This window comes from Amphiura filiformis, chromosome 2 (genome assembly GCF_039555335.1).
Source record: "Amphiura filiformis chromosome 2, Afil_fr2py, whole genome shotgun sequence".
Taxonomy (NCBI): Eukaryota; Metazoa; Echinodermata; class Ophiuroidea; order Amphilepidida; family Amphiuridae; genus Amphiura; species Amphiura filiformis.
This window is the reverse complement of record NC_092629.1, coordinates 12,002,335-12,138,920: the sequence shown is the minus strand read 5'-3', so window position 1 is coordinate 12,138,920 and position 136,586 is coordinate 12,002,335. Positions and strand designations below refer to the sequence as shown.

The 136,586-nt window shown below is 36.9% G+C and overlaps 5 protein-coding genes and 1 long non-coding RNA gene across 11 annotated transcripts in view; 4 read left to right on the top strand and 2 right to left on the bottom strand.

Moving 5' to 3' along the window:
* Nucleotides 1–6,675: 6,675 nt before the first annotated feature.
* Nucleotides 6,676–34,055, top strand: LOC140138229 (angiopoietin-1 receptor-like). The gene is given in 21 exon segments (XM_072160147.1): nt 6,676–6,685; nt 14,297–14,512; nt 15,405–15,517; nt 15,775–15,946; nt 17,076–17,363; nt 18,441–18,755; nt 19,946–20,016; nt 20,311–20,527; nt 21,287–21,559; nt 22,694–22,987; nt 24,191–24,280; nt 25,042–25,226; nt 26,154–26,406; nt 26,729–26,839; nt 28,064–28,253; nt 29,693–29,758; nt 30,576–30,616; nt 31,391–31,487; nt 31,958–31,990; nt 31,992–32,055; nt 32,830–34,055. Coding segments are annotated over 21 exon segments (3,513 nt in total). The 3' UTR covers nt 33,244–34,055.
* Nucleotides 34,056–36,367: 2,312 nt separating this feature from the next.
* On the bottom strand, nt 36,368–82,287 carry LOC140145889 (PHD finger protein 24-like). The gene is made up of 6 exons (XM_072167595.1): nt 82,204–82,287; nt 40,486–40,580; nt 39,862–39,954; nt 38,459–38,598; nt 37,760–37,822; nt 36,368–37,318 (listed from the first exon to the last, which is right to left on the bottom strand). Exons 1-6 carry the CDS (start codon nt 82,268–82,270, stop codon nt 37,198–37,200), a joined length of 579 nt encoding a protein of 192 aa, XP_072023696.1. The 5' UTR covers nt 82,271–82,287; the 3' UTR covers nt 36,368–37,197.
* LOC140145891 (uncharacterized) lies at nt 43,102–52,497 on the top strand. The gene is made up of 3 exons (XR_011858143.1): nt 43,102–43,229; nt 50,737–50,834; nt 51,927–52,497. It is a non-coding gene; the product is annotated as an uncharacterized lncRNA (long non-coding RNA).
* Nucleotides 67,363–81,318, top strand: LOC140145887 (retinol dehydrogenase 11-like). 5 transcript variants are annotated; one of them, XR_011858142.1, is made up of 8 exons: nt 67,363–67,408; nt 68,474–68,572; nt 71,264–71,398; nt 71,678–71,869; nt 72,774–73,058; nt 76,706–76,919; nt 78,657–80,470; nt 80,501–81,318. XR_011858142.1 is itself a non-coding variant. In XM_072167591.1 (7 exons), the coding sequence occupies exons 2-7, from the start codon at nt 68,530–68,532 to the stop codon at nt 78,766–78,768; spliced, it is 981 nt and encodes a 326-aa protein (XP_072023692.1). In that variant the 5' UTR covers nt 67,363–67,408; nt 68,474–68,529; the 3' UTR covers nt 78,769–81,317. The 5 variants fall into 5 exon arrangements, 4 of the variants coding, with proteins under 4 accessions (XP_072023692.1, XP_072023694.1, XP_072023693.1 ...); XM_072167591.1 differs by having other exon boundaries at nt 78,657–81,317; XM_072167593.1 differs by having other exon boundaries at nt 67,382–67,408; nt 68,490–68,572; nt 78,657–81,317.
* A 22,063-nt stretch (nt 82,288–104,350) lies between the features above and the next one.
* Nucleotides 104,351–106,505, top strand: LOC140138206 (phospholipase A2 AP-PLA2-I-like). Its single transcript, XM_072160126.1, has 3 exons — nt 104,351–104,510; nt 104,756–104,892; nt 106,357–106,505. The coding sequence occupies exons 1-3, from the start codon at nt 104,398–104,400 to the stop codon at nt 106,503–106,505; spliced, it is 399 nt and encodes a 132-aa protein (XP_072016227.1). The 5' UTR covers nt 104,351–104,397.
* Nucleotides 106,506–125,810: 19,305 nt separating this feature from the next.
* Nucleotides 125,811–136,586, bottom strand: part of LOC140145886 (neuronal acetylcholine receptor subunit alpha-9-like) — a 232,861-nt gene continuing 222,085 nt past the window's right edge. For both annotated transcript variants that reach the window (XM_072167589.1, XM_072167590.1), the window contains exons 6-7: nt 133,822–134,145; nt 125,811–131,100 (exon numbers count right to left, since the gene is read on the bottom strand). In XM_072167589.1, coding sequence (XP_072023690.1) covers nt 130,514–131,100; nt 133,822–134,145 — 911 coding nt within the window. In that variant the 3' untranslated portion in view covers nt 125,811–130,513. The remainder of the gene's footprint in view (nt 131,101–133,821; nt 134,146–136,586) is intronic.

The following is a 136,586-nucleotide window of genomic DNA, read 5'->3' as shown; positions in this document are numbered from 1 at the left end:
TATGTTGCTCATTTTCAAGAATGCTGGTTTACAAAAACACGCCATTGTCTGATTTCGTGAACAAAGCCACACATACCATTGTTTCCTTTCGTTTCCTTTATAATCGGTTACCCAACTGAAGCTATGAATACCAGCTTTATTGCGATATCGCACATGAAAACAGACACTTGTGCACAACCAGAGAAGATCCGATTTTATCAGTTGAGCTGTTTCAATGAGTGTTATCTTGGTTTAATAGCTTTTAATAGGGTTAAGTCCTGCAAAGGTCGAGATGAATTCTACTGTAGACATGACTGCATCATGTGCATATCCTATCAGCGACTGTGGCCGCAACTTGGCTTGATCTGCATCAACGTTTGGAATGTATGCATGTTTTAAATATACTAATTTAGTAGGGCAAAGTACACTGATCTGTATGCCTTTTTTGATAGTTTTCATAACACATCAATTTATATTTTCTTTATACCTTATTGTTGTTATCAATAATGAATAATTTTTAATAAGCTGAAATGACTGAAAAGGCTCAATAGTAATTTTAGCTCATATTTTCAAAATCAAGGGTAGGCATACTTTTATTTTGCCTTTTTTTTGCAACTTGGTCGAAGTGTTTCTTATGTTGTATAATGTATTATATTGTCTATACCCGTCCTGTTATTTACATAACTGCATAATTAATAATATACGGCGCTTACTATCGCAATATCGAACATGTTCATTGCTCTTTACAAAACAAGAACTTACACTAGGCCTACATGATCTTATGCAACAAGCAATATTAAAAACTACACACAAAAAACAATGCTAATTTGCATAAACGTAAAGCATAATGAGATATTTTGTTTCAGCTGCATGATGTGCATGGGTTATACCTGTCTATCTGTTTAATCCATTTGGTGGTCTCTTCACTGCCACTGAACTCTTCAGGCGCTAGCTTGGTCAAATATTCGATTGCTGTTGCCACCGAATTGCTCAGAGTTTGAGCGGCAAGTGAGACCTTCATTTTCTGTGTTTCCCATTCCATGTGCTTTCTCCGAAGTTTGTTGCCCAGTCGCAGTCCTTCTGCTCTCTGAAGGTCATTCAGTTTTGATACAAACTTCCATTCTATATTCTGTTTGCAAAATTGGCATGAGACAATTAGATGCTTTTTCGTAATGTATGATTGACAGTTTAACATGTTTAATACGGTATGAAAAATAACCAATACATACGATATGGCGTATGATGAGACCATGTACAGGCCTATGTATTTGAGGTGTGGAGGGCCTTAGTGTACATTATCATGATTATGGACACGTATAGATAGTATAATACATAGAGTTAATCAATAATAATCTGATGTTTGATGTTTTCTTTTTCTTTTTTGGTTTAGCGAATCCATGAGCGCCATAAGGTAATAGGCCTACACTATTTTAAAGTGTTGTGATTTGGTAGTTCACAACATCTTGCGAATGGTAGTAAGCTTTGGCAAAAATTGCATTGCTCATTTCCTTGAGAGTGTGTAGAAGAATACAAATATCACAGATATACTTTTGTAGGTCCTGTGGTTCTTGAGTTATGTTGTAAAGAGGGCTGAAATAACAACACTTTTGTAAAATGTACATAACTCATTAACAACAATAAATTAAGCAAGTTTTCAAAGTATATGATTTGTAGAATGAACTTTTGCAAAACATCTAAGTGTTATTTTTTAATAATATATTGATTTAGACAATAAAGATCGATTTTTTGGCTGCTTCGACCAACAATACCGCATCTACCCTTAAAGGGAGGATTTATTGGAAGCGAACACCATGAAGAATACAAATTGTATACCTATAATTATTTTCTCACCTTCTCTGGTCCATCTGGTTCATCTGGTGGCAAATGTAATGTAGCTTCTGAAGCGAAGGTGTTCCTCATAAGTTTGATCATGTGGCACACGTCAAAGAGGAATGAAATTTGTTCCCCTGTCACTGGATGTGGAAAGGTACCCTTCAGTTGATCTGCCAATAAGTTGCAGCCTAGGTACACGGCAGTGCGATGATTGGTTCCACATCCATCGCACACAAAAGCTGCAACATTGATGCCAGCCTCATGAAGGTGACGGAGACCCTCTTTCACCAGTGCAGCTTGCTGTTCCCCTGATATACCATTGATTAAGAAGTAGCCGATTGGAACCTTCCAATGACCATTAATACCAACAGCCATAAATACTAGAGCCTCAGCCGCTGGGTTTTTATCATCTCTTTCATCGACATTGCCGTCACCCATATCAACAAAGCCTTCGTACTTCTTTGTCGAGTTGTTCCAAGTGATCTTCAGATCAATTGAAAAGAAAATTGATTTAAAATGAAAGCAAAGGGGTATACGGGATCTCTATTTTTAATTATGTATTTTAAAACTATATATACAAGGACACTCATCGGTCAGAAATCGGGTCAGAAATCCGTAACAGTTAAGTGTCATTAATTTGGGCGAAATTGATGTGGGATGGGACTTCTTTTGGTATACTTGCAATTACTTATGTTTTTCTCGGTTATTTTATGGGGTTTTGTTTATTATGTTTCTTACTTTATTACTTTATTGTTTCTTGCTTTCTTTTTATTGACAACATAAGTCATTTCTCTTTTTAGAATAAAGGGTAGCCCTGAAAGGGCTGTTTAGTTTGTCTTCGGTTCTTTTGAAGTGGGTTTACTGTGCTGCTCTGCCATCTACCTGCATGGTTGCCTCCTTGACGAATACAGGTTTCAGCCCTATAGTTCTCATTGCATCAATTGCGTTGTGTACCAACCTTGTGCGCCGGACACTTGCAAATATATAGCAGTAATACGTTTGCAAAGATCTTGGATTTTGCCACAAATGAAAAAATCAAGTGATGTGATGTCTGGTGATCTTGCAGGCCACTCCACAGCATGACCCATCACAACCACTCTGTTTGCTATCCGTGGACAGAGTGAAAAACGGGTACTTGTCTTTAAAAGGGCATATCTTCAAAAGTTGTGAGCCGATTTATTAAAATAATTGTTTTGGTTTATTAAAGCTATCAATTAAAGGTTTCTTTACATACCAAAATATATTTCATCAACCTTTTAAAAATAGGTGAAAAAGAGAGCGCAAAATAAGGGGCTTCTTTATTTAGGGACACCCTGTATAATTTATAATACACACCTGTTTCCGGATTGCCATAGCATCCACCATTAAGGTGGCGAACATGGGATCTTTGCTCTTGTTAGACATGTCGTTTAGTGCTTTCAGAGCTTGAGTATGAAATCTATGGAAAGAAAAATGAAAGTATATAGGTATTAGTCATATAGTCTAATTAATGATCATTAATCATTTATCATTATTAATGGGACTTCATGCATGATTCACATGACTCATAATCTTCAGACTTTTATACCAACAAAAACCTAGGACTATAATTATGTTTAACTTATGTGCCTGAACTTTCTTGCAGATTATGTCGTATCACAAAAATAAGTCGTCAAATTTGTATTTGCCATCTGTCGATAGCCCGAAACAACACATAGGCATATGCTTGTGAAGAAAACACTGTGTTTATAGTGCAATATATAAATGTTTTATCTATTGCTTTCTTCATAAACCAATAGCATATTACAGTAAGTTTGTTTTAATTTGCATTTAAAATGACTAATAAAGCACATACCCAGCTTCACATTCCACATTTGATCTCCAATTTCGGAGAGTTCGTTCATCAGGTAAATGAAGGCCCTGTTGTTTGAGGTACTCGTACGCTGCAGGTGAATGGAAGTGCAGAGAAAGGGCAAACCGTTTCATCTCATTGCTGTATCTCTGTCCATGATTTTTGCGGTCTTGATTTTGCATTTCATTCCTGATGATATCTAGAACAGTATCCGAGAATTGAGCCTCGATGGCTACCAGAGCATCATCTGTAATTAGCTTCCTCTCCTTGCTCTCTTTGAGCAATGTCTTCAATTCATTCGTATGCGCTTCCAATCTTCGTCTTCTCTGCTGCTCCGCTTTCAACTTCTTTTTCAGCTGCTCAATGTGGTCCTCTTCATCGTCTTCGAATTTCCTCTTCGTTCCCTGATGATATTGTCCTTGTCCTTCATGTTGTGGAATTTCTATAACTTTGACGGGGTTTGTTTGACATGCAATACCAGGAACAATAATGGTAGGAACTGAACCAGGTTTTAAATGGATTTGCCCATGTTTTCCATCTACGTCGTCAAGGACACTTTCGTCGAAATGTAGTTTACATAATCTTGCATTGCCTGTAGGAACAAAGGACGGTTCTTTCTTACAAAAACTTATCCATTTCTTTTGGACGAATTCATCCTTTGGAAATCTGTGAGAAGAAAATTAAAAAGAGAAAGACACAATAACTCCATGGATATCTTTCAGTTTATTAGAAGATATTTATTTATTTTGTTAGTATAGCCGACGATCATTTAAAAATTTTGACCTTTCGTATTGGAGATAGGCCTAAACATTTTTTTCCTAAAAAACATAAATATAAAAAAAAAAAAGACCTACTGTAATATTTGTGCGTGATTCGTGTATTCCAAATTTTTTTGTTTGAAAAAAAACCCCGGCTGGCTTATTTTCAACATTTTATTATAACAATAGAGATCACGCCACATGCGCGTATTTTTTTTTTTTTTTTTTTTGAGGAAGAGGATGGCTTTGGGGACGCCAGCCCCCCGGGATAAAAGCGGGCGGCGAAAAGGAAATGGCGGCAAAGGAAAAAGGGCAGAAAATTGTCAAACAACTTTGTTTTAGGGTTGTTAACGCTGATTATCCTTTTTTTTTTTTTTTTTTGCCCTTCACTTTTTTAAACCCAAGAAAAATAATTGGTTAAACATTTTCCATGTTTGGCAAAATTGCACCTTTACTCCACCCCCCCACCCCCAGGTAGGAGTGGCCACGGAACGCCACTTCGCCAGATATACTACTGGAAGTGAGCTAATTAGCCGTCGTACTGTCTTATCACTCTTATGTCATTACAGAATATTGTACAAACTTGCAAAACCTTTTACATTGAAAATGTTAGTAGCATCGTCGCAAAGATTCTATATCAAAATATCAACGACAAAAAAATTAATCAACAGCGACGCTGTTACTACATTTTCATTGTGGTGCAGCATTTCCACTTTTTATGACGTGAAGTTTTCAGACTTTAACGAGATTAGTTGGTCATTTTAAATATTTTATTGAATTAGGCCTGATATGATTTAAAAATACTAGTATAATTGAACGATAATCATGATTTCAAATTTTCACTTTTTTTGCTTTACAACGCTAACTATAGGCCTACGGTGTATCGATTTGCTATCTACTGTAGATAGCAATCGACGACGTAGGCCTATCATAGAATCCCTATACTCATTTAATTTTTATCCCGTTACCAATTTGTTCAGATGAGATAGGCCTAAGGCACGCGGGACGCAGGATTTCTTTGGGGTGCTAATTTTGAAAAAGAGGGGGGGCGATTATGAGAAAAGTGGACTTTCTTCCCAAAATCTGGACCTTTTTTGAACAAAAAAGCGTAAAAAACCTGATTTTTGGGTTTGTCATATTTTGGGACTTTTTGTAGGTTAATTTTGCAAATGGGGGGGGGGGGTGCGACCGCACCCCCATCGTACGGGCATGGCCTAGGGCCTACTCTTGATTTTGATTAAGTATACAAGTACTTATTCAAATTGACAAGATCTCAAACTCATTATTCATGGTTACCCAAATTATTCATTATGAGAAGATTCTGTTATACCACGCTCGATCGGACAATAGGCCTACAAACCATTAACATTTTTTTTTTTTTAGACGAATCTATTCATTTTTTAATGACAAGGCAATCTTATCAAGTTTGTTGAGTTTCTTTTCATTTTGATGAGAATATCCGATTCATAAGAAACATAATTTTTGACGCAATTAGAACAAGTGACCTATACCCGAAAACCGAACCCAACAGACCGATAGGGCCTACTTTCGAGTTCGATCATTCCCGGGTGAGATCACTTTTTGTTTTCCATGTTATTCGATTCACTTTGATTCAAATATTTGAATAGATTGCCTTTTGAAAAGATTCTCCCCGGAACAGTCATATTTGAATAAAATTGTCAAATTTGAATAAATTCTATTCATTTGTGAGGATTTAAAGCAATAATGTGTGATTTGCATAAAGAATAGATTCCTATTTAAATGTTTCTTTTAACAGATCACATTATCCCCTTTTAATTAAGAGCCAAACAAATGAGGTGTAACGGAGAAAATTGCGATTTCATTCCAGCGCCTACAATGCGTGTGCTACAGTCGTCGATCGTAACATATGTAATACTACACGCGGAGCATCGTGCTGGACGTGTGTACACATAAGCTGACATCCACGGGAGATGTGATGTTAGCAAGCACTCGATCGATGAACTCTGAATAAAACCTCCGCATGCACAGCGCCACCTGTGATTTAAGAGTGTGGGCCTGTGTAAAGAATGGCAACGTGTCATTTACATGATTATAATTATATAATAATGCTGAATGTGCGTCAATGGTATAACATAAGCTTACCTGAACAGGGAAATTCCCAACTGTGATGATGAGGTGCACCAACTTGCTGAACACAAACGAGGCATGATGCTAGGCTTAACGAAATGTTAATTTTAGTAGGTAATGCAGTTTTCATGTAAAGAAAATACATGGGAATATTAAACAAATGCCATGACTGATGGTATTTATACCATCAAAGATGGCGGCTGATGTATGACGATTTGCTTAGTAACGCGCGCACACAGTGTTCCGTCATCATTCACGCATAGCAACGGCACAATCAACCAATCAATTATACACCAATCCCCATCCGACTTGGCCAATATACTGCGGTGTCCCAAGGTCGGGGGTTCCATCAATTACTTGTTAGTGTGCTGTACAGAATTGTAACAGTGATTTGCAATATATACGATCATGAAGTGATTGAACAAATTAAATCTCCCGCGCTGATACATCTGTGGTTCCATCAATATAACTAGAGGGCCAAATCCCGGGGCCAAATACAGTAAACGCTTCTCAGATTAGTGTATAATAGTAAACTTTATTGAGAGATGGTGGCCATTTTCTGATAGGCCTAGATCAGATGGCTCAATAAACACTTCATTTCAAATAATATGCTGACGTATACTGTTATAGTTAAGTGTTTGGTATAAAGTATACGCAGTCGGCCAAACAAGAAGTGATAAATGGCATTGTACGGTATAAGCGTCACTTAATTGTGCTATCTTCCGAAGATAGCACGCGATAACATATTAAGCAGACATATATAGGCATATCTCTGTATGTGTGAGTGTTGAAGCCATATTATTGGATGAAATATAATTGAAATTTCAAATTTATGACTGACAAATTATATAATAATAAATTATTTTGATAATATTAATGACAAACCTTCAATTTATTAGGAAATTATTTTAGTAAGGTGACTTACTGACTCGTCTAACAGAAAATTCTTTGATTGGTATAACATTAAAAAAAATAAGGTAGGTAGTTCGGGATTTTTTTTTTTTTACTTTTTAAGCTGTAAACTGCGTTTGATTTCAGGCCTTAGAACATTTTTTTTCATTTTTTATTTATTTATTTATTTATTTATTTATTTATTTATTTATTTATTTATTTATTTATTTATTTATTTATTTATTTATTTATTTATTTATTTATTTATTTATTTATTTATTTATTTATTTATTTATTTACATATTTATTTATTTATTTCAGGCTAGGACAGTCTCATGACTTCACCATTTACTATGCTCTTTGGTGCTCGAGGTTAATGGTATGCACGTAATTTATTATTTTCTTCGAGTAGGTCCAAAAAGGAAGAAAAAGCAATTTGATGTAAACCTGCCTGGTAAAGTAAATGTATAACAACAAAATGTTTCTTCTACAATAAACCAGGGGCAATAACACTTTGTGTGCTACATTTTACTTCAATACCAATGAGGTTAAGAAATTGACATTTGTTCGAAATCTACCTTACATAGATTCCCAGCAAACACAAAAACGTTTTAAAAACGTTTTAAATAAGTTATATTTTGGCTTTTGGTTTAGGTAAAAACGTTGTAATAACATTAAAATGTCGGGTTATATAAAGGTCATGAAAACGTTTTAAAACGTTTTGTATGAAAACACACTACAACAATATTTTTAAAATGTTTTCAAAATGGTATTGTAAACTTTTGTGCAAACATTTTTTGCCAAATATTTTGTCAACACTTAAATAACATTATGTTAAAATATTTGCACCCAGCAAACACAGAAATGTTCTTAAAATGTTTTGTTCAAAACGTTTTAATAACATTTAAATGTCGGGTTATATAAAGGTCATGAAAACGTTTTTAAAACCTTATTGCAAATATTTTGGGCAAACATTTTTCGCAAAATATTTTTTCAACCCCAAAATAACATTCTGTTTAGAATGTTTGGTATCAAGTTTTCAAAAATGTTTTTGGAATGTTATTAAAACGTTTTTATACCCTTTACATAACCCGACATTTAAACATTTTCTGTAAAACATTTTGTGTTTGCTGGGCAGTAGATTATCAAAAATGTTTTTCAATGTTATGAAAACGTTTTATACCCTTAATATACCCTTTATATAACCCGACATTTAAACGTTTTCTGACAACCTTTTATAACCTTTTGCGAATGATGTCGAAATCGTTTTGTGTTTGCTGGGTTGTGCCGATATTAAATTTAGATGTCTCGTGAACAAAAATTAAATTTGGGTATCGTTATGTGTCTTAAAAACAGAAAGGTATATGCTAATTATTACTTTTTTTTATGTACATGACGTTTTAAACATAAAAAGCCAAAATGAGAATTAAAATAAATGGATTCTTTGCATTATTGCATTATTTTGTTGACTCATCCTGTAGAAGGGTGAACGTAATCGATGATACATTAACTCTTTTGGTGTAGGCCTATAGACGAATCCAATTTCACGCATTCCTACACCTCAATGGCAGCAATAGCTGGGTCCACGCCGGCTCCATCTCACCTAAAATGTGAAATGAAGCGGTCTTGGAGGGTATTTTAAAGTTCAACTGCATTCTATCACCTGTGTTACACATAGACAAAAGAATGATGACAGTTTACAACACAAAAGAATCTAACATCGAATTTGCAGTCATCACACAAGTTAGGTGCTGCGGGGACCCAATAATGGCCGGCCAAATCATGACCATGACTTGTCTCGTTGGATTCATCCCGGGGATTCATCTATATAAACTCATGAGTAAAATATATAATAAATTCAACATGTTAAATTAAACGTAGGGTTTATGTTGTAACACTATTATTGTATACACCTTAGCAAACTTTTATTTAAGTTGTAAGCATGGCCTATAGGCCTACTCCTGATAAATATTCAATCAAAAAGATTTTGATCATTTCCAACATCGAACTTCAATTGGTTCCATTGCCTAAATTAAATGACTGGGTGAGCTTTGTATAACAATACACATCGACATGGATGACATGGATTAACGAGCTGAGTGTTAATTAAAGATAAATAAACATACAACATAGGCTAGCGCCTACTCTCTTAAATTTTCCGAATTCAATTAAAAATATTGTTTTTCAGTCTTTTGCTGATTCTAACCATATATGGGACAAATCGTTTTCGAAAGAATATTCAGATACTATGGTATTTGAATTTTCGTTCTTTTTATGGTCACGGGGGCTTAATGTGCGATCTTACATATTCGTCCCAGATCTTACAATATGTAATTGGTTAATTTGGGCATAATTCGCACATTAGGCCTATCCCCCCATAAAAATCCACGTTAAGCAACCAAAATAGCCAGTGGGGTTTCTTTCACTTTTTAATACCTTGTTATTTCGGTTTAAAATTGACAGAAACCTTTCCTGACAGTGATTTTTAATATAGGCCTACCGTATGGGAAACGTACATTATAATTCGAGTCAATCAACTTGAATCTCTATCTTTCAGCAACTGATCTTTTCCACTTGAATATTCAACTGAAAAGATTGTTTCAATCTTTTGCCAACTGAAGATAAGGTCAAATCCTTTCCAATTCATTACAAATTGAACATAATTTATTCATTCTAAAAATTTTGAAGTGCGTGCAACGTATGTGGCAGTAAATTAGGAGTCCCGTTAGGAGTATCACTTGATTTCATGGTGAAACAAGCCTACGCAATGAACCAATCCAAAAATCAAATCAAATTCAGTCCTTTTTCAATCCATTTAGATATTCCAATAATTATCATCAACATCAAGCGCTATACAAGATTGAAATATTTCAATCGGTAATTTAAAAGCGTAGGCCTAAAAATGTAAGGAACTTAATGTTAAAAGAACGTAATTCATAACGAAATTTGAACAAAAATTTGTGTAATTTGCAAAATAGGTTTATTAGATTTTATCCTATGATTTTCTTAAACTTTATAGACCAAATTAATTTGAAGGAGGCCTAGGCCTACAAACAGGCTAGTAGGGTATTTAAGCATAGCAAATAATAAATTTTATTTTATAGACAAGATAAGACAGCACTGGAACATATATCAGACGATTCAGAATATATGACAAATATCAATGACACAAAAATGAAAAAACAAAACAAAAAATTACATTAAAATGAAAAACTTACATTCAATGAAAGATTAATTAAATTAATTTTGAGTTTCTGTGATGAACGCAATTTTTTTGGGGCAAATTTGAAATACTCGATCACCCGACTAAGTGTCAGTGAAAACAACTTGATAACCCTTGACTTTCTTGCTACATTGATGCCATTTCATAAATCATTATTTATTTAAAGACCAAAATGGTTTTCCGGGTCGTTTTAATGCCTAAATCCGCCCAATTTTGTCAACTTCAATCAGAGTTAGTGGCTGTGCGGGAATTTGGCCAGTTTTGCCAGTTATTGGGCCGGCAGTGTGAGAAATGTACGCGCCAGCTACCGCGAACACCACGTTGGGTAAACGCAAGCACTACGCGTGCGTTCCTCCTGACATTACGCACTCATCTGAGCTGGGTACTTTTTGGTACCCAGCTGCCACGGACATTTTTATGTCAAAAAGGCGTAACTGACAGTTTGACCAAAATTTTGTTTCTTGCCAATTTTATGTTAAAATCATAATGATTTGCCTAAAAATACGTCGTATCTGTAAGAATAATATCCCACCACCGAGGAAATACCTTTGGAGTTTGGATTAAGACACTAAAACCTATGAAAAACCGTCATAAATGTGGAGAAAACAACTGAAAATCGATGACACTTTGGACCCTTTTCAGGGAGAGAGATAGCACGACGCGGAGTAGTGCGCCTGACTTCATTCGAAACTGCGAGTTTCTCATCTACGCTTACGCTTTATATTAATTAAACCATGTATACGGGGTGTCCCAGAAAGAACTGTATCGACGGACGCTTTCATTTTTATGCAATTTAATTCCCGAACCAATCAGAGATAAATGGTTGGTGTTGTTTAATTATAACAATGTGCAACGGATACCTCATTTTAAACCCATTCCACGGGAGTCAAATATAAACTATATTGAACATAATGACAACAGACGCCTCATGCTCAGAACTTGATACTCCAGATACAGACCATCGATTTTGACGCCGTGGAATGGATTGAAAAATGAGATATTTTAGTAAAAGTCTTACATTTCAAGAAGGGAATTTAAAAACTTAAATTACATAAAGTATTCGGCCATGTTTAATTTGGGCATTAAAATACCCATAAAATATTTTTGGCTCTACAGTTTTTTCAGTGACACCCTGTACAAGGTCAATAGTACATTATAGTATTGAATCAATTGTTTTTATTACAATAGGCCAATAATAGTTCCTTACTGATAAACATTTACTTCAAGAACGTGGCGTATAGTAGGTTACTGGTCTGCGTCCGAAAGTTCAATAGTACACTAATACTCCTGATCATAGAGGAAGCCCCGCCATAGCAGTTTATGGGGTGAACCAAACCTGCCCGGTTATCATATTAATTAGTGACAAACTTATCTCTGAATTTGTCAGGTGCTAACTAATGCAATAACATTAAAACATCAATTAGCACCTGACAAATTAAGAGAAAACACGTCACTGATTAATTTGATAACCAGACAGGTTTGGTTCACCCCAGAAGAACTGCTCTGGCGCGGCTTATTCTTTAAGTTTAGGTTAGGTTTAGTATTAGGTCAACCCTAAAGATGAATTTATACTACATCGCTGAGCGATAGCGTTTTAGCCAATGAGGTAAAGCGTTTTTTGGTGCGTTTGGAAAAGCGTGCTACCTTACTGGTCAAATACCAATCGCTTGTCGCTCAGCGATGGAGTATAAATTCAGCTTAACTTTCGGACTAGCAAACCCTTTTATTTTTTTTTGATCGAACCTCATTTGTGGACTAGCGTAGCTTAATAAAGAAATGTTCGCGGTTTCATAGGAAATTCGCACCTAACAAATCAGCCCGGGTTTAATTTGGCTAGACAACTATGGCTGGACTGGAGAAAAAGTCGGAGAAAAAAACATTAACGCACTTGGTAACATCGATGAATTTTAAATTTCCGATTTCGCTCTTCTTGCTCCGTCCTTCGGAGGGGACGTTAAGTCGTCTGTATGTACAGAGATCTATTCCGTACACCTAAGTAGCAGAGTCACTCTAACTGTTCCAATCAGTCTAGCATATAATATGCATAAAAACAGCCTACATGAACAAACAACCCTATTTTTACGACTAAGTGAAAAACATGTTGTAGCGATGACCCTGAGTAGTCGACTAGTCGGAAACCATAACGGGTCCATCATGTAGACAAGTTCATTGCGAGGCATGAGCTGGGTTGATTTTAAGGCAACTGATGGAGTAGAACAACTAATTGTTTCCTGAAGCCCAGGATATATTTATCTGAAAACATGCACTTTACTCGGCCTTAATAATAGTTTTCAGGAGCTTTTGAAATCAGTCACTGTAAATATAAAGCTGTATCTTGTTGGATGGTAAGGCTAGAATACCGTAAAGATTGGGCTAATGGCGCATGTGGGCACCCCTGACATAATTAGAATTCAAGCCGCTCGCTCTTATGCCACGTATGTTGTGCAATAAATGAGAAGACTGGTTTACTTGTTAAATAGCCTCGTGTCTTGATTGTAAAAAACCCGATTTCTTGATCCAAAAGCCATTTCGTCGATCAAGGGACCAGTGTTTCCAATGATAAACCTGGTTTCTTGTTTGAAAAACCAGGGATAGTTTCATATTCCCAGAAAAAAACAGCGCGGTATTTTGGATTTCTCTCTTGGTGCACACTGTTTGCCACACGCTCGGTCATGTTAGAACACGGAAATGAATTTCGCAGCTGCCGCGATCACCGATACGTGCTGGAAATGTAGGCAACTTGTTGAGATTTTCAGAGGAGGGAGCGCTCTATTTGTACATGATATTTCGGGGCCTATTTCGTTCCAAATGGTTCAATCTTTTATTCCTTCCAAGAATAAAAAGGTCTGCAAATAACCGCAACGCTTTAGTTCAAAAGCATTTCCCGTTAAAGATGCTAAAGTCGAGGCACTTTCCTGTCCAATTTAGTTCAACGCCGTGCAGCTATTGAGGCCAATAGTCAGGATTACTGGATATCAAAAGTTCATTGAACTTTAAGTTACGAATTTTCGGTCAGACCAATTTTGACCCACACCGTTTGAAAGGGTCCGGAATACCAAGACTTAATTGTTCATCAAAAAAGTTTAGAATTATCTCGGTTCCCGCACTCCGTGATTCCGCGGGTACTCATGCTCATCGGCGAACTTTGAAAACACAACTTTTGCATCCATACAAGTCCCGAAACTATAGTAATATGTCTAATGAATAATTATTGAATATGCATATTTATTTAAAACATCCTTTTAACAATTTCGCGAATGTGTTTTTAAAGATTACCTAGTTTTTGTGTGTTTCGCGAATCGCGTTTCTTCAGCAGAAATCACCCCATATTTCGCGATACTTCCAATGACCGGGAGAATCCTCGACAATAGAGTCAATTGCGAGTTTCAGACTTTTGTTTGAGCAGAGAAGATCTTCTCTGGTCTGAGAAACATGCCTGAACATGTTAAATTTGAATGACCATTCAATGACTATTTCACCAAATCCTCTGCGTGAAAGTCACTCCCTTCTGGAAAAATCGTACAGGCTACGTCCCGGAGTGGCAGTGCAATAAAGGTCTCACAATGGCCCTACTGCTAAAGGGTTTAGTACTGGCTGGGTTCGTACCCTCTACAGCGTTCGTACTTTATTTAATCAACTTTAATAATTATAGTTGTTGTTTTTTGTTTCCAGCGTGTCCGAATGGTTTATACGGTGCAGGGTGTTCTGAAGGGTGCTACTGTGAAAATGGCGGAACTTGCGACCCCTTTGAAGGCTGTATTTGCCCACAAGGTTATACTGGACCAACGTGTGCTGATGTATGCAGTTGCATGAATGGTGGAACATGTGATGCTTCGGGAGGCTGTGATTGCCCGATAGAATTTACTGGGTCATTATGCGAAAATCAAAGTACGTTCCTCCCTAAGATTAGTCCTACGCCTTTGTACAGTTTTATACGCCCATCTGAACTATTCAAAATCACTCCCTGTGACGTGCCAAATCGTAAGAAACGCAGCCTCTCAATTCGCCGTAGAAGTAGTCATGTAACACGATTAATTACCATAGGAATAGACGAATACCATTTTTTAATGCATTGCCTACACTACCTACAAGTAGACTGCACTCATCACCTGTCATGTCTATGTATGTGCAATCATATATTAAATACAAAACCGCTCTTTTCAAAGACACTAATCGTACAGGTGTGAGTGATGTCAGCATAATTTGAAATTGCTATAGAATCACGATCCAGATCTTTATGCCTATTTGATAATCACTGGTTGATGCAGAGTTACAGCGTACGTCTAGTGCGGGGCGGCAATACATTCAAAAACCTGTATTCACCTATCGTATCACTACTACTTCTACTGCGAATTGGTTCCATTTTCTTGTTCTATAGTTTTTGCTACGGCAAACAATACCGAAATTGTATACAAAATTGTGGTATTGTAAATTTGTACGCCTTTATTTAGAAGGGACCCTCGACTGGATCCTAATAATTAGAGGTTAGGAAATCTAACCCAAGATTGACATGCACCGGACGGAATGAGCGTTCATGCATTTTAAGATCGTTAAATCTTTGGGACGCAAATGCTCCCTGTTGCATAAGAGATGCACAGAATTTAGAGAATGACTTGCTTTTCTTTCTACTGCATTGACCATGTTGAAATCCCACCAAACTAAATAAGTTTGCAACTCTGCTATGCACTTAGAATGCTTATGGTATTTACCTTTATGACATTTACAACTCTTTCGTCCTTTTTGAAATAATGACGACTGATGATCTGTATTTTTTCAACAGAAATCACATTTACCGCCAACGTTACCCAAGTCAACCTGAATGACAAAGAGAGGGTGGCATTACAATGCAAATGTGATCAAAGTATCAATCCATGTCCTCTTCTGTCGATCGAGGTATGTTTAACAAGTTATCATCATCATCATCATCATCATCATCATCATCATCATCATCATCATCATCATCATCATCATCATCATCATCATTATCGTCGTCATGACTATCATCATCATCATCATCATCATCATCATATCATCATCATCGTGATAGTCATCATTGTTGTTGCCATCATTCGGCTTCTTCATCATCACAATCATCATCACCATCCCCATCCCCAATTTGTCTTTATCATCATCGTTTGTGTTATTTACAGGAAGTGGACCCACCCAGTATACCCCCTCAATCCAACAAAGACTTCGACTATCAACGGAATGGACTAACGTTCTATTTTACACCGTATGGACACAATGGCGACTGGAAGTTTAAGTGTGATGCCAATGTGGATGGTCATATGTTCAGCTACACTGTCTCAATCACAGCAATTGGTAAGACTCGGTCCCAGTCGGTTGGCTATGGAACCACATGACTGCGGAATTAGGACGTGACATGTGTAGAAGTCACACTAATATTATATCACCCGGATCTGTAGCTCACCATAAGCTTAATGTACGATAGCAGAGGATGTTTAAAGACATTCCCATAACCCAATGGGATTTCTGACCTTGTATGTCTGGCTTTTGTACACATGTAGCACAGTTGACCATAGCTTGCATTGGGATTGTGTGCAAATATCTGGTGTTTTCCTTCCTTTTATTTAACATTCAAAACATTGAGACTTATGAATAAAATTAATGCAGTGGGAACATATGAATGTTTCCTGTAAGAAAGTCAAATATAAGGTATAGGTCTCAACTATTAGCTCGTTGGCTGCAGTTTTAAAATTACAATTTTGTGTGTGTGTGGCAATGGGAACTTTGCCTTTAAAATTAGATTATATTGATCAAATTTCCCAATCATAGTGCATTGTAGGAATGCCTTTAAGCCTCCTCTGGTACGATAGTTACAATGGGACTAGACTAGGAGCGGCAACCACCGAGGCACCAATCGTCGGATATCCATTTCATGCCAGAGAAGTCGCAGCGCGTACTCACGTGCATGGTGGATTTTGTATTGCCGCATGACTATCCATCAACCACTGAAGCCAAGTGCTTCATTGACAGCCAATTAATTGCCGCGGTTGTTTGATAACATTTAAAACTGGATTCATTTTAAGTAAAGTTGAACAATGATGGCGCTATTTATCTGAAATCGTATACACTTGTATAATGGAATTAGAACATCAAAACAAGACAACATAATGGCAAGGAAATTTTCCAAAAACATTTTATTATGAAATGTAAGGAATAATTCATATTATTTGGCTATTTTAAATTTACAATGTATGTAAATAGCGCCCTCAATTTGCACACAAACGTACAGTTTATATAATAAAAACGAAAAAAAAAAAGCAGAAAAATTATTTCACCAATAGGTATTTATTTTATGACATAATATGTTGGCTCAAAGATATAAGGTGCTGGAAACTAAAACAAAATATTCAGTAATTAATCATCAAGCTGAAAATTTTCACACCACCGTAGTAATTGATTCTTTCTTCATTCTCCTAACACACAGGTGAGCCCCCTGTAATATCCGACTTTCAGGATGAAGTGGTTAACGCTGGACAATCCACTAGATTACAGTGTTCTGTACGGGACGTGAGTGCAGCAGACGTCACCATCACTCTACTCCCACCGCAAGGGCTGCCACTGCGAACAAATGAATTGAGACAGCTAGGTAATGCAGTTACGGCTAAATTCATTATAACGGAAACGGTTACGACGGATGAACAGGGACGGTATACGTGTCGTGCAGTCACCAGAACTGGAACAAGTGAGAGTCGAGCTATGCTGACGGTGAAAAGTAAGTGTGCTTGTTTGTTTTGTATTCAATTAGCCTTTTCGAAGTATGGCGTACACAAAAGGAGGGCAGTCTTCAATCTGGGTAAATACCGGCAAGTTCAAAAGACTTTTAAGATGGTGCTGCACGAAGTGGGTTAAAACCCACTTCGTGCAGCACCATCCTATTGTGCCCGCCATATCTTGAACAGGCTAATGATCGTCCCGTATGAACTCACAATTAACCATAATAGGACACTGTTACTGCTAGCTGCTTGCACTTCCACACTCCCGGCCCTACACCAAGCTGGCACAAATTTCTACAAACATTTACTCCTTTCAGGAAATGCCATTTCGCAAGACCTCACTTTTGACAATCCTTTTTTTATGGCACAATATTTGCTATAACCTTTGGAGCTCTTTGGGTAACGAGAATGGATTAACTGATTTCAGTCTCTAACACCACTCACTTTTGGTTATCTACATAATTATAGACTCTATGACAAACCGTAAAGATTCGCCTAATTGCGCATAATGGGCTCTCTTGATGTAACTGGAATTTGAGGCACAACCTGAACGTGCCCTCCCGTAAAATTCCCACCCGCAAATAAGGGCACGGACCTTTAATTTTCAGAGGAGGAAGCTCTCTTCTGTACGTGAAATTTAAGGCAGAGGAGCCCATGCGCGCTATTAGGCGAATCTTTACGGTATTTTCTTTACCCAGATTGCACAATATTTGTAAACATCCAAACAGCATCTGAACAGTCTTGGTTTGGTACATTGCTTGGCTTAAAAACTTGACTTGCAGAAAGATGATTTACATTATAATACTATACCGAAACACCATAGTAGCTAATGCTCCCACGAAATACTCTCATGAGTATGGGGATCCTGTGGATCTCTAGCGGAAGTCAATCTAACAGAAATTACCCTGTCATTGCGTATCCAGGAACAATACGTATATAGCGTACGTCGTACGGGAACGCATACTGTACGCTCTGCTGATCGTGTATATTGTGTTATGCGAATGAATTTCGGTCAAACTGACTTCTGTAGAGAATTCCAGAACGTTTAACCTTTGTATGTTCTTAACTTTTCGCAGTTCCTCCAGTCCCACGTTTTCAGCCTTATCTCGTGGGAACTCCAACTGGTCGTCAAACGATAATTAACTTAAACGCGAGTGTCTACCACGGCGATGGACCAATCATTGCGCGCCACGTGCAGTATCACTTAACGTCCGTTGATAACTATGATCCGTTACCAGTTCCCGATCCTTCAAGTGACACGTTTACTTTAACCGGACTTCTTGGTAATCGGCAATATGGGGTACGCGTTGTACTGAGCAGACCTGGCACTCCGAGCGAATCTGGAATTGGAGATCCAGGACCAGAATTAGTCTTTGAAACACGGTGTGAAGGTAAAGTGATGCTTTTTGTAAATCAGACCACTCGCGAGCCCTACTGTATCATGCTATGTGTCGCTACTTATTCCTGGTAATTGAAGGACCATATTGGCTAAATTGTACACTCCCATTGTGCCAAGCGTACAAACTAAGTACACCTCATTAAATCGCTGGCTTATTGCATCTGACACAATAGTTTCTTATAACCCGTTAACCTTGGTATCAAATGTAGAGAGATTAATTATCTTTTCCATGATACCAGTCGCGTCATGATCACGAATTGATATTGAAAGTAATATAATGATCAAAATATTGTAATACAATATGAGAAGTGGAGATCATTTTGGACGCCATCTTGGATTGAGAGGTGACAGAAGTAAACGCGCAAGACTATGTCATATACAACAAGCAAGAGAATAAATGAGGTGTATTTAGTTTGTACGCAGGGTGCAATGGGACTAAAAACTAAGCACGTTTTTGAGGTATGGCCCTTCGATTATGGGTTGTTTTGCGACACTAAGTTTGGGTGGTTAGCCAGTCAGGACCCACATCGTCGGCCAAATGCAAGACTATCGTACGTCCAGTTTTCATTTTTTTTTCCATGAGAAGCAATAATCATGATAATTTGTGGAAACTATATTTGTATCTGATATTTGAGTAGTAATGAAAATCGAATACATTGAAAGTACTAAAACTTAAATTTAAATTGGATTTAATTGTGGGCGATTCGTAGCTGAGACGAATATAACTAATCTCAGATTCGCAGCGAGCCATAATGTCTATGGCGAGTGGAAAATCGTTCACTAGAATAGAGTTTGGGCGAGTGGTGGCGAGCGAGAGCGAGAGCAAGGTCTGAACCCCAATGATTATGATATGCCCCAGGGCCGGATGTACTTTTTGCTGCACGGAAAACATTATTGGACTCAAAAATACTGTAATATTGAAGCTTAAATGGTAAATATAGTTGAAATTGGAACAGATTTGCGCGAAGCGCGCAAAAATTATTATGTCAAAATAATATGATATTATTGGTCACAATTACACACACATGGGTCAATTTGGCCCCTCTCCCCCTGGGCCCGGACCTGCTTACCCCTGTAGAAAATCTGACCCTGCAGGTATGTCCCCAAGGGATAACGTAGTAACTTGCCCAGATGTGCTGTTTGTAAATATGTAAACTTGATTTCGTTGACGTTTCCTTGCAGCTCCGACAACTACCGTTACAGGTTTAGTACTCAGGAGTGAGACGTCTACAACAATAAGAGTGACTTGGCAGGTAAGAAATACGACGATGATGATGATCAAGATGATGATGATGTAGTACTACACCCTTGATAAATTTTGTGACTAATTTTGCATTTTTCTCAAAAATTAACTGCACACTGGTAACCAAAGGTTATGTATATTATAGGGCAAGGAATCCAATTACTTCACTGAAATTTCAGTGATTCAAGACAAGTGGTTCATTATATATGTTAAGAAATGAGGTACATTCTATACATTCTAGTGGTTCCTCTTTTCTTATCATTTTTTTGATGTTATTATTTTGACAATGTTCCTGTCTTGACAGCCTTTGCGAGACCAAGACATTCAGAGCTACAGAGTGCAATATCGGCCATCTATTCCACGTGCTGTGATACAAGAGGTTATGGTAGATAGCTCTCAAACATCAGTCCTACTCAGTGATTTGGTACCGTACACATATTATGGGGTCACAGTAGTAGCCAAAAATTGCGGAGGTTTTGGTTCGTCACCGGCGATCGGAAGACAGAAAACGTTAGAAGGAGGTAGGGTTCTCTAACGCAGTCTTTAACTTTTTGACATTTGTACATCTTTTACACACAAAACCTTAAATTCGTTAAATTATTTTATCATTACATTTCTATGGAAATACATAAAGCAGTTGGTACAATGACTATAAGAATTGTGTATTTGAGCTTAAAATGTGCTTTGAGTGTGCCACAGTTCTTTGCCCAGTTTTGTATGTTAGGATATACCTGCACCACAATCCATGCTGACTTTTCAGCAATAAAGTACCGTATTTCCTCGAATAGTCGCCCCTTTAATTAAACGCCTCACCACTTTTCAACCAAGATGTTTCAAAATGCATATTTCCATGTAATATTGTGTAGTAAGCTTACCAATGTGCATACATAACATAGTCGCTAATGGCGTCGGTAATTGGCGAATTGCTGGTCGTCAACCCGGAAGTTCATTGTTCGTCATTTCAGTGTCAGATTTAAGCTTATGTAATGACAATTCTAAAAATGACCTCTAATAAACGGCCCTTTTGAAAAATGCAACACCTCCGGGGCGACTATTCGAGGAAATACGGTAATAACCTAAACTGATGCTAATCAAATCGGTATTGTCTAATAGTGCAATATATGCAAAGACTGTTATAAGTCAAAAAGTATCCTGATCAGAGGCAAAGCCATAGAAGCTGTGCAGACTACAGAGTATCTGGAGTGCTAAGGACATCCAAACCAACACCAAGATTGAGCTATACAAGGTCCTTGTTTTGTCAAAATTACTCTACGGAACAGAAACCTGGACATTGAAAAGAGAGGATGAGAATCGACTTCTCACTTTTGAGATGATGTGCCTTAGGAAGATAATGGGAGTAACAAAGAGAGACAGGATCCGAAACTCCGCCATCCGCAAAACCCTGGGTGTTGAGTTTTCCATCTTGGACAGAATTACCTGGAAGAGACTGCATTATTTTGGCCACGTCAAGAGAATTCTCCCTCACGCCTTCCAAAGATGGCCTTCGAATGTCTCATCCAGGGAGTCAGACCTAGAAGGAGACCACCAAAGAGGTAGAGAGACTGCCTGCTAGCTGACTGCAAAAGAACCAACCTAAACTCCATTGTAAATGCCAGTCGTACAGCAGATGACAGAACAGTTTGGCGGGACATTAAGATGTGGATGCCACCACTCAACTCCCAATTGGAGTGAACGGCATAGGTCAAGGTCAAGGTTATAAGTCTTATTCTTATTCTGTCCAAGAATAGTTCAGGACTGGAACAAACTACTATATATCACATCGTCACATTACAAGACTCCAATAAATTCAAGAAAGAAGCAACCAACCACCAAAAGTAACTCCTATAAAAAGCAATCTGCATGTACACAACCATTCTTGTCCGTCTGGTTTCACCTGAAGCGTAGGATACATTCAAACACATAAGTTGACCTAATTTATTGTAGCCTAATGACTTTATGTCCTCCCATAGAAATAACCAGTGAGATTTCTTTCACTTTACCTTGTTATATCAGCTTAAAATGGACAGCAACCCTTCCCGGCAGTTATTACTAATATTATTTCACTATTTTGAATACAATTTGACCGAAAACTCTTAATTTTTTCTCTGTAGTTCCTGGTCCTGTGACAAATTTGCAAGTACGATCAACCACAGTTGCAGGTACTCTGCGAGTTGTTTGGCACGATCCTATTCAAAAGAATGGGCGAATTACTTACTTCGATATTAGATTTTTTGAAATTCTGCCAGATGGTTCAGAAGGTACAGGATTGGATCCATTCCTTTACAGCGTTACAGGTGACAGTCAGTATATATATCTCCAGACGAACCTGAAGAATTTTACGACCTATAAAGTTTATGTAAAAGCGGTTAACAAACAGGCAGGTGCAGTCGCCGTAGAAAATGCTACAACAATTGAAACAGGTAATAAATCAATCGATCAACATACCGATCAATCAATCGATCAACATATCAATCAATCAATCAATCAATCAATCAATTTAACAATCAAACAGGCAGGTGCAGTCGACGTACAAAATGCTACAATTGAAACAGGTAATAAATCAATCGATCAACATATCGATCAATCAATCAATCAATATTCCAATCAAAGCGCTATTATATTTAGCTATATTTGTAAAGATGTCATTTTCCACTTCGTGACAATTTCTATCGTTTTCCCTTTTGAAGCACCAAGTGGTCCACCGATTGGTAGCGAGATATCCCACCGAACCGACACCACACTCGGTATCCGATTCCAGTCGCCGAACAAACCTTTACGTAACGGTATCATTATCCTTTTCGAATGTGAATTGATCGATTCTGCCGATGCGAGTAAGGTCCAGTATGTCAACACCACTTCACTACTGTGTGGGTTTGAAAATTTGAAACCCGCGGAAGGCTATCAGATGCAAGTCCGAGCATACACTAAAGCAGGGCCAGGCCCGTATAGTGATCGTCTACCTACAACTACTCTTAACCCAGGTAAGGTTATGTATGTAGGCTATGTGTGGGTAGAGTGGGACGTATTGGGGATGTGCAGGTGGATGTTTGGGTGAGTGTTACATCATCAGATGCTGGTCCGAGCATACACTAAAGCTTACCTATAACCAGTTTTAATACAGATAAGCCGGTTATTATTCCTTGCGAACGAGTAAGAGAGTGAATTGTGAAATGAGCTGATAGAGCATTCGCGGGCGTGGAGAGATGGGTGTTGATGAGTAGTGGGGCAGAGTGTCATCGCCCCGATATATTTATGGCAGAAATCGCCATGGTAGGTTGAATCCACAGCCACGCAGGGCCATTTTGTTCCGACCTTTGAGACGCATAATGAGCCGAGGGACATCCGACTAAGGCTACTGACAATAGCCTGGTAATTGACCTCTCTGTGTGTGAGTGAGCATGTATACGCCATTGATGAGGTCAATGGTCATATGCTTTTAGACGAGTGTACGAGTGAGTGCAGCTACGCTATAATAGTTCGGCACATATAAAATCAGAATATTTTTGTCAGTTTTTGAGTTCAAGACGCAATGATCTCAAGAAGCAAGCTAACGACTATCATATCCGTTGAACACGTATATTCAAGTGCATGGAACAAAAGCTGGCTTCTTTAGACTAAATCAATTACGGGAGATATTCATTATTTTCTACCCCGGTATCCAGAGATTTATCGTCTGAATATCAATTCGTGCATAGCACATTCACGTGTATCGATCCCGGGTATTCATTTCAGTGTCACTGCTGCATAATGTAATTATTAACCGGGCGATGTCGGTGTGTGGGGTGGATGTGGGACGGCGGAGTGTTATGGATGTGTTCGGGTATAACAAGAATTGATTAACTCTTTTATTTCACTGTTTATCACCACACAAAAAGAGTTTTAAAAAGGTTAAAATGTCGTATAAAAAGAGATGAAATTGGAAAAATCCTCAAAATTACCAACATTGGAATTAGCAATAATTGATTATTACGTTTAGGATCAAAGGTTGCGCTACAGCTAGACTAACATCACCAGCCGTCTACTGTGTTATGCATCGTATAGGTTGACGAATGAGGGCAGCAATCTAGACTACAGCTAGGGTTAGCGTCACTCTTATCTTGGGAACCATATCAGCAGTCGAAGAGTTAAAAAGAAAAATCAACGAAATGACCATTCTACATTTTCATCCGTTTTCCTTTCTACAGGGCAAACAGCGCCACCAGAAACCAAAGAAACAACCACAATGTATCGCACAAATCCAGGTCCAAAACCAACCTCAGTGCCAGTCGTCAAAAGTAAGTGGATCCTTTCTCTGGTTTAAATTAAACCTAAAAACTAAGACTTCCAAATGACAGTTGTTGTAAGTTGAAAAGCAACTCTCTGATTTCACAAGGTCTAAAAAAGTAGCAAACCTAGCAGTCACAGAATAGAGGTTCTAAATAGAACCTCTTCTTGTCCTCTAAGGAGAACCCTCCTGAACCTCTCACAAAGGGCCATTTTGGACGGTTTTGGAACCATTTCTGGTTCTTTAGAGAACCTTTAAGGGTTCTCCTGAGAGGACATGACAACTTTAGAACCTTCTTAGAACCTTTATTTCTTAGCGTGCTTATCATCTGGCATTTACTATTGTTTTTCATACTGAGTCTTAGAGCATAAAGATTAAAGATTAATATTTTTCAAAATAATTATTGCCAAAGGCGAACTACCCAGCAATGTTTGGTTTTTATCTAGGCTTACACCATGTATCAGTTTTCATAATAGAGGTTATCCGTGTTCTATAAGCTGCATATCCTATCAACGACTGCTATATTCCTTGTTTAGGACTTTCAAAAGAAGTACCTGCATCTGCAGCCATGACTGTTTCAAAATTGCCCGCCAAAATCATGCAGGTAACTCCGAGGTCGTTGCGTTGAAATTAGTTTGAATGAGGAATACTACGGGAACCAGCACCTTTTGTTAGAATTCACATATGATTAATGTGGATAACCTCTATTCTATGTTTATATAAAACATATGAATACATGTAAAATAAAGAACTTCATTTTTGATATTTTAGACATTCCCCGTTCTGCAAATAAGGACAGCACTGATTCGACAGCTACTGCTATTATTGCAATCGGCACTCTCTGCGCAATCGTCCTGTTTGTGGCACTAGCCGTAGCGGGCGCTATGTATTGGAAATCAAAACGAACAAGTCCAGAAGAACTTTCAGATGCAGCCGTTGTAATGAGATACACTGATGTAAGTAATGAAGGTGGTCTCTTCTGCATTTTCAAGCAAATAAGGGGGATGGGATGGCAGGCGCCATATTTGTCCTGTTTTAGCCATTTAACCTAAAAACGGCAATGTACTTCTTAATCTTACCGCACAATGCGTCAGGTGAAGCTATTAGGTATAGCTGTTCCTGAGTTCATAATATATCAAAACAGAGTTTTGACATTTTCATTTTCCGAGAAAAATCATGCACATGTAACAGAAATGACACCTATTTTTTACGATCATCTTTATAGAAGGACGATATGTCAACTAGTTTTTTTTAACAAACGTAGTCGGACTTTTTGACCCAACGAACTAAAGGACTTTTGTTTATGGAAAGTAAGCGAACTTTTGGTTTGGTCCCTTATAAAACAAAGTACGCAAAGGAACCAGTTATTTGAAATATTTTATGAAGTATGATAAACTTGGTCTATAATGAGATTTTTGATCTGTAAGTGGACGTGTGGTTGTGATTTGATGACGAAGAATTAAAATACGAGAGAGACATGTGCGCCATACAATGTGCATTGATTGTATCCTTATTCTTATGTCAATCCTCGTTTCAAATTATAAGTTTTGGTTTCAGCGGATTAAAAAGAGGACCAGAACTTATCTGCAATCATAACATCTAAAGCATCTTCTGTATACTTAGATCAGGTAACTTCGTTTTTCACACGATTACAAACTGCAATGCAAACCGAAACTCCTTGATTCTAAAGGGTACAAACAAAAGTATCGATAATGACGCGAGTCAAGAGCTTAGGCGGGATAATAGGAAACCACGTGACCAAAACCAAAACCCAATATTTGAAACGACCGAATTTTGGCCTGCTATCAGATTTTACTCTGGCCTTACTTGTTACAGCTAGACAATAATCCCGGACAATAATCACTCTTTCTGATTCCCTGCAGCTTCTCCGACAGCGTTCTATATCAAACGAATACGACGAAGGTAACGGAATAAGCCAGCGAGATAGACTCCTCAGCGCTCTAAGTTCTAATTATGCACCGCCGTTGTCCCCAATACCACAATTTTGGCGAATTCCGTGGGAGAATATGATAATGGAGAATATAATCATCGCAGAAGGCAACTTTGGACAAGTTATGAAAGCGGTTGTAAAAAAAGAGGGCGTTGCGATTGAGGCTGCCGTCAAGGTGTTGAAAGGTAAATGTGTAATTAATGACTATTCCTAATGTAAAATTGTAAAATGTGAAATTCCAATTAATATAGCGATGGTCACAAGAATGGACCAGCTTAGTCTGTGCTACAGACCGTATACATATATATTACCCATGGGAAGAGAAACTAATGGGAACCACAAACTCATGTTACTGTCTGGCCATGGTCTGATCTGCTTTCTTTCAAATTTGGACCTTCTTAAATATGCTATTAGATATGCTTAATGAATGCAAAAGTTGTCTCTATAATTATAGGGTATATATACTTTAATCTGTAATTTCTAACAAATGGTTACTTTTCTTTGCAGAAGGTGCAAGTGATTCGGACCAGCGTGATTTCATGGGAGAACTAGACATCATGGCAAAAGTTGGAAACCATCCAAATATTGTGAACCTGATCGGTGCCAGCGAAAATATGGGTAAGAATATCATTATATTCTTTATTACGAGTGTTGCAATGTGGGTTTCTAGTGTCTGGAGTGCATAGCATCCCTAGGATAGCATCATGTATATTTCTTTAATATACTACAATAATACTAGTTTAAAACAGGAATTAAAATGGGTTTTTTTATCAACAACAAGCCTAGACTATGCCATAGTCGATTTTTGATAAATAAAAATGTTATTAATCATGATGAACGCATTCAGTTGAACTCGAAATTATACTGATATTTAGTAGGCCTACATCAAAATACTAGTATAAAATGGTTATGAAAAGGTTTAGGCTATATAATTATATTTGTGACAGTAAAAGTAAAGTATAGGCCCTACGTAGGCTTATATTATTGAATGCAACATATCATAATGGCATAATTATAATGACACTTCAATACTGAACAATTCTAATTTTAGAATCTGCCAGTTTATTATCCGTGGGAAGCTAACAAACAGAGGGCGTACGGTGACTGAAAAGATCAGTCAGATCAGTTGTGAAAACCTATCAATTGTGCACTCATTAATTAAATCAGAGTTTTAAGCTTAAATGTAATAGCCAGAGTAGTGCACAATTGGCAAGTGGACTACGGAGAAGTCTACAACAAGCCTGGCTTTATTGCTAGCAAACTGGTTTCGTCAATCACTGAAAATAGCATACCGTGGTTGGTTGTCAATAGCAAACCAAGTTATATGAATAGAAAACCTTGCTTTATCAATAGTAAACCTAGTTTTATTAATAGCAAACTTTTTTTTATCAATAGCAAATCTGGTTTAATCGATACTAAAAGCAAATCGTGTTTGTCATGATATCATGGATAGGAAATCTGCATGGTGTCTTCAGTAGCAGTCCAGTAGCTAAGGAGAGAGGAGGGGAGAAGAGGGGCCAGATGATTTTCAGGGCGGGGGGATTTGACGAAAAGTTTCATGGTAAAAAAGGCGTAAACATTTTTAAATATTCGATTGCCAGCATCCCACAGGGGGTGCCAAGAGGCTCCATCGGGAGGGGAGCAGCTTCCCCTTGGTCCCCGGCTGGGCCACTTAATTATTTGAATTGTTGGTACACATGGCAGAAGGTACGGTTCTTAATCATCCATTAATAGAATCTTATTCGCCCTTGATGGGCCCTTTTCTTTGTGTTTCAAAAATCTTTGAACGGATAAATTGTTAAGTATGGATAAGTATATTTTCTTTTTATTTTTACATTTTAGGCGTCTTGTACGTCGCGACCGAATACGCCGTACACGGTAATCTTTTGAATCTGTTGCGTCAAAGTCGCTGTCTCGAGACCGATCCTACATATGCCAACAGAGCCAATACAGTATCTACATTATCTCAGGAACAACTACTCAGGTTTGCGGCAGATGTGTCTCTAGGAATGCAGCATCTTGCGGAAAAAGGGTAAGTTTCCTAACACAGCTTTATTAATCGGTTAAACAAACGTTAGCAAAATATGTTTGTTAATGAATACATACAATGTTTCATGCCTGAAATCAGTGATTCAACATTTTAAATTATTCGGTCTTGAAAACGTACATTATTCTTTCACTTTATCCAAACCTGGATGCATCATGGGCATTTTATTGAATATGTTAATAGCATTTGGTTTTTAGCAATAAAACACGTGGTTTGTTGACAGCAAACCTGGTTTTATCAGTAGCAGACCTGGTTTTATCAATAGCGAACCTGGTTTTATCAGTAGCAGACCTGGTTTTATCAATAGCGAACCTGGTTTTATCAGTAGCAGACCTGGTTTTATCAATAGCAAACCTGGTTTTATCAATAGCAAACCTGGTTTTATGAATAGCATACCTGGTTTTTATCAATAGCAAACCTGGTTTTATGAATAGCATACCTGGTTTTATCAATAATAAACCTGGTTTTCGCTAGTGATGCACTTGAAACCAAAGTTTTATTTAACAAAAAAATATTTATTATTTTTACAGTGTGTGCATCGTGACTTGGCAGCAAGGAATGTATTGGTGTGTGAGGGATACGTCTGCAAGGTAGCCGACTTTGGGTTGTCTCGAAGTGACGAAGTTTATGTTAAAACTACTGCTGTAAGTGCAATACAGGATGTCCAAAAAAGATTTTAACATTCGAATGATTAATAAGTAAAGCAGTTCTTTTGTAAGTTTAACTTAAGTATTTTATTATCAGTCAGATATTGCCTTTTGGCAACTTTATTGGCCTGAAAGATAGATGACGAACTCTAAAGTTTATGATTATTCCTCTTTGCGGTACAGTTTTCAAATATCCCACAGGTTTCACCATTTTCCTAACATATTCGCCATCGGAGTGTTAAAATCTTTTTTTAGGACAACTTGTACGTTAATGTTAAACGTTCTAAGGACATCATACAAGGTGTGTTATAAGGGTCCAATATTGCGCATAATGTTGGCTAATATTTTCATCCGATATGTATCACATGGTAATGAAATATTCTGCACTCAGGAGTACAGCACCCCACGTTACAGGGTCGTTTATTTGATAAAGAATATGGGAGCATATTATAGTATGTCTTGCTCTTGTTTGGGTGTTATTTCTGGAAAATATGTTCAATAAAATAACATTGGTGGTAATATACACAAAACCGAGTCGCTGAAGATTTCCCTTTAAACCTGTAATTTATTTTGTTTCGTTTTTTTCCCTTTTAGTTTTCTTTACTTTTTGTTCTTTTTGATTTTGTATTTGTCTTGTTTCATTCTGATTTGTTGAGATATTTGTTTGTTTCGTTTACATGTGACTCGTTCACTTTGCTAACCGAAAGAGGAAATGTTCTCTGTATAACTTATAGAAACTGCTTACTAAATCCAAATATGATTGATTTTGCCGGGGCGACTTCCAGTTCGGTGGATGGCTGTAGAATCTTTGAACTACAGTGTATACACTGTAAAAAGCGACGTGTAAGTATATATCTTTCACTTCTTCACTTCAGTAACTTCTATTTTTGTAAAGTAACTTTTGCTATTAAGGCAACAAGTACTAGGTTGGTCCTATAGGGCTATCGGTGACTATATAGGTACCGATGACTATTTCTATGGTATCCAATAATGCTCTGGGTGTCGTCTGGGTGTTAGCCATAGGCTTCAATGATATACAGTCCAAGTTTTTAGATATTTTCTCAAAATATCAAGAGCTATCTTACGAACCACTAAACCAATGCTAGGCTGGCTTGTTTGTTCTTATGTGTTAATGCATTAATTTTTTTGTGCTGATTCCAAATATGGTAATGAAAATTTACAATTATTAAATTGTTGAATAAAAAAAAATGAAACTTGCCGTCTGCAGTCAACATCCGCGTAGCGAGAGTTATGCTTGATACGATTTGTCATATCATCAGGGTATACGATAGCAGTTCGAGGCATCAGCACATACCGAGGCACCGATAGTGCTACAGTACCAAACTCAGTGTGATGCCTTACATAACTTTATGCGTGATGCCTTACATAACTTTTGCACTTAAAACAAATTCTCCTTAAAAAGTAACGCTAGTAAGTGTAGACAGGGACCTGTTTACATAATATTTCCCGTGTCCTGGGTAACATCCCGGCCTATGTTGCAAATTAAGGGTAAAACAGAAAACAGCGTCCAAAATATAAACGTTCACTTTCATGTCTTACATACCACTGTTAGGTCGTGCAACTTAAACCACACTTTTCTTGCTATTTCAACAATGATATTGAAATGTGGTTATAACTAATTTCTGCTTTCAATTCACAGTTGGTCGTTCGGAATTTTGCTCTGGGAAATAGTTACACTCGGTAAGTAGGAAAGTAATGTGCTAATTTGTGTTAAAAATTTGAAAGTCATTGTTCTGAAGAAAAGTTAACCCCAAGAGAGCTACCTGCCGATTGGCTAAAATGAATATTGTGTCCAATTTTGAACCAATCAAGGAGGGTATTAATAAAATCATCTGCAAATGCAAGTTTGGCCATAATTAGTTTAAAGCCTAGTCATAATTGGCAATTGAAATGAGCATGTCAAGATATCAACCAATCAGAAATGTTGTTAGATGACCAGTAGTGTCAAGAGGGTTAACACAATGGCTATGATGATCCAAACGCCTTATGTGGAAGCTTTAGCTAATGTAATCCACAAAGAGATTCTGGGTTTCAAATAGAATAGTCAATTTGGTTACTTCAATTTGAAATACTTAAATTGTGGAAGTATGGGTTTCAAAATAATTTTAATTCCATTTGAAAAACATACTTCCTCTGAGGAAGACTTGTCCTTAACTTTTCTACAGGGGTATGGCAGATTGCACTTACAAATAGAATAGCATAATATAAAGTATTATCTGTCCTTGAATTATGTAGCCATGGCCAGCACATCTGTGGCATTCTGTCAGTGTTTTTCCTCGTTTTTCGTTCAAGAAAAAAATATGCCTGGCACTTCTGACTTCAAATTAAAATAAAATACACATCTGAAAATCATCTTTAAAGATATCATAGAGTCACCTGTCGCCCACCACTTTTTATTACAATCATTAAATAACACCAATCTTATTCTCTTATTTTATTCCCATTGCATTGCAGGAGGAACTCCTTACCCGGGACTTAGCTGTGCAGAGTTATATGAAAAGTTGCCCCTTGGATACCGTATGGCTAAGCCATTGAACTGCGAAGAAGAAGTGTAAGTGTCAAATAAAAATATCACCCCTTCCCAGTCCCAAACCCGGGCCCAACCCGCACCACAAACAACTTGCACGTGCGTATAAAGCAAATCACAGAAGAAACAACAAACTCATACACAATACCTTAAATACCTTTTCAACAGTTGATAACAAACCTGGTTTTATCAGTAGCATACCTGGTTTTATCAATAGCGAACCTTGTTTTATCAATAACAAACCTGGTTTTATCAGTAACATACCTGTTTTTTTATCAATAGCGAACCGTGTTTTATCAATAACAAAACTGCGTGGTCGAATACGCGCTGAGGTTCAAATTTTCAGAAATCGAATGTTTTGATGGGGTAATGATCGGTCCTCCTGTGAGTTTCTATGCCTTTTTGGATAAATATATTTGCGCTTTTAATGTATTCTACTATGTATTTTAATATTATTCGAATGATTTCTTATAATGTTCATTGTGTTGTTCTAGGTATGACATTATGTGCCATTGTTGGAGAGATCGACCACGACAGACCATCATTTGATCAACTTTACATTGCCTTATCACGACTAATTGAAGCCAACAAGGTAAAATATTATTCAAAATCAACTTGAAGTAAGGGGTCAAATCAACACTCGACCGGTGGTTGAGTTTTGATTTGATCCCTAATTTATAATTAATCAAGAAACCACAATTACATAGGCTAAGAGATGGCAAACCTAAATTTGTCGAATTAATTTTCATTTCCGTACGAAAATTTTAATTTTTTCCAAAATGGCCAAAAGAAACTTGACATTGTAGTGCTGTTTTGCGTTTAAAACTGTTTGGTAATTCTACAGTATTAATTATGTTTTAGTTGTCTTTACTGTGAGTTAAATAAAAGCCTCTGCAAATTGTCAAATTAAACAAAAATATAGCTAATTCCCCATAAGGGGTGCACTATAGATTGCCAAGGGGAAGGGGAGGGGCATAAAAGTTTAGGTCTTATCTATAGAATTCTACTTTTCATTCTATGGTCCAATCACAGAACATGTTCTTTTTGTTCATTCAGAAGTAAGCATTTTTGTTTGCTTTGCAAGTTTTTTTAATTCCGAAACTTCCATTCCCCCTAGAAATCTAATGGTGCGTCCCTAACTTCAGTCTCAGTTGAAAGTGTCATATCTAACACTGGTTTACATTTGATGGAAATGGGGTGATTTAAATTTACGATTCTGGTACCTCTTGACAAACCAATACTAACATTATTTTGTGTACATTGGAAACGGGTGTGTGATCATTTTGACATGTTTGTCAAAAAGCATTATAATAATTATGTTATCCTTTGAAACTAATTATAATTCTACATTTCAAAATCATTTCAGACCTACGTGAACACGGAATTGCTACAGCGACAAGAATCATTCAAATACGCTGATATCAAATCCGACGAGGATCTCTTACCAGGTGTACTAACACGTTGGTCACGTATTGACGACACTCTTGCAGACCAAGCATGCGCAATGCCGCCCAACGATGTCTGTAGTGGAGGTTCTGGCTCCAGGCATCCTAGCGTCATGCGCCAAAGCAGCGTGACATCACAGTCTTCTCACCGAGGAAGTAACGAGTTGTTACGTCACGCTAGCGTCACGTCACGTCACAGCGTAAATTCTCGTGGTTTTGAGAGTTCTGGATCTGGTGGCGATGTTTTCCTTCCTATGACGACCTCGTCAACATCGCCGATTTTTGAAAACCCTGATATGGAATTAGGTGCAAATAGAGGACCTGTGGCAGTTTAAAATCGATGACAGCGATAGCGATGAACGATTGTATATTGACTAATCACCGGGGTCGATCAGAGTGAGAGGATCCATCTTATTGGGTGTGAGTTTAGTTTACTGACCAATCGTTGATCGCTCAATGAAACTATAAAACTGCTGTACAGGTAAAATATTGACTACACCAGGGTCGATCAGAATGAGAGGATCCATTTGATTGGTGATGAGTCAACGTTTAGTTTACTGACCAATGGTTGATCGCTCAATGAAACTATAAAACTGCGGTACAGGCTATCATTCTACGATTTCAGACATAGAAGATAAAACCCGGACGAAGCCAAGCACATGTAACTATTAAACCAATAATTGGTTCAAGTATGAAAAATAGTCTGCAAACGTATGAGAGTCGTGAAATTTATGACTAAGATACTTTGGGTAACCTGGCGATGTGAATGACAATTGATCTTTTCAAGTCAATGCGAAAGTTTTTCAAATTTTTCATTTTTTTTTCAGATTTTAATTTGGAACACTTCCAAAAAAGTCCATGTGTTAAAAATAATGTAACATAATATATGTATAACGTTTCTGATGTTGTCAAATATGCATCATCTTCTTTGCAAACATTTATCCAGACATCTATATTACAGTATTTTCTTGTACAAATAGAATGTCAAGCACACAAAGACTTGCACAAAATAAACCAATTTGATTGCTGCACCATTGGATAATTTTCCTCTTGAATACTTCAGACATTCCAAAATGCGTCCGAGGTGTTCTGATAAATCTGCAGTGCAGATACAGTCACCTGTATTTCGTCCTTCTATTTGAGGTGTTGGTCGCAGGAGCGAATATTTGGTCGTAAAGGAAATGTATAAATTATGTGCAACAAGTACAGTCTTGTGGTAGGTGTACAAATCTCTATTGTTTTTGTTCAGTAATTGTATGTATATAATAATTATATCTGCAAATTTCTTGCGTTACTGTATATAATAGCATCGATCCAATGAAGCTCAATAATGCTGTGTAGCAAATAAAAGATGTTGAAATAAAATGTATTATAGAATTGAAAATAACTTTGAAGCGTGAAGCTAATCTGAAGTTCGTCAATGGGTTATCCTTTGTGCAAGTTCTAGTGCAGAATAAATTGTGCAACGTTTAATATGGCCAAGGCTTTGTTCAATTATATTGTTTAAAATTGCAATACAATATGATTTGCCAACAGCCACTTTGTAATGTTAGAAGTGGCCAAATAGGCCTAATGGGGTACTATGTACGAATAATCAAACGTTTACGTGGCAAAAATAATTACAACTGTCTTAGCATAACATCAAATGGACTATTAGCATTTTGATGGCTTGCAAGACGCACCGTAAGAGTTCCTTGATAAAGTGCAGTGGTATATACAAAGGCTAGGCGCATTTTGCAAAAGGAAAGGGTAGGGTTTGCGCTGGCAAACAAATTATATTTTTTTATGCCGAGTACTACTATAGTTTTGTATATATTTTTTAAACGTTTGTCATTCTTACAAATACCGGTTCTTCTCTGTCCTGTATGTAGAGAATAGGATTCTTGGAAAAGTAAGAGAACCCTAAAATTGTTCTTTCTGGCCTTCGAAGAAAAGTAGAGAAGGCTACATAGGGTCTCGTGCATCAATTTTGGACAAAGGTGCCAGCCGGGTTAGAACTTCGTTATAGTACCCTGACTGGCAATTCTGAAAAGTGACGTGGACTGAGATATTTTGGTTGGAAAATGTGGATTTTTTTTGTGACTTTTTTTTTTTTTTTTACAATTTTACCCCAAAATGTTAAAATATTATATTAAAGTAGTCAAAACTTCAAAAGAAAATTGACTGCAACCTTAATTTTTGCTCTGAATAATAGAGGGCATATGAATAATTTAATCTGTGAATATTGCATCATAACACATTGAGGCAAAATTTGGGGTAAAACATGTTTTTTTCCAGGTCTAAAATGCCCATTCTTGCCTTTGTAGAACCATTAGCGGTTCTTCATTGAACCATTAAGTTTATACTAGTACATATACAGGACAGCACAAGAACCTTTTAATTGTAGGTCTTTATTCGAGGGTATGTGAATAATTTAATCTGTGAATATTCGAGGGTATATGAATAATTTAATCTGTGAACAAAAATATTGCATCATACCACATTGAGGCACAATTTGGGGTAAAACGTGTTTTTTTTCAGGTCTAAAATGCCCATTCTTGCCTTTGTAGAACCATTAGCGGTTCTTCATTGAACCATATAAGGTTATACATATACAGGACAGCACATTGCAGTATTATTTGTATAATATTAAGAAAGGGTTATAAACGTTAAGAAAACGTTATAAACATGTTATTAACGCGTTTTGGTCAAAACTTTTTAATTACATTTCAATGTCAGGTTATTTAAAGGGCATTTCGTGATCCACAGCCTCATCCCCCACTTTTACCAAAAAAGTTGAGATTTTACACCACTGGATACCTCTGGCTACATAATGTTTATGTAGCAAATATTTCTTGCAGATTAATTCGTTTAGCAAAAATATCGCCAAATTTGAATTTCGTTCTGGTGCACCAGACCGAAATTACAACACATTGTCTATGGAGCAGTGTAATACACATAACCCTGCATAACTCGCAAACGCAAAATCGGAACCAACTGAAATTTTGGAAATAAGCTTTTTTCGTGGATATCTACTGAAAAATGTCATAAAAAGAGGATGCTAGGATCACGAAATCCTCCTGTAAAGGACATTTTGTTTCTTAAACCCAACTACAACAACATTTTAAAATGTCGTTTTTTTGGTAAACTTATTTGGTAAACTAATTTTTTTAAAATATTTTGTCAACACTTAATAAAATTATGTTAAAATGTTTTACATTAAGTTTTCTAAAATGTTTTCTGAATGTTATTAAAACGTTTTATACCCTTTTATATAACCTGACATAAACGTTTTTATAATAGCTGTATAAACATTTCATTTTGCAGAACAAAACATGGACGGAAAACGCATACATGATTCCAGTATTTGACAATGGTTTATTTTCTGCAATAATGTAGATTGTTATGCCAAATTTGTGGCGAAATATATTATTTTTTTATTATTTGGTTTTTAAATAAAAGTGCGATTTTGTGCAAAATGTGATTTCGTAGTCTTTGTCGCTTTAAAAAAATGCGTGCTGTCACAAAAGAGCGGGAATGTGAGAATTAATTATAACGGTCCTAATACAGAGAAGATATCTTACACTTCCCAGAATGCATTTTTTTCCATTTCAATTTTCTGTACTGATTTGCTCTGCAGTGCAACATGGGTCGATAGTGACGAACAGAGCACATCCAGATCTTGCAACATAATATTATGTTTATTTATTGACTAGCGACCCATGTTCTGATGCTCAGCCAGTCTATTCTTAAGATGAAAACAAAAGGGAGCGTCATTTGATGAAATGATTGGATGCATCATGTTGCAAAGGATTCTGGGAAGGATAAGATATTTTCTCTAGGCCTAAAATATCCCTATGAATCAAATCACGGTGCCGCCAATGGGAAAACAGTTACACAAGTTTTACCATGTCGAGTTAGTGACGTCAGTGCGTATTTCATTGGGAGCAAATCGAGAGCGAACGCCCAAAGCTCGCACAGGCGTTTAAAAACGCCGCATAGATGCTCACGAAAAAGGTGCCTCAACGCGTTGTCGTCACTGACTCGCCAAGACGAAACATTATACAAACATTGAATGTTTATGAGGACAATGGTAATAACTACATGACGTGCGTGAAATAGGGACTGTTCCATTCAATAAGATTTGCTGAATTGGTCGGAACAGTTCATAGTTCACTTATGAAATGTTCTTTTCATTGAACAAATAAAAACATTCAATATTTGTTTTATGCAACTTATATAAATATCCTTTTCTTTCACTTAATTTTATAAATCACCAGAAAAACAAAATATAAATTGTTTGTTGCGAGTTATGAGTCCATCCAATGATGCTCCATGGAAGTCAAATATGGACGTAATGTCCTTGTATTGGGCCGTGCTGTTATGATGCTCAACGCCTTGTTGCGTATAAATCTCTCCCACGTTATTAATCTGAATCAAATGAATGAAGAAATTAATAATATTAAGCACCACACGTAGTTGGTTAAAGGAACACTCCGGCAATCACAACATTATGCCTATGTTAGATAAATAATTATCAAACACGAATCACGTAAATAAACTCAATAATTAATTTACTGTTGTTAATTATGCTAACATTTATTAGATTAAATTTACTTCGAGGACTGTTGCTGTAAAAATATCAATTTTTAATAATTTGCCATAAAATTTGTATTATTGCGGATTAGAAAAAAACCAGTATTATTTGATATCACAAGGACATTCTCCGTATTCAGAATGCGATTTGGTGTGCATGTTTAATGTGTTCTCATGTCCTACAAATATACTGTGCAAACGTCGCTATCCGATCCCTTAAAAGATAAGTGTTTTACTTCGCTAGCAGCGTTAAAATATTGTACACAGAATGCTTACCTATTGTGATTCGGTCCTGAAGCACGTTGTTCAGATTTAATCATCTCGCCTTGTACAGGAATACTGAAAAGAATCGTGTGGTGGATGTGGTAAATTGAGGCCTATGCCGTTCTCCAAGAATATTTCTTTGGAGTTTTCAACATACCAAGGCAAAGTTCTAAGCAAATCGCCGCACGGGAAATTTATGAAATCGTGGCTGCATAAAAGAGTGCGTGAGCTGAAATGCAACATCAAACACCCCATACCCTAACTTACACGCATTTAATGACATTTTTATGCTATATCTCAAAACCGAGAAATCGTATCAAACACATATCTCGTAATTACGGCTCTAAGCTACATGATTCCGAGTTGTCTAATTTATTTTCACGATTACGCAACATCAGATTGATGACATTCAAATCAATGTAGAATGCTGGGAATAGATATATATTGATGGTTTATTTAGAGAATAAAGGTAATTGTTTTTAGCTGCTGTCTTGCATCTATCATCTCATATTTGTTATACGCCAAAAATAATGATGTCGCCCGTGTTATATGAGACGATAGATGCTCGACAGCGCCTAAAAACACTTACCTTTATTCTCATTCTTAAACACATCAATTCAAATAAAGATATATCGCAAGTATTACAAATTTTAATCAAATTAAATTCTACATTTAACAAGGATTCGTCCTTAATAATGGTTCTTTCCTTACTCTAAGCTTGTAAGCCACGTCCTGTAAGCCTTCTCAGATTCTGGCACGGTTAGCACGCCCGTATTTGCTGCATCCAGGTGGCGGAAGAGTCTCCTCAATCGGTCTACCTCAAGAGGTTTTAGAAACCGTAATATTTCGTGCTAAGTGTTGAAAAATTCGATAAGTGTTTGTTTAACAAAACAACAACAACAACAACAACAACAACAACAACAACAATAAGACAATCAAACCAAGCAAAAACATAAAATTTATGACTTAAGGGACCGTTCAATATTTAGCTAGGGGTGATAGGAGTTTGAGGGCCTTGTTGGGTCTTAAAGGGGTAGTCTGAATATTGTTTACTTGAACCTTGAGCATGTTGAGTGGGAATATTAAGTTTTAAATGGAGAACAGGCGAGGGGGAAACAAATTGGGAATCCGAAAATTTTGAGTGGAGGCGGAACGGGGGGGGGGGGGTATTGATTTTTTTCGCCACAACTCCAATAATCGCCCCTGAAAATATTGAGCAGTCGCTAAACACAGCTATATTTCTGTGGACCTGAGATTATAACATAAATTTCAAAATTTGATATGTAGTCATCAACTCGAAGCTAAACACTAAATAAATGCAAAATATTAACGCTCCCATTTTAAAGAGATATGTGAGCGTGAATTTACTGGATGGGTTAAAAATGTCTCACAGTCTGAGTGAGCATTTCATTATCATGATATTTGGGCCTCAAGGAAGAACAGGTGATTAATATTGTGTTTTCAACTGATTGAGTGTCCCAGGTTAAAGAAGAAATAATACAAATAAACAAAATTGTTTCAACAAGAAATTAGAAAATCAAAGTTTGAAAAAGTCGCCAGCTTGAATATCAGGTTTATAATAATTAGGCTATAGGCCTAGGCCCAGTGCTTAAAAATATCACTAGTTTAGCGGTGAGATAACTGAGGTAGGATCAGGAGCCAATACCTCCGCCTGCAGAATAGCCGTGGCTTATACATTTAACATTACGGTAAGACATTTTTCAACCGGGACAGAGGATTTTAGAAAAAATAGATACAATGTAAATAAATATGTACTAGGCCTACTTTTTTCTGTAATTTATCTATAATATTCAATTTATGTCATTTTTATCATTAATTAAAAGGACATTTCATGATCCACAGCCTCATACCCCCACTATTCTAAAAAAAAGCTGAGAATTTTATACCGCTGGAAACCTCTGGCTACATAATGTTTATGTACCAAAACCAGATTAATTCGTTTAGCAAAACCAGAACGAAATTACAACTTACAGTGGCCTCAATCATGCCTAACTCGCAAACACAAAATCGTGGATATCTACTGACAAATGTCATAAAAGAGGATGTTAGGATCACGAAAGACTCCTTTAACATTGCATTTTATGTTAGCTTACATTGGGTAGTTTCTTTAAGTAGTTGACAGCTTCTACCATAATAAAATCATGCCAAGTCACTCTCCCATTGTGATCGCGATCGTATTCAAGAAACTGTAGAAGAAACAAAGGGTATTAATAAATCGTTTAATTTTATTTAGAAAAGATTTGTACTTTAATAACTTAAAAGGGCATTTCGTGATCCCCACTTTTCTCAAAAAAAGTTGAGATTTTTATATCACTGGAAACCTCTGGTTAATGTTTATGTACAAAAATATCTTGCAGATTAGTTCGTTTAGCAAAGATATCGTGACATTTAAATTTCGATCTGGTGCACCAGAACGAAATTACCACACATTGTCTATGGAGCAGTGTAATGCACATTTTTAAATGTATAAAAGTATATTAAAATCGGAATCAACTGAAATTTTGGGAATAAGCTTTTTTCGTGGATATCTACTGAAAAATGTCATAAAAAGAGGATGCTAGGATCACGAAAAGGCGCAGGATTGAAAACCAATTCCTTCTGACTGATCATATACCGTATTCAATTGGAGTTTTAACTGTAATTGGCGAAAGTTCGAAAAATCAATATTTTTGATTGGATAGGGCCTACAATCGGAAAATTTAAGTGACCACTCCTACCTTCTTTCGAAGTTCAAGTTCGTTGCACGGGATGCCTTCGCGTCGTTCAAGACGTCTCGCACTCCTTATGTAATCACCAAACGTTATCGAAGAGGCTGAAATATTTCAGAAGCATAAATAATTGTTGACTAAAAATGTACACCAACTTGATGCGGGCAAACAAGTAAAAAGCATAGGGCCTACACTACGGTATGCAGAGACGACAACAAACGACAAGTTAATGTAGGCATCAGGGATAGCGCGAGCTCCAAAAAATTAAAGGGTCCAATTGATGTATGGGGAAGTTGACAGTGTGTGTTAGGGACTGTTACGAGCCATAATGACTCAAGGCCAAAATCGCCAAAAATGCACAAGAATAATACACTGTTTGATTAAGTTAACAATATCAGGTCTTTAATTAAAAGTAAAATATGATTGATAAACTGATGCACATACAATATAATCACATAATCACAAACAGTCTTCTTGATGATTATAATGTTCTGGATCAATATTCTGGCGGGCTGATGTACACTCTAAATTACAAGGATTTAAAAATAAATCCTTAAGACTGTAGTTAGGGACCAATCAATTTTAGATTTAAATTTAATCTTATAGATTTGAATTTTAAATCTTAAAGATTTAATTTTAAATCTTAAAGATTTAATTTTAAATCTAGCACTTGATTGGTCCCTAATCACAGTCCCTTGGGATTTATTTTAAATCCTTGAAATTTAGAGTGAGTATAATTCTTGTTCGCTTATCCTGCGAAAATCACTGTTCAGCGAAGTCCATTGTAAACTTGCATTTATATCCTTTGTGTAAAATCCTCGCACAGAAATTATAAATGCTGCTTTCATCAAACGCTCAAATCCTTGCACAGTTGACACTTTCTCCAGCTAAGATGATTCTTTCGCCAATCACTCTCTTTCTACAGGAAACATGCTTCTTTCTGCACTGATCCACTTTATTGACAGAGATGTGTTGTTTTTACTCCACGCAAGTCGACAGAAGAATTTTGCACCTTCATGTACTCATAATGAGTCATAATCCGACTCAATCTCAAAGTCTGGAATCTCAAGGCAATCAATGTGAAGAATAGGCCTATTGCCTAATTTGGGCTCCAACTTGTAGGCCTATCTTTGCACGGGTTTTGAATAGAAAATTAGCTATCCTTCTCTCCTGTTTTGTCTCATTTCGATTGTTTTAATTATCTAATCATGTGTTCATAGCATTTTAGTGTAACAAATCCTCACTTTTTTTAGAACAAGAAAATTTAGGCCAAAAAAAAGACAACATGTTTTTTGCTGTAGGCCTATAGCAGGTCAAAAAAGTCAAATGCGAAATGCGTTTATTTGAATCCATGTCTAAAAATGACAAAAATAGGGGGCCTACCTTATTTGCTGCAAAGTGGAATGTGAATTTACAGCGGGTCTCTCCGACACACACATTACTCTAGTAGTGTTTACATTATTTTTTTGCGATTTTTTCTGTGTTTTTTTTGTTTTTGTTTTTTTGGAGAGAGAAAGATAGTTATTTTCCTTCAGCATTTTTCCCTGGCATTTTTCCTGACCCAAAAGAAAAGTTCTGACTTTTGAGCGCGTTTTCAGAGTGCACTACTAGACTAATTCCAATCAGCCGTCTACACTTCGCATGTACTGTGTATGCTTCGTAGTGACGACTGATTATCTTACAGCCAATATCATGACGGACTTCTGAAAACTATTCAATGCGTCTTTGGTTGTGCGCCGTAGCGCGACTGACTAGCGGCGCCCGTGTACCGCGTCGCTGTACCGCGCCGCTGTGACAAGATCGCGCTCTGAACTTCTAAAAACAACAAACTCGGTCAAAAGGTCAATTTGGACACAACTGCGCATGCTCTATGCCACAGGAATCCTGTTGCAAAATCCGTCACTTTTTTTCCACGTAGTTTTCTCAGTCGTCAATCCAGACGGTTGACGACTGAGGGCAGCAGTCTAGTGCACTACACTAAATCCTTCCGCATTTGGTGTAACCTTTCATAGTTCCGGTAAAAAATAGCGCCTATGCGAAATATATCGGCGTCCCGAGGGAACCACATTTGAGTGACTCTTGGTTGTTTTGATAAAAACGATAGAATAGGAGCTCAACATTACAAATCTGTTCAGAAAATGTTCCGAATCGAATGTACATGGGCAATAGGCCCTCGGAACAATATCATGGCCGGAACTGGTAAGGAGGCGAGAGTGTCGGCTGAAATTCGGGATGGCGCTGTTCAGGAGTTCGTATCTCTTAAGCTTGTCTCAACTTGTCCCAAAAAATCAAATTTAAATAAAAGTTTTATCTTTATTTAAGACGTTGATTCAATCAAAATATTAAAAATGTTGTTACATGGGGTAGAAAAACAAACTTACTTTCTTGTATTTTCCCGTATTATTATGACTCAATCACCCTATCGAATTGTAATAACATACATTGTAGACTTTATACTACAGTGACACTGCCGTTGTCGTGTGCCAGACCCCTCTCATGATGAAATCGTAGTAGTATATATGAATATTAATGAACTCTACGTCATCCGCGTCATACATTTTTTTAATAATCGACTCGTACAGATCGTGAATGATGTTATTAATAGATCTAGGCGGATCATCTAGCTCGTCACCACAGTGAAATTAATTAACACACACACGGCGGTTGAATTTTAAACCACAGTATTATAGAAAAGTGTACTTTTGTTCCAGTTTCTAACCAGTAATTTCGGAATTCAAGCATTTTAAACAACAGTAAGTGTACATTTCGTCCAGTTTCTTACCAGTTGCAATGAATTATGGTAGTGTAAGCTTACCAATATTAATACCAAAAGCTGTGATAGTTTCTGCACTGTACATACTGTACAACTCTGTACAGTGTGAGTATGTACGCGAGTATAACAACTTGAGCAAGTCACAATATTTTCTCAAGTTGATTTATCCTTTCTATAAATAGCGACGTATACAGAAAAAATATACACAACCACGTTCTCCGAGTACTGTACATACTACATAGTATAATTTAAAACTCTAGACTCCGGGACTCTAGCGGGGTACACCCATCGTATGTGTACATGGACCTAATCCATGGGTTCCTACAAGGCCGATGACTGGACCGATGACACACATTCGATAGGTGTATCGTATAATATGTGTGAGTTACGGCTTTTGACAATTGGCTCCCTAGTCCTAGCCCGAGGTACTCACACGTCCGTCACTACGATTTCCACTAGGGGTAGCGGGGTGAATGACCCCTAAATTTAAAAATATTAATTTTCACCCTCTATTGGGAATATGTGCAAGCTCGGGGGTGAAAACTGACCCTCTAGCTACTTTTGGACCGTACTCCTACCCCTGACTACACTGCAAAATATTTTTCACCCCCAAGATTTAATTTTCACCCCATGTATTTGGATTTTCTGCAAGCTCTGGAGTGAAAAACACAGGAAAACACCCCCGACTTTTGGGCCTTAATGCTGTAGGCCTACCCCTGATTTCCACTGTCCTTCTCCGTACGAAGGTCTGAGACTCCTGAGCATATCTGGTCCAGGGTACACATAAAATACCACGTTTTCTCATAAATACCACTTCCTACCATTCCTCACGTGAAGATGAGACTTAAACAAAACATATTTGGTGCATGTTCGTATATTTTGAGCACATTTGAGGATGGAAAATGTTTTGAATTCTTTCTATAAATAGATGCCGTCAGTGTGGCGTCATCACCGCTGACGTGAGTTCACGGTGCCCGTTTTTTACGTGACGTAGGGCATTCATGGCCCTAGTGAGGAAGGAACAGGGCCATGATGTTTCGGGCTACCCTAGTCCATACATTCGACATATAGCGGGGACTCTAGTCGTCTCTACAAATATGTCAATGACAGCAAGAACATGATGAAGTCTAACTTGGAATTTGCACATCATCTTGATCTTGATACTGCCCAACAGTCCTAGAGGAGTAAAACGGTTAGGTTGATATGTGCATGCATGCAAATTTTAGTCTATAGATTTCTTGTAGATGTTGGGTTATGTTGGTTTTAAATTGTGTGGGATCTATTATGTTTGAGGGGGTTCTGCACCCCTAGCCTATTTTTTGCTTATTTTTGTGTTTTTCTCAAAAATCATAGTGCATTGGTGACAAGTAAGATATAGGGCCTAGATATGTATATTATAGAGACAAGGACTATAACTACTGCACTGAAAATTCAGCAACTCAAGGCAAGTAGTTATTGATTTATTGATCAAATATTGGTTTTCCCTAATTTTGACTGTAACTCCACAACTGCTGTCTGTGCTGAAATAAAATTTCCAGTGTAGCAGTTGTAGTCCTTGCCCCTATAATATACATATCTTACTTGTCACCAATGCTCTATAATTTTTGAGAAAAATGTAAAAAATAGGCACAAAATTGGGCAGGGTGTAGTACCCGTTATCCAAATGATTTGATCGAGTAATTTATCAACTACCATGTATCCACGACAACACAATACTATAGGGACTGTGCAATAATTATGTCTACACCCAGGGTGATGTCTACACCCTGGGCCCTTAATTACTTAGTAACTCGGGGTCTGAAACAGTAACTTGGACCCCGAGATAGTAACTTCGACTTTAAGTAACTCGGGCCCCGACTTAGTAACTCTGGGTCTGAGATAGTAACTTGGGGCCTCGACTTAGTAACTCGGGGTCCGAGATAGTAACTCGGGCCTCGTCTTATTAACTCGGGGTCCAAGATTGTAACTCGGGCCTCGACTTAGTAACTCGGGTCTGAGATAGTAACACGGACCTCGACTTAGTAACTCGGGTCTGAGATAGTAACTTGGGGCCTCAACTTAGTAACTTGGTATCTGAAATAGTAACACGGACCCCAAGATAGTAACTCAGGGTCCGAGATAGTAAGTCGGGGGCCCGACTTAGTAACTCGGAGTCCGAGATAGTAATTCGGGGCCCCGAGATACTACTTTGGGATCCGAGATAGTAGCTCAAGGTCCCGAGATACTAATTCAGGGTCTGATATATAGTAACTTTCGGGCCCCGACTTAATAACACGGGCCCTTAGATAGTAACTCAGGGTTCCGACTTAATATCTTGGGGTCAGAGATATAATAACTCGGGGTCCGAGATAGTAACTCGGGCCTCAACTTAGTAACTCGGGGTCTGAGATAGTAACACGGACAACGAGATAGTAACTCGGGTCTGAGTTAGTAATTCTGGGGGCCCCAACTTAGTAACTTGGGGCCCCAACTTAGTAACTCGGGTACCGAGATAGTAACTCGGGGCCTCAACTTAGTAACTCGGGGTCTGAGATAGTAACACGGACAACGAGATAGTAACTCGGGTCTGAGTTACTAACTTGGGGGCCCCAACTTAGTAACTTAGGGCCGGGTCCGAAATAGTAACTCAGGGCCCCGACTTGGGGTCTGAGATAGTACACCGGGGCCCCGACTTAGTAACCCGGGGTCCGAGATAGTAACTCGGGCCTCGACTTATTAACTCGGGTCTGAGATAGTAACACGCACCCGAGATTGTAACTCGGGTCCGAGATAGTAACTCGGGCCCCGACTTAGTAATTGGGGTTAGAGATAGTAACTCGGGGCCTCAACTTAGTAACTTGGGGTCTGAGATAGTAACACGGACCCGAGATAGTAACCCGGGTCCGAGATAGTAACTCGGCGTCGACTTAGTAACTCGGTCTGAGATAATAACACGGACCGGAGATTGTAACTCGGGGTCCAAGATAGTAACTCGGGGCCCCGACGTAGTAACTGGCGGTCAGAGATAGTAACTCGGGGCCTCGACTTAGTAACTCGGGGTCCGAGATAGTAACTTGGGGCTTCGACTTAGTAACTTTCGGGTCTGAGATAGTAACACTGACCCGAGATAGTAACTCGGGTCTGAGATAGTAACTCGGGCCCTGACTTATTAACTCGGGGTCGAGATAGTAACTCGGGCCCGACTTATTAACTTCGGGTCGAGATAGTAACTTGGGGCCTCGACTTAATAACTCGGGGTCTGAAACAGTAACACAGACCGAGATAGTAACTCGGGTCTGAGATAGTAATTCAGGACCCCAATTAGTATCTCGGCCCCAAGTTACTATCTCGGACTCGAGTTACTAAGTCGGGCCCGAATTACTATCTCGGACCCGAAGTTCCTATCTTGGTTCTGTGTTACTATCTCAGATACCAAGTTACTAAGTTGAGGCCCCAAGTTACTATCTTGGACCCCGAGGTACTAAGTCGAGGCCCGAGTTACTATCTCTGACCCCCAGTTACTACGCCGGGGCCCCGAGTTACTATCTTGGACCCCAAGTTACAATATCAGGGTCCGTGTTATTATTTCAGACCCGAGTTACTAAGTTGAGGCCTGAGTTACTATCTCGGACCCCGGGTTACTATCTTGGGGTCTGTGTTACTATCTCAGACCCCAAGTTACTAAGTTGAGGCCCCGAAGTTACTATCTCTAACCCCTAATTACTAAGTCGGGGCCCCGAGTTACTATCTCAGACCCCGAGTTACAATCTCTGGGTGCGTGTTACTATCTCAGACCCGAGTTAATAAGTCGAGGCCCAGAGTTACTATCACGGACCCCGAAGTTACTAAGTCGAGGCCCCGAAGTTACTATCTCAGACCCCGAAGTTACTAAGTCGGGTCGAGTTACTATCTCAGACCCCAAGTTACTAAGTCGAGGCCCTCAATTACTATCTCGGACCCGAGTTACTACCTCGTACCCGAAGTTACTAAGTCGGGGCCCTGAATTACTATCTCAGACCCCGCGTTACTATCTCGGGGTCCGTGTTACTGTTTCAGACCCCGAGTTATTAAGTCGAGGCCCCAAGTTACTATCTCGGACCCGAGTTACTATCTCGGGGTCAGTGTTACTATCTCAGACCCCGAGGTACTAAGTCGAGGCCCCGACTTACTATCTCTGACCCCGAGTTACTATCCCGGACCCTGAGTTATAAAGTCCGGGGCCCGAATTACTATCTCGGACCCCGAGTTACTATATAGGGTCCGTGTTACTATCTCGGATACCAAGTTACTAAGTTGAGGCCCCAAGTTACTATCTCGGACCCCGAGTTACTAAGTCAAGGTACCACTCCCATGTATACTACAACTTTGTCACAGGTGGAACGGAGCATTATAGATGATTTCCATTGTGATATACAACACTCCCATGTATACTACAACTTTATCACCGGTGGAATTGAACACTATAGATGATTTCCATTGTGTTAGACAACACTCCCATGTATACTACAACTTTATTACAGGTGGAACAGAGTACTATTGATGATTTCCACTGTGCTATACAACATCCCATGTATACTAGGCCGCAACTTTATCACAGGTGGAACAGAGCACAAAGATGATTTCCATTGAGCTATACAACACTCCCATGTATACTACAACTTTATCATGGGTGGAACAGTGTACTATAGATGATTTCCATTCAGCTATACAACACTCCCATGTATACTACAACTTTATCATGGATGGAACAGAGCACAAAGATGATTTCCATTGAGCTATACAACACTCCCATGTATACTACAACTTTATCATACAACCCTCCCATGTATATACTACAACTTTATCATACAACCCTCCCATGTATACTACAACTTTATCATGGGTGGAACAGAGCACAAAGATGATTTCCATTGAGCTATACAACACTCCCATGTATACTACAACTTTATCATGGGTGGAACAGAGTACTATAGATGATTTCCATTGAGCTATACAACACTCCCATGTATGCTACAACTTTATCATGGGTGGAACAGAGTACTATAGATGATTTCCATTGTGCTATACAACACTCCCATGTATACTACAACTTTATCATGGGTGGAACAGAGCACAAAGATGATTTCCATTGAGCTATTCAACACTCCCATGTATACTACAACTTTATCATGGGTGGAACAGAGTACAAAGATGATTTCCATTGAGCTATACAACACTCCCATGTATACTACAACTTTATCATGGGTGGAACAGAGTACTGTAGATGATTTCCATTGAGCTATACAACACTCCCATGTATACTACAACTTTATCATGGGTGGAACAGAGTACTATAGATGATTTCCATTGAGCTATACAACACTCCCATGTATACTACAACTTTATCATGGGTGGAACAGAGCACAAAGATGATTTCCATTGAGCTATACAACACTCCCATGTATACTACAACTTTATCATGGGTGGAACAGAGTACTGTAGATGATTTCCATTGAGCTATACAACACTCCCATGTATACTACAACTTTATCATGGGTGGAACAGAGTACTGTAGATGATTTCCATTGAGCTATACAACACTCCCATGTATACTACAACTTTATCATGGGTGGAACAGAGCACAAAGATGATTTCCATTGAGCTATACAACACTCCCATGTATACTACAACTTTATCATGGGTGGAACAGAGTACAAAGATGATTTCCATTGAGCTATACAACACTCCCATGTATACTACAACTTTATCATGGGTGGAACAGAGTACTATAGATGATTTCCATTGAGCTATACAACACACCCATGTATAATACAACTTTATCATGGGTGGAACAGAGCACAAAGATGATTTCCATTGAGCTATACAACACTCCCATGTATACTACAACTTTATCATGGGTGGAACAGAGTACAAAGATGATTTCCATTGAGCTATACAACACTCCCATGTATACTACAACTTTATCATGGGTGGAACAGAGCACAAAGATGATTTCCATTGAGCTATACAACACTCCCATGTATACTACAACTTTATCATGGGTGGAACAGAGTACAAAGATGATTTCCATTGAGCTATACAACACTCCCATGTATACTACAACTTTATCATGGGTGGAACAGAGTACTGTAGATGATTTCCATTGAGCTATACAACACTCCCATGTATACTACAACTTTATCATGGGTGGAACAGAGCACAAAGATGATTTCCATTGAGCTATACAACACTCCCATGTATACTACAACTTTATCATGGGTGGAACAGAGTACAAAGATGATTTCCATTGAGCTATACAACACTCCCATGTATACTACAACTTTATCATGGGTGGAACAGAGTACTATAGATGATTTCCATTGAGCTATACAACACACCCATGTATAATACAACTTTATCATGGGTGGAACAGAGCACAAAGATGATTTCCATTGAGCTATACAACACTCCCATGTATACTACAACTTTATCATGGGTGGAACAGAGTACAAAGATGATTTCCATTGAGCTATACAACACTCCCATGTATACTACAACTTTATCATGGGTGGAACAGAGCACAAAGATGATTTCCATTGAGCTATACAACACTCCCATGTATACTACAACTTTATCATGGGTGGAACAGAGTACAAAGATGATTTCCATTGAGCTATACAACACTCCCATGTATACTACAACTTTATCATGGGTGGAACAGAGTACTGTAGATGATTTCCATTGAGCTATACAACACTCCCATGTATACTACAACTTTATCATGGGTGGAACAGAGCACAAAGATGATTTCCATTGAGCTATTCAACACTCCCATGTATACTACAACTTTATCATACAACCCTCCCATGTATACTACAACTTTATCATACAACCCTCCCATGTATACTACAACTTTATCATGGGTGGAACAGAGTACTATAGATGATTTCCATTGAGCTATACAACACTCCCATGTATACTACAACTTTATCATGGGTGGAACAGAGTACTATAGATGATTTCCATTGAGCTATACAACACTCCCATGTATACTACAACTTTATCATGGGTGGAACAGAGTACTATAGATGATTTCCATTGAGCTATACAACACTCCCATGTATACTACAACTTTATCATGGGTGGAACAGAGTACTATAGATGATTTCCATTGAGCTATACAACACTCCCATGTATACTACAACTTTATCATGGGTGGAACAGGACACTATCTATTGTGCTATAATGTAAATTATTTCTAGTGTCCTGTCCCTCCTGTGACAAAGTTGTGGTATACAAGGAATGTTGTATAGCACAATTAAAATTATGATTTAGGTGTCCCTTCCCACCCGTGACAAAGTTGTGGTATACAAGGGAATGTTGTATTGTTTAAATCAAATCATCTTTACTATCCTATCCCACCTGTGACAAAGTTGCGGTGTTCATGGGTATCTTGTAAAGCACAATTTTAATCTTCTATATTTTACCCACATGTAACATTTATGTTTTTTGTGTTTTATATTTTAAAGAATGGTGCAAACTTCATGAAGTAAATGAACATGTGAAGCCATTGGCTGCGAGTTCGGGTGTCAGGGCATCTGATGTTTTGCAATTGATCTTCCTAGAGGTGAGTTAAGGTTTACACTATATGTTTTGGGCAGAATTTTCGGCCGAATGTTAAATAAGTTTAGCTTAGATTTGCAAGTTTCATAAATGAAAATTTGCAATTATTTCTTGATATTTCTTGATTTATTTTTTAATATATCTAAGCAATAGTTTTGCCATTTTAAACAACAAAAAAAACATCATGCAAATGGGGTGGAAATGACACTACTTATATCAATCATTGGGATTTCCTTAATAAAACCAATACCATTCCTCATGTGTGTCAGCTTTACTTGTCTCAATATTCGAATGCAAATGCTGCTAGTTCATGCTACCATCTAACTCGCCTTATGAAAGACGTACATAGAACATATTGACCATTTTAGGTGGCATTTTGTCTATATGTATTTTCAGATAGCTAACTCAAATACTACACCTTACAGATACAATAGCTAGCTATGTCAAATCCATTATGTTCATTTAACTTAAATCAGCAAAGAAAAGTGTTTAAATGGGATTTTGTGAATTTGCATAAGTCAAGAAGCTGTTTTGAAAAATCACATCCTGTACGATAATTTTAAAGCAATTCTGTGCACAACACCATAGTTAAGTTTGCCACCTTAAATATCTACCGTATATAATTTTTAAAAATTCTGTGACTTATTTATAATTCTATTACTCTTACGACCCATTATTCAAAATCGCGCACTGTGATTTGTTAAAACTCGTCACATGAGAGCCCATTATTCTGCAATAATGGGTCAAGCGCCGTAACACACTCTACGCACAGCATTACGCTGTGCAATATTTCCGCGATACACGCTCCACCTTGAAGTAAACAACTGAAAATATTTGTGCCAAAAATGATATTTTCTCTTTAAATCGCACTATTTTCTGGTAATAGAATAGAAATAAAGGGTGCAGCATTATCCTTTACACGCATAAATAATGTGTCCTTGGCAGTAAAAAGCGTCTAAATAATGGGTGAGGACACATTATTTGGGTGTAAAGGATAATGCATTACCCTTTATTTCTTAAATAAAAGGAAGGTCTGAAAATGTTGTGTTAATTATTATTAATATTCATGTTATTCTCATTAATAACTTTTCTGCAGGCACTAGCACTGTCTAAGGAGTAAGGATTCCTTCAATAGTTTGCAGATTGAAGCAGCCTTTTAACAGGCAACAACACAAAGAACAAGAGAGTATAGAGAATCAAGAATGCAGCAAATAAGAACTGCCCTGAAGTCTTTGGATGTCATTATTGGAACTTAATAACAATCCATTGCCATAGTCCATTTGGGACAAGATCAAGGCACAAACCACCAGATAGTAGATGCCATGGTCCTTGAAACCAATTGATATTTTATGTAGTTGCTAATTTATAATAGATTACAGGGATACAATGTATATGATATGTGCAGCCACTGTCATCTGTGTATCAAATATAACACAGAGGTTGCATACTGGATTGCAGAGCTGGATTGATGGAATCATCGCCAACTGTTAGCATAGCAGGAGATAAGCTATGTGTATGATAATTTGATGCGCCAATAGAAAACTCTATCTCCTCATCATTTAGCTTCCAGAGATTTTATGGTCATCCAGTGTTTTATTCAGTGATGCTAGATGAGGCTGTTTTCATGGAGTTTGGATAAGATACATTAAAATATCTGTATAACTGAATGTCATCACCGTAACATATAGAGAGGTTTCTTGATTGACAAGTGTATAATATTATGGTGAATGACATACATGTAACAGGGCCAATCATGGATCCTTGTGACAGGCTTTGTCGTCTAGATTTTAAAGGGGAGTGGTTGCTCACTCTCTAGTATGATGCTAGGCGAGTGGTCAAATCATTCTCTAGCATGATTGCTAGGAGAGCTGTTAACATTGTATTTGAACACAGATATTGGAACATCTGTGATTTGAAGTGATGATTTTTATGTGAGCTGGCTATCTGGTGAATATAACTGGTATTACCATATAGTCACATAACAAAAAAAAAAATAATTCTTAAGGTTGGTCTTAACCCTCAGGGAATTATGGGCCTCATAACTGCTAAATTTTTGGTCTTTTAAAATGACAAAGACTTGATGAATTCATATGCGAGGTCAAATTTGGGCAAAAATGCTCAGTTATGGAGAAAATTAAAAACAATTTTACCCAAATTTTCATGGGCATTGTACCAAGAAAATTCTTTACAAAATTAATTTTTAAAACCTATTTTTTATTCATTTTTTAAATTTTGACCAACTTTGAGAAATTTTTACCAAAACTGGTTGAAAAATGCTCAATTTTGCGGAAAAAAAAACATGAAAAAAAAGCCTGATTTTTTCGCTCAATTTTCATTTTTTTTTGGTGAAGTTGATCAAAATTTTAAAAAGTAAATGGTCCTAGATATCTATACGCTGGCGAAGATACGTAATAATCGGATTAACTACCATAGCAATAGGTACAAACAATTTTTGATTATATCGCTGCACTACTACGTTCATGCGGTACCTCTGCATTGAACCATAGATGTCAAAGAAATGCTAATCACTTGCACCTGTAAGATTAGTCTCTTTGAAAAGAGCGGTATTGTATTCAATCTACTATATGATTGACGACAGGTGATGAGTGCAACCTGCTTGTAGTGCAGCGGTATATTCAAAATTGTTTGCACCTATTGCTATGGTAGTTAATCCGATTAATTACGTAACTTCGCCAGCGTATATCTAGTTTTTTAAAAATAAAAATTTTTACTGAAGAATGTTTTTGTTGTTGCCAAAAATAATTTGGGTAAAAAAATTGGTTTGAATGTAAAGGTTTCTTGATCAATTTTCATTAACACAGCAATGAAATTCAGACATGGAACTTTCATAACTTTCAGCTAACTCCAATTAGGCTGGAATTAGCAAAGTCAAACACTGAAAGGGATGCAAATTATTATAATTATATTCTCACAGTACAGGGTGTCCCAGAAAACATCTCCAGAAATAGACAATATCATCAAAATATTTTAAAAGCAGTGGGTAGCTCATTGTGCACATTATACACAAATTTTATTTTAATTCGGTTGGCTGGATGCAAAGAAATGAGTGATTGATCACACAATGCACACATCAACAACTCATTCCAAGTTTGATTAACAGGCACTTTTGTCACACTTGCTCACCCCTTCGTAAAGTTTGTGTATCTCATTCAATTCAGTCCTCTGATCTATTTTATACGATGGTATTATGTTACTCATGCTTGCACTGAAGGTGAAAAACGTGAGTGAATATAACATTTGATCTGCCTTTACTTTGATACACAGTGCCTGAATTGTAAGAAACTTAACATGGATTGCAGAAATTGGATAGCTATACAATTAACAGATTTAATTCTTTACGCAATATGTTAAACTTTCAAAACCCAAGAAATACATGATTAAGCTTAGAGCTTCTAATTTTTATACTGTGCTATATTATGTTTAATGTTTTAATTTTTAAGTTAAAACTTTGCATTCATGGCAATATTTGAAGCAACATTTTGTCCAAGAAAACTTTGATTTTTGTAAGCTTTCCAGCTTTAATTCTTTGTGTTGTGCAATATGTTATATTGCAACTTTCCAAAGAACATGTGAGCCAAGAATGACAATGATCAAGTGCTTGTACATCTTACGTGTAATTTTGATACCATGCAACATTATGTTCAAATTTTAAAAGATTTACATTTTACATAGACATTTCTTGGAAAATTCCAAAAAATTAATTATTGTGTGAGAAAACTTTTTTGTCAGCTGGAATTCTTTATACAATAATTCTTTATGCAATAATTATATTAATATTAACGAAAAAATATATTTACTAGTACCAAGCACCATTTTAGATTCAAGCTTTAATATCACATAGTATTTTCACATTTTAACAAAAGTTTATTACACGTTTAGCAAAACACAGATTGTGTAAGAAGAATAAAAAGAATTTCACCAAACAAAACACAAAGTCAATTGATAAGCATTAGTGTGCATTGTGTTGAATGATCTTTCTTTCAAACTTAATGAAATGAATTGAGATGTATGTTATGTAATCGCTCATATCTTTGCAATCAGTCAACCGATTCAAGTGTGTAAGATGCAGAATAAGAGGGCTACATGCTGTTTTTTATGTTTTGGATTTGGATGCTTATTTGTCAGCTTATGTCAAAATTCATTCACCTTGTAATCTTTTTCTGGAACACCCTGTATATTAATTTAATTTGCTAGGTAACAGTAAGGAACTTCTTTAAAAAGTTTTGCAAATTTCAATCTGCATAATTAATTAGAGCTAATTTTTACTTGTCCTAAAAATTAGTCATAATTGAAAATTATGCAGATTGAAATTAGCAAAAAGTTAAATGTAATGTGTTTCTAGATAGCCCTTACAGCTACCCACATTGCAACATTATAACATTTCCATTAGAGATAGAATTTAACTTCTTTTCCACAAAATGTTAGTTTTCACTGTCAGATATGTCCTCTTTTAAATTTGGCCTGAGCAAATGATGCAATAAAAAGAAAATCACTGTATAATACCAGCACATAAGCCGCCAATGTGAGCCACTCCTTCAAATGTGACTGGTGTCGGTCCCGAACGCCTTGTATAGAGAGTATTGTGAACATTGTGTGTTAAGTTTTGAAAAACATGAGGTTGTTCTCCTCAGCAAATGTTACAATATGACCTGATTTTAAAAAATTGTCAAATCAGCAGTTTTAGGTTAAAAAATCCCTTAAGATGGGTAGGGGTTTCAGATTGCCATCAGCACACCCCTGTTAAAATTTAATTTGAGCCCCCCTCCCCCCAACATTTTTTGTTTCAAATGAATGAGCATCAAGTCAGAGTGAGAATCTTGGATAAATCTGCCATATATGATTAAAAGTAAGTTTTATTCAAAGTGTCATAGAGCGTGTTTCTACAGAGCCAAATAGCGTTTTGGAAACGGTATGGAACCGCTAATCACTCCTGTGGAAACAGCCTCCAACGCCTTTTTGCAACGCCTTTTCAACGCCAACGGAAACCTCGTTTTACTAGGTTTTTGCCGTTGACGAAGCGGGTAGATTTTCTGTAGAAACAGACCGAAGCGGTAACTTGCCGATTATTGAGCAAAATCAGGCAAAATGTCTGTTAATCAACAGGTAAATTGGACGGACGACATGACAAAAACCTTGATAACAGCCTGGGCAATATAACAAGTCCAAACTATTATAACGCCACGATTTCTCCGTGATACGGAAAAACGGCAAAATTCACATAATTCGGGGTTTGCTCACGGAAATTTGTAAATGCCACAAAATAGTGAAAAACTGTGTAAAATGTCAAACTTTTCTGTTGATTTGCAAAATATAACAAAGAAAAGTGATTATTTAGCAGTAATCAACCATTAAACAATCCATTCTAGCATTAATTCTAGGCCTACGGTGCAAGATTCTGTCCATACTACAGTAAAAGGTAGACAAAATACACTTCTAAAACATGTTTGTTGGTACGATGCAAATAACTGAAACCAATATTAGGCATGTTAGGGTAGAGGGACATCACATGACGTCATTCAGTTTAAACGGTATGAACACGCCAACCGCAAAAACCTGCCTGTGGAAACAGCAGGTTAATCGGTAAGATAACGGTAAGATAACGTTATCCATTTAGCGGTAACTTAGCGGAGCGCCTGTGGAAACACGCTCATATTAAGGGGACTGTGTATTCTCAGAAATGCATTAATTAAAAGTGCTGTAACTTTAAATTAAACAAAATTTAATGCAAGTTATATATTTTTGTTATGCAAAAGTATTTTTTTTGAAGGAACTTCAAAAAAGCACATTGTTTTGCCTTAAATAATTTGGTATACCCTGTACCCAAATTTGGATTTCATGGGTTTTTTTGTAATTAGACACTCCATTCATGGAACGGTTTTTCATGATTTGGATATTAGTCTTATTTTTGAATTTTTGAATTTTCGTCTTATTTGGTCAATAATTCAAAATAAGGCCTAAGCGCTTGAGTCTAGGTTACAAAAAACTCAAAATCCAAATTTTGGATTTTCCTTCCTATAGTGTGTTCCAAACAATTTTAGGCAAAATCATGAGGTTTTTTTTCTTATTTTCTTCAAAATTGTTCTTTTCACCCCAAATTTGTATTTATATTTAGATAATTTCCTTTCCAAAATGTATACTTTTATCTTGGATTAGTAACTTTTGGGCCATTCCATTTAAAATCCACACCACCCCTGTGGAAGATTTAGCTAAAGTCTTTCAAAGAGGGAGTATGAGTTTTGAATAGAATAAACCATTGGGTAACTTCATTTGAAATACTCACTCCAGCTGTGGAAGATATAGGTAAAGCCATAATACAGAGGGAGCATGGGCTTCAAAATGATAAACCCTGACCAGTTAGGCAGTTACATTTGAAAAATATACTCCCTGTGGATTTCAACTGGAATACTAGCCCATTATGCATATCTGAGAATGCACAGTCCCTTTAAGGGGGTACTACACCCCTAGCCAATTTTTTTTGCCTATTTTTGTGTTTTTCTCGAAAATTATAGCGCATTGGTGACAAGTAAGATATGTATATTATAGGGGCAAGGACTACAACTACTGCACTGAAAATTCAGCAACTCAAGGCAAGTAGTTATTGATTTATTGATAAAATATTGGTTTTCCCTCATTTGTGACTGTAACTCCACAACTGTTGTCTGTGCTGAAATAAAATTTCCAGTGTAGCAGTTGTAGTCCTTGCCCTTATAATATACATATCTTACTTGTCACCAATGCTCTATAATTTTTGAGAAAAATGCAAAAATAGGCACAAAATTGGGCAGGGGTGTAGTACCCCCTTAAATATAATAAATTAAATGATAATATAAATCATAGTCAATTGAAAACATACCAGTTACATTAAATATCATTTATAGAAAAATAAAGTTATCTATTACTTGACTGAGTTTGTGTACCAAACCAAATTTGTTTGATGGGAACAAAGAAAAATATTGTTAGTAAATTGCATGTGTATGTATATTGTGACATGCATAAAACAGATGGTTGAGTGGTTCTAATAATTGCACAAGTACATGATTGCTATTATTGTATGTAAACGAGAAATTATGTAACTTTTAGTATTTCAATTTTAAGTGTTCTATTATGATGCTATAATAATAAACAGTTCAAGAGAGAAATTAAACATTAGCCAGTGTAATTATTGCATGTTTTACTGTCTCTTACCAGGTATCATGACTATCATCAGGGTTATAAATATATTCACCAGTGTTGCAATATGTCGGCAAAATTCATGACATATTTTTTGTTTGAAAAAGGCACAAAAATCATGGAAAAGTTCAGGAGGAGACTGGATGTGATATGTCTATTTTTGACATCACTATTGGGTCACTATCATGAAATCTTCACAAATAATTAATTCTAAATCATAAAATGTGTTATGTGTTTGCTAAATCAAAAATAATTATGTTATTCCAAAACCACTTTCAGCATTGTAGTTTCGTAAGGCTTGTGCTTTCATAATGCGTGTCCTGTACTGCCTTGAAAAGTCATGAATTTTGGTTTAAATTACAAACATTTCATAAATAAATGTGGAATGTATTGTTAATTGAAATTCAAAGAGAAAGTGACCATCCAAACTTGTTAAAGACAGGCATTCAAGAAGGAAGCAATATATCAGATCAATAATGGGTGTTTGGAGGCCAATGGAAGTACTATGACTACCACAAACAAAATTGATGGATACAAATGAAAACCCAGCCCATCCCCAACATGCCATTAAACCTAGAATCCGTACCCTAAAAACCCAACCTGAATTACCTTAAACCCCAAACAGTACCCTTAAACCCAACAAACACGTACCCTTAAAGCCTAACTACTTGTACCCTTAAACCCTAACACGTACCCTTAACCTCCAAAACGCAGGACTAACCTTAAACCCCAACACTTACCCTTAAACCCAAACATGTACCTTTAAAATTCCCAACAAGTTAGCCCTAACCTTTAAACCCAAACCCAACCTACCTGTACCCTTCCTTAACCCCCAACATGTAGGCCCTGATCCCCAAACTATATGTACCTATATGTCCAACAAGTCAGACCTACCCTTTAAACCCAAACCCAACCTGTAGGCCTACCCTTAAACCCCAACACGTAGGTACCATTATTCCCCAAACTGCACCTTTAAACCCCAACACGTAGGCCAAGGCCTATCCTTAAACCCAACCTGAACTGCCTTGAACCCCAACCAGTCCCTGAAACCCAAACATACAAACATGTACCCTTAAAGCCCAACCGCATGTACCCTTAAACCCCGACACGTACCCTTAACCCCCAAACGTAGGCATACCCTTAGAGCCCAACATTTACCCTTAAACCCCAACATGTAGGCCTACGTGTACCTTAAAAACTCCCACAAGTCAGACCTGCCCTTTAAACCCAAACCCAACCTGTAGGCCTACCCTTCCCTAAACCCCAACATGTAGGCCCTTGTCCCCAAACTGTAGACCTATACGTAGGCCTAACCCCAACATATGTACCTTTAAAACTCTAACCTAAAGTCAGGCTTGCCTTTAAAACCCAAACCCAACCTGTAGGCCTACCCTTAAACCCCAATATGAAGGCCCTGCCCTAAATCCCCAACCTGTACCTGTAGCTGTAAACCACAACACATGCCCTTAAACCCCATGACATCTACGAAACTCCAACATGTACCCTTTAAACTCCAAACCAACCCCCTGAAACCCATGTAGGGCCGCGTACCCCCCCCCCCTCACCGATACACCTACTTACCCCTACGCTAAAATTTTATTGAAATCAGTCTTTTGAATAAATTAAACACACTATCTGTGGTCATTTGTGACTCTCTATATTTTGGTCATCAATTTGTTTTTCTTTAAAACCTCCCCCCCCCCCCTCCGTATAATTGGGACCCACCCCCTTTCCGAAGAAAATGAGAGCCCCTAAGCCCTAAACACAGATCCCATGCAAGTATCAATCCGGAGCAGACGCCAGTACCAATCTGTTAAATACAGCCTTGGATACCTTCATCAAATGAACGGGTTATTTTCTCCTAACATTATGCAAATACGAAAATACCAACATGCAAATTAACCTCAATGCACACCGAGTGTATATAAGTACTATCACCATGATATCATAGTATACTACGACTCTGTCACGGTCAAAACGTGATGAACCACTGGTTTTTCATGGCAACGGGATCATCGCGCAGCACCGTCCTGCTGCTGTTGCTTCACACATGCGTGTATTTATAATTATTTTATATTATTTTAACAATACTTTATTAAAACATTTTATCAAATTTGATTGAGTCTCAAGTTATTTTAATAAAAGTTATTGAAAGTCCGTTTGTTTATTTATTTATTTATTTATTTTTATTTGGTGTTTTTTCTTGGCTTGTTTTTTTTCTTTCTTTCTTTCTTTTAATAAAAGTTATTAAAAGTCCGTTTGTTTGTTTATTTATTTATTTTTATTTGTTTTTGTTTTTTCTTGGCTTTCTTTCTTTCTTTTAATAAAAGTTATTAAAAGTCCATTTGTTTATTTATTTATTTATTTTTATTTGGTGTTTTTTCTTGGCTTTCTTTCTTTCTTTCTTTTAATAAAAGTTATTAAAAATCCGTTTGTTTATTTATTTATTTTTATTTGGTGTTTTTTCTTGGCTTTCTTTCTTTCTTTCTTTTAATAAAATTTATTAAAAGTCCGTTTGTTTATTTATTTATTTATTTATTTATTTATTTTTATTTGGGTTTTTTTCTTGGCTTTCTTTCTTTACTCATGTGTGGACACACGCTTAGCACATGCTCCGTGAACTATTAATTCTCCTCAGCAAATGTTACAATATGACCTGATTTTAAAAAAATTGTCAAATCAGCAGTTTTAGGTTAAAAAATCCCTTAAGATGGGTAGGGGTTTCAGATTGCCATCAGCACACCCCTGTTAAAATTTAATTTGAGCCCCCTCCCCCAACATTTTTTGTTTCAAATGAATGAGCATCAAGTCAGAGTGAGAATCTTGGATAAATCTGCCATATATGATTAAAAGTAAGTTTTATTCAAAGTGTCATAGAGCGTGTTTCTACAGAGCCAAATAGCGTTTTGGAAACGGTATGGAACCGCTAATCACTCCTGTGGAAACAGCCTCCAACGCCTTTTTGCAACGCCTTTTCAACGCCAACGGAAACCTCGTTGGAGTAGGTTTTTGCCGTTGACGAAGCGGGTAGATTTTCTGTAGAAACAGACCGAAGCGGTAACTTGCCGATTATTGAGCAAAATCAGGCAAAATGTCTGTTAATCAACAGGTAAATTGGACGGACGACATGACAAAAACCTTGATAACAGCCTGGGCAATATAACAAGTCCAAACTATTATAACGCCACGATTTCTCCGTGATACGGAAAAACGGCAAAATTCACATAATTCGGGGTTTGCTCACGGAAATTTGTAAATGCCACAAAATAGTGAAAAACTGTGTAAAATGTCAAACTTTTCTGTTGATTTGCAAAATATAACAAAGAAAAGTGATTATTTAGCAGTAATCAACCATTAAACAATCCATTCTAGCATTAATTCTAGGCCTACGGTGCAAGATTCTGTCCATACTACAGTAAAAGGTAGACAAAATACACTTCTAAAACATGTTTGTTGGTACGATGCAAATAACTGAAACCAATATTAGGCATGTTAGGGTAGAGGGACATCACATGACGTCATTCAGTTTAAACGGTATGAACACGCCAACCGCAAAAACCTGCCTGTGGAAACAGCAGGTTAATCGGTAAGATAACGGTAAGATAACGTTATCCATTTAGCGGTAACTTAGCGGAGCGCCTGTGGAAACACGCTCATATTAAGGGGACTGTGTATTCTCAGAAATGCATTAATTAAAAGTGCTGTAACTTTAAATTAAACAAAATTTAATGCAAGTTATATATTTTTGTTATGCAAAAAGTATTTTTTTTGAAGGAACTTCAAAAAAGCACATTGTTTTGCCTTAAATAATTTGGAACACACTGTACCCAAATTTGGATTTCATGGGTTTTTTTTTGTAATTAGACACTCCATTCATGGAACGGTTTTTCATGATTTGGATATTAGTCTTATTTTTGAATTTTTGAATTTTCGTCTTATTTGGTCAATAATTCAAAATAAGGCCTAAGCGCGAGTCTAGGTTACAAAAAAAACTCAAAATCCAAATTTTGGATTTTTCCTTCCTATAGTGTGTTCCAAACAATTTTAGGCAAAATCATGAGGTTTTTTCTTATTTTCTTCAAAATTGTTCTTTTCACCCCAAATTTGTATTTATATTTAGATAATTTCCTTTCCAAAAATGTATACTTTTATCTTGGATTAGTAACTTTTGGGCCATTCCATTTAAAATCCACACCACCCCTGTGGAAGATTTAGCTAAAGTCTTTCAAAGAGGGAGTATGAGTTTTGAATAGAATAAACCATTGGGTAACTTCATTTGAAATACTCACTCCAGCTGTGGAAGATATAGGTAAAGCCATAATACAGAGGGGAGTATGGGTTTCAAAATGATAAACCCTGACCAGTTAGGCAGTTACATTTGAAAAATATACTCCCCTGTGGATTTCAACTGGAATACTAGCCCATTATGCATATCTGAGAATGCACAGTCCCTTTAAGGGGGTACTACACCCCTAGCCAATTTTTTTTTGCCTATTTTTGTGTTTTTCTCGAAAATTATAGCGCATTGGTGACAAGTAAGATATGTATATTATAGGGGCAAGGACTACAACTACTGCACTGAAAATTCAGCAACTCAAGGCAAGTAGTTATTGATTTATTGATAAAATATTGGTTTTCCCTCATTTGTGACTGTAACTCCACAACTGTTGTCTGTGCTGAAATAAAATTTCCAGTGTAGCAGTTGTAGTCCTTGCCCTTATAATATACATATCTTACTTGTCACCAATGCTCTATAATTTTTGAGAAAAATGCAAAAATAGGCACAAAATTGGGCAGGTGTAGTACCCTTTAAATATAATAAATTAAATGATAATATAAATCATAGTCAATTGAAAACATACCAGTTACATTAAATATCATTTATAGAAAAATAAAGTTATCTATTACTTGACTGAGTTTGTGTACCAAACCAAATTTGTTTGATGGGAACAAAGAAAAATATTGTTAGTAAATTGCATGTGTATGTATATTGTGACATGCATAAAAACAGATGGTTGAGTGGTTCTAATAATTGCACAAGTACATGATTGCTATTATTGTATGTAAACGAGAAATTATGTAACTTTTAGTATTTCAATTTTAAGTGTTCTATTATGATGCTATAATAATAAACAGTTCAAGAGAGAAATTAAACATTAGCCAGTGTAATTATTGCATGTTTTACTGTCTCTTACCAGGTATCATGACTATCATCAGGGTTATAAATATATTCACCAGTGTTGCAATATGTCGGCAAAATTCATGACATATTTTTTTGTTTGAAAAAGGCACAAAAATCATGGAAAAGTTCAGGGAGGAGACTGGATGTGATATGTCTATTTTTGACATCACTATTGGGTCACTATCATGAAATCTTCACAAATAATTAATTCTAAATCATAAAATGTGTTATGTGTTTGCTAAATCAAAAATAATTATGTTATTCCAAAACCACTTTCAGCATTGTAGTTTCGTAAGGCTTGTGCTTTCATAATGCGTGTCCTGTACTGCCTTGAAAAGTCATGAATTTTGGTTTAAATTACAAACATTTCATAAATAAATGTGGAATGTATTGTTAATTGAAATTCAAAGAGAAAGTGACCATCAAACTTGTTAAAGACAGGCATTCAAGAAGGAAGCAATATATCAGATCAATAATGGGTGTTTGGAGGCCAATGGAAGTACTATGACTACCACAAACAAAATTGATGGATACAAATGAAAACCCAGCCCATCCCCAACATGCCATTAAACCTAGAATCCGTACCCTAAAAACCCAACCTGAATTACCTTAAACCCCAAACAGTACCCTTAAACCCAACAAACACGTACCCTTAAAGCCTAACTACTTGTACCCTTAAACCCTAACACGTACCCTTAACCTCCAAAACGCAGGACTAACCTTAAACCCCAACACTTACCCTTAAACCCAAACATGTACCTTTAAAATTCCCAACAAGTTAGCCCTAACCTTTAAACCCAAACCCAACCTACCTGTACCCTTCCTTAACCCCCAACATGTAGGCCCTGATCCCCAAACTATATGTACCTATATGTCCAACAAGTCAGACCTACCCTTTAAACCCAAACCCAACCTGTAGGCCTACCCTTAAACCCCAACACGTAGGTACCATTATTCCCCAAACTGCACCTTTAAACCCCCAACACGTAGGCCAAGGCCTATCCTTAAACCCAACCTGAACTGCCTTGAACCCCAACCAGTCCCTGAAACCCAACATACAAACATGTACCCTTAAAGCCCAACCGCATGTACCCTTAAACCCCGACACGTACCCTTAACCCCCAAACGTAGGCATACCCTTAGAGCCCAACATTTACCCTTAAACCCCAACATGTAGGCCTACGTGTACCTTAAAACTCCCACAAGTCAGACCTGCCCTTTAAACCCAAACCCAACCTGTAGGCCTACCCTTCCCTAAACCCCAACATGTAGGCCCTTGTCCCCAAACTGTAGACCTATACGTAGGCCTAACCCCAACATATGTACCTTTAAAACTCTAACCTAAAGTCAGGCTTGCCTTTAAAACCCAAACCCAACCTGTAGGCCTACCCTTAAACCCCAATATGAAGGCCCTGCCCTAAATCCCCAACCTGTACCTGTAGCTGTAAACCACAACACATGCCCTTAAACCCCATGACATCTACGAAACTCCAACATGTACCCTTTAAACTCCAAACCACCCCCTGAAACCCATGTAGGGCCGCGTACCCCCCCCCCCTCACCGATACACCTACTTACCCCTACGCTAAAATTTTATTGAAATCAGTCTTTTGAATAAATTAAACACACTATCTGTGGTCATTTGTGACTCTCTATATTTTGGTCATCAATTTGTTTTTCTTTAAAACCTCCCCCGCCCCCCCCTCCGTATAATTGGGACCCACCCCCTTTCCGAAGAAAATGAGAGCCCCCTAAGCCCTAAACACAGATCCCATGCAAGTATCAATCCGGAGCAGACGCCAGTACCAATCTGTTAAATACAGCCTTGATACCTTCATCAAATGAACGGGTTATTTTCTCCTAACATTATGCAAATACGAAAATACCAACATGCAAATTAACCTCAATGCACACCGAGTGTATATAAGTACTATCACCATGATATCATAGTATACTACGACTCTGTCACGGTCAAAACGTGATGAACCACTGGTTTTCATGGCAACAGGATCATCGCGCAGCACCGTCCTGCTGCTGTTGCTTCACACATGCGTGTATTTATAATTATTTTATATTATTTTAACAATACTTTATTAAAACATTTTATCAAATTTGATTGAGTCTCAAGTTATTTTAATAAAAGTTATTGAAAGTCCGTTTGTTTATTTATTTATTTATTTATTTTTATTTGGTGTTTTTTCTTGGCTTTTTTTTTTTCTTTCTTTCTTTCTTTTAATAAAAGTTATTAAAAGTCCGTTTGTTTGTTTATTTATTTATTTTTATTTGTTTTTGTTTTTTCTTGGCTTTCTTTCTTTCTTTTAATAAAAGTTATTAAAAGTCCATTTGTTTATTTATTTATTTATTTTTATTTGGTGTTTTTTCTTGGCTTTCTTTCTTTCTTTCTTTTAATAAAAGTTATTAAAAATCCGTTTGTTTATTTATTTATTTTTATTTGGTTTTTTTTTTTGGCTTTCTTTCTTTCTTTCTTTTAATAAAATTTATTAAAAGTCCGTTTGTTTATTTATTTATTTATTTATTTATTTATTTTTATTTGGGTTTTTTTCTTGGCTTTCTTTCTTTACTCATGTGTGGACACACGCTTAGCACATGCTCCGTGAACTATTAATAGACACAAAGCACATGCTCCGTGCAGTGACACTACTACGATTATTGATCAACAACCACAGGATCGATTGGGAGAATATAATCCAACGAGAACCAGTGGCGGCTGGTGGGTGTTTTTCTTGTTGGGGCTAATCGGCGCGAAGCGCCGAGCCTCGCACTTGTGCGAGCAGGGGGGTGTCTGAGGGGGGATGTGCCCCCCTCAGAATTTGGAAATTTTTTAAAATTACACACCAAAATGAAGCGATTTGGTGCAAAATTTTCCTTAATTTGATCCATATGTGACAAGTATAAAAAAGTATAAAAACATGAATAGTGATCTAGTGAAACATGATGAATGACATGAAAATAAAATGATAACTTTCCTTGACAATAGTTTTGATGTTTTGAATCTCATTTTCAAAACATTTGCTGAACATATTTTGGAAAAAGACAAGAAAACTCCATTTGCAAATCATCATCATTTTCTCAGAATCCTCTGTATACTATAGGCCCCTATTGTGCTGAAAATAAAATAGGTTAGGATGAATCAAGGAGAATTTGAATTTCTACAAAAATCTTACCTTAAAAGTTAAACTACTCATCATCAGCAATACATAAACTAGATGAAACTAAACTGAATATCCCAGATAGGCCTATACAGCAAGTCAAATCAATGTTTCTCAGAAACTGAAACCTTGACCTGTTTTGGTCCATTATACCAAATGGCCTACAGGGTGTAAATTTCTGATGAATACAAATTGAGCCTATATAATTCCTCACTAAAACTCTTCATAATTTACTTGTTCAATGTAGGCCACCCTGAATCATGCACCTATAAACAAGGACAACGTTGATACCCTGCACCCTATTGACCTTAACCACAAATGCCATAACTTTGAGTAGATGATAAAGTATCTATAGTCTCTTGAGAAAACTCACTTGGCAATTGGAAAGTATTGTTTGAATGGTATGACACTTCAGGCTTTGTTAGAGGCTAGGGAGGCTAGGTTAGGAGCTATTACAGGTTAGACCCACTGATAAACTTTGGGGTCATATGATTTCTTATGGAAGGGTGTACAGATATATGACAATGCCCTTTTTCAATGAAGATAATAAGGTCTGTTGGAGCTATCTCAGATAAGCTCCACATTGGAGTTGCCAGTTTATTATTTGGTACACACTTGATATAAATATAAAAATCCCCAGCAGAAATGAAAGCATATGAATTACACTGATAAACATAGAATATCCACTACAATAATAAGGGATATTTTGAGATTTATGCAATTTAAATAAGAAGTATTTAAGATTAATAAAAATCACATAATACTTTGAAAATCTGGGTGGGGCTCTGCCCCATTAGTCCCAATGGAAAAGCCGCCCCTGACGAGAACAGTGGGAGAATGTGCTTCGTCTACCGCCTTGTTGTATTTCAATGGGACGATTATTTAGTGGTGTGCGCCCGTCAGTTCAAAGAGACGAGCTGTGTTTCCGGGCAATGGGTACAAGCTGCACAGTCATGCGCAGTACCACAATTTTGCGGATATTTGCTTGGGAGTGAAAAATTGACTTTTATCAGCCGAGACTGAGGATTCTTCACGGTAAATGAATTCAGTGATTCTTATACTAAAATGCAGAAAACCTTAGACGAGCGCGTATTGTAAGGATACATCGCGTATATACTGCGTTGCACCCACTTGTCTCTGATTGGCTGCTAAGGCGATATATTGTTGCTGAGTGGAAATTTATGAATGAACTGTGCGCCGTACGCGTTGTTAGCGCCGAATTTGCAACATCACGGTAGTCGCGCTCGTAAAAGGTTTGCTGCATTTTAGTATATGAGTAAGTGGATAATAATCTCTAGTATCAATTTTCTGAATCGTGATGTAACACGGCGCGACGCGAGACATTATAATGACCATGATGACTCAACTTCCATGACTTGTAATGTAAGCTTACCTCCATGCTATGATCATGCTTACGTGTCGTACGTATCATATGTTACATAACATCGAATATAGAGCCGGTATACTATATAAACCATGATAAGGCTTGTACAATTTTCAAAAGCCGTACGGGTACCTCGCACATACGATGGGTGTAGTGGTATGTATGCTGACACAATGACACTACACATACACGTAAAATGAAATTTAAAAATGAATTAATTTATATCATAAATCCTGATCATCATCATGACACATGTCATGCATTTTTGATATCCCAATCCAATGTCAGCAATGACAAAATGTACTCTATATGCCTACCTATTCATAATATTATTTGTGTTCACCCAATCCTCACCCATGGGGACATGTACCCCCCCCCCACCCACAATTGAATTAAAATTTAGAAAATCTCATGTACGAAAATTCCTGAAAATGGCTTGTTGGTGGACAAGAGAACAAGAGGATAAGTGCTTATTTCTAACACTAACATAGAGACGAAAATATATCCGGTTGGCGGTGTTCTTTGATATTTCCCTTAGTGGTAATAAATATTAATACATTATCAGCCCAGGTTATCACTATCAGCCATATAGCCCTACACAGAGAGTTTCATAATTTTTTACACTAAATAAAGTGTGTTATCTACAGTTCTACATGACAATCCCAGAAGCAGTCAATTGTTTTGTCTGTCTCACTCACCATTTATAATTCTGATAGTTTGTTTTATCCACAGGATCTAGACATTATCCCAGGAGGCATAAACTGATGATAAAATGATTACTTTCCTAATCACTCTATCAGTAATATGTTTTGGGGGTAAGTTTGTAACAATCACAGAAACAAGGAGAACCTGGACTCGACCGCTATCTTGGTACAGGCATGGAGCAAAAATTGGGGGTATTCGGTTTCCCTGACCCTCTTAACGCTCTTGAGGCATTCGTTGTCATGCAAGTGCGACATCGCATACTTAAGCGTAATTTGACACGCTTCATAAATGAAATGCGTCAATGCAAGATGTTTAAGGGTTTACCGTCGTAACTAAACCATTCGATCAAATTTTTTTAAATTGGCATATTTTGTACATTAATATGTGTAGATAATAAATCAGTAAAAAAAACAGGGGGTGCCGGACCTCACTTTTGAGCTACAGCCGTTTTAAAAGAGGTGTACATTTCTAAAAATCTCTGTACACTTCAATGGCAAAATCAGCAATTTTCTCAAAATAGACAACATTTTGCGTTGTAGAAAAAAACTGTATCGATAAAATTTTTTAAATTTTATATATGTTATGAAAAATAAAAAGCTCTGTAAATCGCGCAAAAAAAATTGGGGGTACCGGACCTTGTTTTCGCGTAAATTGACCAAATAGGTCAAAAATGCATTTTTTTCTGCGACACCATGCGTAGTTAATTGTGTACATGGATATTTTTAGTGCGTACAAGCGCTGGTATACACGCGATCTGATGCCGGATAAGCGTTCGTTTACGCATATGGCCAACAAAAAAGGAATTGTCTGTTTACGCAGGAAAGTTTTCACTGTAAAAAAAGTTACCTAAGAAGTTACCATAATAATGATGTCGATTATTAAGACTTCATGCCTTAATATTCTTACTAATTTGGTGTATTTTGGTTATAAACGGGAGTAAGAAAGACTCCCATTCTGCAATCTCCAAAGATATTGGACCAAAGAGTTATAATCAAGTTACACAAAGTGAGGAATTTTCAGCTTTCACCATGTTCACCTGACTCGATCGACCAAAAGGAGGATTTATTAAACATGTTAAAGCGAAGCGTTTGACACCATGGCCGGAAGTGTTTGACTATAATAGGTCTACAATTATTATAGGCATAGGCCTACTTAGCATGCTTAGTGCCGTTTACCGAGAGGAAAACTTTTTTGGTCACAAAACTATATAATACGGAATCATCTCGAGGTGGATTCATATCACATAGCAGTTCAATTAAAGCAAAGTTAAACACTGGGTTGCCTATAGCTGTAGAAAAACGTTTAGCCTATTAGGCTATGATATTATTTTTGTTAATGTATGACACATTTTTTTGAAATTGAATAGTTTTGATGGTGTTGTCTATATCGCATGCATTATGAATTCAGTGCACGTAGTAGGCCTAGGTCTTTACCCAATAACACAAAATGCTTTAAAGATTTAAATGTTGGATTATAAACTTGCCGTGTGGTGCATTTCATTATGAAACGTTCTACAAGCGTATAACCTTTAATAATAGGCCTATAATATACCGGTAGTGGTTACCCAACATTTAGGCCAAAATATTATTAAAACGAATTAACTAATTTATCCAACCCTCGTTTAGGCCCAATGTTGGGGAGGGGTCCAGGTCCGTTATCAGTGGAAGCACGCTGGCAAAATTTGGTTTGTAGGCCTACATGTTATATTTACTCTTCTTGCGCTCAGCAAACATTGTTTTCTTTATTTTGTGGCCCTGGTTATCGCCGGTGCGCAAAAATAGCATTGAAACGCACAACACGCATCGTTCTCTGCGATGTCTGCAACGCAACGCCGAGCATGACGCGGAGTACGCACGCGTTGAAAAGAGGCGCAATAGTCGAGTCGAATCGGGTGACGACGGAAAACCCTTAAGATGAGAGTCTCATCTTGAGATGCACGAATTGTTTCGGCAAGGACCTGAATACCCCTAATTTTCTCCCCATAGTTGATGGCATGATTCGTAGTGGTATAGAGAGTCCTGGTTCTCCTCTAATTCTGTGGTAACCATTTTGTAATATTTTCTAAAGGGTGCATGACATAAGGCAGCAAAAAAAAAAACATGTTCGTGTGGGCCTGACTGATCCTAATTTGCATTTTGATGACTTTTTTGGTGTCTCATGAAGTAAAAACAGCTGTGTTTTGGCCGAAGTCAGTGGATTTAGACTTGCTGATATTTTTGGAAAACACAATTTCAAAATATTAGACTTTTTCAAATTTCAATTCATGTTTTAAATAGATCAGCATTGACATTTTTATATACTGTTAATGTTGAAATTTGGATGGTAGTTAGTTAATTTGATGAGTCGACTGTATCTTTTAGAGCAAACTCTGCCAATTTTGAGCATCTAAAATTGAGTTGAAGTGCAATTTTACGAACATTTTTATACAATTGCATGTTGTGATAGGCTGTGTTTAATTCCAAACTTCCATTGCTTTACACTGTGTCGTGCTGCAGTGATTTCTACTAAATGTTGATAGCTTGGACTCTAGCCTCAAATGCGAAGCTATGGGCAAGCAAATTCGAAGCTGGACATCTCAAGGAAGATTTTTCAAGCTTTCAGTGATTTTAAGGGGTCATCTAGTCTCTTCCAGAATGCAGTGTGCCTCATTTACTCATGTTGGATAACATCATAACAACATGTTGGATAACATACACCTCATTTATCTACATGTTGGATAACATTATATTCAGGTAACAATGTCTGATTAGTCAGCACATTCACCAAAGATTCATTTTTTGGGGCCCAATTCCTTTTTACAGGTTATGTTTTACTGCGTTGGTACTTGGCAAGAGGAGTGTGCACGAGTCAGGCAAGGCTAGATGGAAAGACAGTTATCATTACTGGTGCTAACACAGGAATAGGAAAAGAAGCTGCCAGGGACCTAGCTGCTAGAGGTAAGTATAATGCATTATCATTACTTGAAAAGGGTAAAAACATTCCACTATTTTTTGGCAAATGGGCCAGGTAAACACAAAATGTCACCTTTATTTTGGGCTTAAATAGTGTAATATTTGACATTTTTGCACAATATGGTGATTTCATGAAAGGTCATTTTAATTCAAATCTGCCTCCAGAAGATGTGATGCATGGAACAAGTACAAACCAAATGAGTCAATCAATATCATGTGGAAAGACCTATGACATAAATTGATGTACTTTAATTTACATTTCAGGTGCCCGTGTAGTCCTTGCCTGTCGTGATGTTGGCAAAGCTCAGAAAGCTGCCGACTATGTGAGAGAGAGCACTGGCAATGAGAACATAGTAATACGTAAACTTGATCTTGCATCGTTAGCGTCAGTACGACAGTTTGCTAAAGAGACCTTAGAGGAAGAGGATAGACTTGATATATTGATCAATAATGCAGGTAAAAGTATTTTATGTCAGGTTTTGGTTACAATTTGATAGTCAGAAGCAAGGGTCATTAGTCCAAGAACCCAACAACTTATTAGTTATAGGCCTACACCCTAATCCTTACCCTAACCCTAACATAAGCCCTAATCCTAGCCCTAAACAACCCTAACCCTAAACATATCCTATCTCTGACACTAATCCTAGCCTAACCCTTCCCCTAGTCATATCACAAACCCTAATCCTAACCTGTAATGCCCCAAACCCAAAGTTTAACCCTTTTTGGACTGATGACCCTTCTGACTAATGGTTTATTCCCAATCTTCAATCATAATTGAAAAGAGATGAATTTGCATAGCTTATTGATGTGAGGGGAGCAACCTGGTATTCTGGTCGGATAACCAAACTTGACCCCCCCCCTCAAAAAAATAAGCAAAAAACATATCCAAGTATCAAGTTTGGTTCAAAACATGGGGATCTGATATCATAGGCCAAAAAAGTGGGAAGGCTGGGATGGACGGTCTATTTTTATTATTTTTTAAACCTTTTGGTCTGTATGCACAAAACAAGTTAGATCAGGTCTAACTTTAGACTTTGTCTAATCATGGAGTTAGTCTTATGCAGAAGGAACTCTTTTTTATTATTCTATATTATTGTAGATCTAATCCTGTTAAGGGCAAATACATGTAGCATAATATTAGATGGCTGCAGTTCAACTTTTGGACTTTGCTAAAGGAGTAAATGAGGAAAAGAAAAGAGTAAAAGGAGCGCTCCCTAATTCTAACCTCCATGGTTAGAATTGTGTTTGTGCATAGGGACCTTAGTTTTTAAAAATCCCCACAAATATTAAAGCATTAATTTTAAGTGAAAAAACATTGATTTTTGAACATATTTGTAAAAATGGTTTCCAATGTCCTCAGGTATCATGATGTGTCCTCGCTGGGAAACAGAGGATGGTTTTGAGATGCAGATGGGCACCAATCACTTCGGACACTTTCTCCTGACTATGCTCCTCCTAGACTTGATTAAGAAGTCGGCTCCTAGTCGCATCATCAACCTATCATCCGGAGGTCATCACTTAGCTAGATCTGGTATTGATTTTGATGACATCCATTACAAGAAGTCATACGAGCCAACAATAGCATACGCCAGAAGTAAACTTGCGAACATTTTGTTTACTAAGGAGTTGGCCAAAAGACTTGAAGGTATGTTGGCAAACTAGAGGTTGAAATCACGTTAGCTTAGGGAGTGTTCATTAATACTTTGGTAGGGGCTGGTCTTCCTCAAATGTTTTGCTCGAAAACTTTTTGACCCCCCCTTGATGGACCATAAAACGTTTTTGACCCCCGCCTCTTTTGACAGATAAAACTTTTTGACCCCCCAATATCGTGATAACAAACATTATACTTAATAGTGTTGTTTCAGTGAATTGTGCATGAAATACAAGCACAAGGAAATTTTCATTTTATACTTAATTTAGATTTGTCCCAAATCAGGGTGTTTATCCCCGTGTTTATCTGATTTTACAGGGATACGGTAAGTGAAATAGAGGATTTATTTGGATGTTCACAGGCATGGCAGCATAATTTGGATCCGTGGCTATTATGATAGTATAAATGCATGAATGCGTGCGAACCGCGCACAAAATTGGCCATATATTGAAGCTTGAATGGTCAAATATTGTTTAAATTGGAACCAATTTATGCAAAAAGCTTAAATGGTCAAATATGAGATTAATTTGGTCACGCAAATGTTCACAGCTAACACAGGTATCAGTTTTGGCCCCCTAAGACCGTGGCAACTGGGCCTGTGCCCACTCTGCCCTTATGGTATCTACCCATGGGCCTATGTGTACAAAATAATTTCGCAATGAGAAATAGCAAACTGAAGTGTGCAGTTTACGTGCAAAGAAATCAAATTTATTTGCAATATTTTCTTGATTTAGTTGTATTTTTATCAGATTGGTAGATAATCATGTTTGTCACCCATAGTGGGTAGGAGAACATGAAAACTAATATGAGATACTGTATTAAGATCACATAATAAGTATCATGTGAGAGTATACCCTTGTACTCTAGAAGACAGGATCACATATTAAAGTGATATGCGGGCGTTGCCAAAATAATAAAATTCTATGATAAAAGTGCCATTATTTCTTAGACCAACCCGATGTCATCATTTTTTCAAACAAAAGCACGGAAAACCCCAACTTGTCCATGTTAAAAGTGATATAGAGGCTCTCAATGCGCGCGAAAATTTCGGGTTTTAAAGCAGAAAACTTTTTGGCCCCCCCCCTTTCCTATCACCTAAAACTTTTTGGTCCCCCTATTTTAAGGTCCAAAACTTTTTAGCCTCCCTCCTTTTTACCAGCCCCCCCCACCAAAGTATTTCTGAACACTCCCTTATGAGGCAGGCACAGAGTGCCCCCATGGCTCGTACTGCGGGCAGAAATTTTAACACAATTGCAGTGTGTATCTTTCTTTGGCCCATTTAACACCAAACTCTATCTTGATTTTGGCGAAACTAGTGTAAAATTGAATATTTTGCACGCTTGACATGCAATTGTCTGGATAAAGTCATTATTGGAGCAGGTAAGCAGGAAGGTTTTACAGTCCCTGGAAAAATTTGAATTTATGTAGCTCTACAAGGCCATGTGTCATGAAGTGGTGTTCCTTCGCGTTTTGTCAGTCAATTTCAAGAATCGTGTGTTATTTTGCATTCATAAAAACATCATGAATTTATGTGATGCGTGTGATCCAATCATATTGTATTATTTTTAAAGACGCGAACACTAGTGGAGGCCACTCATTATAGGCGAATGCGGTCATACACAGATATTGGAACATCAGTTGTTTTGAGTGTATTGTGAAATATAAACATTGTGCTTTGGAACCGAGGAATATCCCGAGGGGTGCACCAAAAAATAACTGATGTAAAGCCATTAACCTAAATGACATTCATAACTGTTACTTTTTACTTTTTTAATGAGTTTTTAAACGTCACGTTTTCTTAAAATTTGAAAATAAAATACAATTTTAACTGTATCTTGCGTTTTCCCTGTATAGCCGATTACGGAAATACTGCTAGTGACCAATCACACTAGCATGCAAAAATACGATGTCCAAATACAGCGGTCAGCATCGGGGTAAATTGTTCGAATGCATAACACGTCACGCAACACGGTCACGAGATGCGGTCATTATACTTTTTCAATAACCTGCATTTGCGTCCGCATATTCAAAGGTCGATCTGTGATCGGATTAAACACATCATGAGGTTGTTATGAATATCTCACAATTGACCGCAAAATTCATAATTGTTCCAAAATAACATTCATATTTGCTATGACAAAAAAGCATACTAAAAATCTGTGAACAAAAAGTGGCATCGCACAATTTTGCAAAGCCACACATAGCAATAGAGTAGTTTTTGTTACTTGTATGGCCTTTTCCCACCAAGAACTACCCGGTTATAAATTGGGATAGTACGTACAGATAAGGATATATATACCACATCGTCTGGGTGCATTACATAGTGGCGGATCTACATTTTATGGTAAAATCCATAGTGACGGATGTTGAGCTCTCAAAATAATTGTGCAAGACATAGTGACGGATAACTTTGGCAATCTATTACATATGTCAGATGTACGATTTTACTATATTTTAATGTGTTGAAAATATCTTTCAAGGGTCTACCGGGTGTCCCAAAAAAAGGTTACATGTAGATTTTTGAAAATAATCTAAGTTAATGTTAACAAATATAAATATCCTTTACATGACATAATCTATGTACCCTCTACATAGCATGGCAGATGTAGTAATTTATTCTGATAAACAAAGAATAAAACTTGTTCAGTTTTATTTCAAGAGTTCAGTCAGAAATGTAAAAACAAACAGCAGCAATTTCAAGTCATCAAAATCCAAAGATTGTTATTTATTTCACTATGTTGAAGTTCTCTCACATTATTCCAAGCGTATTTAGAAACAATACACCAAAAACGTGTTCTTCTCTAAAGACCATCTTGCTTTATTTGTTACCACCGAGAGTCAAGAGGCTCTAAAACTGATTTATTTTCAGTGTACAATATTTAATTTTTCAATATGTTTCTTTTGTGCAATATGTTCATCAATGAAAAATAAGAGAAACATAAAAAGTAATAAAGAAAAAATCTGAAAACAAAGGTGTGCGTGTGTTCAACTTTTGTTGTACGATATTTTGATGGTTAGCCACTCTTGACACCCCTGTCATCTTGCGCTCATTAGTTAAGTTGCTTTTCAGATACTGAATTGAAATTTAGCAAACAGTTACAAGAAGGATCAATAAATAATATCTGAAAAAATGACATTATTTTGTTGTACCACCACAAAATGCAGTTCATTTTCTACATGTAACCTTTATATGGGACACCTTGTACTTTTATAGACACATGAATTGCTGAACATTAATGGAAATTTATAATCTATGCCCAATACAATTTACATACATACTCAACGTTTTCCTGATGCCCATTTTTTGATAAATTTGCGATCAACATCCGTCACTATGTAATGCACACTGGTTTTGACATCCGTCACTATGTAATACACCCGGCGACATATGAAGTATCATATCTCTGGTTGCACGTGCTCCAGGATTATATTGCCAACTAGAGTGTCATAGGGGCACGGGGGCATGTGCCTCCCTCCCCCATCGATTGAAAATAGAAAATCCCATAGAAAAAATGGCTTGTGCCCCCAATCAGGCCTGGTGCCCCCAATCATGGTTGGTGCCCCCATAGGATGATTCACCCTATGTCACTGTTGACAACTTATCTGTCTCATCCACTAAAAGTGAAGATATTTTTCTACAGGTATGGGTGTGACATCATATGCAGTCCACCCAGGGGCAGTGGAAACAGAGCTGGTACGTAATGTGTCGTCAGCATACTCAATTGTTTCATTCCTGATGCCTCTAGCCCAACGCACATTCTGGATATGGCAGAAGACACCATTACAGGGAGCACAAACTACTTTATACTGTGCTGTGGATGAGAGTTTAAAGCAAGTATCTGGAAAGTACTATAGGTGGGTATAATACAAGTTTGAGTTCCCCCTTGAGGTCCGTAACCCCATCGACAACATCATCCCCCGATTTTTTTCATTGTTGATGAATTTTTGGTATCCCACAATAGATAGTATTATTCTCATTGCTATCCTGAAATTTGACGCTCCAAGTCGATGTATTTCCAGAGAAATCAAGCATAAACTGCTGTTTTGGAGGCTACCATAAATACTTGGATTTCTGGGTAGGCTAATATGAATATAATCAAAATAAATCTGTTTCCTCAACAGCTATCACATCATTCAGAACAAACATTGTTTGTGTGGAAAGAGTGAACCATATTAGCTGTTGAAGAGACTTGACTCAAAGATTGTACCATATAGCTTTTAAAATTCCAGACACAACTACAGTTACCTCTGTGGCACATTCGGCTAGCGCATCGTGTATTGTGCATGAGGTACCCGGTTCGAAATCACATTGATAAGAAATTTCTTTTATTTATTCATTTTTAATCCAAACTTTTTTACTTTCATTTGAAATGTACATTATTGCAAGGGAAATATATGTTCTTTTTTTTTTTCTGCATCGGCACTGCATGGGGGCGAAAACGCAGCTTGGAAAAACAAATTTTCTGTTGAACGTTCGTACGGACATTGCAACATACATAGGCTATATTGTAAGCACACTCACACTGGGCATCTGATCTGTTTTACTTTCGATATTGGCTATTGCTATTTACAGCCCTATTTACACAAAAATCTAACAATAAGAGGAACATGATAAATATACTAGAGAGCAATGACACCCCTTCAAAATTGGTTGCGGGGAGTGGTAGGTAGCTATGTAAACTAATGTCACAACTTAGAATGAACCGGGTATGAACATGTCAGTGCAACGCATGCACGAACAGGAATTGATGTTGTTGTTTGCCTGCCCAGAATGCAATTCACACGTACCAAGGTATTGGATTGCAAATTTTGCTATTTATTTACATTTACACTGAAAATGATCTCGTTTTTTCACAAAGCTGCATGAAGGGGACAATATTTGATATTGTATGTAAGTTTAAAGACAATCCATATCCAAAACCAATAGGGTACCCCGTTTCAGACTTTAAAAAACCTTTTTTTACAAAACTATAAAAGTATTTTGTACCACATTCATAACCTCATTAATAAACGCGATGCGTGCGATCCAATCATATTTTATTATTTGCGAAAACGCGAACGCAAATCGAGGTCATTAATATCTCACAATTGACCGCAAAATGCGAATTGTTCCAATGTCGCACACAATTGACTTCTGCGTGCAGCGGTATTAAAGCGTCCAACAAACTTCTTGCAGCTGGCGCTGGCTGCCGTATTTGGATTGCGGCGCTACCATATTTGCACAGATTGTGATACGCACTTTTGTTATTGGTCGTTCTGTTTTAGCCTGATCGATTTTTGGCAAGGGAAGATGTAAAAATCATCTATTTTATCAACTTTTGAGCAAAATTTTGTGTTATTTTGTAAGGTGAAGAGATTAAAGTGACGAAAGTTATGAATGAGGTTAATAACTTTGCATCGGTAATATAGTCGGGCATTGTGAAAAATCTAAACATTTTGCTTTGGACCTCGGAATATCCCTCGGGCTCGCCCCTCGGGATATTCCTCGGTTCCAAAGGCAAAATGTTTAGATTTTTCACAATGCCCTCCAAATAACCGATGCGCAGTTATTAACCTCTAATTTAAATGTTATATTGTTTTTATTTATTACAGTGATTGCGGAGAAGCTAGAATTAGTAAAGCAGCGAAGGACGATGCAGCAGCCAAGCGACTATGGGACGTCAGTGTCAAGCTGGTTGGATTGGATGATAAAAAAGTCAACTAATTTGTGATGGGCCTAAACCTCCTTTCACTACTTTCACTAAAATAAATCCATTTATTAAGGTTTTGTTAAGATCTTGTGAAGAACAGACAGAATAATAACTACTCCGGGTCCTTAACTACTTTTATATCTTCTGTGACTGGATGTCAAAATTGAAATTCAGAAACAGTCCTTTTCTCTTCAAGAATTTTACCCCAGTGGGGTGATTCACATTAAAAAAAATAAAGCACTAATTGTGCACTATGCACAGGTATAAACCCACAAGCCTCAGCACACTTTACAGGAATTCACTGACCAATGTGGCCCAAAGCACACTTTAGCATCATACAGGGATGCAGCTTTATACAGGCAAAGGACTTTAGCATACATATGACCACCGGTCCACCGCAGTCAGGATCACATCCCCAAGTGTCGTGCAGGTAAACTTGGGCTATTACTGTAGAACCTTGTCTACAAGCATATATAGTGGTTTTTTTATGAAAGCTAATTTAATTCGAAACAGGCGTAAATATGCCAAGGCAATAGATGGTGCAAATAATGGTGCCTGGGTTAATGTACCTTTCATCAGAAGCACTCTATATGCTTTAGTGTAGACAAGGTTTCAGCTGCTTCAACACATTGGCATCACTGCCATATCATGGTGGAAAATGTGGTTCAACAGCGGTAACCGCCTGTCAACCGGCAGTCGAATTTTGATTTCATCCCTTACACAATAACTTAGCCCTCTGCAAACAGCTGGATCTGGTTTGTGAAGGTGACCATCATTTACCCAGGTTCTGCGTTCTGGGCATGTTTTGTGGGGTGTTTGCTGTTTGATGCCTAGACACCAACATCCTGTAAAATTCTTGAGATCAGTGGCGTAGCCAAGGGGGGAGGCAGGGGGGCTGATGCAGTGTTCGAAATATGCCTTAAAAAGTAACAGGCCAGCCAGACTTGACCTTAAAAAGTTACCGGCCAGCAACTAAATGCCAGTCAGAAAAGTTACCGGCCAGGCCAAAAAGTTACAGGCCAATGGCCGGCTGACCGGCCCTATTTCGAAAGCTGGGCTGATGCCCCCGCTCATCATGGCCGTCGGTTCATGTAAGGCCGTCGGTAGATGGAAGGCATTGGTGAAAAAATTGGGTTAACAATAGACTAATTTTTACCCATGGTGACAGAAAAAGGGGAGAATTGTACATAAAAATGTTGTGTTTTTATGTTGGTACCGCCTATTATACTTGTCTTTTTTTTTTCCCTTCACATTTTTGAACCATGCAAAAACATTTTGGGTCAACAAATCACAACTTCTGTCAACAAAAAATATTTTCGCCGGTACATTTACGAAGTTGTGCCCCTCGGTTCCAAAATCCTGGCTACGCCACTGCTTGAGATAATCCCCTCCCTGGGCAAACCTGGCCAAAAACCTTGCTGTACATTAGGGTTTCCTCATGTGAGCTGGGATTATTTTTAAAGAGGACAATGAGAAATGCAAGCTCTTGCTTAAAAACATTTTTTTAAAACATTTTAGTAAGCAATATTACAGTGTAAGTAAAATTGCTCCAACCACTCAGGTAACCCCATTTGAAATTCACACACCCTGAGTGGAAGATGAAGGTCTTGTCTTTCATAGAGGGTGTATGGATTTCAACTGGAATAGTGCAATTGATATATGGAATCTTGTTTAATATATATCTGGTGACTTTTTTAAACTAACAAATGTACAATAGTTTCCCGTCTTCGTTTGTTTTATTTATAGTTTTTTAACTTTATACTAATTTTTAGTAAATCAACGATTCATTACAATCATGCTTAATATTGGCACACCTGATAAATAAATGCACTCTTGCAGTTTAATTTCAAAGTGATCAGACACAAATGTTATTATAATGCTCTAAGGAATATATAAATGAAAAGCATACCTTTGTCATGGGGGGTACGAACAAGAACCTTGGAATCGTTATTTTAAATGTGCATATATTTATTTAAAAACCGTTGTGATTAAACTTTTCTGGATGTTGCCAGAAAGTTGGATTTGGAGGTCATAAAGTATCTGGATATTATTATAGAGAACAACAAATCCGGAATTTAATATTTCAGCGTAAAAAAAAGAAAAGAAAATTTTTAGGTGGGGTGATGACTTCCCCATATTCCCGGGATGAACTCCCATCTAAATGCCACAACTTGGCACAGCACCAATACTTACTGTTCGATCAAAGCGTGGAAGAAAGCGATTGAGATCATCCTTCCATGATCAAAAGTTTTGGCATATCGTACATGTATGATACCATATACGTCGATTAGCGGGTGCGTGTGTTGAAAGCCTACCTCGACGTGTTGACGTCACTGCGAGGAACACAGAACGCCTGCATAGTCAGATGGGTTCGCCAACAAAATGCGGAAATTATGAAGATAATTTGGCTATTCTGTTTGAAATCTACACTCCCCCTGTGAAAGTTCAGAGTTTGAAATAGAGTAGGCACATGGGTAGCTTCCATTTGAAATACGGGTTTCAAAGGGTACTCCTTCTGTCCGTTCATATTATGCCACAATTGCTTTGCGGTGTGATGCGTCGCCGATGTATCGATTACTTTTTGCGCAACTCAACCCGGGAACTCAACACAACTCGCCGCATTTCCAAGTTAAAATGTATTTACTGTCTGTTCAATTAACTTAGATTTTTGTATTTTTTAGATATTTGAAAACATAATAATTGGTCAAAGTCATCAAAGAAAAGTGTTAGCACAGCCTTAGACCCAACGTGATTTATACTTTTCAAATTCCAAAGTTCAATTTGAAACCCCAGTTGTTTTTCAATTTTGGTCTTTTCCCGCGATATTTTTTGTTATAAAAGCCACAGAACGTCGGGTGTCATAAACTTTTTGAATCAATCCATTTGGTGCAATGGGAACGATGTTATAATAATTAGATGCGCTGAGATAATATTCACCTGATTTCGTGCAACAAAAACAGATGGACCATCATCACCTATGGACCCTATCCAATAACCAGAACTTTAACAATTGAAATGACCGGACAGATTGGTGGACAGATTTTTTTGCTAAATGCGATAGGGTCCATGCCCTAAGTTGAGAATGGACCGTCCCACTCGCTTTGTGAAAAGGTCGCGAACCCTTTTGGTGGACCAAATAACAACCTAAAATGAGGCAAAATTGTAAAGAAATGTGGTTTTAAATAATTGAACTTTGGAATTCGAAACGTTTAAATCACGTTAGGTCTAAGGCTAAGGTATGAACGGACCTTAAGACGTTATTTTGTAAATTAAATCAAATACTGGAACTAAAATTTGCAACTTGATGTAATTTACAAAATAATGTTTTGAACTACTGGATGAATAATCTACACCAGGACCTTAAGACGGTTCTTAAATCTTCCACAGGGGTACTTTTTGCAGATTTCAATTAGAAAACCCCATTAAAATAACAAACAACAACAACTTACATCCTGTTTCGTCGTATGCATCGTAAAAATCATCGAAAGTCGTCAGCAATTCGGACATTACATCCATTGGTAAGACGTCGCCGAGGTTCTCCTGAAATAAATGACAAATAAAATCATCAAAAGTCGTTAGCAAATGAGACATTGCATCCATTGGTGAGACATTGCATCCATTGGTAAGATATCGCCGATGTTCTCTTGAAAAGTCGTCATCAAATCGGACATTACATCCATTGATAAAACGTCGTTGAGGTTCTGTTGAAATAAATAAAAAGATTATTAGCGCTCCAGATATTAACAGAAAATAATTACAAGCAAGCATCACTGCGTATACATATATTCAAATTCTATAAAGCATGGAGCTTACTGATTTCTTAATCTTATGTTCCAGAATAGGGACTAAGTTTGATTTGGCAAAATTGACGTTCTGTAAAAAAAATCGATGTTCTGTAAGAATTTGGACCATCTTTAGGAACGTTACGTAAGATGTAATTACAGCACGTATTTTGTTATAATTAATAATGTATTAAGGCCCCGGGGAGGGGGGGGGGGCACTTAACACAAATGACCATACGGGTATGCTCCCCCGGAATGATCTCCCTTTTTGGATTTCGTAGCTCCGAAATACCCCCTATTTGACCAAAATAGGGCTCCGAAAGGCCCTTGATTTTTTTAATTTCAGCTCTAAAAGACCCAAAAATTGCTCATTCCTCATATTTCTGTTTTCTTCAGGCGATTTTCAACCAAAAAGCCAAGAAAGACCCTTGATTTTGACACTTCGCAGTCCGGATCGCAGCTCCAAAAGACCCTCTTTTACCGGTACGCCGTCAGCGCCCAAAGACCGGGCCCACCACGTCAAGATTCCGGGGGAACATACCCACCAAATTTTTTTGATGTGCCCCCCCCTCGGAGTAAGGCCTACTTACACATTCTAGACAACTCCAGCCGACCTTCTCAGCATCATTTAGAGCCCTCTCAGAATTCATATCCTGACCAATGCCTCGTCGTAAGAGGCATGCCCGATGAAAGTCCCTGCCGCATATTCGGCACTCGTAAATGGTGTCCCTGGTGATGATGTTACAGTAACTACATTGAGGGTTATCCATATCTTCCTAGTAAAAGTAAGAAAAATAATATTTTTGATTGGATATATAATCGAAATGGATATATCATTTGATATATGTGGCGTGTCATGTCAAAAGGAGACACTTTTGGGCAGGTTATCAATTTTGAGGTTTTTACATATCTTAAATATAGAGATATTTTGCTCCACAACGCCGTTTTTCCCAATGAAATTGGACATTCCTAAGCGAAGATATTGAGTTCGGAAGTTATAGTATTATAAAATTGGAAATTGAGATATTGGCCTTTAAAAATAGTAAATTTGACAATGTTGAGAGTAGGAATTAACTTGAAAAATGTCTCAAAAAATACAAGATGCCAGATATATTCCGGTCTGAAACTATCAGACAATATTTTTAACATTAATAACATCACAAATTCGCAACAAACCTAAATTGTGAAAAAATCACCCATCGGCAGATTTTTGGCTATTTCTCCATTTACGATCCTGCCCAAAAGTGTCTCCTTTTGACATGACACGTCACATATATAATATTATATCCCGACATTTCAACATTTTCTGTCAAACCTTTTTTGTTTGCTGGGGTCTGGGGTGTATGGATTTCACCTGGAAAAACACAATATAATTTAGTGATGAAATAAAATGCACTCTATAAATTTCAAAGATTTAAAATAAATCATCAAGGATTGTGATTAGGTACCAATGAAATATTTGATTTAAAATTAAATCTTACAGATTAAAAATCAAATCTTTAAGATTAAAATTCAAATCTGTAGGATTCATTTTAAATCTGAAACTGATTGGTCCCTAATTTTTAATTTGATTTTAGTTTTAAATTCTTGACATTTAGAATATACAATCCTTTAAAAAAGCCACTAGTTGGCACACTTGTAGTTGTACTAAACAATTGAAATACGAGACCTATCAAAATTGGATAAGCTAAGGCTAGTGAAGCATTATTCAGTGTATGTGAAGCACAGACTTCCCTCTATATCTCGCCCTTCCCCACTTCCCATCTTTCAATGTTGGAGAGTCTCACGGACCTGCCCATAACATGGCTTCAACTTGTTCAACATTGAATTGGGGGAGCGGGGTAGAGACCCAAAGACAGCCAACTCAGTCTTTTTTTTTCAGGATTGTAGATTGTCATACCTCTAATAATGCGTCGTAATTGATGATGTCCTCAGTATGGTTGTAGTATGGCTCTTCAGTCCTCATATTGAATCTGTCTTCCTCTCTTGCTTTCATCATCTGTGCGGGATTCAACGTCTTTTCTTCATCTTTGCTAAAGTAGACAAGAGATTTTGATGATAAGAGAGAAAGAATAAATTACGATCGACAAATATCGTAAAACCTCGTCTACGAGCATAGGCCTAGAGTGTTTTTGATGAAGGCTAAATATTTTGAAACATCCGTAAATACGCCAACACAATAGATATTGGTTTTACAATAATAATTGTTTGTATACGCTTGTATCGGTAATTTATTTACTATAATTTTGTGGATGGAGGGCGCTTAGGTTAATTTAGCTTTCATCAAAAGCACTCTTTAGGCCCAGTGCTATCATAGTCCTATGCTTGTAGATGAAGTTTTACGGTATATAGGCCCTATATTTCTAACCTATACAACAAGTGAAATGATAATGTAGCTCTTATATTAAATTTTATCGTACAGAAAAGGAAATTATTTCCTTCTTTGCTTTCTAACATTTATGATTGGCCCTGGCCAAGATAGACATGTAATAGCCCAATTCCAAAAATCTGATAGGCCTTTTACTGTATTCTGTCGGTCCGTGCCACGTCACTTCCGGTTGATGATGCGAATAGTTAACGATATAATCGGGAATAATGATCTTTAGGCCTGATTTTCACTGAATTTTAGCATACTTTTCAAATAATTTGAAAACCGTAGATGTGATTGGTTTTCGCGCGCTGTTCTGAGAAATGCGATGGTTGCGTCTTGACGCTCACGGCGCACATCCAAATTTATCGCACGACGCACACCACACGCGTATGTCTAGACGCGTTGTTTTTTAACTCGTGATCTAAAACTGCAGTTTTTGTCGACTTCGATTTTTTTTAGATTGAAAAAAAAAACCACATTATTTTGTTTTATACCAAATGAAAGACCCAAATATTAAGCCTTTAGTTGGACCTACACTGATAATTCGGCACCCAAACTCATTCATAAGTTTTTGGAATAAAATCTACCATTTGTGATAGGCTTATGTAAATTTGGCACTAATGGCGTGTTAATTATTGAGTTTACTTTGTTGAAAACAACACTTTGAATCGCTAAGCAGAGGTGGTTTAAATGTAACCCCAGAATACATTGCAGCCACGGACGGAAGCTGAAATTACATTTTCGTCCATATCTTCAGAACGGAATGTCGGATTCACATGAAATATTCACATATTGTTACCGGTTACCCTGTTTATGTACCTTTTTTCATATCATTTTCACGCGAATCAGTCTATGTGTAGCCTACTATTATTATTTAAAATGCCAAAATAATGCCAAATATGTATAAATTGAAGACTTCTCAATCGCCATTAAATATTGTCTACTGAAGATATTATACACACGAAAAATTTGCACATTATTTGAATGATGACGAAATAGTGTGAAGTTAAAGCATATTTATTTCTCTAAACGTAATAATAGTTAGTAAATTTTTTTCTACACGTTCAAATTTTTATATTAAATTCCATTTTGCCCCCCCCCCCCCCGAAAAACACCGACATTTGAATCATTTTAAGGACACGTGCTTAATTTAAATTAATCAAACTCTCTGAACGCCGAATTTGCTTACGTTTTCAGCACTTTAATGAACTTAAACATTCTTAATTCAAAATATTAAATGACATACTACTACTAGTAATACCGTAAAATGAGGTAACTTCGGTCAGCGGGGTAACTTTGGTCCGTCAAATATATTTTTTTAAATGGTCATATTTTCGTACAGCAATGTTGTTTTTAGTCATATTTGGAAGAAATAATAGTCACTCATGTCCAATTTCCTCGAAATGTACGAAAAAATAAAAATCGATATTTGTGAGCATGGATGTGTGCTTGACTAATTTTGCAAGGAGTCAAATGTCACAAAAAACAACAACTTGCCCATATACAGCGAAGATCAATTTTTTTTATTTTTCTTCTTCATGGAATGCAAAACTCTGACCAAAGTTGCCCCAAATGCGGGGTAACTTTGGTCAGGCTATTTTTAACCCATAGGGCACCCTTACCAAATTATTTAAAAATCTTTTTCAACTTCAAGGTGTAGACATGGTAGAAGGATCCCTAATGTCATAAAAAAGATAATTAGAAATAGAATTGGGTTTGTTTGGAAGTAGTGGTTTAAAGTTACCCCATTTTATGGTATTCATTTTAACGTTTTAAAATTAAGTGACTTTTAATTTAGTTTTAATTCAGATCGTAAAATCGACATTTTACACATAGGCCTATCCGTCTTGTTTTTTAAACACTTCAACACATTTCACTTTACACGAAAAAATAGGGGCGTTACTGAAGCATTTTCACCAAACATTTTCACCAAGATGTTGAGAATATCCCTGTTATAAACTTACTTGCTTAATTTGAGTGTAGTAGGCGTATCCTGGAACTGTAATAGCTTTATTGTTTCAACGCCGAATATTCTTTTACGTGTAAAGCAAGATATAAACGTGTTGAAGTGTAAATAAAGTGTTAGCACATTATTGCTTGTTCAAAAAATGCCAAACTCTTTCATTTTAATACATTTGTGGGTGCTCTGGTTTAACGTTAATCCCTTTAAACACACAATCCACGGTCATAACGAACAAAGTCCTCATTAAATGTGTCCGCATTTGAAACATAACATTCCACCGCTGCTTTATCGCATTCGCATAGTGCGGCTGCGCACTCGGGCCAAAAGTGCTCACGGAAACCGTAATCTTCGGCTTTTTTCTGAAAATGATATAAAACAGTGGAATTGTAATTAGTTTGTTCCTAGTAAATATTAAGGTTATTAATTATTTTAAACTGTTGTGATTTGGTAGTTCACAACATCTTATGAATGGTAGTGAACTTTGGCAAAAACTGCATTGCTCAATTCATAGCGAGCGTGTATGGCAAGCTAAGCGGCTCAGAACGTGGGACTAGCTACGCGCAGCTTCTTTCTCGTTACGTGCAGCTTATTAACCAATCAGATTCGCGGTTTTAAACACGTGGAGCTGATGTAAACATCCTCTCTCACAAATATTACGTTGTTAATTTTTGTAAATGAAAATATCTGTAGTATATCAGCAAAAAATTGTATAGGTGCTATTAAAGTAATATCTGAACAGAATGATGATTGTTCTATATTTAGGGGGCTATCATTTTCTTCGGAATGAGATCCCAAATATAGGGGGTCATACTTTTTGGAAAGAAAAATAAGGGGAGGGGGTCATAAATTGATAATGATGACAAAATGTAGGGAGTCACAAGATGACTACAGATAGTGTGTTTATTGTATTCAAAAGACTGATTTCAATACAATTTTAGCCTGTCTAGGGGTACGGTGTATCGGTGGTGGGAGTCGGGGGTCATACCATTTTGATGCCGAAATAGTGAGGGCCGCAATTTATTGACGCCGACTTTTTGTATATTTAGGAACCCCCCCCACCCCCCGTTCCGAAAAAAATGATGACCCATTTTACTCTCTCCATATTTACACAGTGGCATGTGATATCGCTTTCCCTGCAATATCTTTACACAGGGCTTTACATCAGTAGTAGTTGTTGTTTGACCTTCATATCCCCTGCACCGCTATTACAGCCTAAGTATAAAGTTACTTGCTATTAAACACGGTGTAAACTTGAAAACACTAAATAAATATGCTTTGTGTCATTTTAGCCAGGCATTAGCAACATGTTCTCTTGCACTTGACACGTGCTGTGATTTGGCCTCCTTTACCCGTTCGTTATCTATGCTAATTCCGTAAATTAATTACAAGATAATAATTGTGAAAGAGGATACCTATAACTATACTACGCGCAGCTAACGACCCAACCACGTGATTAAATTGGACTATTTTGATTGGTCAAACAGCTGCTCGTAACGAGAAAGAAGCTACGCGTAGCTGTTCCACGCTTTTGGCCCCCTTGGCTTGCCATAAGCGTGTAGAAGAATTAAAATATCACAGATATACTTTAATAGGTACTGCGGTTCTTGAGTTACGTTGTAAAGAGGGCTGAAACAACAACACTTTTGTAAAACGTACATAACTCATTAACAACAATAAATTAAGCAAGTTTGCAAAGTATACGATTTGTAGAATGAACTTTTGCAAAACATCAAGGTATTAATTTTCAATAATATATTGATCTAGATAATAAAAATCGATGTTTAGGTTGCTTCGACCAACAATACCTCGTCTACCCTTAAACGGCTCCTAAGGGATAGTTGCGTTTTAGACCCGATAGAGCCGATTATTCGTCAAGCTTGATCGTCCGACCCGCATAAACCTCCGGGTGTAATTCGCAATTGTCCCTAAAGACGTTTCTATTAATCAAGAGCAACGTGCGTTTTCTGGTTGATCAGGAATGGCGGATCATATAATTATGGGCAAAATGAAGCGAGTGTTGATATGATAAATGAAGATGAAAATGCTGTACATAGTACTGCTGATGCTGTTGATGAGGATGATTCTGATGACGATCGTAATGATTCTGATGATGATAATAATGATGATGATGATGATGATAACGCGACGACTAAGCCTACGACGACGACGGTGATGTTTTGAATGCTTCATAGGCCTAATCTTATCATATTGCTATAACGAAGATTATTTTGTTTCAATCAATTCTTGACCATGCTATGTTATAGAGGCACATTTGGTATCACATTTTGTGCCTTTCCTGGGTTCTAAATTCTTTCATCTTATGGTATTCCGTAGGCCTATGCTTCAAGACTGATTTTCTCGGAAACAAACTTACTGCATGCTATTTCGGCACTATTTGTCCCACAGTTGGCCGTGGCGTATTCATAGGATGCCACATAAATCTGATTATCATATGAACTACATATTCCACCGTTAAGCTTCCAAAGGATGTCGTAACACGTGTCGTGAACCTTACAGCATCTGCGTGAGAGATGTTCATCAATTCGTTTATGGCGGCGCCAAAGAGAGGAAGGAGGGAGGTGTGGGTGGCATTTCTAAAGCTTTAAATAAAAGTTGAGTTTTGCACTCCCCGCGTTGCCCCATTTAGGCAGATTAATAATTACCCCCCCCCCCCTCTCCCCCATGGCCTCAACCGGAAAAATTTCTGACTGCGCTACTGGTTAGTGAATGCATGCATACTGTATTACAGCCATGTTTTTGCAAATGCTTGGTGACCACAGTCACAGTACAATCACGCTTCATGTAACTATTCATTATTGGATATTTTATAACAATTTATATTAAATTTAATTTGCTGCTTTTTAAAGAAAGACTCTTGGGAGTTGACGCATCCCGAAACCGGAAGTAAGAATAGTGCTCGGGAGAACACGTCACGAGAAACGTGATTGAAAAGTTCTCCCATTTTCTCCATAACGAAAGTAATTTGATTGAGAGGTCTTCAACCCCGGGGTTTATGTATCTGTTTATCATGGAAGACAATTCTTACGCATCGGTTCCGTCTACGGGAGCTCCTTCTCCACCGAAGCCGCAGTAGCATCCGTAGCCGATATAATCGGTGACCGATCTTTGAAATCGACGATCGGTTATGATACAATCGATCATGACACCGAACTGTCCTAGGTTACGTTTGTGTCTCGGAGATGAGGTGACAACTGTAAAAGTATAGACATTTATCTGTTATATGTTATTATTTGAGATTCCTTCAATATGTTGTGATCCTGGAGCACAAGATGTTCTTACCTCGAAGAGCAGCGCTATTCCTTATTGCGTAAAATAGGCCTACATTGATTTAATTAAGGGCGCACACCACTAAATAATCGTCCCATTGAAATACGTGTAAAAACACCAGTTTTATTTATTCGTTTTGAGGCCTTTTCGGCGCTTTCTGAGAATTTTAATGATAACCAGTCGATTGCAAATCGATGAAAGTTTAACATATGTTTCAATGTATGGGTAGTCTTCCACCTCGTTTTCCCGGTAGGAGCCGCTAAACAGCGCCCTCACTGTTTTTGACATGCTCTCATGACTGTAAACCCGTTTCTGCCCATTTTTAATACGCGGACCTATTTTATCGATAATTATAAAATGCGACTTTTTAGTGATTCAAATTCATGCACAGGCTTTACACTTTTATTTAAGCTATAATTCGCTACTCTTTCTGATTATTAGTCCAAAGAGCAGCCCATAATACCTCAAAAACTTTCTGTATTTTACCGGAACTTAGTAGGGTTGCACAAATGGCGCATTGATTTAGTGGTGTGCTCCCTTCAAGGGTTTTCTGATGTTCATAAAATTGAGTTCTTTTATCTTTTCTTGAAATATAAAATGTTTTGAGTAAAACACTCAAAATTTAAGTGCCCTGTGACATTCACATCAAGAGAACTAGCGTTTCAAAGTTCTATGGTGGATTCCGAAAATAGGCAAATTTTCAACATTTTGACCATTCATGCTTATTCTTCTAAATTTGCATTGAATTCCAATTCTCTAGATAGTTTTTGACCGTCTTTCTGATAAAATTCGGTTTTAAATGAGAGTAAATTACGTTTCATAATTGCAAGGGTCTACTGTTAATGATTTTATAACAATCACCCCCCCCGCCCCTACAAAACCAAGATTTGGTAGCTTTAAAAGGCATGCACCGATTTGTCACCTGAAGCCCAAATTGCTTCAAATCCAACAAATCTTGTTTTCACACAATTTGTGGCAATTTCTTGAACTTTGAAGGCCTCTGAGGGAATACTCTTAGCGCGACTTGCATCTAAAACGCATTAAATATATTCACTAACATGTAAACCATCTATTTAAATCGAAAAAACTGCAATTTAATCAACAGCCATTTCAATTTGGGCTGAATCTCTGAAAAGCACGGTTTTACTCCTAGGCCCTTCGAAGGGCGCACACCACTAAATAATCGTCCCATTGAAATACGTGTAAAAACACCAGTTTTATTTATTCGTTTTGAGGCCTTTTCGGCGCTTTCTGAGAATTTTAATGATAACCAGTCGATTGCAAATCGATGAAAGTTTAACATATGTTTCAATGTATGGGTAGTCTTCCACCTCGTTTTCCCGGTAGGAGCCGCTAAACAGCGCCCTCACTGTTTTTGACATGCTCTCATGACTGTAAACCCGTTTCTGCCCATTTTTTAATACGCGGACCTATTTTATCGATAATTATAAAAATGCGACTTTTTTAGTGATTCAAATTCATGCAGAGGCTTTACACTTTTATTTAAGCTATAATTCGCTACTCTTTCTGATTATTAGTCCAAAGAGCAGCCCATAATACCTCAAAAACTTTCTGTATTTTACCGGAACTTAGTAGGGTTGCACAAATGGCGCATTGATTTAGTGGTGTGCTCCCTTCAAGGGTTTTCTGATGTTCATAAAATTGAGTTCTTTTATCTTTTTCTTGAAATATAAAATGTTTTGAGTAAAACACTCAAAATTTAAGTGCCCTGTGACATTCACATCAAGAGAACTAGCGTTTCAAAGTTCTATGGTGGATTCCGAAAATAGGCAAATTTTCAACATTTTGACCATTCATGCTTATTCTTCTAAATTTGCATTGAATTCCAATTCTCTAGATAGTTTTTGACCGTCTTTCTGATAAAATTCGGTTTTAAATGAGAGTAAATTACGTTTCATAATTGCAAGGGTCTACTGTTAATGATTTTATAACAATCACCCCCCCCCCCGCCCCCTACAAAACCAAGATTTGGTAGCTTTAAAAGGCATGCACCGATTTGTCACCTGAAGCCCAAATTGCTTCAAATCCAACAAATCTTGTTTTCACACAATTTGTGGCAATTTCTTGAACTTTGAAGGCCTCTGAGGGAATACTCTTAGCGCGACTTGCATCTAAAACGCATTAAATATATTCACTAACATGTAAACCATCTATTTAAATCGAAAAAACTGCAATTTAATCAACAGCTATTTCAATTTGGGCTGAATCTCTGAAAAGCACGGTTTTACTCCTAGGCCCTTCGAAGGGCGCACACCACTAAATAATCGTCCCATTGAAATACGTGTAAAACACCAGTTTTATTTATTCGTTTTGAGGCCTTTTCGGCGCTTTCTGAGAATTTTAATGATAACCAGTCGATTGCAAATCGATGAAAGTTTAACATATGTTTCAATGTATGGGTAGTCTCCCACCTCGTTTTCCCGGTAGGAGCCGCTAAACAGCGCCCTCACTGTTTTTGACATGCTCTCATGACTGTAAACCCGTTTCTGCCCATTTTTAATACGCGGACCTATTTTATCGATAATTATAAAATGCGACTTTTTAGTGATTCAAATTCATGCACAGGCTTTACACTTTTATTTAAGCTATAATTCGCTACTCTTTCTGATTATTAGTCCAAAGAGCAGCCCATAATACCTCAAAAACTTTCTGTATTTTACCGGAACTTAGTAGGGTTGCACAAATGGCGCATTGATTTAGTGGTGTGCCCCTTCAAGGGTTTTCTGATGTTCATAAAATTGAGTTCTTTTATCTTTTTCTTGAAATATAAAATGTTTTGAGTAAAACACTCAAAATTTAAGTGCCCTGTGACATTCACATCAAGAGAACTAGCGTTTCAAAGTTCTATGGTGGATTCCGAAAATAGGCAAATTTTCAACATTTTGACCATTCATGCTTATTCTTCTAAATTTGCATTGAATTCCAATTCTCTAGATAGTTTTTGACCGTCTTTCTGATAAAATTCGGTTTTAAATGAGAGTAAATTACGTTTCATAATTGCAAGGGTCTACTGTTAATGATTTTATAACAATCACCCCCCCCCCGCCCCCTACAAAACCAAGATTTGGTAGCTTTAAAAGGCATGCACCGGTTTGTCACCTGAAGCCCAAATTGCTTCAAATCCAACAAATCTTGTTTTCACACAATTTGTGGCAATTTCTTGAACTTTGAAGGCCTCTGAGGGAATACTCTTAGCGCGACTTGCATCTAAAACGCATTAAATATATTCACTAACATGTAAACCATCTATTTAAATCGAAGAAACTGCAATTTAATCAACAGCCATTTCAATTTGGGCTGAATCTCTGAAAAGCACGGTTTTACTCCTAGGCCCTTCGAAGGGCGCACACCACTAAATAATCGTCCCATTGAAATACGTGTAAAAACACCAGTTTTATTTATTCGTTTTGAGGCCTTTTCGGCGCTTTCTGAGAATTTTAATGATAACCAGTCGATTGCAAATCGATGAAAGTTTAACATATGTTTCAATGTATGGGTAGTCTTCCACCTCGTTTTCCCGGTAGGAGCCGCTAAACAGCGCCCTCACTGTTTTTGACATGCTCTCATGACTGTAAACCCGTTTCTGCCCATTTTTAATACGCGGACCTATTTTATCGATAATTATAAAATGCGACTTTTTAGTGATTCAAATTCATGCACAGGCTTTACACTTTTATTTAAGCTATAATTCGCTACTCTTTCTGATTATTAGTCCAAAGAGCGCCCATAATACCTCAAAAAGGTTCTCGTAGTACCAAGAACAAAACCGTTGATCTTCAAGCCATTGTATACAGCCTTGATTACGATGTTATCTTAATTACTGAATCTTGGTTGAACTCAACTATTCCTGACAGCTTTATTCTCCCTTCTGGTTATGTTGTGTACCGAAATGATCGTACCGGTACTCGTGGTGGTGGGGTGTTGATTGCAGTGAAAATGGACTTAGCGTCTCATCGCCATGTTGAGTTAGAAACGTATCCTGAGTCGTGTGTTGTTGAAGTAAATCCACAGCCAGGGAAAAGTGTTCTTCTCTCCGTTGTGTATCGTCCACCTGTGTACACCAATGCTGGCATGGAGGACATGGATATGCTGAGTTCTTTTATTGACTCTATTCAATCTCATCAAATTAAAAATAAAATTATAGTAGGTGACTTTAATTTGCCACGCATTAATTGGACACTAAACGAATATACTAATGACAGTAGAGTACTTGAAAGAGAATTTTGTGATGTTGCTAATGCTTGCTATTTGCACCAGATGGTGAATTTCCCAACTAGGTTTAATAAAGATGGCACCGGTAACATCCTTGATCTTGTTTTGCTGTGGGATCCTACTCTTGTTGATGATCTTAGAGAAGGGTGTGATAATATTGGCTCGGATCATACTGCCATTACCTTTTCAATTCCCATCTTGTGCAAACGTGTCAAGCAACCAAAGCGCACCGTTTACAATTTCAAACGAGCCGACTGGTCTGGCCTTAAAAATGCTCTCCTTTCTCACTCTTGGAACTTGGACGACAATGACATTGATGTTTTATGGGACAATTGGAACACTAGTTTGTGTGACATTGTTGATACGTTTATTCCTAAGGTGCACTGCAAAATCCAAAACTCTGCTCCTTGGATTGATTCAGAAATTATTAATATTGTGAAGAAAAAAGAACGTGCTTGGGTTAAGTTTAAAAAAACTGGCAACAGCACTTATTGGGATAAATTTCGATCTTTGCGTAAGCAATCCAAATCCCTCATCAAGAGAAAGCGTGCCGATTTTCTCTTTGAAGTTAGAGACTCACTTAGAGACAACCCAAAGAGGTTTTGGTCATTCCACAAGATTAAAAACCCTGGTAAAATTCCCCATTCAATTACATACAATAATTCCACCACCAGCATTCCAGCTGAACAAGCCAGTCTCTTCAACAAATATTTCCACAGTGTGTTTAGAAACAAAGACATTGCTTGTATATCTGATAATAATAATGATACCAATAGTTTGTGTTCTATTTTATTTTCTGCTACAGACATCTTTGACGTTCTGAGAGCATTGGATCCAGGCAAGGCATGTGGTCCGGACGGTATTCCAGGCAAGTTGTTGCGTGAGTGTGCCTTTGAGCTGTCGCACTCCCTGACTGTCATCTTTAATGCTTCTCTACAGCAAGGCAAGGTTCCATCCGCCTGGAAGTTGGCAAATGTCACACCAGTGTTTAAGAAAGGGGACAACACTTGCGTTGAAAACTACCGTCCAATATCACTGCTCAGCCTGGTTTCCAAAGTTCTGGAACGCTGCATCCACAAGAAAATATTGCCCTTTTCCAGCCAATTATTTCCGATGGGCAACATGGCTTTATGCCAAATCGGTCTTGTGTTACACAACTTGTTGATTTTACCCATAATCTTGGTTCTATCTATGACAGGGGGTGTGACACTGATGTTGTGTACCTGGACTTCTCAAAGGCATTTGACTCGGTCAACCATTCCAAGCTTATTGAGAAGCTCAGGTATGCAGGCATCGGTGGCTCACTCCTTGCCTGGTTCAACAATTATTTGGAGGGCAGATTGCAGAGAGTGGTCATCAATGGTGCTCATTCTGACTTATTACCAGTCACATCCGGTGTCCCACAGGGCTCTATCCTAGGGCCCTTACTTTTTGTTATCTTCATCAATGACATGCCATCCTGTGTCTCACCTGAGACACGCATTGCTCTCTTTGCGGATGATGCAAAATTATATAGAACAATTTCTTCCATTGATGATCAAGTGGCTCTGCAAAATGACCTCAATGCTCTGAATAACTGGAGTAAAACATGGGATATTGATTTTAATGCAAAAAAATGTGTGGTGCTTCAGGTCAAAACTCGTAAACGTCACCATGTTGATCCTGTTGATTATAAACTTGGTAACCACAATTTACTTTCTGTTACTAGTCAAAACGATCTTGGTATCATGGTCACTAATAATTTGAATTGGAAAATGCATATTAATCATATGATTTGCAAAGCTAACCGTATTTTGGGCTTGATCCGTCACACTTGCAATGAGGTAAAAGACCACCTTACTCGTAAAATTCTTTATTTGGCTCATGTCAGACCTATTTTGGAATACGGGTCAGAAATTTGGAATCCATCTACAAAGGGTCTCATTACTGCCATTGAAAGAGTTCAAAGGCGTGCTACCAGATTTATCCTTCAAAGTTCTGCCCCTATGAAGAGCGTCTTACAGAACTCAACCTTTCTAGTCTTGAGGACCGTCGCAAGTTTAAAGATAACATCCTGCTCTTCAAGGGTTTACATGGCATGTCTTTTATCTCATTGCAAGATAGAGTGAATTTCCGTGGCACTGAATCCATTTCTTTAAGATCTTCTGACTCACCTACAATTATCCCAAATAAGTGCAATACCAATATTTTCAAGCAGACATTTTTTAACCGTGTGTACAACTCCTGGAACAACCTCCCTGCTGACGTTAGGAACGTTCAAATTTTCAAATATTTCAAATCCGAGATCCTAAATTACTACATCTCAAATTCACCTGTCAGTATCCATAAATAATGTCATCGGGTTTGTTCATAATTCACAATTTGCAAATGTTTCTTCTGTACATGTCCGGAAATGCTTCGGTATGGAGGTCTTAGGCATGCCTCGGTGGCGTTTCGTGCTGCACTGTGGTACTTTCTCAGATTGACGCCACCAACGTCAAGTTCCAGCAGGAATCAGACGAGGAGTGTGAGTGTGATCAGTCAATTTGATATGGTGCTACGGTGTGGTGCGGAGCGTCATTGGGGTGTGTAGGGGATCTTTGTGCCGAGGTGTTCTTGGATTTGTGCGGGGGAACATTTGCAAATTGTGAACTTGTCAGTTTACCTACCTTGTGCAATTTCACTAATGTTTATTGAATTATGCGATGTCTTTACGCTATATTTGGCAACTCAATTTTAGTATTATATTGTATTTTTAATGTATTTTATAGTGTTTTTTAAATATGCTTATAATTATGTACTGTGTAATTTTAGTTCTTTTATTTTGGTGTGTGTATAAGGGCCCCCATCCAGTGGGCCTGCGTGCCTGTTCGGGGTTGCCCTTTTGCACCACACACCGCATTTTGATATTTTGTGCAATAAAGATATTAAACTAAACTAAACTAAACTAAACTAAAAACTTTCTGTATTTTACCGGAACTTAGTATGGTTGCACAAATGGCGCATTGATTTAGTGGTGTGCTCCCTTAAGGTTAGCAACTATTTTAAACTGTTGCGATTTTGTCTACAATCTTAGTCACGTGTACGATCCACTTCTGAAGACTGCTAGAAGACTAACATCGCTACCGGAAGTGACATAGCTTCCCGCCAGTCATCAGCTGTTGGATCATCACAACAACACCAAGCTTTGATAAAGTCAGTGGCTCACTGACGAAACTGTCAGCACTGAAGAAAAATTAGTAAGTTTTCTTCAAATTGGCTTTGACAAAAGAAAAACTCTCTTGATTCGTTAATTACCAAACCTGATGAATTTGTTTCAAAATATTGATTTAAATAATGAAAATCTATTTATTTTTCTGCTTCGACCAACAATACGTCGGGTACCCTTAAAGCCATATTATAACATTTGCTAAGAAGAACGCCCTCAAAAAAAATTTGAGTGTTTTTGTATTGTTGTATAAGTGCAACTTTCAAATCTGGACCTCACTATATTTTGACCGTTGTTTTATTGTTTTCTGGTCTATCGTATCAAATGAGGTGTCAAAAAGCGCTATTCCTTATTGCGTAAAATAGGCCTACATTGATTTAATTAAGGTTGGCAACTATTTTAAACTGGTGCGATTTTGTAGTTCAAAGCATCTTGCGAACGGTAGTGAGCTTTGGCAAAATTGCATTGATTATTTTATAGCGAGCGTGTAGAAGAATTTAAATATCACAGATATACTTTTTTAGGTCCTGTGGTTCTATATGTTGTAAAGAGGGCTGAAACAACAACACTTATATAACCCATTAACAACAATAAATCAAGCACGTTTTCAAAGTATATGATTTGTAGAATAAACGTTTGCAAAACTGTTATTTTTCTTTTGTAAAAACCAATTTGAAGAAAACTTACTAGTTTTTCTTGCTGACAGTAGCCATGGTAGCGATGTTAGTCTTGCTAGCAGTCTTCAGATCAGAAAGAGGGGGCGAGGAGTAATGAACAAAGACGAGGGGGTCTACAATCTTAGTCACGTGTACGATCCACTTCTGAAGACTGCTAGCAAGACTAACATCGCTACCAGAAGTGACATAACTTCCCGCCAGTCATCAGCTGTTGGATCATCACAACAACACCAAGCTTTGATAAAGTCAGTGGCTCACTGTCGAAACTGTCAGCAAGAAAAATTAGTAAGTTTTCTTCAAATTGGCTTTGACAAAAGAAAAACTCTCTTGATTCGTTAATTACCAAACCTGATGAATTTGTTTCAAAATATTGATTTAAATAAATGAAAATCTATTTATTTTTCTGCTTCGACCAACAATACGTCGGGTACCCTTAAAGCCATATTATAACATTTGCTAAGAAGAACGCCCTCAAAAAAAAATTTGAATTCAGGTTTTTACATGATTGTAATGTACTTTAGTAAACAAAGATTCTCTGCAAAAATCAAGACTTTAGGTGCTGTAGTTTTGTCAAAATCCGTGATTTTGAATAAACCGATGGAACCGGCGTTTTATTATTACGCGTATGTGTTGTTCATAACACACCCCTACGTACACGGCGTGCGGGACACACACACATCCCCACACGCCAGAGGATCGTACTGTATTATAACCGCCGGAGTAACATGGATTGGCGCTAATAGTAAATTCCCACTTCTTGCTTTGCCTCATTTGTTCGGCTCAAAATTAAAAGGGGACATAATCAGTAAAAGCTAACATTTTATGGAAAATAAATACTAATCTATTTTTAAAGAAATGTTATAATACGACATTCTGCCGACCGGGATGACGTGCTGGTATAGGCGATCATAATGAGTAGGTTGCGGGTTCGAGCCCCCGTCAGATTTTACAACTTCTATGATTTATTATTTATATCTTTCTGAGAGACAGAGAAATTGAAAGGTCGTCTCAAGTGAAAAATAGTAGTTGTGCTCAAGGAACACACTGTCATTGAAGGATTCTCCAGGCATTATAAGTTCGCCAGAAACTTTTGCCGATAATGTCTTCATTGGAAAAACCATTATTCATAATTTTTATCCTAAACACTTTTTAGTCTATTGTTGCTTAAAGACTAAACATCATGGACATTTTCAGAAATTGGATGATTTGTGTTTGAAAATTAAACGCAAATCGTGATGTCTTGAAATTCTAAGTTGGTGTTTAAGTTTTAAACACCTTTAAGTATAGTTGTTGCATCCCATTTCTTCTTTATGATGCAATTTCGAACACAGTTTCGATATTTAAAAAAAAAAATCAATTCAAGCCGCTGTTTGTTGACATGTTCATTAGTCACAAAATTACTTATTTGAATACGTGCATTCCATGAAAGATTTTTAAAAAGAACCTACTAAGATTTCATATTTTCCAATAACATGGTACATTTTGAACACTTTTTTCAAGAGGCGTTTGTCGCGGTATGACAAATACCAATAACGTCACAAAACTAATATCAATCAATATTTTTTTATTAGAATACTTACCCGTCACGAAAGCTGTTAAAAGCCCAGTTAAAAGAAATGAAAACAAAATAATATTCCGAGCCATTTTGTTGTTGTTGTAGAATTTCTAGCCGCTTATTTCGATCTTACATATCTTAAAAGAGATGGTTTTTACCACGGGAGTTACCGTATGACTTGTTTGTCTTATCATCTTCATATTGGTGTTTGCATTTTGGCTTAAACATCGGAGGTTTCCGTTTCTCAAACGTGTCACAGTTATTTCTTTTGGATTCAGTGGTGTAGCGTCATAGGCGCATGGGGCATGTGCCCCCAATCAGAATAGATATTTTGAACATTCTCATTGAAAACATTGCCGAAAACGAACGGTGCTACATTTTAATAGGCTAATTGGTGTCTCTCCACCGTTGAAAGACGCAAGGATCAATAGTTCGATAACCAAATAACTTGTTACAAACCATAATCCTTACTCTAACCCTAAACTTCATCCTAAATTTAACCTATAACTTAACACCTAATCCTAACCTTACTTAACCCTAACCCTTATTCTACCCGTAGGATGCTAAGTAGCTGGCCGAATGTTAATGTCACGTTCTCCATCATACATCACAGTGAATAACAAAGGTGAAACTAGAATTCTGTTAGCTAGAATAGAAAGATTCTGTAAAAATCGGAAAATAGCTTGCAACTGAGTATCTATTTTTGTGATTTTTTTTTGTAATGGGCGTCCGCTTAAAAAATACTTTCTCCGTTTTAAGCCAGGAAAAGTCTGCGAAAATGCAAGAAACAGGAGAGGGGTATTTTCATGAACAACAATAATCACACCCATGTACACTGTTAAAATAAAATTAAACAAGTTGTTTAAAATTTTAAACAACCACAAGTTACCAGGTGAATCGCTCAATAGTTGTTTAAAAATTAAACAACTCAAAATTGTTTAATTATTAAACAGTTTGTTGTTTAAAATGTTGACCAAGATTTAAACAACTGTTGTTTAGTGGTATAATTAAACAACTTAGTTGTGTAAGCCTAGATTAAACAACAGTGTTTAAATTGTAAACCGTTGTTTAAAGAAGGTTGTTTAAAAATATGTTTTTATTCACTGAATGTTGTTTACGTTTTATCAAACATTTTACTTGTATGTGTACACGTTTTACATTGAAATCGTTCGCTATTCTATGTATACATGCTGCTGCTAAAACTGAATGTGATTTTGTGATCTGTGTAGTAAAAAAACTGAGCATAATATTGCTGATGTTAACTATAAGCTTACCTGTACAAGCATACTGTATCTTACAACACAGTAAGCTTACAGGCATAGTATCAATTTTTTTAACCACATGTGGATCACAAAATTGCTTCCAGTTTGTGCACAGCAAACATTTACATAAATAGAGAGCGATACAGGCCTAAAACTTGTACACTTGCTGTATAAAGTTCAATAAAATTCCTTCGCTTCTCTCCACACATGCATGCTTGTCAAAACGGCCATCTTGGATTATGCAAATAATATTAAACAACTCGATGTTTAAAATGCCGATTTGGCGGTAAATTAGCATTTTTAAACAACTCTGTTTAAATTGATTATTTTGCCTTTTCATTTGTTGTTGTTTAAAACAATCAAGCTCCAATTTTTTGATTTTGAACAACTCTGTTTACTTTTCTGAACAACATTCTTTTAAACAGCAAAATTTTAAACAGTGTTCTAACGGTGTATGTCCTTGTGAATTATAACACATGTAATGTCTTTGTCTTTCATATGACCTCCATTATCATGATTATTAACTAATTAGATAAGTGTTGCAAATATAAGATACAAACATATCTTCAAGAACAAATATTGGATACATATATATTTTCAGTTATCAATTATTTGTATTATTGATAACGTTGCTGTTCCGTCAAAACCTCGTAATAACTCCCATAGCTTCTAGGTGTGAAATATGTACAATATGATCGTAATTGTACATAAACATCTCAAAAAAATTAACTAACCCCCTTAAATAATGGCCATTATTCGTAAACGGGCGATTGTATTTATTACAAATCTGTAAAATGTGTTGGAATCTATTTATTCACATTTTGGCACCTCATTTGTAGCTAAATATTGACGTCACAGCGTACATTTAAATCAATGTAAGTTCGTAACCCAAGATTTGAAAGTTGCAGTAAATTCTATTGATTTGTATTCAGTATAATGGAAGGAAATTTGTGTAATGTATCTGAGTGTTTTTGTATTGTTGTATAGGTGCAACTTTCAAATCTGGACCTCACTACATTAAAATTATTGACCGTTCTTTTATTGTTTTCTGGTCTATCGTATCAAATGAGGTGTCAAAATGCGCAGAAATAAATTCTGCTTCCAACGCATATTACAGATTAGTAATACAATAGCCCGTTTTTTGAATAATGGCCATTATTTAAGGGGTTAGTTACTTTTTGAGATGTTTATGATATATCATAATTGTACGTAACACATAGTATCATATTGTACATATTTAACACATAGCAGCTATGGGAATTACCAGGTTTTGACAGAATAGTGACGCTAAGTATAAATTTGTAATAAAATAGAATTAATTTCATTTGGTGGCATAAATCATCTAAACGTGAATCAAGGAGGAAGGAGGCCGAAATAAAGGCGATTTAAGAAACCTCGGTTTGGAAGAGAAAAATACATTCAAATTCAAAATGCAGCTATTCGTATATTTATCATGTTTTGTTTGTTTCTTCTACCTATCAGGTAAGTCTAGTATGATAATATGATTAATTAATATTTAATTATGTTATTATGGTGGATTATAGTGCATAGCGCTTTAATGATCCCATTTTATGTAATGTTTGTGGTCATTGCGCAGCTCTGATGTCCATTCCTTTAATGAAACATTAAGTTAAGAACATGATTTTAATTGATATATAAAGTTCTATGTAATCCCAGTCTATAGCTGGAATACTTGAGTAAGGCTGTTTTGTAACCGTATACATGCATTTTTGTTGGTGTGAAGTTTGAACCCTTTCCTTATTGGCCCTGCCATACAACCCTTCCATACAACCCTCCCCTAATTAATATTAGGGTCCGTATGCACAAACATAAAGTTAGACCTGGTCTAAGTGGAATTTAATCACAGGAAAAAAGACATTAATTTTCCTTTACATTTGCTTAAGATATGTTGCATTATTTTTGAACTTGCATTTAAATCTTCAGAATTTGCTATCTACTCTAGCATGTCTAGGAAGGAAATAAGAGTAAAGGACCATTCCTGATGAAACTAAATTCCACTTAGACCAGGTCTAACGTTAGACCCGGCCTAACTCTTTTGTACATACGGATCTAGGTGTCTCTAGTGACCAAATCAACCGATTGAAACATTGGAGGGGGGGGGGTCATATTTGAAGTTCTGAAGTCAAAAGTGCTGCAACAATAAAGTTTCATCGGGATTGTAGCTTCAAATTCAAATTAATTTCGGCTTGTAGACATTCGGAATTTCATCGATGTGAAATTAATTTCGGCGCGGTGAAATTCAATCCAATCAGAACTTGTCTTATAGACACTGTTTGCTTGACCTCCGTCTAAGATGAATTCTCATTGGTCATAATTTCTCCACCTTGAAATTCTAATTAATTACGGCGTGTAGAAATTCGGAATTTCAGCGAGGTGAAATTATTTTCGGCTGTCAGATGAACTCTCATTGGTCAGAATTTCTCCACGCAGAAGTTAATTACGGCATGGAGAAATTCGAAATTTCAGCGCAGTGAAATTAATGTTCAAACTTTGAGCGTGTCTGGAAATTTCAGCGCGGCAAAATTTATTTTCAAAGTTTGAGTGTGTTTTTTTATTGGTTACAACATAAAATGTACTTTTTGATTGGTTGAGAATTTCTCAACCAATTAATTTCGGTGTGGAGAGAGAAATTTACCTTTTTGGTAAATCCCATAAGCCTTTGCAAGTACACCTGAGAATTCGACATTTAACGTCACGCCGACTTGCCATGCGCAGTAACAATGTTCGCCACACGATGTGCGCATCGGCGCACATCGGCGTGACGTCAAATGACGACATCTCAGGTGTACTCGCAAAGGCTTATGGGATTTACCGAAAATGTAAAATTAAATTTCGGGAGGTGAGCGCGGCGAAATTGAGCTAATTAAAACTCTTATGGCAAATGATATGGAAATCATAAGGTCTCTTATTATAGTATATGAACGCATTTGGTTTGCAATTTTTAAATAAGGATAATTGTGGCCAAAACAAAAAAGGCCAAACGGAAGATATACATGACAAATTTGGTCAATTTTGGTATTTCGGCGGTTGGTACGACACTACTAGTGGCAACATTTCAGGGCGCAGTCGGACAGGCTGGTTAGGATAATATAGCTTGTGCCCCCCCCCCCCCATCAGGCCTGGTGGCCACCATAGTCGGTCCATCCCCAATAGGATGACTCACGCTACGCCACTGAAATAAAGTTTCAGAAGAGTTCATAATAGGCCTAATAGCTAGCTACTGACAATAATGTCAATACATTAAATTGCAGCTGGTGCCCCAAATGGCCGTATAGTCCCACAAAGTGTGATTCAATTTGGCAACATGATTAGCTGCACGACAGGTCTAAATCAATTCCAGGCGTTAAGGGATTATGATGGTTACGGATGTTTTTGCGGACTTGGAGGAGAAGGAAATCCACTTGACAAAACTGATGAGTAAGTATATACCGTAAATATAGGCCTATAAGGGCCTTTTACTGGGATATCTGCGCGCGCAGCGAGCAAAAACTGTTAGTTTCTTACTATTTGAAGTGAAGTGGGTTCATTTTGTCCGAAGCGCGCAAAAATGTGCAATTTCACACTATTTCTTTGCCGGATTTCATTATACAGGTTTCAATGTTTCAATCTGGTTAAATATCTAATGTTACTATTAAATAATGGTTATTTTGAACTATTCGTAGGTGCTGCGTCGTCCATGACGATTGTTACGATCAAGTTATGAAGAGTGGACTATGCTATGCGGACAATCAAGTTTATGCCATAGATTATGATTATGAATGGGCAAATTGTAAAACGGACCAAGCTTCAATTACATGCAGTAAGTTATAGTTGCAATGTTTTAATTATACCGCTAGGCTTCCACTTTTTTGTCTACTTCGGGCATTACTGAATAATGTCAACCTGACCCGAACCTTCCCGAGTTACGAGCAATTAGACGCCTGTGCCGCCAGAATTTGATTTTTGGCACACCAAACCGGTCTATTTGAACTGTACTAGCCTTTTCCTGATGATTCGTGCTGATCTTTTAATGTTGATTCAAACCAGAGATGATGACCAATAGGCTTTCACACACCCTCCTGAACAAAACGCCAAGCCGCTGTTGTAGAGTATTCGGCACGTGTTCCGAATGGTTTATTGCTACAAATGGTTTTTGATCCAGAAGTACCTTAATCCGAAGGGTCTTTGACCCGAACGGTTATTTCTCCGAAAGGTTTTTCTTCCGACCAATATGACAAACGTATTTTGCTCCGAAAGGTCTTTAATTCGAAAAGTCGTTTGCTTTTGCAGAAATTCCCCGTCGGAATATACCTTTCGGAGCAATGGCCGTCTTTCTCGGACAAACTACCCTTCGGACTAAATTCTTTTTGCACAATTAATGACCCTTTGGAGCAATACCTTTCGCGTTTAAGACCTTCAATAGAAAAGCGTGTTCGGTTTGACGACATTTTGGAATTAAAACCGTTCTGTAAATACTGTATGAGTATTATAGACCTATTATAGACTATTTCGAAAAATTCAGAAAGCACTTTTCTTACAGCATCCCTGATGACGTATCATCTTTACTGCGTACGTTGAATCGTAGTCTCCTCTCCGCCGGTTTGATTCAGTCAATGATACAATCACGAGTCATTTTTGATTGGTTGAAATGTTTCCCACGACGTCATCGGCTACTTAATATTCATGAGGTGTGACCATCTGTCACGTAGATTGATAATCCGGATGAAATTTCTCGTGTCATATCTCTATTTTGGTCCTAGTGAAAAATGTTTCATTACTAACTAAATTAGAACATTGAGGGCACTATTTTAAAGCATGATTTGCATATTAACAGGTGCTAAAACTGCTCATTTACTAAAGGAAAATACATAAATGAGATGAAGAAAACAACCAAATAACTAAATCATAAAACAAGTGCACAACAATAATAAAATGTTTTTATCAAATTAATTAGCGCCCTCAATTTTTACAAAAATAATAAAATAATCATTTGTAAATGAATATATAAATATGTACATTGATATGTAAATGGAGGAAAATTAGCATCATAAATAACGCAAAAATATCAGGTAACGCGAATTTGATAACTATTATCATTACCCAAGGCTAAATTGGAAGCCTTTTTTAAAAGTGTTTTTTAAAAGTGAGTGTTTTTCTTTTCATTCATTAAATAATATTACAACCGAACGGCGGTAGCCAGAAACAGCGCTATACGTTTAAATTGGCGACAGCGGGGAGAATCCTGTTGATCCTTTCAATTATTGTTTGATTGTATTTTCAACAGAGAAAACAGCGGACTACACAGATCATAAGTGGCCAGAGTGCGCAGAGATGATGTGCGAATGCGACAAACAGGGAGCCATATGTTTTAACGCCGAAAGGGGCACTTTCAATGAAGACTATAAAAGATATGACCAGAGACTTTGTGTTTAATCTTCATTAAATCTGTCGCTGTAGTAGACTCAACATTTTCAAATTTAAAAATAAACTATAATCGGAGACTGAGTTAAAAAGACTGAAGCTTGATTCATCTGTGTAGAGACTAAACACATAACAGCACTAAGCAGCCATTCGATGATGTCAATGCCTTTATTGAAAAAAGTCAGCGCTCAAATCGGACACAATAGAACAATAAACCCTGCAGTGTGCTACTTTTACCAGGTAAAAAGCAATTCTTCAAGCCATTGTTGACATGGTGACTTCGGAGACGGTTTGTATGTTTGAATATGCGTTCAAATATTCCCATCATCATGACAAACCGCTTCTGAGTTTGATCGACAGGTGATGTCAGACGCAGATTTTTTTTTTTTAATTTGGTCTCTGATTATAAATTCAGACATATTCTAATAAGTGTTTACTTCTTAATCGACCATGGGGAATTGAAGAAAAGCCTGAATAAAGTAAATTATATTTACCTTATTTTAAATATTTATGATTCTTTCATCAAAACAAATATTCAAGCGATGATAGTGAGTAATATAAAAAATATAAAATGTCACTATTTTCAGGAAAATAGTGTTTTTAGACAAAATTGTAGCTTGTTTATTTGGGTAGAGGTTGATTAGTCTCGGTCCCAGCGGATTTGTGCTCCTTTGTCACTAAGGGGGATGTCATTTTCTTCGGCAGGGGGGGGGGGGTCATGAATATATCGGTGACCGGAGTCAATTTTTTTACGACCCCCCTATCGCGGACTAAATATTTTTACGAGCGGAGTGCGCGAAACGCGTTAAAATTTTTGACCGTAAGCGTAAAGAAGGCGCACGGAGCGCGCAAAAATCTTGCATTGTATAACTTTGTGTGCACATTTTGTTAAAAAAAGTGTAAAAAAAGTTTACAATTTTGAGTTACCAGCCCTTAATAATTCTATAACCCCCTATTTTGGTTGTTACAAAATTATAACCACCCACCCTATTTTTGGTCTCAAAATTCTATGACCCCCAGTATATTCATGACCTCCCCTTCCGAAGAAAATGACAGCCCCCTAAGGTTTGTTTAGTAGCTTTTAGTAACGGAGGAACAGCTAGGGCCGAGACAAGAGGTTGATTTACTAATTGTATTGAGCATGCGTGGTGATAAAGTGACAAGAAATTCCTTCGTTTGGGGGCGTTTGATAAAATTCCCTTTAAAAGGAAGCCAGGAGGGTAAGCTTTAGCAATAAATATTTGTCACTTATACGCCAATTTGAAAATATCAGTTATTAATCAAATTCCTTTAATATTGGTCCGTGTCTGACATTTTTATTTTGTATCCTTGGTTCTCAAATGACACGATAAGGGGGCTCAAGAGGTGAAGGGGTGCCGGGGTAGGTCATGGGGTGTCATGGTTGGTCAAGAGGTGTCATGGTGGGCCAAGAGTGCCATGGTGGGCGAAGGGGTGTCATGGTTGATTAGGGGCCCAGCAAACACAAAACGTTTTCGACATCATTCGCAAAAGGTTATAAAAGGTTGTCAGAAAACGTTTAAATGTCGGGTTATATAAAGGGTATATTAAGAGTATAAAACGTTTTCTTTACCTTAAAAAACATTTTTTGATAATATACTGCTCAGCAAACAAAAATGTTTTACAGAAAACGTTTAAATGTCGGGTTATATAAAGGGTATAAAAACGTTTTAATAACATTCCAAAAACATTCTTGAAAACTTGATACAAAACATTCTTAACAGAATGTTATTTTGGGGTTGAAAAAATATTTTGCGAAAAATGTTTGCCCAAAATATTTGCAATAACGTTTTAAAAATGTTTTCATGACCTTTATATAACCCGACATTTAAATGTTATTAAAAGGTTTTGAAAAGAACATTTTAAGAACGTTTCTGTGTTTGCTGGGTTCAAATATTTTAACATAATGTTATTTAAGTATTGACAAAATATTTGGCAAAAATGTTTGCAAAAATAGTTTAAAATAATATTTTTTGAAAACATTAAAAAAATATTGTAGTAGTGTGTTTTCCTACAAAACGTTTTAAAACGTTATCATGACCTTTATATAACCCGACATTTTAATGTTATTAAAACGTTTTTACCTAAACCAAAAGCCAAAATATAACTTATTTAAAACGTTTTTAAAACGTTTTTGTGTTTGCTGGGGGTGTCATAGTGGGTCAATCTAGACTTCGGTGGTCAAAGCCTAATACGGTTGGTCAAGTGTGACATGGTAGATCAGAGGGTTTTATGGTGGGTCACAAAATGGTGTTTAATTAGTGAGAAAAAATATGGAATGCAATAAAACAAAACACCATGAGGTTATACACCTAATAGATTTATAGTTATAAAAAAATCATAAAACTTGGGTCCCTATTTTCAGGGTTACCCATTTCTTCCATGCTAAAGCAATGAAATATACGTCAGTTATATGTCAATTTGTCAACGTATTGATAACATTCCCGTATAAAGAGAATTGTTTGTCATTTTGATTTTAGATCATTGGTTCTCAAGTGCCACGAATCCACGATAAGGGGTTTTGGGAGAGTCAAAGGGTATTATGGTCGGTCAAGGGCGCCTTGTTGGGTCAAGGGGAGTGCGTCAAGGGAGAGACGGATGGGTCAAGGGGTGTCATGGTAAATCATGGGATGTCAGGATGGGCCAATGGGTAACATGGTAGGTGAATGGGTGTCAAGGTGGGATAAGGGGTGTTGGGGTAGGTCAAGGGGTGTCATGGTGGGTCATGAGGTGTTATAGTGAGTCAAGGGGTCTCATGGTGGGTCATGAGGTGTCATGATAAGTCAAAGGTTAATAATGGTCGGTCAAGGGGTACCATGGTGGGTCAAATGGTGTTATAGTAGTTCGATGGTGTCTAGTATGACTCCGGGGTGGTGTCAAATGAATGAGAAAAAAATGAGGAATACAATAAAAAGACATTTGGGGTTGTACACCTATTAGTTTTATAGTTATAAGAAAAATCATAAAATTTGGGTCTCCATTTTCCATGTTTTCAGGGTTACCTATTTCTCAAATGCTTAAGCAATAAAATATACACCCCTCAAATAAAGAAAGTCCGCAGTGATGAAACTCGTTTTACACCAAAGCCTGATCTTGACAATGTGATTGATAAGGCCGTGTGTAGAATCGTGTTAACTCCAATTTGATACCAAATTTGCTACCAAATGCTCTAAATTGACCAAGGTTGATACCAGTATATGAAAATTGGTGGATTTTCAAAACTTGCAAATCAAAACTGCTGGGTGGTCAGGCTTGCTTGCCCGAGATGGGCACCTGCCGACTATCCCAAGTGCCCCTTTATCATAACAATTTCTTTTTGCATGATTGTAATGCCCAGTGCCAGTGGTGTACTAAAATACCACGTGAAAGACTAGACCTGAAGTTCTTTACTTACAGTAAAATTGAAGTTTTTTGTATCAAATCCGGAATCACCAATCGAGTGCTTGCTAACACGTCTCGTGAGTGTCAGCTCATCTGTACAAGTATCATTGAATCAGTGACGCATAAATTGTGTGAATATCACTATTCATCATACGTCTTATCGTATATGTACCAACTGCCAAACAACAATACATGTAATGCGACCGGCGGGCCAATATACGCTGGAATGAAATAGCATTTTTTCGTTTTACCTAAATTTGTTTGGCTCGAAATTAAAAGGGGGAAAGTGAAAACTAATATTTAAATAGGAATCTATATATTTTTTATACAAATCACACATTGCATTAATAGAGGCCCACTCCGAGCGTAAAACTGAGGACAGTATGAGCTCGGCCGGGACATTGTGTAAGAGCTGGATAGTCTCCACAGCAGCCAGTTTAGTTCCGCTACCTCCATACAAACAGTCTGCCAATGATAACGAACGAGTTCTTTTTTATTGGCTAGCTGTTTCCCATGACGTCATCCAGCACGTGCTGCTCGCATATCTGATTATTCAGCATTATTCAGCCAGGAGTTCAATCCACTGGCAATCAAGTTCCCGGATATATCGCTTCTGATCAGGTTCTCATAGACTTTGCATTGTCGCCCTCTTAGCTAATCAAAAATATGTGGTCATTGGCAGACTGTTTGTGTGGAGGGAGCGTAACCAAACTGGCTGCGTATGAGATTAAGAGCGGGATAATGTATAAGAGTATCCGTCGTTTTATCTTTTCAGTTTCTGTTTCCGTATCCGTAATAGTTTTTGTAAGTCATTGTTATTCTGAAGTGGTAGTCTCCCAGGTGTGACCAATCTTTTATTCTAGCCTTTTGTTAGTTACTGAAAATTTGAAGCTCGTGAATTTCAGTTTTCGTTTTGGTAAGTTATATTGATTTTTTACATAAAACCTTGAGATGTGCGGTTGGGTGCTAATCTAGACAAAAGAAGAGTCTAAATTTTACGGTCCTAAATTCGCGGTAAATTGTACGGCTTCAATTGACTTGTGTTTGGTGTATATGGTCGAATCCAACGAAAAGTGTACACGGCATGTTCAGGGCCATAACTTAAAAGTATTAATCAATTGGCATTCATTTTTGTATTGTGTTTATTCGCCTTGATCATACGCTTCGCGCCATATATAATAAGACCCCCTTCTGTGAAAAACTTAGACACAGAGACCCCAAAACATGCTATTTTTACCCATTTTTTCAAAATATTTCTTAAAGTATTTTTAAAAACGTCTAAATCAGTTATGAAAAGAAGTCATTGGATTGAATCTAAATTGATTTCCTGAAAGGCGTGTATTCAAAGATTGCCTGTTCAATTTTTCACATATTTGTACATAATTATGAATTGTTTGTGATTATTTTTTGAGTGGTATATTTTTACATTACCTACGAATACAATTTTTCATGGCACTTGATATATCTTTAAAAAATGGAAATCACTAATAAATGCGCAATTGATACAAGCTTTGATATGTCCAATACTGAAATGCATTGCATTCAGGCATCTTTATTATTGTGTTTAGCTGCCAGAAATTCTAAATGGCACAAAGGTAGGTTTGGTAAAAAATATGCATTACCTCCGAATACATGTTAAAAGCTGTGTCATTTCCACAAAGTGAGAGAATAGTAAACAATAGTTAAGCAATAGGTGCAGGGTAATACACTCTTTATTTCTACCAAGTTTCAATAGCCTGCGTTTAAATATTTCTGAGATGTCAACAATAAAAGCAAGTATTCGTAGGTAAATTTCGGTAACCGAATGTTACCTACGAATACAATTTGACATCATGACAGTATTGTGAAACACCGCCATTCATGCCAATGCCCATATTGGTACATAACGAAGGCCTGTATGTTTGCTATCAAATCATATGTCAATGAAAGTTGCGAATTTACATACATGCCCACCATGCAAAACTGAATACGGCTTAATTGTTGAAAAATATGTACTGAAATAGACGACGGTCTGCTCATTTGAAAGAAAAATCAGATTCAAAGAAGATTAGAAGGGGATAAATACTTGGATTTGTCAACTGTCATGTGTGCTTCATTTTAAATGTTTACCGACCTTCTGGTGTCTGAGTAATTTGTGTCCAAATTGATTTATGCGAAGGTAACTTTTGACGTTTTCGCTAAGGTTACCTACGAATACCATGGAAAAACGACTGTTCTCATTGTCTCATGATCTAGACAACATAATGATGGACCCTGGTATAAAGCTAATTGTAGTTGCCCTCAAACGAAAGGCCACAAGACGTAACTGACTCCAAGATGGACTTCACAAGTCTGCAATAACGGTTTTAAGCGAGTTGTGTGCAATTAAGCAAATTAAAGTCACTTTAGTGCCTTTGTTTCTTTGCGGTACCCCAGGACACTATTATTACCCATATACGGATTCATTCAACAATTATTTATTATGTAAAATAGCTGATTAACTACTTGTATATCAAAATGAAGTGGTCAAAATCTTGCTAAAAGCATCAAAAAATTTTTGATCTAAGGTAATAGCATTTATTCATTTGGACGTACCATCTGAAAGAGATCTAAAACTACCATTTTATTAATTATTTACCATAATAGCAAACTTTAAACCTCTAAACTCAATATAGATATTGTTAAATCGCTAATGTTACCTACGAATACCCGGGTTTGTTCACCTTTTCATTGTATAAAGCGTTAGGTGTATGCTTATAATTCCTAATATTCTTGAAAACATATATCCTACTCGTTCTTATACAATGTGTAAATTGATTCATACTCATTTGATAAATAAAATACAGAAACTGACCTAAACTTCATTTTCAAAAATAAACTAGCATAAATTGACTAAGATCATATTGATCGCGTTATAAAAATAAAAACAAATATTTTCTGGTTGAGCTAGCATTTTCCTGACACCTTGTGGTCTACATTACACGAAAAAAGCGTTAATGGGAATATTCCATTTGTTTTAGGTTGATTAGTATTGCGATAGTGAAAGCATCCTAGTGGTATTCGTAGGTAACATTGGGTTTTGATATCACATTTACTATCACACGTCCTGGATTTATTTTTCAAGATTAGTAATGGCACTTTTGGTTCCTATAAGGCCAATATGTCATCAATCAATGGGCAAAAGGAAAAAATTGTGGAGACATTTTTATTTCGGACTTTTATTTTTGGCCCGTGGACACTTTTGGTTGGATTCGACCATATGCACTTACGCCTAGACGTAAGTGGCTCGTAAAAATTGTCTTGCATTGAAATATATACTAACCATGTTGCCAAGTTATAAGCAAAAGTCTTTCATATTGGCGATGAAACGAGCGTCTGAAATAGTCAAATGTCTCCCAATGAGGCGCGTACAAGCGGTGATTTGGTTTTATATTGAAATGCAATACACAAGAATTGCATTGGAGCAAAGATAATGTATTCTATTCATTCGTACCAATGGCAAGCTAATCTGATAATTGGTTGGGCCTATATGCAAGACTCAGGTTTATTTTAAATGTTTATTTTTGCAGAGCTTATTTTCAGTCATGGATCATACTGATAAATTTCGCAAGGGAGGGGGAGGGAGGGAGGGAGGGAGATACTTGAGACTGAACAAGTGAGAGTGGGAGGGGTGAGGAAGAAGAGAGGAGAGGGATAGACGGAAAGACTAGAAAAGAAAGCTCGAGAGGAGAGAGTAGGGACCGGGGAGGAGTGGGGAGCCTGATCATGGGGGGGACAGGGGAAGCAAAATAGGAGATAAACATTGATACGAGGGAAGTGCGACACTGTGGCCCTGCACAAGTGCATTGGGGCGCGACAGGCTCATAAGCGGACCTTTTGTGATTTAAGGGCTTATTTTCAACGTTTTTACAGAAAAAAAGTGGACATCATCATTCGGATTGGCATACATTTTGTCAAATTAATTTACCAATGCAAAGACGAGAGGGCGCTAGACCATTAAAAACATCGGTCTTGTCTCTCCCGCTTTTATTGACATAGGCATCTGCTTCTATTGAAATAAGCTGATTGGTACTTCAAAGTTAACAATGAAGTCAGATTACAGTAAACTTACTGAATCACTTGCGTTTTCGTATCTGAACAATAGACTTACGGAAACTGAAAAGATAAAAAGACCCATGCGCAGACAAAAATACTGGACCTTGAACTTGAACAAAAGGTGATCCTCGCATAAGTAAAGCAGAAGACACCGCAATAAAAATCTTCTTTCATCTCTTTTATAAAGTTCTGTGCATCATTGCATAGCTCGTGACCCACCTTTAATCAGCACATGTGTATGCATACATGCATTTAAGGTACAGCTCATTGTCTATTCATAGTTAACCTTTTGTCTGCGAATGACAGGCTCTTACACTGTATAGCTCTTACACAACCTCTTCTACAAGGCTTCTACTGTATAACTCTCAACCTGTCCTTAGTTTTGTAATCGGAGAGGCGCCCGGACACCATTGGGAGTCTGTTAGAGGGTGATTTACAGGTATCAGAGCAGGGCAAGGTCCATTCCTTTATAACCAACTGTGACACTTCTGTACGCTCTTTAAAAAGTGCATTTAATTTTGAGTCAATTTTGACATAATTTCTTATTTTACTTGGATTCTAATAAAATTCTACTACACCTTTTTAAGAGTATACATGGGATAGGAGCCAACAGCTTTACGTAATTTACGAACCACGAGACGCCGCACATACACTACAGATACCTGCACGTGCTAAGTATAGTGAGTGGGAGGTGAGAAGGTGTTCTACATTAACATGATAATATGATCTAATTATTTATATTCTGCACTGTTTCACAATCAGAAAAATAAACGGACCCTACAAGTTACTAAACACAATTGCACAACTGCAGGATTCTTGAGCTTATAGTAGGGATGACTATCAAAATTTCATGTTGCCCCTATTGCTACAAAAGATGTAATTTGCAGGATAGTTACAAAACATAATTGGCATTAACATCCCCAATTTTTACAGAAAAATTATGAAAAATAAAAGAATGAGCTAATTTAGAAATGTCTGTGCAAGCAGTGCACAGTTGAGCTCCCTGCATGTCTATGGGAGTGTTCTAATCAAGTTGATGGTTCATTGGTCATCCCTACTTATAGGAACAATTCTCACCTAACATGCCTAAGGCAAGTTCAAGGCTCGAACTCTAACAGCTCATTTTATTGGCCGATAGCGTACCTCATTCTAAATTGAGATCAACTACCCAAAATAAAACACAGCAACAACTTGATGTACAAATGCCAAGCAGAATCTTGATATATTTTATTTGCAATAAACAATAAAACACAGAGAATTACTTATTTATAAAGATATAGAATATTTCAGAATACCAAAAACAGAAACGAATCGGAAGCATATGGTGTGCACATTCTTTTCATTGCGGAGTAACGGGCCAGCCCAGTTACGGGGAGTTCTCGATGAAATCAACACATAAAGTTACTATGTTACACTACTGTACAAAATGCTCTTATAGTTTTATTACATTGACGCCACGGATAATACTATACCAAATTTGTTCCATTTTGCTACTAGTTACTGTTTTATAAGTAGAGCGTCTCTTCAATGGGCTATTCCATTTAATATCCCCACTACCCCTGTGGAAGACTGTGAAAATATCTTCCACAGGGGGAGTATGTTTTTAAATGTAACTGGTCAGGGTTAATCAAACCCATACTCCCTCTGTATTATGGCTTTACCTATATCTACCAAAACTGGAGTATTTCAAATAGAAGTTACCCAACTATGTATTCTATTCGAAATTCATACTCCCTCTGTGGAAGACTTTAGCTAAATCTGCCACAGGTGTAGTGCGAACTTTAAATGGAATAGCCCAAAATTATTGTTGTTCTAAAAAATACTAGGCTCGGTGCAATAGTGTCTCATCTCCATTAGCTCCCCTGTGTAATGTTATTCATGAGCAGGATTGACCGCTACAGTAAATCCCATAATCCTTTGCGAGTAGACCTGTGGCGTCGTCAATTGCCTGTAATTGACTTTCGGTAAATCCCAATCCCATAAGCCTTTGTGGGTAGACATGTGATGTCGTCATGCCGATGTGCATATCGTTTAGCAAACATTGTTGTTGCGCATTTCAAAGCCGTAAGTGTGCAGTAACGATGTGCGCATCAGCGTGACGACATCACAGGTCTACCCGCAAAGGATTATGGTATTTACTGAAAAGGTCAATTGCATGTATATTCAACATTACCCAGAGGAGCTATAGGAGATAAGGCAATGTTGCATTGTGCTTTCAAATATACCCTTTCAATAAAAATTAATGATTTGAAAATGTTTCCCCAAACCTCTCAACCATGCCGAATCAGCCAATCTGAAACCCACTTCCGTTTTTACGCAGTGCATGCGCTAAAGTAGCAAAAATTAATTAAGTCACTTCTAACTGGCAATCAAAGTAAAATTTCAATATTTGGTCAATTTTTCGAAATAAGAGCAGAAAACATAGTTTAGCCCTTACAAGTATTGATGCAGCATAGACGGTCGATCCGAACATCGATTCAATTCGGTGCCTAAGAAAGCTTGTTTAAAGGATGGCTTTAAAATAACCACTGGTCGGTCACCGAAAAGTTGTCAAGGTCAAGGTTGCAGTCTCAAGAACCACCAGTCTTGCACCGGGCATTATTTGTACGTCATTTAAATTACACGTTTGAATTATGACGACTAAGCTTGTCAGTCGTGTAGGAATGTCGTGTGCGAATGCTAGGAAATGAGATGTAACTACAATCCACAATACTGTCATTGTCGCCAATCATGTCAATACATTATCTTGTGTGCATGTTATTAGTCAATGTTATCATGCCTTTCAATGCTGCAGTCTAGTATTAGTCCTGTCTTTTCTTGGTAATCGGCTACTATTTGCTTAATATATGATTACGGTCACATTTTAATTTAGTTATTCTTTTTAATAAATATTCTAAAATATTATTAATAACAGCTGTTTTCTGTTCATTTTAAGCCAACTAATGAGGTAAAATGAAACAAAACTCACTTACTATCATAGCCGCTTAACTGTGGTGTTCTATGGGGGATTTAAAGTCATAATTATGACGTTAATTCCAAATTGCTCTGTTGTCCAAAAACAATGAACTTGGCTGAATCCAATGTGGTGTATGTAGGGACATCTTTAAACATTACAAATGTGCCAAAATCATGATTGAACAAAATTAACCAACAAGCATTAACTTGTCCATTTCAAATTTTGGATTACTCTGGTCATTAAATAAAACATATCGTAATTTATTTCATGTCCCAAAACAGGGTTCACAATGTACATTAAATCAAGTTTGTGAGTTAACAATAGCAGCATTTATTCAGTTTTCCACAATGAAAGATTTGTTAATTTTGCGTCAAAAGCATCGGCACAAAGGATGTCATAATTCTGGATCAATACATTACTTGCTCAGTATTGCCGATGCATGAACCATGAAAATATCACGTTATTCGGAGGGGACGTTACGTTATCAGTCGCATGTACGCAGTCACATCTGTACATAATTTTACACCACAGTCAGTTTCGTGAAGAGTAGTGCAAACTATGTATTCGCTCCGGTTGCAATTAGAATGAAATGAATATGCTCCGTTAGTAAGATGAGACGTCGGTCCCGTATTGGCTATGAAGAGATGTGCACGTAAGTCGTGGTCGGAGTAGAGTAGGGTGCGCACAGAGTACAGAGTCAAATATTTGAGTATCTTAACGCATAGTACGTCAAATCACATAACTAATTCGCACGCTCTAGAAGTCGATAGTCGAGTATGCGTCCCGGGTGTGCGTAACTGCGTATTCACAACACGGGTTGTTTCCGTTTCTTTGCTAAGGATTTCGCGAATTACGAATGGGCAATTAATGAGCAATGATGGGCTATTCCAGTTGAAATCTATATACCTCACATGGAATGGGTGACTCCATTTGAACTGTGGGGGAGATCAAGGCCATGTTTCCAATAGTACGTATTTCAACTGAAACTGGTTACAATGGCTGAATTAATGACCTTTTGAAGTCGACATGGTCGCAAAAAATGCCTTTTCCCGCTAATATTGCATAAACAGTAAGACTGGAATTTTAGCTTACAATCCCGAAGGTTATTATCAATAAATCCCAAATTATTTTGCAGCATGCATTTATGTTTTTTCCCTCACAAGAGACACAAAGCACCTAGTAGCATTTTATGGACTTTTTTTGAGCAAGTTACAGATTTAAGGTAACCCCTTAACTTCTTATTTAATGAAGTAAAGATTAAATTAAAGAAAAAAACTATATCACATGAAGTATGACATTTTCTACACATGGCTTTGTATTTCCACTTCCCCAGGGTCATGACCCCGTAGTGGACCATCATGACCATGCGTGCGATTGCATTACTTTTTGGCAACAGCTGTACCGGCAAACATGACTACAATGTTAAGAACTAATTTACAGCTCACTGCATATTACATACAACGACATATACTCATTCAAAAGTAAATTAAAATAAACAAACCAAAATAATAAGACGTTTTTATCGATTATTAAAATCAGCTTTCATATCACATAATTATACGTTTATATAAAACATACTTAGCAGTTCTGCATATTTAAACGTTATAAAATCATACATATTTAGAAGTTATTATTAATATATGAATAGTTTGATAGACTGTCAGACACAATTTGACTTTGGAAACAAGGAAATACATATTTTTATTCATAATCATAATTTGTGACAATTCTGCATTATTATATATATACAAGGAATTTAACATATCTACAGTGGGCTAGTCCATTTAAAATCCTCCTCCCTGTGGAAGATATCACAGCCATCTAAATTCCAGTTGAATTTTATGTTTAATCCAGCTGGAAAATTGGGTTAGTTTTATATTAAATTCTTAAAATCAAGTTTTGACAAAATTTGGCCTAAATGTGACATTTCCAAAACCTTCCACACATTTTCCACTTTTTATAGATGACCTGGTATAATTTAAACTAAATTTGGTCAGAATTTCAAAATCTTCTTTAAATGGATGTGATTTACACCATGGAATGGAATAGCCCAATCAAATGGAATAGCCCAGTTTAAAATGGAATAACCCAATCCAAAATGGAAGATTTTTGTTTATTAACGTTGATGGCGCACTCGTTGCATGGATAGTGCGATTGATTTTTATAGAAAATAATGGAAACCAAAGAGAAAAGAACAACTAAAGTAGATTAAAAGTTTGAAATTTCGATCTTCGTTTTCAAACGTTCATGAAGACATTTTTTTTGCTAGAAATGGTCACATCATTTTTTTTCTGGTAAACAGTGATTGTTTTAAGCATTAATAACGATCACCACCCTTGTATCAAAAACACTTTAGAAGAGAGTAAAGTTATTTGTCTTTGATCTATGTTTTCTTGGAAAGTCTAGGAAATAATTTACGAAAATAGTAGCAGTATTATGTAATGGTTATTCCTATATACAATAACAGACTTGGCCTTCACAATACATGCTCATAATTACATCAAAACCATCCAGAAATTAGGATTCCAATATAAACAACATAAATGTACTGAAATGCTCTCAGACACCATGTTTATTGTGGTCCTATAGGACTACTGGTTCCCCGATAGGTACCGATGGCACTTGTACCATCGGGTTTTTTAATTAAATAAGCAACAGCGTTATCATAGCATTATACAAATAGTTAATTACGCTGAATACAATACGTACATTTAGGATTTCTCTACCGGAGGTCGATTTGAAACGAAATTCCTTCCAACAATACAATATGCGTATTGCATATTGCATATTGGAGATGGATTAACTTCTGAACTGTATCTATTCGCCAGCGAAGTGTTACGTGTAATCCGATTATCACTATGTCAACTGGATCATACTTTTGAATTCTGCACCACGATCGAAATGATCGTAACACAAAGTCTATGACATGTGCTACCAATCCAAAAGGTGCGTGATCCTGTAACCAAGGAGTTATGCAACCACTTCGCTGGCGAATTGTTATGCAATATACCTATTACCTGGTGGGAAGGAATTTTGGTAGAAATCGACACCCGGTAGAGAAACCTTAAAGGTGAGTATCGACTACATCTGCAAGGTACGAAAAAGAGTCATCGGTACCTGTCGTAGCACCGATAGCCCTATAGTACCAAACAAAACGTCGTGCCTGAATAATGTCTGGTGTACATGTTTTACGTAAACTAGAATAATAGTTATTGTTCTATAAATGTAATCCTAAAACACATTAAACGAGTTTATTAAAAGCACACACTTAGATAATTAAATTGAATTTCTTTTCATTATTATCCCCATTTAAGAGATATATATCTGAAATAGCAAAACACCATTTTGACCCATTAAGGAACATGCTTTTTTTAATGCTTTTCAAGCTCATGTAGAATCTGCAATACGCTACATTTCTGCAGTATTCTAAACCCAAATGCATAATTTTTTTATATAGTTAAAGCAGGTATAAATCAGTGTTTATACAACTTGTGTGAACTATGATTTGATTAATTTTGTATTTGAATATGACGGGTAATTAGAATGTTTCGGCTTAAATAAGTGCTAATATTGGTTGGAAAATTTAAACAATATGCACGCGTCCCTCAAATATCATATGGCAAAGAAAAAACCAGTATGTCTCAAAGCTTGTGAGGAGTTTTACAATCCAACGTGAAATGCGTTTTCTCCCTCTTCTAACCCCTTTTATTCTCTCAACTTAAATGGATCTTATCGACAGCTCCATCCACCATTTTTCTTCATCAAAACTGAGATTTAGGAATCAGAAGAAATCTCATATTTTTCACCAAAATTAACGCATTTTTATCGTTTCAAATGACGTGAATAAAAACGCAATGATTTGTGGTAACCATATCGGAAGTGTCATCTATGGGGCATTGTCATACACATTTTTGCTTCTTTATTTCAAAACCACAGGAGGAATACAAATCAAAATTTGGAAGCTTATTTTTAATGGCATGTCTCAATCTAAGATTGAAAACAGGACATGAAAAATCGGACCACGCTTCTTTAACGCCAGTTAAAATAAAATATATCAAAAGAAATCTTTAAAACTTACATAATGTGGCGAAGTGTCGATTTCGAAATTTAGAAACTCCCATAGGAAAATTGCCAAAATAATGGCTTGTGTCTCCCCCCATCCTGGTCGTTCCCCCTATAGGATGACTCACGCTACGTTGCTGACATTATATTGTTAATAATTCAAAGAAGTGTGGCTCACACAAATCTACAACATATTTTAAAACATATTTGCCGAGATTTTTTTTTTTTTTTGTGTATAACAAACCAAAACTAATAGGTCGATTTCTCCAAAATCACCACCGCAATACAAACGCAGCTTTGAGACATTTGGCCCGAAATGTTGCCTTATACATTTCTACGTAAAAGATCAAACAGCGAAGCAGGTATTTTACATGATATGTACATCGGACGGTATAGTGATGAGTTACGTACATTCACAGGCCGTCAAACCTTAAGTCAATACGTCATACGTCATGATGAGGCATAAATGTTATGTCATGTGTAAGTAAAGTAATATAATTGTTAGAGAAATTTGGAAATTATAGAAAAATAAAATGACAAATCTTTAGAGGCTTAAGTTAAAGCCAGAAATTAGATATTAATTAGATATTTATCTTTTAAAATCTGAAGAAAAAAGTGCTCTTTGAGCTAATCGGAAATTCTGGTCACATAGACCATGCTCTTGGACCATAAGATTTTGATCGGCGCTATCCATTCTTCATATCAGGGTTTATTCTAGCAAAAAATATCATAAAAGTGCGACTTGGACTACATTTGTATTGTCTTACGGGACTGACGTAGGACTGGTTCGTGTCTCAATGGTATTTTATATATTTTCTATAATAGATGGGGATAGGTTAGAGAGACGAAACAAACTTTAAGTGTCAACTAATAAATTAGAAGCATAAGTTTCGCAATCAGGAATAGCTGCGCTATGAGCTGCATCGTCGAGTAATGGTCTAGGAGCAAGATTAGAGACTAGAATCGCCAACCTACTATCCGACAGCATAACTTTCATTGTTTTAGAGACTGTCTTCTATTTATATGTCACCAGCTCGTCATTGGTTAATATGGATAAGTTGTTCCCGGAGTCCCGGACAAGCCCCCATTTCATTAGCGTCAATCGATGCGAAAGTTCTAACAGGCGTGTCACGTGTCTTTCAAACAATGCGAAGGTTATTGGAGTCGCAGGACGTCATAAATACCAAGGTAATTAATGTCCACGTAAGTGTATAAACAGTGTTGGTCATTTTGTAATTGACGAAAGGGGTGGTAGTAATGAAAATGACAGAAGGAGAAGGAGAGAAGTAGATAATAATAGCAAGATGAAAGGACAAAATAAAAAACAATACAAAACAAAAACAAAACAAAAGAACAAAAAGAAACGCACCTAATTGAAGTATCTGAAATCCGGTTAAGTTTCTAGGTAAATTATAAGTAACTTTGAAAAGAAAATATCATATAGGCATACCAAATTATTTATCTTACTATTCCGAATCAGAAACAGTCTACGAAATGACTAAATTAAAGCAAAGTCTGAGAAAAGAAATTACAACAATGTGAATAGTAAAACTATGTAATTTACATAACCTAAACAAAATATGTTCTATATTGTGCGTTTGATATAAAATATTCCTTCGAGCTCAGAATGTATACATTAATATTCAGACGTTCTTATTGTGAAAGTATGAGAAAAGAGGTATCAATAAAATTGATATAAAGGGCGTTAGCTCTTAAGAGGGTTTATCCGATAGACTCAGATGGTAGGTGGAAGATGGGGGTCAGCAAATTTTGTTCATATTTTGTCAATCAAACATGTGTCCATGAGTATTTACAGTGGAGGTATTAAAAAATTTTGAGGACCCCCCACTGGGAGATACTGGACCCCCCTCAAATTGACCCCCATGATTGTCTTCTCAGACACAAAAACTTTGAAATGTGCACTAACTTTTGATTAGAGCCACGTAATAACGCGCATCTGCAGACATTTTATTTATACTTCACAGTAATAATACACATTTTGTCTCAACATAACAATTAAAAATTCTTTGTACAACATTTGGGTTGTTCCATATTCAGAGAGGGGTGTAATGCCCTTTTCAGCAATTGTGTAAATGTGAAAAATTCTAATTTTGAAGCAAAGTTTGCAAGATGATTGTGAGAGTTCCTCAATATTTTGTCAAAGTTAGTTACTTGTTGGATAAAGTAGATATAGGTTGATTAATTGAGCAAATAAAAATCGTGGAGACTTTTTCCGTTTTAAAATGAGCACATCTTACTTTATGCTCTTTTTTCAGAAAAGTGCAAAATACTAATTTTGAAGCAAAGTTTGCAAGATGATTGTGAGAGTTCCTCAATATTTTTGTCAAAGTTATTTACTTGTTGGATAAAGTAGATATAGGTTGAACAATTGAGCAAATAAAAATCGTGGAGACTTTTTCCGTTTTAAAATGAGCACATCTTACTTTATGCTCTTTTTCAGAAAAGTGCAAAATTGCGATATTTTCATGCTAAACTCAGGTACGGTGATTTTTCTAAGTTCAAAAATGAAATTTGATGAAAAGGGAGCCTATCAGAAGTAAACAACATCAACAAAACTATTACATAATAAATTGGGGCCTAAATTATGTTGGATAAATGCTTATAGAACAGGACTATTCTATAAAGGGTTCAGTACCCCGAGTCAGTACTAAAATTCTGTCTGTGCTGATTTAAAATAACCTTTTGAATCATGCTTTATGCACCCTCAAATGAATATTACCTTTTTCTTCCAAGGAACGCAGGTAGGGCCTACAATAATTATTTTCTATCACTATGTAGTTAACAACAAAGACAATAATATATTGGAACACTACATTGATCAAGTAGGGGTGTTATTGTGTTAAACATAAAAACGCTTATGTATCTATGATTCTCGATTTTTGAAATACCAAAAATGCCGACATATTATATGGATTTTTGGGTTTGTATTGAGGATCCTTTGATGGTCAATATACTAGTAAACTGCTCTCTTTCATCTGAGTGACCTCTGTCTATTAAGGGGGCGCAGACCACCAAATAACCTCTCCATCATAGTGAAAAGCATGTAAAATCAACATTTTTAAGCGGCAATTCTACCACGCATGACAATAGTTTTCTTTATTTTTAGCTGTATTAAATAAAGCCTAAATTTTCACTTAAGCTCCAATTTTGTCTATCTTTACAGGTAAGGTTCAGTTTTTATTAACAAATGTTAGAAAGTGATGCTGCTATTTCAACATCGAAATTAGTACTAAAACGGGCTCTGTTAGCAGTTATTCGGAGAGGGTCTATACTTTTCTTGTGAAATCGAATTTGCTTAATGTTACTGGGGAAATTCGCTTAAATATTAGTATAAATGGCCATTGCCATGACAACTGCCTTGTCTTTGAAATCTCCAATACATGTAGCTTAAAATTAAAGAATCCATGTATATCAATAGTATACTTATAAAGTGTAATACAAACTTTTTTAATGCAACAAATTGCTCAAAATGAAGAAAATTGGTCAATTTGGGGTCAAACTGCCCAAAATTCAAAGATCATAGATTACTGGGGAAATTCGCTTAAATATTAGTATAAATGGCCATTGCGATGGCAATTGACTTCCCTTTGAAATCTCCTAATACATGTAACTTAAAATTAAAGAAATAATATACTCATTAAGTGTAATACAAACTTTTTTAATGCAACAAATTGCTCAAAATGTTGTTGCTGTTTTTTGGATTTTTGCTGTGCACATTCTTTTTTGAAACACAGGCTTAACATTTTGTAATTTCATGTTGAGATAAGCCTAGGTTAAATAGAACATACAAAAAAACTTATCCCGAAGCAAAACAAAACAAGTCCCATTTATAGCCCACTCCTAGCATTAAGTTCCACCCCAGGTTATTAGGATTTAGTACTTTGGGGTATGGGGCCCTACTAGGCCTAGTTCCTATAGCTTAAGTACTGATGCATGTGAAATGATTAAGAATCAGAATAGGAGCTTGTGATTTTCATAATAATCATAATACCACTAACATGTATGAATACGAGCTTGTGACATTAGAGGGGCTCATATTCAAGGAGCATTATCTACTGGCGATTTTACCAATATGCTGTAAAAGAGAAACACATACCCCTGTACTTGATTTGCATTCTTAAATGTGGTTCTTAACTCCTCAATGGAATAACTGACTATTGGCTCAAGAATTGGGACTGATACAGTGAAAAGATATTATATTTGATGTTGGCGTTATATACAGCATCATTATACCAATCTCACATATTGGGAATATCCATGTTTGTGTTCTATGAAAAGTAAAAAGTCTCCATGATTTTTATTGCATTATATAAATGACCTATGTACAGAGGTTCTCTCCTGTAATGAACAATTTGAGAAAGATTGAGGAACTCCTACAATGACGTCACAAAGTAGAGGGATATTTCACTTTTTTCAAAAGTTGTAAAATGTGAAATATTGGCCCCCACCCTGTTCATAAATGGAACATCCCAATATAAACATTTGTTGTTTTATATTTTTTGATAAAGACAAAGGATGAAAGAAGATGTGTAGAAAAATTTACTTTCATAGATGCTTGTCTTAGGTGCCAAAAATTTGTTCAAAAATGGCATAAAACGGTATTTTACAAGTCAGGGAAATACGTGTTAGGGGGCATATTTTAGGGGGCCCATATTTCCCAGGAGGGGGCATAGCAGATTTTTTATACTGATTATTATGAACACTTATCCAAACTTATTAAATTGCCAAAATATGGTTGAAATTTGCTGACCCCCATCTTCCACCTTTTTCCCATGGCATCAGTATTTCTCAGAAAATCTCTCTTAATAAAGTTTATCTTTGACAGAAGAGACAGTTTACGCTCCATAACTTTTACACTGAAATTTCGGGTCTTGTTCTTTGTTATGCTAAACAATTTTCCTATTTCACGTGCTCAAGGCTATTTCTACACAGGTTAATTGAGCATGAAAAGAGTCTATCGCACGAATATTTGGTGCGGACTAAATATCACTTTAGTGTACTCAGGGAATAATGAAGTACATGAAGTAATAATGAAATACAATTGCATGTTGAGTCAATATTGTTGGACTATAAACAGTAGTACACTTTTATCCACTAGTTTCATTATTTAACATCTTTCGTATTAAAATTTGTGGGTGTTGTTACTTTTATTTTTCAAATCGATATTAGTATCATAATTTATTAACTTACTTATCTTACTATTTTTGGACATAGCTTATGTAATTGGACATGAATGATGCGGTTAATCATGTTAATTGGGTCAATAAATTGTTCAAAGGGGCTGTGGTATATTTCTCGTGAAAACCAAATCATGAAAATTTTACTTTATTTTGTTAGATTGAAAACACAGAGAGCCTACTGAGCAGTATATATATAAAATTGAAAATAAGAAACATATTGTGCGTTAAGTTGATCTCCAATTGAGTTGTATGGGGGAATTAATGTTTGGATCCAGATATCAATTATAATATCATTCAGTTTTATATAAAAGACGCTACTGATTTAAACTTATTAACTATCTCAGGTGTTCATTAACATAGTTATGCGTACATGTTAAACGTTTTGACAAAAATTAAGGGCGCAATTTTTGTGAAACCTCCTTCAAACTTGATAAGTGAGGGGTGAAATCAGTTATGATCTTAAGAGCAAAGATCAACGTACAACATGTATAAGTCAGGTACAGGAAAGATCCAAATGTACCCAGTACACATAAAGGGGTTACAATTACACTATACTTGCTTTGTCGGTATCAAAAATGCTTTCAATTTGTACAAGAAATTAGATTTGTACATGATAATTTATTTCTTCTAGTTTAGTCCATCGTAAAACATCGTCACGACGTCATCAGCGGTCCTGTTAGAAACGAACAGACCTTTTTTTATTCTGATTATAATATATGTGGCTCAACGTGAGCCAATGAGGCTGTTGTCACGAGGTAATGTTAATGTTACAACACTCTCAATAAATTAGGAATATTTTGATTTCACAATCATAGACTGATTGGCCGCCATCCATAAGTTACGAATAATAAAAGAAGCATCATGTCAATACTACAAATATATATTTGTGTGGTATGGACTTTTTTTTTAAACTCTTAGACTTTTGTTAACTATGTTGTGTTAAAAGCATTAGATAAAGTATGATGTAACAGTTACAGAACTGACTAATTCTGATCATAATTATATCATAACAAAAACTACTGACATCCGCCTCATCGACTAGCGTTGGGACATTAATTTGGAAGTCACGTGTGTTACGAACGTGTTGCTATGGCGAGTAAAGTATTCACAAAGCGTCTCATTGATTTGTCTGGTCAATTATTGAGACTGTATAATTCAATCGGTGGCTGAGGCCATGTAATAAGTAATATTACTGAACCAATCACGCAGTTCGTTAAAACATATTATTAACCAATCACACAGGCCGTTACGAAATGTCATTGTAACATTTGCATACTTATCAGCTTGACATCATATCGGTTTGTACCGGTAACACAATGACTGCACCTGTTGTGTATAATGGATAACATTCCATCCACATGCACACCTGTTTTTGAACAGGGGTATATTTTATGCCTAAACTATTTCAATCGATTTACCAACAAAATGTAAGAAAGTTGTCATCCTTTTTGATACCATAAAAGATCACATTTACTGCCTTTAAACTAAACAGATTATAACAATGATACATCATAGTTAACTAATCGTTGGTATTAAGCTACAGTACAGCTACATATTAATTTCCTGTTTCTAAGTTGCATCGAAGACACAATTTATTATTTTTAACATTCAAAATTGGCGCGCACACACAGACGATATTTCATTGAATAAATAAAATGGTCAACATTTGCATATGGAATTTAAGAAAACATGTAAACAATAAAAACTGAAGAACTTAATTATGAACAAATAATAATAATAATAAATAAACAAACTAAAATAAATAAAAACACACACGAGAATAATGGTAGGTTTTAATTATTAAACCACACACCATGAAAGTAAAAAGGGAGAGCAGAAAACAGTTAATTGCAGTTCAAATGTTGAAGCTTAAAATTGTTTATGTGTTTTATCGATGTATGCTCGTTCTCGGGTATTATTGTCACATAGTGTATTTCTTTTGTAATAATGTGTTTGTGTGGGTGTGGGGATGAGTTGGGGTGTGTGGGGGATATAGGTGTGGGATGTGTGTGTATGATCATACAAACTACTTGCATTACTATGTTTAGCAAACTAGTTGTTGCCATATTTTTATTGCTATTATTTGTATTTTACTTGGTTGTTTTGCTCTCCATAACATAATTCAAAGGCCAATACATGAAATAAACAACATAAAACAAGTAAATATAAACGAAACAATGTATTATAGAAAACTGAAAAAAGTGAAATAGTAGTCTATAATCTACTATGTACTTGCCTTAATCTATTTCAGTACAAAGGAAATAAAAAAGATTAGTAATTGTTTTTACTGTTATTGAATGCCGTCAAATAAAACTTCAGAAAACGACAGAAGTTATAACCACAATAATAGTAACAGCGATGAAAATACTATTTGCGTACATCAGTTGTTCATGTTAAACATGCTCAATAATGTCTGTTATTTTACTTATTTTACGTATTTTTACGAGTATTACTATTTAGAGATAGTAAGTAAAATATTTCCAATCATTAAGCAGGGGTTGATATTTTGCAAAAGTAAACTTCTTACACACAGGTACCTCAATTTATGAAAATAATAATAAGAATTCTAAATGAATTTAAACAAAAACAAATTAGTATACATATCCTAGAATACAGGATAAAGCAAGGTTTCTGAATTCGGCAGGTTTCTTTGCAATAGTAAACGACTATTGATGGTGGAAGCACATTATACTTACGCTATACTCAAACGGTTCCCAGATTGTGTCTTTTCTACATGATGTCAGCACATCAGGTTGTAAAAGACAAGACATAGTTAGACTGTTGAAGACTCTATAATAATAGATTTCCGAAAAATGCATGCGCATCATTGGCTTAAAATGTCGTGAGCTGACTTCAAAAGAAGCACCAGATCGCCTATGTCGGCAACTATACTGTGTAGATTCATACCTAGTGAGGAACACCCCACCTTCGTGTCCTTTATCGTATGAGTGTCTATCCTGCTACGATCTTAAAAGAAATGTCAGTATGATAACAGTCAATATCTGTGCTGACAAAACAAAGTTGGACGTGGGCAAATAATCATACCTACGACTCGGGCAATCTATAAAGTCTAATAACACAGCTGAGAAAAATTGAAGATCCAAACTGGTCAGCTACAGAAGCACAGAAGATCATTTCTCCCATACGTCAAAGGGATATGGAATGAGCTACCAGACACTCCGGTCAGGATTAGCAGAGCGAAAAGCCAATTGTTAAATCTTGGCACCAATCCGCTAGTATTAATTAAATTGACTATCTATGCTGACAAAAAGTGGATTGTCCTAGGCATACAATAAAGCCATCCATGCCATGTTCATGAGTAACACATCACATGTGCGAGTAACTCATCAAACGATGAAGATCTTATTCGTTTTGTTTTGTTGTCCTCAACGTTCTCTGCTTTGGCTTGCTATTTTTTGATATTACGTACACACGACGCACCACTGTAGAGGTTGTGCAGGAGGGCGAGAGTTCATCATGCTCAGAGGGTCAATGCCGTATATGATATAGGAAGCAAAATGGTACATATTTCAAGTGAGTTGATTTAAGTAAACGACTAAAAGGTACATATAAATGAATTGCGACATTGTTCCACATTCCCTACGATTGTTATTTGAATCCCCTGGGTAGTGTTCTGTCACAAGTCTGAGATCGGCCATTGAAGCTGCTATATCCCATGTCATAATAGTTTCATCTAATGTTCTTGGACGACACTCCATACAATACATAGGAGTAGCTCATAGGAGTTTTTCGATTTGGCTCTAAGATAGCGAAAGGTATCTCGACGACATTCCGAACGATTTGGCGTTCTAAGGTAGCGAACGATTGATTACGAGATGTAGTATCCGGGTACGAAGAAGTTTACAACCATTTTGACGATCAGTCTTAATCACTGAGCAGTTACTGAGCACTTAACGTACGTCACATGCTTCATAGAAATATTGTTTTAGTCTTATGTACGAGCTCATTCAAATAAGGACTTGTCCTAACAGAAGGAATTATTGTAAACAAATTTAAAATATTTACACACAACATTCTAATGAAGTCATCGTTTCAAAAGTGTTGGAGGGGATCGAATGGCTGACAAAATGGGTGTGGGATGTGGCGCGACTCCTCAAATTAGTGAAATATTTTACCTTTAGCTTTGATGGAGATATTCCTTCACACCTTAACTACGTATTCATCTATTTTAAGAATTACGTAATACCAGCCTTCGCTAGAACAATCTACCGAATTCAGAACCTTGGGATGGAAATCGTGTGAAAACTTGTCGTAGTTTGAGGAACCTTACAAAAGCTAATTATTTTTTTTTTATCAACCCCTTATCATTAATGACCAGCTGTTGCCGCTTCTTCTTTAGTTGGCTGTTTCATACCAAGTACAATAATTAATAATGTCGATACGGACCCCATAACATACAATATCAAAAAGATTCTATCAACGACTTGTGCAACCATCTTCCATTCATTTCTGACTTTTTCTGAATTATCTATACCTTCAAAGTGTTCTCTTAGGTATCTCAGATGATCCAACATTCGCCTCATTAGATCAGCTTGAATATGACCACAGCATCTTGTTTTCTCCTGATCCGACGACGACTTGTTATTCCTGACAGCATTTCGTGACATGTTATTTATAGCCATTATTGGTGATTCGTTAGGGTTGATATGCGACTGTGCCATCTCCATCAGCGACTCAGCTTCTTCACGGTGCATCTTCAATAACATCCTACTCCTTTTGGAGAGGGTGTTGTGTCTTGGTACACGAAGAACCTTAGCCACTGAACCTAAGACGTACCTCCTGACCCATTGCGGGACAGGTTTGCATTGTGGCCCTCGATGGTGAAGATTTAACACTATTACAGTTAACATTATAGAAATGGATACCAATAACATTGTACCGGCGTAATATTGTCCTGTAGAAAAAAATCGAGAGATGTGTAAGTAAGACATTAATGAACCCTAACCGCCCTGAGTACTACAAAATACTACAAACAACTTCACTGCGCGTGCGTGCATCCCACTAGATGTGATGACGCAATCACCCTAAGTGATATACATGATATATGGGCACGCTTTCGGTGGCCCTGCCAGTGTAAGAACCGTGGCTAAGTGTCGGCGGCCTAGTGCTTGGCATGAGAGGGGTATCGGGCTCGAATCTCACCCAGAGGAAACAACTTCTTTGTTTGTTTTCTCCCTTTATTCCCCCCATCTTTCCCATCCAGACGGCAGCTGCATTTATGCACAGGCCATTAGGTGTCTTGTGATGTTTAGTAGTACAAATACATACCACAGCCTTTTCAAAAATATCAAAAGTGTTAATTTTGCGTATTTTGATTCGGCTCCATGCAACTTTATAAGTTATATATACCAATTTGAAAGAACACCATGACAGATCAAGTTATAATTAATGAAGACCGAATTAAAAAGACTAGTTTGCGTCTGGTGTCAGGGCAAAGGCGCGCCGTGATTGGTTGCTGACCTACGGCATTTTTGGTCTGGTTGACAGGACGTCTAAGCGATCTAAGCATCTTCCACACCACTATCCACTGAGGAAGGAACTGGTTAGTTCCTAAATTATCTGAGTGCCAATGATCTAAGCATCTCTCACACCACTACCCACTGAGGAAGGACCCGGTTGGTTCTTAAATTATCTGAGTGACGATGATCTAAGCATCTCCCATACCACTACCAAGTGAGGAAGGAACCGTTTTTTCCCTAAATTATCTGAGTGCCGATGACCGAAGCATCTCACACACCACTACCCACTGAAAAAGGAATCGGTTGAACAATGAACAATGATAATGATTATATATACTGCCTTTATTCGAGGTTCTGGTTAAAACTATGGTCCATCGATGACATTAATAGTACTATTTTCATGCGAGGCGCAGGTAAATAGTACTATTGATTTCACCTCGCGCCCGCAGTTTTAACCAGAACCTGTCATGGCAGTATATAATTGCATATTAACGTAAAAGGATGCATGCACAATGACTATCATCACGTTGATCATGATACTTACGATTTGAAGATTTGGTTAATGCAACATCACGTGAATCTAATTGGTTAGTTTAGTCACGTGACCACTAATGACGTTTACGTTGACGGCGTATAGACGATACTACAATATACGTAAAGGAAACCTGCGAGAACTTGCATTCTAACATTCAAATTGTTTGAAATGGTATTGGGTTATTCCATTTGAATATACATCATTTTCTATGGAAGACATGACTTTAATCTTCCACACAGGAGTGTGAATTTCAAATGGAGTCATCTAAATGGGCGACTCTATTTGAAATGTACATATCCCGTGCGGGAGATTAAGGTCATATCTTCCATAGGGGTTGTATGGGTTACGAGTGGAATAGCCCAATTTCAACGCTCTGAATTAACATTCCGACAAGGATGGTCTAAACCAATCTCCATGTAATGATTGACGTATTTTATGAATATTAAAAAATATCCACACGCTCAAAGTCACTTGTAACTAAGAACAGAGAGGTACAAATATTTATTTATAAATATTTATTGTCCCCAATTTTAGTTTCTCGTCAGGTAATCTTTATTTGCAAGTTTGTAGTATGTCTATAGACCAATCCAAGGTATATAAAGTGACACACTACATGAGCATTAGGTCCTACGACTGGTTAGAAGTTTCCTCAAATTAAAATACTGCAGGTTGATGGCATAAAGTATAAATAAGCAGCAAGAAAAATTTAATATTAATAGAATAGAATATACAGCTTTTCCTGATAGGCGTGCAGTCAAATAGCGTTTCATGCTGGAATTAATTTGTGAAGTAAAGTTTATAAGAATCTTCTAAGCAAATAAAATAATAGATAAAAGAAAATGATAGGCAAAAACTGCATTTGCAATGACATTGTATCTTAGCTTGGGAAATATGCTCTTTAATTGCTATAAGTAAATAAAATGGTTTGCAAAACAAAACTAGAATGGTGGATACTGTTGGGCGTACCTTTAACTTCAGAACTTGGAAACAGTCATAACCTCACTCATAGTGGCCACTTTACATACCATGGACCTGATCAACCAGGGCTCTGGTTTACTATCACCATGAGAATGAGATAATTTTTATGTTTGTGATATATTTGGCAACAATATTGTGGTAAGTTTTTCTTAAAAAAGGAAGATGGTATTTCAAAGTTTTACCGAAAAGGAGGTACCTTGACAGCTTTTTTGCAGGTGCGTTTGTACAAGTTCAACTCTCTATATAAATTTACCATAAACTGATTTCTCTTCAATCAAATTTCAAAGAAAATAAATTTCAGATATTTTTATATAGTGTTGAACTACATACAGCTGATAAAGTTACCCCTACATGTAAAAACCTTTACGCTAATATTTAACTAGGTGACACAAAGCCATTATATTAAATCGTGATACTAAATACGCACCCTTTCACAAGTGTTGGTCACTAGTTCGGCAGATATTTCACTGATATTCGTACGTAAATAATAATAAAAAACATCTTCTTTATCCTCGGACAGGGAGTCATGCCATGACCTTATATCCTCCTACCAAGTCTAAGTGTTGCAAAATATTTCACATAAAACATCTCATTCACATTGATAAAACAACGGTGATTCGTAACCAAAACCATATGGTCTTACCTATCACCGGTACGTCACTAGAGGGCGGCATTGATTCAGCAATGAGTAACAGGAACACGGTTAGGGAGAGTAAAACTGTGATACCAAGGCTAACTTTCTCGCCAGAATCGGACGGTAGTACAAAACCAAGAACTGTTATACCCGAGATGAGCACACACGGCATCACCAAATTAAAGACGTAATACATAGAGAGCCGTCGTAAATGAACTGTAAACAGTACATGCGTGTATGGAATCGGGGGCATCAGGGTAAAATTCTTCTTCAAAAGAGCCGTTAATCCTTCCATATCCCATTCGCCATCGCTGTTGAAAACGGTAGCGTCACCTGCAGATAAAAAGAAGGAGAAGTGTATGAAATTTGATCGTTTTGAAGCTTTAAGTTTAAGGATTACTTAAAGGATATACACTGACATTGAATGAAAACGAAAGACGCTATATAGGTATGGGAAACGTTGGTGAGCACTAATATGATATACATCAAAACATTATAACTTATCGATTTCACAAAATTGTAAGGCTCCAATCGTATTGTGCTAAATGTATCTGACCATGTTGACATACATTCCTATAGTGTTGGGCTATACCAAGTGTGTGAAATATGATGCATGGTCATTATTGTAGCGTGATAATTTTAAGGTTTTACTTTAAAAATGACACGCCACATTGAGTCTACCCATGGTTTCCCAGTTGTCAGTCTGAAGCTACATTATAAATGCCAGATGACTAGTAAGCTCGACTTCAGATCTCAGTGGTGGATGCTTTTCCGCTGCTGGTTCATACTGGACAATGGACATACACCTTTCATCTTGTGCCTCAAACAGCTGGGAACTTTTTCGCCTCTTAATGTCTTCACTTACGGTAAGAGTGTTAACATGCTAATTATAACATCCATACTGGGGTCCAACTTCTTTGTAAGTTGGCAATACCAAAAGCTATTTTTGAGACACCCTTACATCTTTCCATTTACTTGCACTCATTTCAATGTGGTTTCTCTTGTCCTCTTTAACACTTTTGGAGACCTTGTTTAATCGTGCCCCTTATTCAATTCATCCATCTGCCTTTGCTCTAGTTTTAAGGTCTGCTGAGCGATTACATTACATTAACCAACACTTATAAAGCGTCTTTACCGCTGGATTCAAAGCGCAGTGAAAATGAAAAACAACAGCAAAAACAAGAGAGTTTTGAGAGCAAATTTGAAGGTTTTAACTGTTGGAGCATTACGAATGTGATTTGAGAGATTATTTCAAGCTCTGGGGCCAGCCACTGAGAAGACATTGTCTCCAGCGCATTTATGTGTCTTAAGGACCTCAAGGTTCAAGTTGTGACAAGAACGGGTGGTTAATAACCCAAGACGAGATTTTTTTACCACCAGACAGTCTTTCATGTACTGAAGACAGAGTCCATTCAGTGACTTATACACACACAGAAGTTTGAACATGATGCGGTCTTCAATACGGAGCCAGTGCAAGTCAGTGAGCAAAGGGGTCCACGGATGTTTCTGTTTCTTCTTGCTGGAGATTCACTGCTCTGCTGAGCTCTGGACTGCTTCCTTCAATTCAGTTCATTTAAACGAAGCCCCTTATGCTGGTTTCATAATGTCATACCGCTGGCAATGGCATGCGCATTGCAGGCAAACGGCCACAATCAAGGCATGTTATTGGCTGATACGTCATGCTGCTTGCCGCTGAGTCTAACAGGGGCATTAGTATTTCCTTTACCGAGTTAAACAGAAAACAATCAAAGGTCAGCAGAGTTAAATGGTCATTTACCTAGTTTGTCCTGTATATCGGTAACCAAATAACTGGCAGTACAAACTATTTTTGTTTCATTCCTGTGACCAGATGAAAAATTTGAACCTATTTTGAAAGAGTATTCGACAAATGTGACCCTGTGTGATTGACCATTGACATTTGACACCTTTTGTCATATTTCAATCCTTGTGACAAGACGAATAGTTTGATATGCATTTCAGAGTAATCCAAGCATTTTGTCATAGTTAACCCATATGTGACCGTCCACCACAAACCAGCCGTAAAGTCGGCAAATTGTATTCTGAGTTAAATGTGCATGAAGGTCGTATTCATAGGTACCTCAAGTTGGTGCTACATTTAGAGGATAATAAACTTCTACATAATGTCTATAGAATTCTTAAGTAGCTTTAGTCTTTGTTTGCTTTGGCTAAATCCTGTTTAAGTGGTGGGTTACAAAGCATTGTATTTTGTCTAGGTATGTATAACTAACAATTAACAATGAGACAACATTCCTGAACCTCGTTGACTTGGGGATGATTTGAAATGACCGCCAATTATGACTGTTTGATATTTATTACCAGCAATGTGGAAAAAGTACATGCGCATTTGTCATCATCAGGCTTTCTGTTAGTAATCTATTTCAGCTCCAGCGGCACCGCATTAATTTCTTTGGAAATTTGGATACATTGAAATAGGTATCAGTATTTACGTTGATAAATCAATATAACAGGGCCGTAATACTAGTTTTCATGCCCCTCCAGTGAACATTATTATGGCCTATTATTACCTAGGGCAATAATAATGTTCGAGGTGTCACTGGAGAGCAGATACTGGGTTTTTCACTATAGAAGTATAAAACAGCTGGCAATCTCGTATTATGCCATCAGTCCATCAGTGACGTCATACAATCACGTGATAAAGCTGTATTCTATCGTAAAAATCGCTTATCATCTTTGTAAAATCGAGCCCAAGCTACAATAACGTAGTTCATAACTAATTGTGTTTGCATTTACGT

What these genes read in the sequence shown, in the direction of transcription:
- LOC140145887 (XM_072167591.1), top strand. Translation starts at nt 68,530, where the DNA reads ATGATTACTTTCCTAATCACTCTATCAGTAATATGTTTTGGGG. An exon ending in GTTGGCCAAAAGACTTGAAG is followed by an intron (nt 73,059 to 76,705) that starts GTATGTTGGCAA and finishes ATTTTTCTACAG; the next exon opens with GTATGGGTGTGACATCATAT. An exon ending in GTATCTGGAAAGTACTATAG is followed by an intron (nt 76,920 to 78,656) that starts GTGGGTATAATA and finishes TATTTATTACAG; the next exon opens with TGATTGCGGAGAAGCTAGAA.
- LOC140145889 (XM_072167595.1), bottom strand. Translation starts at nt 82,270, where the DNA reads ATGGATGTAATGTCCGAATTGCTGACGACTTTCGATGATTTTTACGAT. An exon ending in ACTTAAAGAAACTACCCAAT is followed by an intron (nt 38,599 to 39,861) that starts GTAAGCTAACAT and finishes TTCAACACTTAG; the next exon opens with CACGAAATATTACGGTTTCT. An exon ending in ACGTGGCTTACAAGCTTAGA is followed by an intron (nt 37,823 to 38,458) that starts GTAAGGAAAGAA and finishes GATTCTTTTCAG; the next exon opens with TATTCCTGTACAAGGCGAGA.
- LOC140138206 (XM_072160126.1), top strand. Translation starts at nt 104,398, where the DNA reads ATGATTAGCTGCACGACAGGTCTAAATCAATTCCAGGCGTTAAGGGAT. An exon ending in CCACTTGACAAAACTGATGA is followed by an intron (nt 104,511 to 104,755) that starts GTAAGTATATAC and finishes AACTATTCGTAG; the next exon opens with GTGCTGCGTCGTCCATGACG. An exon ending in CCAAGCTTCAATTACATGCA is followed by an intron (nt 104,893 to 106,356) that starts GTAAGTTATAGT and finishes TATTTTCAACAG; the next exon opens with AGAAAACAGCGGACTACACA.